This window comes from Epinephelus lanceolatus, chromosome 10, assembly GCF_041903045.1.
Source record: "Epinephelus lanceolatus isolate andai-2023 chromosome 10, ASM4190304v1, whole genome shotgun sequence".
In the NCBI taxonomy this organism is placed as follows: Eukaryota; Metazoa; Chordata; class Actinopteri; order Perciformes; family Serranidae; genus Epinephelus; species Epinephelus lanceolatus.
The window spans coordinates 11,558,336-11,702,514 of NC_135743.1; the positions used below are offsets into that span (position 1 = coordinate 11,558,336).

The 144,179-nt window shown below is 41.7% G+C and overlaps 3 protein-coding genes across 6 annotated transcripts; 1 reads left to right on the forward strand and 2 right to left on the reverse strand.

The window, feature by feature from the left end:
• The first annotated feature begins 7,104 nt into the window (after nt 1–7,104).
• galnt1 (UDP-N-acetyl-alpha-D-galactosamine:polypeptide N-acetylgalactosaminyltransferase 1) lies at nt 7,105–82,712 on the forward strand. The gene is made up of 14 exons (XM_033640803.2): nt 7,105–7,639; nt 32,061–32,173; nt 45,378–45,517; nt 45,611–45,779; nt 63,271–63,437; nt 64,075–64,202; nt 64,315–64,394; nt 66,131–66,301; nt 71,197–71,314; nt 71,619–71,799; nt 74,936–75,075; nt 75,357–75,455; nt 78,075–78,209; nt 80,417–82,712. Exons 3-14 carry the CDS (start codon nt 45,379–45,381, stop codon nt 80,561–80,563), a joined length of 1,674 nt encoding a protein of 557 aa, XP_033496694.1. The 5' UTR covers nt 7,105–7,639; nt 32,061–32,173; nt 45,378; the 3' UTR covers nt 80,564–82,712.
• An 11,495-nt stretch (nt 82,713–94,207) lies between these two features.
• tmem245 (transmembrane protein 245) lies at nt 94,208–118,637 on the reverse strand. 4 transcript variants are annotated; one of them, XM_033640440.2, is made up of 18 exons: nt 117,972–118,637; nt 114,746–114,863; nt 112,786–112,881; nt 111,875–111,982; nt 111,355–111,486; nt 111,071–111,240; nt 108,655–108,678; nt 105,128–105,232; nt 104,956–105,038; nt 103,113–103,203; nt 102,898–102,996; nt 102,271–102,402; nt 100,853–100,975; nt 98,780–98,925; nt 98,605–98,705; nt 98,327–98,501; nt 96,198–96,392; nt 94,208–96,114 (listed from the first exon to the last, which is right to left on the reverse strand). In XM_033640440.2, exons 1-18 carry the CDS (start codon nt 118,569–118,571, stop codon nt 96,066–96,068), a joined length of 2,547 nt encoding a protein of 848 aa, XP_033496331.1. In that variant the 5' UTR covers nt 118,572–118,637; the 3' UTR covers nt 94,208–96,065. The 4 variants fall into 4 exon arrangements, with proteins under 4 accessions (XP_033496331.1, XP_033496329.1, XP_078027645.1 ...); XM_033640438.2 differs by having other exon boundaries at nt 111,355–111,510; XM_078171519.1 differs by lacking the exon at nt 108,655–108,678.
• A 1,771-nt stretch (nt 118,638–120,408) lies between these two features.
• Nucleotides 120,409–127,313, reverse strand: frrs1l (ferric-chelate reductase 1-like). The gene is made up of 5 exons (XM_033640077.2): nt 126,782–127,313; nt 126,349–126,433; nt 125,914–126,052; nt 121,758–122,004; nt 120,409–121,674 (listed from the first exon to the last, which is right to left on the reverse strand). The coding sequence occupies exons 1-5, from the start codon at nt 126,984–126,986 to the stop codon at nt 121,502–121,504; spliced, it is 849 nt and encodes a 282-aa protein (XP_033495968.1). The 5' UTR covers nt 126,987–127,313; the 3' UTR covers nt 120,409–121,501.
• Nucleotides 127,314–144,179: the final 16,866 nt, after the last annotated feature.

Here is a 144,179-nt window from a genome sequence, read left to right on the forward strand (position 1 = left end):
GGGTGGCTGCCATATGATGTGCAAGACTCAGTGTCAGTCTGCTTTTTTAAGAGTTACATATGCAAATTGGTTTGTGTCAGCATGACTGCCAAACTCCTGTTGCACATAATGAAGTCAGAGAGGAGCCGTGTCTCATTTTTATGACTCAGCGTTCAACCTGCACAGGCAGGAAACACTCTGCCTCAACTCGATGAAATGCGAATAGCAATACGGCTGCACTTCTGGGTCAGGTCATGCAGAATGTATTCGGGAAGCGAGATTCAGCGCAGTCAGTGATTAAATATGTGATACACACAACCTATTTGCATTCTCCTCTGACAAGCTCGCCATCCTGTATTAGTCATTATACATCTGCAAAAGCCTCTCACAGCCTTGGGTTTTTTCTTGTCTGTGATTATATGTTTCTTTTGGATGAGAAAACCTACTGTCAGCTACTTTTGGGATAAAGCAAATCCACTTTAAAGGTGTGAGTGCTTTAATTTGATAACCCGGTTTGATTTCTGTTATTCTTTCAGGGTTCCCACATATTTTTACCAAAGAATTTTCAAAACTTTCTATATTATTTCAACCCATTTCCATGACTTTATTTAAGTCAGGGGTGTCTGAACTTTTTTTAATGGGGGCCAGATAGGATAATATGAAAATTACTGGGGGCCAGCTGCTTCTTGCATCATATAGATTATTTTAAAAAATCACATACAATTAAAGCTGCAAGCAGCAGTGAACAGGCCCTCGCACTTCTGTGCAACTTGGGGGTCCTGGCAGGACGCCAGCTGACGTGGCTGTCCTTTTCACATAACACATGTAAAGTTTGGGGCAGATTGGACCATGTATTCTGGAGTTACAAACCACTTCCTGTTTGGCATTTGACACCTTGCCATGGTCACACAGTTTGTCAAAAACCTAAGCCTTAAACAACTTTTGATGTCCAAGGTCTTAAGATGGTATGGACAAAATTTGAAGTCAGTCGGAACAAATCTGTAGGAGGAGTTTGTTAAAGTATGGCCCCTGGAAATGGCCAAAAAATGCACAAAAGTAACAGATGTAATTCAAAATGGCTGACTTCCTATTAGGTTTAACACATGGCAAAAAGAGGGTTTTTTGTACGTCTTGGGATGTTACGTATGCCTACCAATTTTTATACCTATAAGTGAAACATACAGCGGGAGCTCCTTCATAAAAATCGTATCAGATAACAATTTTTAGGACTCCTGATGTGTGCCAAGTTTTGTGAGTTTTCAAGCATCTCTTGCCCCTTAAAAACAAGTTCCTGTTTTATGGCGAAGGAACCATCTGCTGTTAGGGAACTGTTCATTTGCTTGGTTACCATCTGCTTATAAAAATATATTAGTTCCACCTGCATAGTTCCTATGGTGCATGTCGAAAAACTGTCCGATAGTCCTGCCATTGTGAGGTCAACGGAAAAAAAAATGCAAAGTGATATTCTGCAGCTAAACTCAGACAAGACAGATGTAATAACCTTTGACCCCAATCACCAAGCAAGAAAATTACAACCATTTATTGGTCCTCTGGCAACTAGTATAAAATCTATAGCAGGAAATTTAGGCACCACTTTTGATTCTCAATTGAATTTTGAACCACATGTCAATCCTGCTACTTCCACCTCCGAAATTGTATCAAAATTAAATCAGCTGTCTTAGAAAAGCCTGTTCATGCTGTTGTATTCTCGCACCTTGAATACTGTAATGCACTGCTTACATGCTTCAGTAAATCTCCAGTAGCTCGGCTTCAACTAGTGCAGAACGCTGCAGCTCGCATTTTAACTGGGACCATCCCTAGGTCACGTCACCCCATTTCTCGTATCCCTCCATTGGCTGCCAGTTAACTTCTGAATTGATTTTAAGATTCTTTATCATCTCGTTTGAGGACATCAGGACTTTATTATCATCTCATTTGAGGACATTTGGACTTTATTATCATCTTGTTTGAAGACATTGAGATTTTATTATCGTCTCATTTGTCCTGTTGGACAGATAATGTAACAGTGAAATTTCTTTTTTAATCAGTGTTGAAGTTTCCCGGTTAATTCAGATATGACACTTCCTGTACTATCACGATCGGAACATCCAATGACCTGATAAGACTTTGGGAACGTGAAGCAGCTTTGACTAACAAAGACTGATAAGTTCAGCAGATAAATAGATGGATCACTAAAAATAGAAGAACATGGCAAGGATGTTAAATACAGGAGCTTCTTTTCATATCCTGTGTTTTAACAGGCAGAGGAATATTTCAGAATTCTAAAAAGGAGGGGTAGCAGCTTCAGTTGGGTTTCCTGTTTGTTTTACTCAGAGTGTTGCTTGTTTTGAATTTGTTTTTTCTGTCAGTGAGTTGTTGCACCACCCTAATTTGCATGGCTTGTTCAAAAGTAAATAATAGATAAAATGTTTAACACATACAGGAGAAGACTGAGGTGCTTGTATTTCACACAGGCTGGTGTGCCAGCACTTGATAAAGGCTACAAGATCATAGATATTATTCTAATCATGTTTAGTCTCAGTATTTTGTCTTTTTTTACTTCCAAATAAAGAGATGACATGGACCTTTAATTTTACTAGGATGATTTATTAAAGGATTTGTCTTAAATTATTTCATTGCTCTGTTTCCCATGTGGTTTATTTTACTCTGTAACATGGGCAGATTAAGAGATAATGGGCCCCTGGGTACAGATATGCAAAGGGCCCCATAACCTCTCCTACACAGGAGCACGACACAGACTTTGTGGTGGTTTGTGTCTCTTAGTGGTCATTTTGTGTCTCCTTGTGGTTGTTTTATGTGTTTTTGTAGTTTTTTGGGTCTTTTTAAGAAATTGCTGTGTCTTATTGAGGTAATTCTGTCTGTTTTTGGATGTTTTGTGTCCCTGTGTGGTTGTTTTGATTCTTTATTGGTTGTTTCATGTTGCGTTTTTTTTGTTGTTGTTGTTTTGCCCATTTTTGTGGTAATTTTGTGTCTTTCTGCAGTTCATTTGAGTCTCTCTGTAGCCATTTTGTCCCTTTGTTGTTGTTTTCTGTGTTTTTATAGCTGTTTGGTCTCTTTAAGGTAATTTTGTGTCTGTTTTGGTTGTCTCATGTCTTTTCGTAGTCCTTTGGGATCTCTTTAAGGTAGTTTTGTGTCTCCTTGTGATGGTTTGTGTCTTTTTGTAGTCATTTGGGTCTCTTTGTGGTAATTTTTTGTCTCTCTGCAGTTCCTTTGACTCTTGTTTTTGTCATTTTGTGTCTCCTTGTGGTATTTTTGTAGTTGTTTGGGTCTATTAAAGGTAATGTTATGTCTTATTGAGGTAATTTTGTCTCTGTTTTGTTTGTTTCATGTCACGCTGTGGTCCTTTTGGGTCTCTTTAAGGTAATTTTGTGTCTTTTTTGGTTGTTTTGTGTGTGTTTATAGTTGTTTGGGTCTCTTTAAGGTAATTTTGTGTCTTTTGCAGGAGTGAAATGATAGTGTAGCCCCAGGACTACTACAGAGAGCATCCCAGAGAGAGAAAGATTTTGATTCACTCTCTGACCACACTAAAATGCAACATCTGCTTGGAGAAAATAGATGCAGCAAGACATGTCAATGCATGTCACAGCCTAAGAGACGACCTACACAACAACATATAGTTAATCTCATCACAGATCACTCTCTGCCTTTTTATTTACTCCTTCACTTAAGTTTTTTTTCCTCGTTTAAAATTGATGTCTATGCATTTGTAATAATACATTGTTGTTAGTTGTTTTTTGAATTTTCACTGTCTTAAATTGTAATTGTGTTTTGGCAACACGTAAGAAATGCCATGCCAATAACGCTTATTGAACTGAATTGAATTGAATTGAATTTAGAGCGTTATTATGACCAGTCACACCTGTGTAGAAATGTTGTTTTTTAATCAGCATCTTGATATGCCACACCTGTCAGGTGGATGGATTATTTTGGTACATTAGAAGTGCTCACTAACATGGATTTTAAGATGTTAGTGACCAAAATTTGCCAGAATCTTTAACTTAAACTGTGAAAAATGGGAGTTAAAACAATTGTGGTGTGTTTAAATGTTTGTTCAGTGTTCTATCTGACAGTTTGCTGTTTGACTTTTAAATTCTGACTTGGTCATTGGTGTAATTTATGTTAAATTATTATTATTCATTCTGATAGGCTGCTCGTGCAGGTCAGCTTTCTCTTAAACTGAGCTCAGGCCACATCATTCTCATTTTTCTGTCAAATGTTCTGTCAATTCTTTAAACAAGTGGCTTTTTAATATACTACAAATGTTACACTTAAAAAACAACAACAGAAAACAAGTAAGGTATGAAACAGAACATTAACAGTAAGTCATCATCTTAATAACAACTGCTACGGCAGGCAATACAGTGACTACTTTTCCAAGGTTCAAAATAAATAATCAGAAATGCTTCCTAAACAAATATTGACAGTCTAAAGGAAGGAAAGAGGAAAAAATGCACACAACTATGTTGCCTTCAAGAGATTAAGACAGGTAGACTTCTGTAGCCTCCTCCCCTTCTAGAAATGTCATAAAACGTCCCCTTATCTTATCAAAAGTAGAATATTTACCCTTAATTGTAACGGTAAGTCTTTCTAGGGCAACAGAGTGTGACAGTCCAGTAAGCCAGGTTGTAAACTTGGTGTCATAGTGGATATCCAGAATCTGGCTATGGTGTGTTTTCCTTGTAGTAAGCAATAGAGTCATATTCTTATCTGCCTCACTTAGTTTACAATTTACAGGAAAAATCCAAATCCTTTATCCAGAATACCTGGATATTTGGGCAGTCCCATAAGGAATGAAAAATAGCGTGCCCTTTATTCCACATTTATTACATATTTCAGGAGGTATAGCCTCCTGAGACCCTCAGGAGGCTATACCATTTCACATTTTCACATACCATATCACATTTTGGGTCTACTTGACCTCATACTTCATTCTGCTTAACTCAGGCCTGTTGTCCTCATTCGTGGACACTTTTTTGTGCCATCTAGCTGTAGCAAGAGCACAATTTGAGTTATAACAGATCTGGGGAAAACTGCATTTTTGTACTATGCACCTTGGACATTAAACGATCTCCAAAAAGATCTAAATTTAGAAACACTTATATCCATCAGTGAATTTAAGGGCATCATAAAGAATGTGGTGACAGATACATGTGCTTGTTTTTCTTGAGAGGCCACTATGTTTGAATAGTTGTTGTTTAATTGTGGATTTTTGTATTACATGTTGTATTTGTTGCATTTTAAAGGGGTTTTGATTGGCTGCTACCTCGGCCAGGACTCGCTTGTAAAAGAGATTTTCAATCTCAGTGGGACTTCCTGGTTAAATAAAGATTGAATAAAAATAAATACTACACTAATCCATGTAAAAACAAGATGCCAGCCAACTCTGCCAAGTCAGTGTGCAGACTGACACAAAATTGGACAAGGTCCAAAATCTGATCACACTTTATGGTTGAAAGTTGTTTATTTATGATTAATAATGTTTGTGGTTTGATACGGTAACAGATTTGGCACTGTGAGAATCACATTCTTTGATTTCTCCAGTGCATTTAACACTATCCAGCTGCTGCTACTGAGGGAGAGGCTGCAGGCGATGAGGGTCGACTCTAGGTCATGCCATCTGCAGAAGTTCTCTGAAGACTCTGCAGTGGTTGGGTGCGTAAGTGATGGACGGGAGGAGGAGTACAGAGCACTGGTGGAGGATTTTGTGGAGTGGGCTGGAAGAAATCACCTGTTGCTGAACGTGGCCAAGACCAGGGAGATGGTGATTGACTTCAGAAGGAAGAGGACGGCTTCTCCACCCCTGTGCATACGAGGAGAGGACATCAACATAGTCAAGGACTACAAGTACCTTGGCATTCGCACAGACAATAGGCTGAACTGGACAGCCAACACCAATGATGTGTACAAGAGGGGGATGAGCAGACTGTATTTCCTGAGGAAGCTGAGATCTGTCAGTGTGTGCAGCAAGATGTTGGAGATCTTCTGTCACTCTGTTGTGGTCAGTGAATTACTTTGCTGTAGTCTGTTATATTCCAACCAATTTGTCACAACTAACTGCACACTTGTTAGTTATTTTGCACATTTTTCAACCTCTATCTCAATTCTTACTGTTTTGTGTATATAACTGATAATTAATTAATTAATTTAATTTTCTTTTCACTCCTGCAATTTATATATTTTTATTTCATCTATCTATCTATCTGAGACGAGCCAGTAAACCATAACATATTTATATACATTAATCTCAGAATTGAGCTTCAGGTCATTTTTGATCAAAAGAGCAAAAGATTGAACACAAATGAGGATTTCCCCATATCATAAGTACAAACATTGGCCCAAACAACTACAAAATCACACAGAACAACCACAAGGAGACAATTTTACTTCAATAAGACACAATATTTTCTTAAAAAGACCCCAAATTAGTACAAAGAGACACAAAACAATGACAAGGAGATCCAAAATTAGTACAGAGACACACAAAAAGACACAAAATTACCTTAAAGAGACCTAAAATTAGTACAAAGAGACACAAAACAAACAAGAAAGACACAAAATTGCCTTAAAGAGACCTAACATTAGTACAAAGAGACATAAAACAAACAAAAAAGACACAAAATTACCATAAAGAGATCTAAAATTAGTACAAAGAGACACAAAACAAACAAAAAGACACAAAATTACCTTTAAGAGACCCAAACAACTACAAAAACACACAAACAATCACAAGGAGACCCAAAAGGACTACAAAGTGACGACCAAAAAAGAGATCATTTTTAGCAACAGTAACAAGCTAAGACACTGTTAATTTGAGGGCACTGGGACTCAATTATCAATGACAGTATTTCATTTTTTTTATACTTACCAGGTCCTACTGATCCCAAATAGCCAGGAGAAATTAAAAATACACACCAAACAAAAGCTGATGTCTCAGGAGGATAGGGATTGAATTTATTTAACATGGTTGGAGTTACATATATTCTTATTATCCCCTAATTATGTCAGTTTTAATGAATGTTGTTGAATCTAAATTTCAGTGGCCATGTATGGCTGACAGAGACTAACATCCACCTTGATGGATGGTTCAGTATTTGGATGTAATATTTTGGGGGGTGTTTTTACATGTTAAAGAGGATGGGATCAGATGTAGTATTTCTTCCGGGTTGAGGTAGTGAAGGGAGGGATGAGCAGTGATGCTGCCTCTGTTTGCTCCGCACATCAGCAGCGGAGCTCCTCTCCCCCTCTCAGTCAGACGGACTCAGGCCAGGCAGCGGCAGCGCGTCCGCCCGGAGACACCGAGACCACACACCGCATAGCGTTACTCCCGGCTCAGCCCGAAACACAATCACGGTCCTTCCTAATGGATGTCTCCTCTTACACCGCCTTTTGACACTGGACGGTGCTCTCGTAGCCGCGTTCAACGTGATCAACACCTCACCCCCTGCTTGGTTTTCTGAGGTTTGTCTCGACGACACACGGAGAGGACCACACTCCCCCCATCGTTAGCTTGCTAAGCTAGCTGCTAGCCCGCTAACTTAGCTGTGACACTTTGAACCGTATCGGCGTCAGTTTTCCTCCTCGTAGCTAGCCTGCGGTGTCTTGCGCCACAGCGGTGGATTGAGGTGCCCTGTCACTCAAGGTAAGCAAACAATATACGTGAAAAACACTGCATTATGTTTGTTTTTTCAGTCACACAGTCAAACGCAGGCTTGTTTCTGGGCAGTGAACCTCTAACGTTATCTGGTAGCAGCAGCCTGGCGCTATGGCAGAGTGCTTCTTGTTGACAGAAGCAGCCAAGCAACGGGGATGTGATGCGACTCACCGTTAAACACACATTTTCACTTTACTTCGCAGCTAAATTAGCCGCCGGTGACTGCTCCTCAACCAGCCTCGAGTATGCTAAATGAACACATGTGTGGTTTGGTGATAATATTGACGCTCGTTAATACTTTGGCGTTTACTTTTGACTGTCGATTTGTCATAAATGGGCCACCGTCAGGTTAACATTATCTCACACTTGCCGCATTTGACTGCAGCGAGTTTTCCTAACGGTGTATTCAAATGACTGTTGAGACGGTTATCACACAGCCTGCCATAAGGACCAATGTGAGACCCATACAAAGCAGAGAGAAAAAGCAGTCCACGTTTAAAGTTGAGGAAATGGTCTCTGTATGGACTAAATGTGTCCCCTTCCTGCTAGACGTCAAAGAAACTGTAAAAGGTTTCCTTGGTGGACGTTTCCTCATTTCTCTCGAAACATTTCTGAGCCTTAGTGTTGCATCACAACCTGGAAAGATGAGCTGTGCACCCGGAATTTAACCCCTGCCTGGTGCTTGTTGTGTCTCCTGTGTCCTTATAGAGGTCAGATGATTTAGCTTAGCCTGATGCATATAGGAGGAGAATAACCAGTGGCCACACTGAACTGCTTTCCTTCCTTGATGGGCTGCAGATTCCGAGGGCCCTCCCCCCTCTGGTGAACAGAGGTTAATCACATTTCTTGTAATTCAATCACTCAGAGACCTTTTATAGGGGTTTGGTTGAAGCATGTGTGAAAGAGCGACTCATTGAGTGAATGAAAGAGGACAGAATGAGTGCGTTGACAGTGCTGTAATTGTCTCATGAGATTTAAAAAAGAATGGAATGACTATCAATCCTGTGAGAGTCTGCAGTTGCGGAGCGGAGCAGATGAAGATGTAGAATTGACAGTGAACCAATTGAATTAATCTGTCATGTTCCTCAAAGGAAGGGAAATGAGGGACATGTATTATTTATACACCGTGTTTGTGAAGCGTTGCCTGTACCTGTGCAGTAGGACATTATGCTGTGTAGCTGGAGGGAAGCTGCTGTAGCTTTGTGCTACCTGTAGCAGTGCTCCCACGGTCCCAGAACATGAGGTGGTTGCTTTGATCGCGAGTGAGGTGCAGCACTGACTTGACCATGTAGGTCGACATCACAAAATAAAGCTGTTGTTGCCTTGAAATGTATACACTACCTGTGACTTGCAAGTTCTCAGCTCAGGCATTTCTCCTGATTTTAGCTGTATTTATGTGTGTCATGTTCAGGGACCTTACCTCAGAGCTGTATATCTGAACTGTGTTAAGGCATGACTGTCCAGCATTGAAAGGAAATGAATCATGTTCCTCATTTCAAGGCCGTGGAGTCGGCATGATGCGTTTCCTGCCCTGTGTGTGTTGACTGTGTATTCAGGCCTCAGCAGATGTGCCTGCTTTTGTATGTGTCCCACTCTCCCATACTTGGAAAGGCTGATTTAAGTGTTTTGCAAATTGGGAACATTTTGCCAGTCATCAGGACCAAAATTTACTGGAGGCATGTATCTCAATTACAATAAAATGAGCTGTCTAAGACGTTAATGACATCAATGAGAGCCCTCGACATGTTTGAGCATAAAAATGTGTGGGTACGTCATTGTGGTTTTAGCTCTTATAGAGGGCATGTGTAAGTATCAGGCTGTGTGTGTTTCCATTGTGTAATGGTAATACAGGTGGTTATAATCATCATAATGGTATCCTTTGGAATGCAATTAGTTTAATCCGTACAAAACTAAATTATAAAGCATGTGCACAAATGCAACCAAGATGTTTTACCTTTTTTCTGCCTTTAATGAGGCTACGATCAGAAATTTCTAGACTTTTGTTTCCTTTTCGTTGGTTTTGCTCTTCATTGTATTAAATTGAAAGTGAAAGATGTGAAGGTGAAAATCTCTGATGTCCACTCTGTTTGTGTGTGTTGGTATTTGTGAGTGTATGTGCATGTCATAGAGGGTGGCTGTGGTGCATTTATTGCGCCGAGCTGGTCTGGAACAATAGCTCTATTCTGGCCCATGTCTCCGGAGGGAGGCAGCAGCATTCGGCGTTCCCGGCACTCTGTGTGCCAGCAAGGCTTGGTTTGGGATTGGGTTTCCACAGCCACCTGGAGCTCAGAGCACAGGAATGCCATTGTTCCTCCTTCCAGACTATGGCCGGATCAGACACACATGCAAACACACGCATACACATAAACAGACTCACACACGTACACACACTCGGTACACAGTACGCGAGAGGAGCTCACACCAGCCTGCATGTCCCCCAAAACTTAGGTCACCCTGCTTTGTTACGTTGTCACTGCTTACATAAATAGACAGTGAAACATCAAGCCTCTGTCTGCGCAGCCACAGAGACCTGCCATTAGCAGCAGAGCAGTATGCTTGTCTGGATGGTTAGTATTTTTAGCTGCAAAGAACAAAAAATGTCACTGAGCTGGATTTATTGTAGTTCTGCTTTTTGTTCTGTTGATAATCTGCAACCTGGGTGAAGCTGTAGTTGGTGACTTAAACCTTTTTGTCATATTTGCTGAAACTGTCACTATCAACACAGCAGTGCGTGTCAGATATGTGAAAAAATCATGTTCCTCTGCCTCTTCGTAGGGCTTCTAATGGCATTACTGCATGTGAATGAAAACAGCCAATTAGAGCTGAGAAGTCTTTAACGCAGCTGTCAGTTAAGTCCATCACTGCTCATAAACTGTGGTTAAACTGTCAAATTAGGCAGCGCTGATTAAATATGAATCAAGATTTTGTTATTGCATTGCCTGTTAAGGTTGGGCCAGTGTAACAATGTTCAAACCAGATTAAAATCAAGCCAAACAGTATACCAAATTTTACCAGGTGTGGCACTTGACTCAGCATCCACTCCCGTACGGAACATAATGACACCATGTCCCAACAGCAAATGAGGGCCAGATATCGCTTTGCATCCCATAAGATCCGAGCTCTCTGTCCACACTGAATCCATTCAATATGCACTTCAGTTTGGCCTCCTTCATGTCGACAAACCTCGTAATGAACAGCTGTTTGCTCGAGATCAGACTGGAGATGTAACCACTTGAAAGATGAGTAAGTAGCTGACTTGGTATCTTTGCACTTAGTAACGTTATTTTTTTAAAAAGAAAAAAATATGTTTTACATTCTGATATTTATTGAAAATGATAGACAATATAGCCAACACTAAGTAGCCTAGCTTGTTATTAGCAAGAGTCACGTAGCTCACCCGAAATTTTCAGCTCCCTGGTGATATTTCTGCACCCAGCTACCACCTTATTTAGGTTTTTGTTGTGAAATAAGAAGGTATCATGTAGATAATTTCTCATTTCAACTTCAACTTTCAACACAATGGTTTGAGTATCAGTAACATTGTTAACACTGTGCTACATTACAGAGAAATACAAAACCGTACTAATGAACCTTCATTAATATAGGCCTATATTTTATCTACAAGTGCACGTCACACACTGAGCGAGCTGCCTGTTAATGACGCTGTGGGCTAATGGGCACGTAGCTACTTCCATGTTTCAGATGATACGTCGTGTTTGTAGTCGACCAATGAAGATGAGTTTACATATCACCTTGGGTTCGTCCTTCACCTTCTCAAAATGATCCCACACTTTGGATTTCCTGCCCGACATGTTAACTAGCCTGTGGAATAACCGCAGGTACCAGCCCTGGAAATTAGAGGCCGCATACATGCTGCTTCACATGTTGCGTCTGAGGTTGCTAAGTAACCTTAACAAGCACATATTATAACCTATTTACCTGAAATGCTGAGTGCAGAGCTGATCCTCTTCCAGATGTTGTTTATAAGTGTGTAGGCCTGCAACTAAGCAACCAATGAAATCTTGCCAACTAATGACCTTTCTGGTCAACTAATGTTTGGGCGACTATCAGAGGGCAGCTCCTAATCGTTCAGCTGTAAAAGGAGAATGTTTGTGATCCAGAAACAGTCACAGGTTTTTTTTGGTCATTCAGTGTGCAGTGTACTTCTGGGCATGTTTTGGTTGCAAGATTTAGCTGCAGATTGAGCACTCCTCGCTTAGGCAGCTGCAGACCCAGAGCCAGGGAGAGTCTGAGTGAGACAGAGGCAGCTGCGTGGAGGAGGCGAGGCTTTACCTGGTCAGGCTCTGAGATAACGTTATTTTTTACCTTCTGCTTAGAAGTGGCTAAATTACAGCTCACTGGAACTTAATATGACAGGCTTTGGGTTTTGTTTGATATATAGTGTCGGCAGAAAAATTTTGCACATTTCTGATTTGTCGCTAGCGTAGTTAGCCCTCGTTTCCTTGGAGAGTAACTTGTCTTGTTTACTATAATAAGTGGATGTCAATGTCACCATGAACGCCCCGCTGAACCCCGCTCAAACTCTTAAACTTTATATGGAAAAAAAGGAGCAGCAGTAGAATATTTCAACTGAACCACCACATCCGATTCAACTGTCATAATTCTGGGTCGCGTGCAGCCCCACGTGATTAATAGCTGCGTCAGAGACTCCTCAGCTCTGATTGGTTTTCCCTCAGCAGAAGTAGATTCTAGCAAAAGCCATAAGAGCAATACGAGGAGGCAGGATTTTTTTTAACATGTGGATTCAGCCACAGTTAAAGCAAACATGACAAAAAGTTATTTTTCTAAAAAGTTACCAACTGTAGCTTTAAGACTTTAGACTGACACATAAAGCGAATGAGAAGTGGTTGGAAATGCAGGTAGTCCTGAAACAGTTGCTCAATTAATCAATGAGTTGACTGATAAAAGAGAAGCAGTTAATTGCCAAGTCATTTATCAAGCAGTAATGGTGCACTCAGGTACCAGTTTCTCCAGCGTGAGAGCCAATTTTCAGCTGTTCTCTGTCTCTCTTTTTGTTTATTATTTCAAATTAAATACTAATGACTATTTGTGTTGTCAGTGTTAAGACATCACCTTGTGTTTGGGGGGAAATTGAGCAATTTTCACTGTTGTCAGTCATTTTCCAGACCAAACAATTAATCGATTTATCAAATGATTGACAGATTAATTTGCAGACAAAAATTAAACCAGACTTGAAAAGCCATGACCTTGAAATTAAATTTAAATTCATTAATATGGATACACACAGAGAGAGACAAGAGCAAGCGACACCTCTTCTGGTGTCTATTCCAGCTGGCGAAATGTCAGTTTACTTCAAAGCTGTCTTTTTAATCAAATCCTCCTCTCACAAGAAGACGTTGCACAAACATCAGCTGTCAGGAAGACATTTGATTACTGAGTTTTGTTTACTGGGTTTTGTTTTTAATAATGTTGTCTGATCACAGCATGCATCAGACTTCAAACTTATCTCTGCACTCTGCCTCGGTTGGTTTTGTGTGGCAGTGTGGCAAAAATCTGATTTGCTTCTTCCATATATCACCTACTTTATGTGTAACTTGTCATAATTTTAGGTATTTGTGGGTGTTTTTGAGCCTTTATTAGAGAGGAGAGAGTTGAAAGTGAGAGGAAGTGTATGGATAGACATAGGAGGTGACATGCAAGAAAGGCGTTATGATTTCCTGTATTTAAAGGCCACATTTATATATTTTTTAAATTGAAAAAGCAAGCTTGAATGTGCTGTTTCATCTGCTCCTAGCATGATTAGATTGACTCTTCTACTTGAAACTTGCAGCCTAGATTAAGTGTGGACCTTCCAGAAACTCACTCCGGATGTTGATAGCTAGTTTAGCTGGATCTGATAGCGGAGCCCTAAATGGTTGATCTTCAGACAAAGTGAGAGAAACAGAAAACGGAGAGGGATGAGAAGGAAAGAGAGATAGCCATCAGCAGCATTTAGTAGTTCCGTCTCTCAGTCCTTTAGGGTTTGTAGGCAGGCAGTTTCAGTTGTGTGTGTGCCGATGCATGTGTGTCCTCTGGCTTTCCAGCGGGTCACATTAGGGATAGAGTTGCACAGAAGTGGGTCAGCCAGTGCCACCAGGGAGTCTTGCCAGCTCCCTTCTCCCTCTCAGGCTGGAACCAACCAAGGGCCAACACAAACACATGAACCTCAGCTGTGTGCATGTGTGTTCAGTGTAGGTGTATGCATTGTTTGTTGGTGTTTGTGTGTGTGTTTAGGCACAGACATAGAGTGTGATCTTTGCTGGTCTGTCATTCACTGAGATGACAGGCCCCCACCTTGCTCACTGTACTTTGACTCCTTGTTAACTGCTTTGCTGGAAACTGAAATGCTGTATAGCTGCGAAGGCGAAAAGAGCAGCAAGCCTAAGCTATGGTGCAGTATGTTTAGACTGCATATAGGGTCTCTACAGATGATTCAGAGCCTGTCCCACTCAGTGTGTCTCAGCTGGATGGACACACTGTTTCTGCTGGCTTAATGATAAGGAAATAGGATTTGGCCCAGTATTCAGTCGAGGTTTATTTCATCTCGTAGCTGCAGTCTCTTGGTCTCGGCATCGGTTCTCCTCTGACAAGGAATTAATGATCTATTTCTGTTTTCTACATCCCTGCATTGTTGAATTGAGATGACATCATGAGGTAATAAGTGGACAGAAATATAAGCGCAACACAAGACTGAATTATTGCACAATATGGCAGATCACACTTCACTTCCATCCCGTACAAATAAATGCTGCTGCTCCAAATGAAGTCATTCTCGGACGTTTGGGTGACGTCAAAAAGCACTTTTCTTAGTCTGTACCCACTTTCTGCTGCCGCTGGCCAGATGTGCTTAGGTGTGAAAATGGGCAGGGTTTCTAGTGGTCAGCAGCAAATACTGCTCTGTTTATTATTTACACGGCCTCTTCCTCCACAGTGTTGACTGTGCGGCCATTCACAAGAAATAGCTTTCTGGGAAGAACTCAAATCTGTGAGACACGATTGTGGATTTGAATACATAAATATTTTGAGGAAGCGAGTCTCAACTTGCAAGTGATCCACATTCCAGTTAATTAATAAGCAGTTCCTCACCAGTAACATGTTTCTTGTTGTCTTTGAGAGCAGGGTAGAAACATTACAGGCATTTAGAGTGATTAACACACATCAGGCAAAGTTGTGTCATTTGCAGGGTATTTTATGTTGGAGCTTTTTGCAGGGTTGGAAATTAAGTTTGTTGTCTACCTACCACTGTGGCTGGTGGATTCCAAAATCTACCACCCAGGCAATAGATTACTATTGTGTCTTTTGGCTGGTGAGTGAATCAAATCTAGCAGCCACTTGCATATTTTGCCAGCATTTGGCTGGTGGCTGTTGCTATTTTCCAGCCTTGGCTTTTTGTATCAGTGTTCAAAGGTGAGTGTAAGGTGAAATGGTTTGCTCTCAGTGATGAACCCACAGAGGATTATCAGCTCTGCACTTCCCTTTGGCTGATGTGATCTGATCTTGTTTTAATTGAGTGTAAATGCTTTTAACTATACATCTACACCACAACATGTTTATCATCCTGTGTTTCTACTTTTAGCAATTATTTATTGCTATTGTTGTCTGTTGTTTTGTATGATTTCTGTTTTTAATTGACATGCATGATGGTTCGTTTGCTTATTGATTGTTTTTAATGTCTTTGTTAATGCCTGCTATCATTGAAAATGAGGGTTTCCCTCAATTGATATCCCCAGTCTTAAATAAAGGTTTGAATGAATGAATGAATGAAAAGCTCTACAGATCTTTATCACTTCCCTTTTATGGGATGCAACTGTTTTTATGACTCCACAGCAGCTACAGTCGTGACCGCAAGCGTTATGTTTTTGGGTTGTCCGTCCACCTGTCTGTATGTGCCCATTCTCTAAAATGTGATATCGTAAGACTGCCTTATGAGAATGTCTTTGGCACAAACGTCCACTTGGAGTCAGCAATGAACTGATTACATTTTGGTGGGCATAGTTCAAAGGTCAAGGTCATCCTGACCTCATCTGTCTAATTCTTGTGAACATCTCAAGAACACCATGAGGAATTTTTTTTTTCAAATTTGGCACTAAAGTCCACTGAGACTCAAGGATGAACTGGTTAGATTTTGGTGGTCAAAGGTCAAGGTCAGTGTGACCTTGCATCTGTCCCATTCTTGTGAACGCAGCATCTCAGGAACACTTTGAGGGAATTCTTTCAAATTTGCCACTAATGTCCACTTATACTCAAGGATGAAGTGGTTAAAAGTCAAAGATCAAGGTCACTGTGACCTCAAAAAACACATTTCTGGCCATAACACAAGAATTCATGTGCAAATTATGACAAAAATTCACACAAATGTCTAATTGGATGAAATGATGACAGTATATATCCAAAAGGACATCACAATGTTCTGTAAAAATGCTTTTCTGGCCATTACTCAACGTCACAAGTCGGGAACAGAAGGGGAAGCATTTGGTCAGATACTGAATTGGTGACTCTAATCTTGAAACTATGCTAATTGTAGATCTGCTGTACTTCCGAGGGAAGATGTGTGTGATGCGTCCATGTTTTCACAGACATGGATGTAAGCTGATACTGCAACTTGACTGGTTTGCATAGGCATACAACAGCTAGGCAGTAATTCTAGTTTGGGTCATTCATCATTCTCAAAATAGCTCTAAAATCTGACTTTACACGACCTGCCCAGCACCAAACAACAGAAAAATTAGCAGCTGACTAAAAGGAATATGAATATTGGACTTACCCTGCATTTAGTGGTGATGGAATAGCAGGAATTTCAATGACCCATTGGGAATGTTTACATGGCCCCTCAAGCCATAACAACTTGGCAAAAAGTTAGGTACACCACTTGCTGAGTTGATGTCGTATTATGCAGAAAGGTGGCAGATGAAAGTAAACTTTTGGTTAATGTTAGGAACTTTTGAATAATGCACGTATTGCATATCATTTTTGTGCACATGTAATTTGTATTATGGTGTTAGCTTGTCACTAGTAGTTGTTGTCCATGTGGAATGACCTAGATAAGTTAGAAAAGTTATTTATTAGCATTAACCCTGACAACAAAGGTAAAGCAATATTTTAGTGGTTTTAGGCCATGCACTGGTTGCGCAACAAGTCTGGGACAAAATTCCTTTGTCATATAAAGCTTCAGACTGTTTCACCGTGCTTGGATAACAACATGAATTTTCACTGGGATGTTAAATGCTCTTAGTAATAAAATACAACCAATACATTACGACTTAAAAACTCATGAACACACTGAAGTTGGAAAAACGACTTCCCAACCTGGGAAAGGGGAGAGAAACATGTGAATGTAGCATTAGTTAATATGTCAGTGTTGTGTTCACAGCCCCCCCCCCCCCCCCCCCCCAAGTGGCGAACAAGTTTTAAGAACAAAACTCAATCAGTGATCATCAAGGAACTGTTGATCCCAGTGGCGTGCATCAGTTATAAGTACACAAATCAAAAGGATGAGAGGCAGCTGGAATATTCTGGCTGGGAACCATGTTAAATGAGAGTCAGTTTTTGGCACATGAATATTATGAGAGAGAGTAGAATGCAGGAGAATCTTTTGTTAGGAAAGGCAAAACAGATTTCAGTGTGTACACAGGACATGCATGTCGCTGTTGAACCCTGCTTTCATTTGTGTCGTCAGGATAATTGTCCAAACGTTTTCCCATGTTCCTTTTCCACCTGGACATGTCAATGCAAATGTCTTAGCTTGAGCGAAATCCAATTGGATCTGCAATTGCAATTGACTTGTTGTTGCAAGTGCAGTTGGCTTTGACTTTATAAACAGATCCTGTGCTCGGACGGAGTGAATCTTTAAGAGGCACCTTGAACGCCTGAACAGAGTGAAATAATAAGAACTGCAACAGCTCAGCCTTGTAGCATGGAGTAACCCTATACACTGCGTTCAGCTTAGCTCCAACAATTCCCTTCTTTGTAAGAGTGTGCTGTTCATGCGTCCGTATGTTGCTCACAGCATCTGTTTCACTCTGAGATATGACCCGACAGGAAAAGACATAGTTTCCATGGTGACAAGCCTGCTCCTTGCCCATCCCCCCCCTCAAGCCTGCCATAGGAGGAAGTGGAATATGTCCAATTTCTGCTGACTCATGGAGAAACAGTTGTGTGTCACACACTTAAGCACAAATGTCTCTCCTCACTCCGGCCTGGAATCATTGTTTATGTGCCTTTTTAATGTGTTTGACACTGTTTGTCTCTGAGTGTGTGTTGACTGCTCCATCCAGCACGTAGGCCTGTTTGTTTTCTAAGACTTGATAGTCAGGGGAATTTAAGGCCCTGTCTACACACATACAGATATTTTTGAAAACATTTTTTTTCCTCCTCTGTTTTGAAAAATTGTTCTGTCCACACAACCTTTGTTTTATAAACTCTCTCTATCTCCGTCCACACTAGAACACTAAAATGACTCCATATGTGCGGTGTTCACACAGACAGTGGTGCTGCTGCAGAGCTGCCTGCTGCTACAAGAACTGTATTTCCACAATTAAAAGCTGATACTGTGCAAGCCACTGCATTGTCAACACAGTGACCCCTGCAGAATTTCACAGTAAAAACCTTTTTAATAACAAATGAAGGGATTCTGAAGGGCTTTTATTCTGAAATGGAAACAGGACATGTTGGGTTCAAAATTCATATGTAAACTTTGAAACTGTACTGAAAGGTGGAACGATGTCAGTATGATTATTGAAAGACCATTTTCACTGCCTATTTTTGTTGAAAACCACACACATCATGCAGGCAAGCAGCAGCCAAACCACACCTGAGCAGCACTGCTCGAGTGGGCAGTGTGGCCTGAGCCTTAGCTGTCAAAGGTAGTTGTAGTGCGGGCTGACATTATATTTTTCAAAACATCTACTAGAGATCTCATCACCGCTGATTCCAGTTCAATTTTAGAATGAAGGAGCTCACTTTAACACACGAGTGATGCTGTGCACATGTGAAAGTTTTCCTTCCAGTTGTCATCAGCAACATTCCCACTCTGGAAGGTGTCCCACCATCTGATGGTCTGATCAGGCCTGATCCAAAAATGTTGTTTTTGGCAGACTTTAAGGGTGCTTTCAGACCTGGAGTTGTCTTGCTTTGGTCTGAATCAGGAACTAATTTTGTTGCAAAGTTGGTAATTAATAATTGCCCAGATTTGGTTCCTGTTCTCACGGCAGCATTTACAAGCAGACCAGATTAAATGCTTGCCGAAGAAAGCTGCTCTCAATTGGTCAGAATTTCCATGCGGAAAAATCCAGGAAGTAAACAAAACGTTGAAGAAGAGTACACTTGCAAGATCAATGTGACACTTTCTAATGTCACAATGGAGGGACAACTACGCAGGTTGATTTTAGCGCTGCTCATCGTGGACTATATTGCTGTCATTGTTCATTTTAGGCAAACCATGTAACATGCTCATGTTTAACCCAACCAATGTGTTGTGACTGCAGTTGGTTCAGATCAAGGTCAGAACACGTTCTCACCACAAACAAACTCCACCAGAGTTCGTTTCAGACCGAGACCACCTCTTCAAGAAGATCTTGGTCCGGTTGTTTTGGTGCGAACCCCAGCTGTGTTCACACCTGCCCAAACAAACTGCACTTAGGGGGCAAACAAAATTGAGTTTGATTGAACCAAACAAACAGGGCAGGTGTGAAAGCACCCTAAACCGCAGACGCTGAGGTGGAGCAAAAACACTGGGTGCAGCAGGCCTCCGTTTATTTATAAAGTGGTGCAACAGTACAAGGTTTAACTGTAAAGTAGTCGTTAGACCAAGCAGTGCTTACAAAACTTTAGCAAGACTCAAGGCAACAATGCACATGCGTGATTTGAGAAGGTCACGTCATCGTTTTCCAAACAATCCCTTTTACACGTCCACACAGGTAAACTGCAACCAGAGTTTGATATAATGTGCACTCCAGAAGGTGTTTCACAGGATCTCCATTTTAGTGACCTAAAGTTCTGTTTGTGTTTGGATGAGAGGCCAAAATGTAGAGGAAAATATGAGTTTACAAAAATATCCATATACATGTAGACATGACCTAAATCGGAAAAAGAATTGTACTTTATGCTGGAAGGGTATTTTGTGTGTCTAATGGCCTAGCTAAGTTTCACTTTATTGATCTCTGTTGGGGATATTAGCATTTGAACCAGCCTTACTATTGAGAAGCAGCAGGCAGTGCACAGGGGATAAACTCCACGTCTGAAGCCAGTGCCTTGATCAAGGACAGTGGCAAGAAGACTACCTACTGCAGCATGCCTGTCACAACCAGTCAGCCCTAGTTGTGAAGTAGTAGTAAGGTTCAAACCCAGGACCTTATTGATGCTAGGCAACACTGCCAAACAGGGTCACTGAGCCGCCGTATCTACAGAGATGCTAAACCAAAAAAGCCCAGAAAGGATTTATAGAGATTTACCACTTCTTTCTCACTGCTTTCATCCTAAAGAAGAGAACCCTCTTTGTACCTGGATGACAGTCCCTAATTGGTCTTTGTTCGTAGTGCTTTCACATGGAAACTTTTTACTCCTTAAAGTAATACACAGTTAAAGAAGTCAGTTGTTATATAGCTAGTCCCTGACTGACTGATCCACTGATGGATAAAACATACCCGGTATGGAAAGAGGTGAAAGGACGTTGAGAGTTACACAACACAATGCCTACGGATGACAGATGACAGGTGGATGACCATCAAGTGCACACAGTATGTACCATGAGGTGATAAAAATGTATCTGCCATCAGAGATGTTGCCATGCTGTTAATATTCTGGTATCCATCCCTTTTAATATAACTGGGTGTTTAAGGCCATTGTGTGCAGCGTTGCATATCACTGAGCACGACTGGTTTATGGCATAATTGGATTTTTTTTTTTTTTTGATTTATGAGTCAATGCGATGAAGTAGTTTCATTTATCAGGTACTGTATTAGCTGGATTAGCCAAAAAGAGACCTAGAACTGTGGATATTTTGTCTCTCAGCTGATCTTCCAACAAATTTACTGTCATGACTTTATATTGATATTACAGTATAACACTACATGTAGTGTCATAGAGGATAGATGACATTATTGAATGTTAAAAAATATATATAATATGAATAGAAATAGTGTTTTGTTGTAGCAATGCTACTTTTAGCACAAAAAACTGCACCAAAGTAATAATTGGTTTGATTTATTCATTTCTGATGGCAAAAAATAGAGTATGTCCTACTTGCTTTTGGCTGTGGCAGGGGAACAAACATGCTTAAACATGACATGTAGGGGTGCAGGGATTTATCAGCTGAACATCTGTATAGCTCAATATTTGCCTCATTGACTGTCATCCGCCTATCATCCGGCTGATGTTTTTCTGTTGTGTCACATCATTTTTTTCACAGCCTGAGAAGCAGAGCTCCTGACTAACTGTGTCCCATCTTCCCATTGTCCTGGTGGCAATAGAAACCATGTTTGGGACAAACAGTGATCTTCCATAGGATGACTTTGGGATGAAAGGATGCAGTAAACTATCGATGCATTAGGGGACGCATCTTATCTTTTCCTGATAATGCAAAATTGTGAACAACAAATCCAGCTTACAGCTAACAGGATTTGTATTGAATTACATGATAGGTTCAAGCTCTATTCAGTAAACATGAGTATTGGGTGAATGTACATTTTAACGTTGAAAGAAGTTTAAAAGTTGTCATATATTTGTATGGTTGAATTATGGTCTGTTAAAGGAAATGGCCACTTTAGAATGAAAATACAGACAGTACTTACTCACCCTCATGCCGACAAGAAGTCCAGTGTGGGTTTTTAATCCACAAAACTCGTTCGGGGTATCGGAGGGATAACAGCTAGCTGGAATAACAGCTACACTTGAAGTGCATGGAACCCACATTTTGAAAATGTAATAAAACTCCACGAATGCATTTCAAAAACGTCAGAGCGGCTCGTCCGTCGTAATCCAAGTGCCCTGAAGCCACGGCATGCAGAATTGACTTGGCTAGTGGTGGTGCTAGTTCTTGAGTCTCGTGCGAGTTGCCATGTAAACACAGCACGCCTGCAGGGCAGGCTAACTGACCACGGTGAGAAATTATGCTATAAAAGTGGAGTAAATCACGTCTTTTCAAGTCAATTTTGCATGCCGCAGCTTCAGGGCACTTGGATTATGACGGATGAGGTGTTCTGACATTTTTGAAATGCACTGGCAGAATTTTATTACATTTTCAAAATGTGGGTTCCATGCACTTCAAGTGTAGCTGTTATTCCGGCTAGCTGTTGATACCTTGAACGAGTTTTGTGGATTAAAAAACTACACTGGACTTGTCGGCATGATGGTCAGTAAGTACTGTCTGTATTTTCATTCTAAAGTGGCCATTTCCTTAAAGTGAATTAAATGTATTTATAATAGTTTGTTTCCCTTGTTTCCCTGGGGTAACAAATAACAACAAACACAAGATAAACAATAATAAAAAAGTATGGTGTTGGCCCAGAGTTTCACAATCACTGCGTCCATTTTTGAAATTTATTGTCACTTCACTCAAAACACAGTCAAGAACTTTTTGTGCTGCCAAGGATAGAGAAGTTCAGACGTCCAACCGGCACTGTAATTATTAATTATGTATTTTTTTTTTAAATAAAGACATTTCATGGTGTAAAGCAATTTGAAATGATTGAACTGATGAGTTAATTTTGCCTTTTAACAAGAGAAAACCTGAGGGTGAGATGAAACCTATTAACAATTGAAGGTGTGTCATATAACAGTGATAAGGACCAAACAAAGTCAGTAGTATTTTAGCTCACGTCACTGCCTCATAAGTCAGTTAAGATTGGATCTCACTTTATTATGGCTCCTGTTCAATAGACTCACAGTGAGTGAGTTCATGCCGATTTTGTTTTATCCAGGGATGTCTTCAGTTAGGTGCTATGAACCCAAACAAATCCAGTGGTGTGAATTGTTTTCACAGAAAGAAGAAATCAAAGTGTGGCTACATTGTCAAAGGTGTGACTGTACTGTCAAGATTGTTTGGATCAGTCAGTATTGCAGTAGTTTGTGTATCCCAAATAGAGAACAGTCTGCAAGTTTTGGATGTAGAGGACAGAGGAGGGCAGAAAGGACAGAGCCGTGCTGTGGCAGCTCTGTGCTCTGTCTAAGTTGTGTGACAGAGTGAGCTATCTGCCCCGGGTTGACCCTGACCAAGGTGCATCACTCCCCTCTGGGCCTGCATACACACAACCATCCATCTCTAGCTCTTATCTCCTACCAGGCCGCTACTCTTGAGTGTCTGTTTGCATGTGTGTGGGTGTGTGTGTTTGTGTGTCTGAGGGCTCTTTGAGTGGAGTTGTTCTGGCCCGGTCACACTGATAGCCATATCAACAGTTACTCCTGATGGACTGTGGAACAACAGACCCTTTGTTTTTTCTGAGTGTGTGCACGTGGGCGTGTATGCTAAGCCATCAGAAATTGCATTTCTACGAGCCACAAATGTCAGAGCACTGTGCTCATGTATCTTGGGAATGTGTGTGTGTTTGTGTGTGTTGTATGTGCTGCAGTGTAATCTGCCAGAGGCTGGGATGTGGGTCAGTGTGGCTGCAGCTCTGCGGGGAGAGACAGCAGCAGGATACTGCCTCTGTACTTACTGTAGGGGGACTAGCCTGGGTACAAACATTTTTCACAAAAATAACACAGTAAATCAGAGCACTTGAGATTTGACCATCTTTAAATGTATGCCTTTTCATATACCCTGAAACAAAGCTTTTTAAAAAATAAATTCTAGCCTTTTTTCTGTGTGCTTAGATCAGTGGTTCTCAAACTGAAAAATAATTCATGCTCCCCCAACTAACATTTTTTTGATCAATCATTAACAATATTTGGGAAAGCAAATAATACAAAAATATCTATGTTGAGTATCAGTTCAGTAAAAGTCAGCATGATAGCATCAGCAAACTCTTGCTTGCTTTGTTTCCTGCGGATCATTTAAAAGAGAGATCTGAAAATAAAACCCAAATTGGTATTAAAGTGTCTTAAATCAAACTTTCAAAAGTCTTAAAAATGCTATGACATGGGATGTAGAATTTTATTTATCATTTCAGTCAGGAACACAACTTTATTTCCATTTGCAGTATTATATTTGGTGGTATGGCTCTGTTCTGGAACCTCTCTGCTTTTCCTAGGCCTACACAGAAAGCCTCTTCCATGCACCCATGTGGAAAGCCCAAGGTGAAGACACACCTCTCTGCCCTTCCACGTGCAAACGGAGAAAGCCTGAGGCAAAGAGAGCAAACCTCCATGCCCTTCCATGCAGCTACATGGAAAGCCTAAGGCAGGAAGAGCAGCAGCAAAGACCCCCGAGAACAGAACAGAGCAGCATCAGTGACAAACAGAAATGACACTGATAAGTCAGACACAGCATGAAAAGCAGGAGCTGGGGTGGAGGCGGGTTGCAAAGTGACTTGCAATGGAAGCAGCAACAGTAGGCAGGCCAGAGCAGTTTAAATAGGGTGCCCTGAATGAGATTCGTCAACTGGTTGCATAGAAAGGAATTGTGATCTATCAGCTGCTCCATCAGTTGATTGGGCTGTTTGCGATCAGCTGATGTAGCTGGGATGTGAGCTGAGCTTGACATCGTGTCCTGCCCGAACTAACGCTATGCTCAATTTTTCTCTGATGTTGCGTCGTAAAATCTCAAAATAATTGGCAACATCAATTTTTTTAAAATCAATTTAACCAATACCTATTGCATCAATGTCGTGTGGGGATAGCAGAACCAACAACACTCTTATTTTGTTTCCAGCAGGCGGCATCTGCTCTCAGCTAGCAAATGGTCACTGTAGTAAGATATGGGGAAGTGCAAATTCAATGCAAGTTTTACGGCATGGCTGAAGCCGGAATGAGGCAGTGTATTTTATGCAAAAGGTTTTTCAGACTTAGGATGGGAATTGAGGTAGTGGTGTCCCACATGCAGAGTAGGAAACGCCATGTGACGAAGAAGTCATGTTTTATGTAACAACCCATGATTAATGTCAGTTCATTTTTTTTGTCCTTTCTGTTTTGGATATTGTAAAACTGGCCTTAAATTTGATTCCAAGTGGCATTAAAAGTCTTAAAGAGTCTTCCTTGCCTTAAGCTGTAGGAACTTTGATACACATTAAACTTGTTTCACTCCATACATTCCTCCCTGGTCGTCACGCACCACTTGCAGGGGCTCTGTGCATCCCCAGGGGGCCCGCCCCACAGTTTGAGAACCACTGGCTCAGATAGATGTGTTCACATATTCAAATATATCGGAGAGAGTGTGTGTGTGTGTGTGTGTGTGTGTGTGTGTGTGTGTAGCTAGCCTTATTAAAACAGGGTCCACAGGGACGTAGTGGTAGCAATAGAGATTCAGATCTGTGTGACTTCTTAATAAAGCTAGATTGGAAAGAGGACGGCCAGATTAGTCATGCCTGGGGCTCATAGTGGATTTCACCTGCAGTCATTAAGCCAAAGTTATTGCTGAACATTTGGAACTCACAATGAAAGCTTATTGGAGGTTATGTAGTGTGACTGTGACTGTGTGTGTGTGTGTGTGTGTGTGAAGGGGCTATTGACCTCATGACAGAGCTGCTTAAATGAAATATTGATAGCACTAGCTTGGTTAGATTTTGTGGCTGTGTATGTGTGTGTGTCTGTGTGTGTTTGTCTGGAGTTGTATGTGTATATTTAGAACTTTGCCCAGTGATTGATTGTGCGTTTTGCTGCAGCCAATAGGCTATTAAGTGTCCATTTTTTTGACATACGGTCTCATAGATCAAACCACTCGGAGTGGCCCAGTAGTGTTAAATAGCAGGATTAATGAGGACGCAGCGTGCAAGCAGACAGGTAGGTTACATGATGCTGTTGACTGCCAGTGACTGACAGCTCTGTTCGAACAGTCGGATGAAAAATGTAATTCTGTCCCGTGGAAGAACAACAGATTTGCTTTTGCTGAAGGCTGATGCTGTAGATATTATATATACACTTGCAGTGACTCAGCACACTCAGCTCGCCAGTTTTATTTTATGGGGTCTGCTGCGCATGTATCATGTCATTCTATCTCTGGGCTCACTGGATTTGTGCGACATTAAAAGCGCTTACACTGCGTTTTGTTAAGTGCTAATGCAGTTGCAGTGTGTGCAGCTAAAACCCTGCTCCTGTTGTACTGAGAATGTGTTAATCCCACACTTTGCCACGACACAAGAAGAGGAGGAGATTGCATGCTGTGTAGAATCGCAAGGAAGTCAGTCCTGGATTGGGAAGGTTGCCTGGAGCGTTTGAGCACGCAGCTGGGGGCATGCACGCACTTAAGCCTGATCCTGTTAACACGGCTGCTGGCCAGAGCTGGGACTGCAGGGAGATATGGACCCAAGAACAAATCACAAGCCTCCAGATGTTACCGAGGCATAAAGAGATAGATGGGAAAGTTTGGGGCTAAATCTGCTCTGTGTAATCACTCAGGATACAGAGAAGGGAAGGTAGTGTGTGTGTGTGTGTGTGTGTGTGTGTGTGTGTGTGTGTGTGTGTGTGTGTGTGCGTGTGTGTGTGCGTGTGTGTGTGAGTGATTATTGTCATGCCTGTTAACAGTGGTCTCGTGGCCTGCAGTGCTCTTTCTTGTGCTCTCTACTCCTCGTAAACAGGAAGCAGATCCCTCTCCTCGCTGTGACTCTCTCCTTTCATCTGTCCTTTTCTGTCCCTCTTTCGTCCCCTTTCTACACTGCGTCTCTCTGTGAGTACATACAGTATATCTAGAAAATTCCAGGATAAGTGTGACATAGTGGCGTGTCCTGGGAGGTTGAACCAGCTGCTTCTTACCTATTTTCTCCTCGCTCTATTCCTGGCATTCCTGTTTTTCCTCCCTGGGCTTCCCCTGGAAAGCTGTCAGAAGTTGAGCTACGGCTACAGTTGCCTGCGAAACTGTTGTTGTCATCTTTTGTTGCCTTTCCTCTTGTCCCTATTTAGCATGGATTTGGTGTTTGTGCGTGCACGAGGTGCTGCAGGCCCCGCAGGGCCTTCCTTTCCCACACCACTGGAGACATGAGGTGTTTGACAGAGCAGGAGGTTGAAGGGAGGGTTGGGAGGAGGTGCAGTTGGCACAGGATTACCACAGCACTGTTTGTTGTTGCTAAGACCAAAGATGTCATCTTTGGACTCCCTCTGTTAGAACATACGCTACAAACAGAGTCACATAACACATGTAGAAACTCTGGCTGGGAACCAAACACACACACACACACACGATTTATGCTCATAGCAAGCTATCACACCGCCTTAAGAAATCTTTCTTCCTGTCTTCCCCAGTCTCTCCTCTCTCCTCTGTGTCTTTCTTTGACAGTCTTTAAAGAGACAGCGGAACAGTTAAGTTTAATGCTTCACCATGGCTGGTTGGTCACAGTGTGTTCACGCTGAGCTTGGGGAATTGCGAAGGACTGATTTGACTGCCTGTTAGTTTTAGCTCAGCCCACACTACCCTCTAAATTGTCCAGAACAAAGGTCGTTTGAGAGCTCCTCAACCTTGTTTGGCTCCAGTCCAGCCTTGAAGCCTCAGAGGCCTCGAGCTTTAGCATGCCAACTTTAGCTTGCAGGGTGTTATGTGGGTGCAGACGTGCACAAACCACATGATGTGTGTGTTGAGTAATTTCTTTGCCCGCTGAATGAGAACTTGTGCTTGCTAGCAGAGATGTTATCATCAGTCTACCCATGAGCTCCTCCTCACCTCTGCTAAGTCTGCTTTAGTCACTGGTCTTTTGGATTTACGACAGGAATTACATTGACCCAGACTGAATGGAAAGAAGCCTGCGTGGGAGAAAAGGCAGACTTTGTGGACTAATAACAGGGAGTGTTCGGTAGGACAGAGATAGAGGCAAGAGAAGGGGTGGGATGATGAGGCTCCAGCTTTTTGGCTGCCATGCTGCATTCCCTGCATTGGTTCTAAGCTGGTCACAGCTGGAACAAAAAGAAAGTCGGGGGGGGAGGCAATTTTGGGTGTGCTGATTTTTCCTCCAACACTGATTCTGAGATCTGCCAAAACAGAGTACAGTCAAGTGGTCTCTTTTCCAAATGTAAATGTTAATTAAAAAAAAAAAGTTGTGTTGAACTGTAAGTGTAGACATTCATACACTATTATTCTTTTTTGTGCATATTTTAATTAAATGCCGCTAGACAGTTTATGAGGTTTGGGAACCATTGTGTATCAATATCAACATTTTACTGTATCCTGACTTCAGGGCTTAACACAAAAATTAGCTCACTGCAGCAAATGAATGTGGATTGCTCTCGTCTAGTCGATACTTGATCTGCTTAATAAGGTCAGTATTGGCACTGAGTCAGACAGATTGTATCGTTGTATTCCTACAGAGGGTGGGTGTTTCGGGACTAGAGAGACAGCCGTGATAGTAAAAATGATGATCACGTCTTAGGACAGATTCTGATGTTTTTATAATAGGAGTTGGAGAGATACTGGGCCTCACAACAGCACCTGTCCTCTTTAACCTGCGTCCAAGTGGACAGGCAGCGTATATTTCTATCTGCTCTCTGGACGCTTGTGTCAGTGCAGTGTTGGCCTAAATAATGTCATGTTCCACTGGCACAGCTAGCTGTTTGGACAGGTCCATCTCTGCTTACTTGCTCTGCATTACACATCTGACTAAGTGTCCATCTGTTAGCCGAACCACTGAGGCGTGACATCTTGATGCACGAGGTGTACTAGGTGTGTGCGACTTTGTGTTGGAAGCCAGCATGTCAGTATGTGTGTGTGTTTGTGTGTCTGTGTTTGAAACATAGAAATAAATGTCATATTATTTCTGTGGTTTGAAATCAGGTTATAGCAGCAGAATCCATTACAATTACTGTTCTTAAATTAGAGATGTACCAATGGTGAAATTGTGTGCGGATTGATACTGATGTTTTTATGTTGTTGTATGTTTTGTTTTCGTTGTAGTTTATTCCCCCTTTTGAGCCAGGGAAACAAATCATCAGTATAAAATAACCAAATTGTCACTCAGCCCTTCATTACACTGTCTTTTAATGAGCACAAATTCAGTCATACAAATTTGTGAAACAACTTTAAATATAACCATCTCTCACATGAAAAGCATAAAAAGCTGCTTCAAAAGCTTTTTTATTGTATATAATATTTCATAATTTCCTCTCTAAGTTTCTTGTCAAAGCTAAAATTTTTACAAGATTACGCTTGAACACATCACGAGAATGTTATGATTAACCTTTGCCTACTACTCCTTTTTGCCAAGTAGAGTTTGAATGCATCATAGTGTAACTTAGTGTCACTTAGCTGTTAACGCTGACGTTAACTAGTTCTTTTTGTACCGCTGTCATCATGGATTTGTTGCTCACATAATATTGCATTATCAGCGTAAAAGTAGGGCTGTGATAGCGAAGTTCACGGCATCCTCAAAGGTGTTCTGGGCTCGTTAGTCTCGAGCCCTGCCTTTTAGCCTATGCAAAATTGATGTGAGACCAGAGATAAACATCAGCCACTTCTATCAGTGAATGTCATCCTAAGGCTCAGACACACCAAACTAACATTTAAGAACTATGATGAAAACTGTTGCCTCATGTGGCCTTTGTCTCGTCCAGAAAGTTGCACCTGAACACACCACAAAGACTACAGCCAACGGAAAACTAGCATGTACATTCTGCGCCTGCGTGAGAGAAAATACCTCACAAACACCTCTTCATCTATTTGTCATTAATAAAGGGAAACTGGAAGACGGACACGACGGATTCAAGATGCTAGTTAGCCAGTTAGCACATTAACCCTTTGAAACCTGAGCAAATTGGCTTGATTTCAGAAAAAGGCAATGAACAACGAAAGAAGAAATAACCCCCAAAATTGGCAAGAAATTAGTAAAAAGGGAAAATGAAAAACAAGAAAATTAGTAAAAAAAAAAAAATTCTAATAATTTTAAAATGCAATAATAAAGATAATGATTATAAATATTTTTTCCCTATTTTTCAAAATATTTTATTTATTTGCAGTTTGTGGGACATTTCCTACCAAGTGGCTCATTGCCTTTTTTCCCCCCATGTTTTGAAAGAAATCACGCCTTTTTACCCAGGGTTCAAAGGTTTAAATACTGAAAGATGTCTGAAAGCAGAACGAGAAAAGTGATGTCGCTCCAGGTTTCAGAGGGTTAACAACACAACTTGATATTTGAAACAACAAAGGATGTTTACTGTGCAAACAAGAACACAAACAGGAAAAAAAAATCTTACAAATTTTAACATTTTTTTTTTATGATCTCACGATCTCTTGACTTTAGCCGTTTGCTTACTTTCCTCACTATTTTTTCTCCTCTTGTGCACTGAGTTGAACTGCCAATCAAAGTGAGTTCTTTCACCAATGGGCTCTGCTGTCTCATCGTTGATTCAACATGCTGAATCTGCCAAAAAAAAAAAAGTCAACAAGGACCAACTGGCACCAACAGTGCAGGACATACTGTGAAAACTAGGGCGACAGATGCTCCGCAATGGCCCGACATTGACCAAGGGCTGACCATCGGCTTGGTGTGTCAGGGCCCTTACTTGATGATTGTCTGATGGCAGTAGACAAGGTGAATATTGGCCATTACAGATGTTTGGCCGATAACTCAGTGCATCCCTATTTTAAAGGACTGAGGTCAGGTTTTACATTTAATAAGGGATCAGTTATTACAGTAAATGTTGGAAGACCTCCCAGCCTTACTGCACTGCTGAAGGTCAGCCTGATAAATCACACAGACGTCTCTCTCATTCGGATTTTCTAATTAAAATTTGTTTTGTTCACATGACAGTAATTGAGTACAGTATTGCCAAACCATGTTGTGCAAGGTTTACGTCCTCATTGTCTGTGTCAGTGTATTTCCATGCCTGTCTCTCTCGCTCTCTGTGGTTGCTCTCTTGGTCGTCTGCATCCTCAACGAATGCAACGACTACAGTACGAGACAGGCAGAAAGCAGCGTGAGGAGAGAAAGAGGTTTGCTCTGCAGACAGCGACAGAGATGGGTTGCTATTTGTGCTACAGTGCTGTGTGTGGTTCTTTAGGTTTATTTTGTGATTGTCAGGGGAATCTGATGAGTATTTATAGAAGCTCTTGCTTGTCCTGCTTCCAATTTGCAGATGGATTACATTCCACTCAAACTTTGTGGAGGTGTGTGTGAGATGAAGGCAGACGAAAAGAGGGATGGGAAGAGAAAGTTTGTGACTTGTGATGGAGGGAGAGAAAAAGGGGGAGAAAAAGTAGGGAGGAGAGGTGGAATGATGACTCACCCAGGAGGAGACAGACAGACACCTTAGGTGGCCAGGACCCCTCACATACTGAAGCATACCTGCACTGCAGTACAGCCTCCTCACACTCACTAACGCAGGAGCGTGTGGGCTGGCAGGAAGAGATTTATGGTATGGCTGTTCTTGTAATACAAACTGTTAATACACACACGTATACACAGGATGGCAATATGAAGTCCCAGTAGACCAGAATGATGACTTGGCTTTAAAGTAGGCCAAGGACCAGATTGAAGGACACACACACACACACACACACACACACACACACACACACACACACATACACATACACGTACGCCCACACTGAGTCATATTCACTCTCATCTTCGTTTTCTGCGGATTTTATAAAAATAGCAGATTAATCCAGTGAAATGAGCAGTTCTGAGAATCCATCAGTTGTCCATCCTAACATCCCTCTACCCCCTCATCCCTCTGTCTTCGCCCTTCCTCTCATTTTTATCCTGCTCCATGGCTGGCAGAGAGTCTCTGGATATGTATGTCTGACCTTTGGGCGGGTGTGGAAGGAGGAAGAATGATGAATTTATAACACAGTACAAAGAGATACAGAGCCAGGCGGACGATTTGTAAATGATTGACAACTTTCTAGAGCCCGCTATTCAGGCGGGTTTGACTGCGAGATGATGCATTTCCACTCACAGTGGGAAGTGTTAGTGTAACTGGAAACATGCCTTGTGACACTGTGACTCTGATCGTGTGATGATATGAGAGAGATGGGTGTTATTATTGTGCGTGGACAGCCAGGAAGTATGTTTGAGGCCGTTGAGTGACAGCCAATGTCGGGTCTTCCTTTGGTTGCTCTGCGGTTCTGGTGCAGTGGGAACACTCTCGCTCTGTTTTCCAAGCCGTTTGACCGCAGTCCCAGATCCACGTACTGTAACTGGAATGTTATGGAGATAAATGAAAAGGAAGACAAAGGTCCTTAAGATTATTTCCTGACTCTCAGTTTCAAGATTACACAAGCCTTTCAAATCTTTGCTCAACTACTAAGCATGCACGCTGCTCTATGAATGTGCTGCGAAACAATGTGTTTATTCTGTCTGTTTCTCTCTTGTTCAAGGAGCATGTTTGAGTGACGAGCGAAGGAGGAAGTGGGATCTCTGACGCTCCGCCCCCTCTGCTGGTGGAGCACCCTGCACATCTGACCAGAGACCCCTGTAGTCACTTGAACAGGTATAAGTATATATGATTGATGAAACGCAGCATTAGGTCAGTTCAGCCAAACTTCACAATGCATTTTTTGCACACACCAAGGACTCAGATACCAAAATAAATACATAAAGGGAAGACAATAAAGTGAAAAGACAACAGGTATTTTAGAGGTTTATTATTCAAGAGTCAAATATATTCTGTTGAGATACTGATGCCAGCAACACTTACTGCTGCGGCTCCTTGCACCACCTCAATCTACTTCTTATGTGTTGAAGCTTTTGTTTCTCTATCACTGTCTCTGAATCCTATAGACTATGTGCATTAATATACCAGGGATTACTTTTTTGAGCAGAATCCTCGCTGCTGTTCCTATCAGCTCCCTTTACAAGCAGCATATCTGTCAAATCTAAATGGTCAGTGGTGACACTAAGTGTTTCGTACCTATTTTGTTTGGCCATGTCATTGAGCCAGTTTGCTGTCTCTGTAAAGTGTCTGTCCCTTAGTCACTTACTCTACAACAGGGGTGGCACTTCAAAATGAAAGCTCTGTGCAGAAAATTTACTTTACTTCAAAAATAAAGTGTGTTTTTTACAAAGTTGACAAGTTCGCATGGGTCCATTCAGAATGGACCCACGACCTACCAGATGGGAACCACTGATGAAAGAAATTAATTAGTACACTAACTAGATTTACTATAAATTAACGTTAATTATATTGCAATTTATTACCTTTATTTAACTACAAATTATGTCCCCAGAAGAAAAGTTTGTCTTTGCAGTCTGTTCATTTCACTTCATTTTTATTGCAGCAAAATGTATATAATGGATTGAAAAAGTAGTTGTTTTTATTATTCTAGAAGGCAACCAAAACGTTTATTTATATTTGCAGAATTAATAAGTCACAATATTGCCATGCAAAATATTGCGATACTTTGCTGTATTAATTTTTCCTCCACCCCTGCTGTCTGCCCATCCTGGCTCCCTCAAAAATACGTGAATGTAAATGCTCTTAAAATGTCGTTTCATCTGGACTTTCAGCATTCAGAAAGAGCAGATATTTATAAAAATGACATTATTTGTGATTCCCAGATTCTGCATTGAGATTGAGGAACATTCAACTTGCTCATGCTGCTGTAAAAAGATTTGAACAGCCACAAAACACTGCACACTGCACTGAACAAATTCCTGTCTAGAGAATAAGAGCACAGCATAATGTCTTCCACATTTTTCACATTTTTATGTTCAGAAAATCCAGGTAGACTGTTGAAGTGGTTAGTAGGTATGGAAGCCCTGCTGTGAGCCTTGTAAATCCTGTCTGCTTGGCATGAGTAGCGGTACGAGAAGCAGCGCTGCGAGCAGCTGACACACAGCAGAGGCCAGACTCACAAACCTGCCAGGTCAGACAGCTCAGACTGTAAGCATTGGTGATTTGATCAGGGTGTGTGAGTGTGTTAACGCCAATTAACAGCACCGTCTGTGATGGCGTGTTAATTGTCTAAGTTGTATTGTACTTCTTTTTTTTTTTTTTTCTTCCACTGTGTCACCAAAGTAGCCCCCACTCTGTATGATATGCATCGTGAAGAGAGTAATTACAACACACTGGCGTCACACAGACCACGAGGCGTTGATGCTGTGGTTTGTGAGTCCTTATGTTTGTAGTAATTTATTTATTTTTATACATGTGCTGTGCGCCTGAATGTGTGTCTGTGGTTTGCTGGTACTGTATAGCCAGGCAGCTGCACTCTCTCCAACTGTCAAGGGAACACCCGCTGTGACAATAATGTATATTGATTTTGGCCAAAAATACCCGAGCGATTGGAGATTGAAGTGTTTAATTCCACTTTGCGCCTGTGCCAAGCTTTGCATTGGTAATCTATTTCAGCTGGGACTTTTACGCTGCCATGGGCAGTTCTGTCTGCTTTACTCTTTGCCTTATTTACACAGAGTTTTTAAACTTTGCTTTCTGACTCTCTCTCTCTCTCAGAGGCCAACCAGTACTTGTTTTTTAAGGCCATAATACCAGTATCAGTCGTCAAGTGTTACAAAATATGGTATTTCAACCAATACTCACCTTTTTTACATAAACACACATCATTTTTAATAAGGATCCCTTAAAGGAGCAGTAGGAGTGTGCTATATCATCTCGTTCTCGGTAATACCGGTATAATTTTTGATATCATGTGAAAGATTAATATCGTAATACTCTCAATATTTCGACTTGTTGACATTGACGTCATACTGTTACCCACGGCAACAACAAGCATGGCTGTAAGCGAAATTATAACCGACTCCGTGGTGGTTCCAGAAACAGGAGCAGCTTCAGTATTGTGGAATAAACTGTGGCATTCTGAATTTGTAATGAACAGCCCCAGACTCTTTAAGCGAGTTACTGCGCGCTACCCTCCCTGCAGAGGGAACTCATTCAGCAGCTCCTCTGGCAGCAGCACAGCGTCTCTTCCTCTCCTCTCTTGCCGTGCGCACACGGGAGTCGGTGTCGTCAAGTGATTACCGACACCATGTGCTGCTCACTGCTCAACAAAAACACTCCATATATATGAATGTGTGATAGTTGTAGTATCAGCAGAGCATAAAGGTCCAGGTGGAAAAAACACAACTCAATCATTTAGGATTTTGCTAAAAGAAGGAAATCACCTGTTGATTTATATATATATATATAGATCCCAGGGGACATTTTTTTTGTATTTGGGAGCTGTTTAAATGTGTAATTTGTGGTAAATTTTATTTTGTTGTGATATTAATATTGTATACAAAATCTGAATTAGGGATGCACCGATCCAATATCTGGATCGAATATCAGCCCCCATATCATCAAAATAGATGGATCGGGTGTCGGGAAATGCAACCTTTACCTGAGGCGATCCTTTCCCTTTAAATCTATTGCGACACAAGCTACGTCATTTGTCATGGAGCGAAGGAGAGAATCTGCTGTGTGGAGGTATTTCACACTACTTCAGCTGCCGTTGCACACTTGTTTATTTTTGTTAAAAATGAATAGTTCATCATTGCATTAATCTGTTTCATCTTGTTTCATTTAGGAGATAACTGTGTAGTCATCAATGCCTGATGCCTCTAGTCTTTTCTGTTCTACATGTAAAGGTATATAGCTTTTTAGGTCAACCATGGTATTGGATCGGGTATCGGCTGATACTCCTTCAGTGTTCGTTGTTCAGGAGGTTTTTACTGGGAGCCGAATTGTCTCTGGAGGTCTCTTTCACTCTACATATAACGGACCAGGTGACTGAAACTGGTAAAAACACTGAATAAAGCAGTTTCATGTTACAAATCAGTGTTTCTCGTACACTGTTTCGCTCTTCACTGCTCGTTGTTGAGGGGCTGCTAACTATGGTGGCTGAAACAAAAATGCAAAAACGTGAATGACCCCATCTAGAGCCAGTGTTTGGGCTACTATAGAAACATGGTGGACTATGTAGATATAAATTGCTCACCTTAAGGTAACAAAAACATGGTGATTATTATTTTCAGGTGATTATGCAATAAAGAAAACATACTTGTTATATTATGTTCCATTTCCACTAGTAGGTCCCGCAAAATTTTCCACACTGGACCTTTAAATTTTAAAATATATGTAAGTCAGTTATTTAAAATTCTAGACGATAAAGCTAAGTTTGTTCTTGACCTCGGAAATAGTACTTTGACAAAACAATCATCTCAAGATCCTTGTGTAAATCTCACTTACAATAAAGAGGAATATATTATTCAGGACCTTTGTTCAGTTACAGTACAGTTCAGTGCATCTGCACAGCAGTCGAACCACACTGAACTCCTGTAACAGCCCACATGAGCCTTTGTTCATCATCTGTGATGTGAAAACATCATATTTTCCTCACAGTTACAGAAATAAAAAGTGCGCCTCAGTTCTGATTTCATTTCGTTAGCTTTGTTGCAGAGTTTTGTAGAGAAAAACTGAATCAAGCTGCACTGCGTTTTTGTTTGTGTCACCTGTTTCTGTTTCCATTTCCTCTCTATTCCGTCAGTTTTGTAGTGTAGTCATTCTGAGAAAAAAACTGGGTTTGTTGAAGTTCCTCTGAGTCATCAGAATTTAGGGGGTAACCCAAATATTCAAGGTCAGTAATGAGTCAAATGAAAAATATACCATGCAGAGTTTCCCCGACAAAAATGTCAAGTCCTGGTAATGACCCACACACTTCCTGGCCAATTTCGTTTTGTTATCACTTTAGGATTTGATTACAACCCGCACATTAGCCACATCCATGAATCATGTTTTATCACCTCAGAAACATTGCTAAAATAAGATCTATTTGAACTTTTAGAGATCCAGAAACTGTTGTACATGCTTTTATCTCTTTGCGTCTTGATTATTGCAACTGCCCTTATTCCCTCGATTGATCAGAATTCAGCCACAAGATCGGAAAATATAATCAAATTATTTAAACCAGTATGAATATTACTTGTATCAAAATTAGGCTTCAGATGATGTTATCAATTATGAATCATTCATTTGGTCTAGCTACAACACAGCACCACTTTATCCTGTTAAAACTAGGGCTGGATAATATGAAGGTATCATATCGTTATCGAGATATAAGACTATATACCGTATTGTAAAGGCTGCATTACTGTAAAGCGATGTAAATTTATCAGTTTACCAGCCTTTTCTATTTGCTTTAACGCTTGCTTTAACCCACTTAGTTGTTATATCCACATTATGGATGATTATTGGTCAAAAGTCTTCTCGTGTTGACAATAATATTAGTGTTATGACAACAGTCATCCCTACAACTTTGTTGCATCAGAGGAGTATTTGGTCAGAGATATTGTTGCGTTTAATTTTGTATCCCAGTCCTAGCATTAATGAAATGCTTTTGAGGAGATTCAAAAATATCGAGACATATATATCGTGTATTGAGATACAACGTTTTCCCTGGGTTTTTTCGAGACCAAGGTGGCAAAGGCCTGTGGCGGGGGGCATCTTGGCAGCTGTACTTTTAGATACGGCCCCCCCTCTATTAAATATGAAAGGAGGCCCCCACATGCTTGAGCTTTACACTGCTGACTTGTATAATCAGAACAGACATGTCCTGTGATTTTCAGCCTTCTATGATTATATTTACCCTTTACAGCAGGCACATCCTGACAGCTGAGAATATTACTGTCAGGTATTGTCCCCCCTCTATTAAATATGAAAGGAGGCTGAAAATCACAGGACATATCTGTTGTGATGATACAAGTCAGCTGTCCTGAAATGTGTGTTTCTCTTCTATAATACACATTCTACATTTCGGAGGCGACCTCTTTCCACATACGGGCTTCCTTCGCCTTTCAAATGGGGCAGAGCTCCGTGGGAAACAGTATGAGAGACACAGCTCGACGGGGAACCGGGATCTGATGCAACACCGGAGGGAGAAGCGGGTCCGTGGAGCTGTGCACGGGAAGAAAAAACAAGCGCGTCGCACCGAATGCGTGCCGCTACAACATCGCTTTGGGTTGTGAGCGCGCATGACGCGTGTCTACATTGAAAGTAATGGGTTTGTGTGTGCAAAAGACACTACATCTGAATGCCCCCCATGCACACACACAGGCTTTAACCAAGGCGGCGGCCAAGATCACCCAGGTGGCCTGCCTTTAGCTTAGATAGGTAGGGAAAACCCTGACATATCGCCTAGCCCGAGTTAAAACACTACTCACAATTTGGATTGAGGAAATATTAATAACCTACAGGGTAATCGAGGAAAGAACACATAATTTGAGGTAGCAAACAACCCAGTTTTATACATCCGAAAAACTTCTATAAATAAAATGAACTGTTTGGCAACCAGACCAGGCGTCTAATTGAGACAGGCGTTTATTAGTCAAAATGTGTAGCCACACCGGGCTAGTAAAAGGGGACTGGGCGTTTAATTGGGACGAGGCTTTTAATGGTAGTTTTAAGGTTTTCCTTTTAGAAGTTAGCAGTCGATTGTGTGTGTGTGTTTGAGCATCGTCATAAACACATCATAGATTTGGTCTTTATAGAAAATATGACCACTTTATCCACAGGCAGATGCACTGTGTACACTCTCTCTTTTCTGCCCCAGTCCTTGTCTCGCTGTCCTTCCTATATCGAACCGGTCTGTGTTCTGCAGTCAAGGTTATGACCTAGAAATGAAGTGACCCCAGCTTGTTTGCCAGGAGCGGCTGTATACCTCGGCTACTCCATAGAGAGCAGTGGAGACGGGGCTTCAGGCCGCCTTGTTCTGTCTCACTTCCCTAATATTAGCCTGTTCCTCGTTCTGCTCCAGTTGAGAGGGGCATTACGACTGTACTGAGATCGCCGCTCCCATCAGCGTTGTCTTGGAAACTGTTGAGCTTATCAAGCCCATATGACCCAAGGACATTTCGTGCACTCGGATAGCAGCATCTCTGTGTTTTTTGTTTTGTCATTTAATATGCTTCAAACAGCAACATGCAGTTTCACACACTTGTTTATGATGGAGAAAGTGGTGTGATTAAAAGGCATCTGGTTTCATAAAGTACAAACTAGGCCGTACAGAGAGCAAGCAAATAAACTGTTTGCAGTTTATTATATGAATTAGCAGCACAAACTGTGTGTTGATTGGGATCACATAAATCCTCCCCTCTCATTGGCACTCCCTCATATAAATACTATCTCGCCTCCCTCTTCATTTTCTTTTACACATATAAACATGAAATCCCAGAAGGGAGGCTCCACGCTCCCAGTCATAAATTGAGAAGCGAGTCAAGTCCTGGATCCTCTTGCTCCAGAGTTTTTCCAAGTGGTTGTGAGAAACTCTGGTTGTGCAATCTCTAAAGAGGGATTAAGCCTGTGGAGAAGAGGAGAGGAGGGGATATGAAGAGAGACACAGAGAAGGATGTGAAGGGGGAAATTGTGTTCTTGTAGGGAAGTAGTGATGGCAACCGCTCTTGAAAGGAGACGACATCACTAAGAGACGAACAGGGCAGTGGGGCTGAGAGAGAAAGAGTGAGATGCCCAGGATGGAGGTATAAAAGAAAGATGGAGGGAACGTGATATGTTAATGGATTAAGGAGAGAGCGCGGAGATGGAGGGATGGAGATTTGTGTGTCTGTTTAATGTCATAGGGAGCCAGGCTGTTTAAAAGAGACTTCAAAGAGACTAGCGCCCAATATAAACTAAACTGACACACACTCACACACATGCAACACACACAGAGAAGCAGTGCCTGGGGCTGCAGTGAGCACAGAGGAGACCTGAGGTGTCCTCTGCCATGCCTGATTAGAAATACAGTGAGTGGCTGAGAGATGGCGATGGGAAAGTGTGTCTGTGTTAACTCAATGTACATGCATATAAATCTCCTCTGCTGCTGCTCGGAGCGCTGCTGTCTACTTCTTTTACATCCGCTGTGATCAAATGGTATTCACGGAAACCAGTTGACATCTCTGACAGCATTTTGACACGACTTTGTGAGCAAGAATATATGTGTGTATTTCTGTGGCAGAGTGCCTCCATGTCGGCGTCTGTCTCTGCCAGAGCGCGCTGTTATGTGTTTGGCATATGTGCCGAGCTCTGCCTGTGCGCCGGGAAAGGCGAAAAGGATCCAAGTTTCTGCTGTGATATCAGGTTGTGTCGTGTTACTGCGTGGAGGTCAAGCGAGGTTGGTAAAATCCAGCAGCGGTCAGAGAAACAGAGAGAGACTGCAGAGCAGGGACTGATTTTCGGGCTTCCCACTGGTCCTGGAATTTCAGGAATTTTGAGAGGAGTGATCAAAACAGTGAGGCAAGCAATTTGAAGAATTCTTTTAGGATATCCGAGAGGATCTGAAAAATTTTCCAGACAGAAAGAAGTATGCCAGACTCGGTTTTATAACTTCTGCTAGGGTTGTGACAGTATAGATTTTTTCTTTTTCTCGTGGTGACAAGGCAACATATCCCCAAGATTTGGGTGTTAACTGCCAACATCTACCAACCCCCACCTCTATAATCTTTATTGAAGACTTTACCCTGCCCGCTGGCAATTTGTGTCCTACTCACAGTGTCACTGTATAATTCTCTGGTTTATCAGTGAAGTATATGAACTACACTACAGACTGGATTCTCTACTCACAGTGACAAACAGCGCAGGTTGAATGCACATCAGCAGGTCTGCGTTTTATACGTCTGGTATATGAAATGTCTATGTCATCATTGCATTTTTATAAACCTTGATAAACATCTTTTTTCCGCCTCTAGGCCTCTTCTCCCTCCCTCTTCCTTTCCTAGCAGGTCTAATCATAGACCTGAAGTTACACTCAGTAATAACTGTAAATAACATCAGAATCTTACAATGTTTTTGCAACTTGAGTGTAAGAGATTGTGATGTTTAATACAGCTTAAGTAATACACACTGCCTTTCGTTCAACACTAAGCTCCTGACTGGAGGAGCTCCAGTCTGCGTCTTTGTCGGTTGCTATAGCGCCCCCCTTTGGCCAATTGATGTAATATTGCTTCATTCGCATCCTGGAACAGACACACACACACACACACACACACACACACAGAGTTTTCGTCATTATATAGTAAGATCTGTGCTGGGGCTGAACTTCTCCACGCATACATTGCCCACACCACAGAGTCAAGTCAGTGAACAGCAGGCCGTGATGGAAACAGTTAACAGTGAAGATATCTCGAAAATGACTCGAGTTGACGGCAGCTACGCTCGTTACTGGAAGTGCAATTAAACCTTAGCGAGTAAAAAGCCACTTAACCCTCATGCACCGTGCATGTGTTCAGTAAGCATGAAAATGTAAACAGCACTATTTCATTTTGCTCTGTCCACAGTCTCTCATCCACTGCAGCTAACGTTATGTTTTAAACAAGGACTGCACACTAGTTCGGCTGATGGGGAACTGTTACAAATAGGCTAAAATGGCAGCTGTCTGTAACTGTTTAGCTTAGTTTGACACCTACCTTAAAATTCTTTGATACTAAGACACACAGCCCCTCCTCTCTCTACCAGCGCTAATGTTACCTATATGCTGATTGGAGGGAGCAGGACAGAGGACAGGAGGACAGGAGGAATGACTTACAGTGACTGATAAAAACGAAACTTTTGCAGCTCTAGAAGCAACATTTAGTGATATTTAAAATATTCAACAATCCTGTTCTGAATTTATTCTTTTTAAATTAATATATTTTCTTAAAAGCAATTATTTAGAAATGAAAAAAGCTAATAAGAGGACCAATAAAATACCGAATCAACCGAGTATCGATAAAAGTAGTGACATTGATAAAATCTGAACGATACCCATCCCTAGCCATGGCACAAATGTCCATTTGGACTCAACAATAAACTGATGAGATTATAATGTTCAAAGGTCAAGGTCACTGTGACCCCACGAAGTACGTTTGTTGGCCATAACTCAAGAATTCATCTGCAAATTGTGATGAAATTTGACACAAATGCCTAATAGGATAAAATGATGACGCGATGACTCTTTAGGTCAAAGGTCAACTCCACTGTGACATCATTTTCTGGTCATTATTCAGCATCATAACTCAGGATCAGATACTGAATTAGTGACACTAATCTTCAGTATCCACCTTGAAATTGTGCTGATTGTACAGATCTTCTGTGTTGCCAGGTTGAGGTTGTGTGTTAAGCACATACTCTATAGCTTCTTTGCAGCACCATCCATATTTGACGCAATGTAAAACCAAACTGTCTCAGACTCTTAAGTGTATCGGGGATGTGGTGGGAACCCTGCAGAGCTGAAACGCTAGGTTCTTAACTATGGCTTGTGGAAAAACACAGGTTATATATAAAAGAATGTAGATGTATTAAACAGCCAGGGTGAAAGCTAAGATAAGATACAGTAGTACACCACAGAGCATGGCAATGTTTTATAGCACTGAGTGAGTCATCACTCTCTCTACACCTACTGCACTGAGAGTAACACCTGTGTGTATTAACCATAACTGCAGTCTGTAGTGTGAATATAGCAGTAACACACACACACTCAGACACACACAGTGTCATATGCAGAATCATCATCTACTGTATATGACATTCTTGAGAAACTAAGAAGATATGACTGCAGCTAATCTTTAGACTTTTTATCTATTAATTTATTAAAGAACTATTTTATAAGGAAAAATCCCTTTGAGTATATAACATTTTTATATTTGTATTCATTTTCTTAATTTTCGGTTATTCTGCTGTTTTTTTTCTTGATTTAATCCATTAATTTTTCGGTTTATGAAATGTTTAAACATTGTAAAAGCTGTTCACCACAATTTCTTAAAACCCAAGACGAAGTCCAGAAATTTCTTGTTTTGTCTGACTAACAGTCCAGAACCCCAAAATAGTCAGTTTACGATCACGAGACAAAGACCAGCAGCAAATCCTCACAGTTTAGAATCTGGAACCATTTTCTATCAGTCAAACTGGTCAATCAAATTTATTACAAATCAAATTTTTTACATTTATTTAATCACATTTATTTGTGTCTGCACCAGTGACTGTATATAAAGATGAACAATGCGTCTCCACTTCCCCCCACTGTTCAAAAATGAAGCCGGATACAGCTGCTGCCATCTTGCGCTAGCTAGAGTCCGCGCAATAGCGATTAGAAAGTGAAGTCACAAGACACCCATCAGACCCAGTGGTGAGCAACACCATTGATTGCGAGCACACCGATTGACACACACAGCTATCAATCATCACGTCATAGGAAATGGACCTACACTTGTATAGCTCCTTTCTAGGCATCTGGCCACTCAAAGTGCTTTTTACACTACAAGTCACATTCACCCATTCACACTCAAAGGTGGCCGAGGCTGCTATACAAGGTGCCACCTACTACTCAGTTTTTACCACACTCACACAGCGATGGAAGCATCATCGGGAGGAACTTGGGGTTCAGTATGTTGCGCAAGAATACTTCAACGTGCAGACTGGAGGAGCCAGGGATCGAATCGCTGATCATCCAATTGGTGGGTGACCTGCTCTACTTCTGAGCAAAGCCACCCCATATTTTATAGTAACAGATAACTACTTGAACATTTGAACATACATCAGCGATAAGAACTACCTAAACTAACAGAAATCATCTTTGGGATAAACTTGACATGTACTTTTAGTTTTAAGTTTTGCCCACGTCCTCTCCGCTAACACGGAGCGGGTAGGGTTTATGACCTATACTGCAGCCAGTCACCAGGGGGCAGTCAAGATGTTTTGGCTTCACTTTTGGGGAGCTGTTGTGCCGTCCATCCACTGTGGTCAGTGCCAGCAAACACAAAAAGCTAATTTGGAAAGCTTCATGTATCAAACAGTGTGTTACAAATCATGAGAACTTCAAATCATATTAAAAAGGTGTCATTTTTATATTACTATACTCATATTTTAGTGTGTCTCTGACTGAGAGGGAGCTCCAGAGGTGAGGCGTCAGGAAAGCTAGTATGCTGATAAAGTTAAAAAGGCTGCTGTCACACGATCTGACAGGAGTGGTTCTTGGTGTAGATGCCAGGCCACGAAAAGACTTGGGTCAAATTTTAAATTTGATTCAATCTGCAGCTGACTGAGTGCCAGTTTGAGCTGATGCACTTTCATTAACCTCATCAAAATCCCTTGTTGCTGTAGTTGCTTGATTTCATAATTGTCTTCTCTGCGACCGAGCAATCAGAGCGTTGCATTTATCTACTGGTGGTTTGTCTGCACTAGTTTCTCTTTGTCAACATGAGAGATAAGATCTTGCAAGGTTACAAAACTCCTGTGAATCGCGTGACAAGCTTGACAAGAGCTATGAAGTCTTGGGATCAGTTCGGCATCTGAGAGCAGTAATTTGGTTTTTAATCAAACTGCAGCAGTTGATGTGAACTTGTCACATAGTAGTGCTCTTTGTCATGGACTATTCAATGCAGCCTTCACATCTTACTGAAAGTAGTTATTACAGTTAGCGTGATTAGTGGCTGTTAGAAATATATTTTTCTAACTCACCTGGTTATATATCTACATAAATACATGTATAGAATACATAGCTTTATCCTGCCAGAATTAGTCAAAGCACTACTTTAGCAGGATATTTAAAGTATTTGGCTCCATGTGCATAAAAAGTTTGAGAAACTACAAACTCATAGAGAAGGGACAAATCTTTACACTTTTGTTTTCTGCTGTGGACGGCACTTTGTGCCACCAGAATCCTATCAGGTGGAATTTAGAAATGCTACTCTGCAGTTCTCCATCCTCCGCGGCTGCTAAGCAAAGCTAAACTAAGCTAAGCTAAGCTAGCTATGCACAAACACTTTTTTTTCCCCTCCTCCCAGGGGCACGAGAGAAATCACCGTGGCCAAATTAATTTTCTCCCTTGTGCTTGTGCTGCTGCAACCTGAGGGATCACTGAGGCAGAGAATCAGCCAAAGAGAGGAGAGATGGTGCTGGAGGAGGGAAGGAAAGGGGAGCAGAGGAATTTTAATGTGGCTGTGTCTGTCTCTCGCTGCCTGCCAAAGAAAAGCAATTACTATCACAGCTCCTCTCTCTCTCTGCTGTGTGTGCGTGTGTGTGTGTGTGTGTGTGTGTGTGTGTGTGTGTGTGTGTGTGTGTGTGTGTGTGTGTGTGTTTGTGCTCACCTGCAAGTGTGTGTATGTGCCCGACTTCACTTTAGCGCTCAGGGATTTGGTATGTTACATGTATAAAGGGTAGATTGGCTTGTACACTGCAGGGTGTTTGTGAACTCTGACACAGAAGACGTGTGTTTCTGCCGTGTTACTTTGCTCGAAACCTGAAAGCAGCCAAAGCTTTGCTCAGATACCGTGAAACATCGTCTCCAAAACACAAATGTCACTGTTTGTTGTGCTTCTAATGATGCCTGAGACTAACCAAAGTGATGAACTTTTACATACTACCCACATAGATTTGCTGTTTTTCTTCTGGAGTGATGTAAGACAGAAATCCAGCAGTGCACAGTGGCTCTCTCTGAGTGTGAAGGTGACCATTTGGAGAAGCGCTGATAAACAGCCGACAGATAAGAGCCGAAAGTCAGACGGACAGACAGGCAGGCGGAAGGACAAATGGAGGCACTGGGAAGATACTTAGGAGTAGAGCTGCGGGAGGGGTGGAGGTTGAAGGGAGATATGAGGAGAAATAAAGCATCACCGCCTCTGCAGAGCTTTGGAAAAGCTTGTGATTGTGTGTGTAGCTCAGGACTCACCATCACTCCTCGCCTCAGCCAGAGATTTAACATTTCTCCTCCTGTCTCTCGTTACTTTACTAGGATGCGGAGGTTCGCCTACTGTAAGGTGGTTTTGGCCACCTCCCTGGTGTGGGTGATGCTGGACATGTTCATTCTGCTCTACTTCAGCGAGTGCAACAAGTGTGACGAGAAGAAGGAGAGAGGACTGCCCGGGAGAGAAGGTGAGTGTATATTCCCTCACACTTACATGTGATCACAGAGACACACTCTCACATCCTCCAGCATCCATTCATGTGTGTCTGTATCTGCTGCAGATTCCCTGGCCAGGCCGCGGGATGGGCCCGGTGAAGGCGGGAAGCCTGTGGTTATCCCCAAGGAGAACCAGGAGAAGATGAAGGAGATGTTTAAGATCAACCAGTTCAACCTCATGGCGTCTGAGATGATTGCTCTCAATCGAACACTGCCTGACGTCCGCCTGGAAGGGTGAGCAGCCTCCCTGCAGCTACTCAGTTGTCCTGTCACTTACTCTCACTCCACTCATTAAGTTCCCCTCAGAACGGCTCTCACTGGCATCCACTGTTGGGATAGTCCACACTGGTGATCAGTTATAATCCACAAGCCAGATGTCGGGCCTTGAACAATCTGTCACACAGTGAATCACTGTTGTTCTGCAGAGGTTAGTTATGGTTTATGACAGAGTGAGGCAGATGTATGGATGCATGAGTCAGCGTAGAGAGAACAACAGTTATGATTGTGCTGTTTACATCAAAGCTCCCTGCACTCTCTCCGTTTGTGAGTCCACAAATGAGACAAGAATTAGCTCGCCATCCCCGTCCCTCCGCCTCTCTCACCATTACTTTAGTCAGGTCAAGTCAATTTTGTTTATATAGCACATTTCATACGACAAGCATAAACGCAGTGCTTCTAAGATACATGATACATGACAAATATAAAGTTTTACATATATAAAAACAAGCGGGACATGATAAAATAAACAAAATAAGAGGTACTATTATTATCATTTTTCTTAAAAAGGGGGAGTCAATAACAATAATAACACTAACTCCTAAAACAAATAAAAATATACTTATAAACCGAACTATAAGCTTGCGAAAAAATATATGTTTTTAGTTTGCTTTTTTTAAATAATGTTTTTATTGAAGGATAATTGTAAATCATACAAAATTACAATTGAAACAACATTTTTCCTTCCATTTTGTCTTTTCTGAACAAACATCCCTCCCATCCCCTCCCGCCCCCTACCTTAAAAGTCCATGGAGGTACAGGTTCAACACACAATGGCACTGATTCCACGTAAAAAATGACGTACAGTAGAAACAAAAGGAGGATAAGCAAATAAAAAAGGAAAGGAGTAAAGAGGAGAAGGTCTTTCAAACAGTGCGTGAGAGTAAATAGCCATAATGTATAACTGCATAATATTTCTCTCCTAATCAGGAGGAAGTGTTCTGAGGTTAGTAAAATAAACCATCAGGCATTGTCATTTGGGTCTTCAGAGCCGCTAAGAGTGAATTTTAGCTCCTCAAGTTTAAGATAAAATATCAGGTCTTTAAGCCGGACAGAGGATGATGGGCAGTTAGGGGACTTCCATTCTGGCAAAATTCTGCAATGAGCTAATAGAGACGCATACGCCACTGTATAGTTTGCTTTTAAAAGAGAACACTGTTGTAGTAGACCGTAGTTCATACTGTAGACTGCTGGAGAGCAGGTAGAACTCAGGAGACCTAACTCCAGTCAGTGGCTGTAGCAGCTTTAATTCGGCCAGCGCAATCCCCCCAGCGTCAGGTGTCACAGCAGGCTGGTGGCCACTGGCAGCGCTCTGCTGTCTTAAGTATTGGCAGCAACAGAAAGTTTGCTGTTTGAGAGTGTCCAGTCCCCTCAGGCTGGGGTTTACACTGGCTGAGTTCGAGTTGCTGCAGCTGCAGACTGGGGGTCTGTCTCCAGGGCTGCTGCCCACTCTTCTTCCCGGCGAGGTGGTCTGTAGAGGCGGTGAGTGAGGCGGGGGACACACTGTGATTCACGGCTCTAGCTTATTTTAGCTACATGAACGTAGAGTTGAAGCTGCAGTCCTGAGCCTTTACCTCCAGTTAGCAGAAGGCTAAACTATTAGCAGCATTTTATTGTCAGATTCTCTCCTAGACTCTATTTTTGATTAGTCCGTCTTCCTTTTTCTGGGTCACTTTGCAGTGTAGGCAGTTGTTGCCAATGCAGGAACAGCAACGTTCTCAGCAGGATTCTCCGCTGTTGCATCAGGATTTCACTGACAGGATGTACACAGGATGTACACATTTTTTAAACCTCTATTTTAGGATTTTCAACATAAAACAAACACTCAGTACACCATTGTAACATCTCAACCACAAATATCTTTACAGGTAGGAAAACCAAAAACAAGTCCTAGGACTTCAACATTACTATTAAATAAAATACATACACTCTATACTGCTACACAGTTAGACCGTCACAACTCACTACCCTTGAGATACTCAAGTACAGGGCTCCAAATTCGGACAAGTATCGTATTCTTATTAGAAAACCTTAACCTTTCTAAGTACAATACATTCATCAGCTCTCTTATCCACGTATGCAGTCTGTCTTCCGCATAAGTAGAATAAGTTTCCTTGCCAGGACCAAACCAAATGAAATGGCCTGAGTTTTATACTTGCTGTCAAAGGTAACACACTTGTAGCACCTAGGACAGCAACTAGTGGGCCAGGTTCCCTTCTCAAAGGCGTTGAAGAAACATTCAAATATGTTCTTCCAATAAGATAACAATTTCCAGCATGTCCAAAGAGAATGAGTTACTGTCCCGTCTGCCTCTTTACACCTACTACAGAGGAGGGAAACATCAGGGAAAATCTTATGCAATCTGTCTTTGGAGTAGTTTAGCCAATGCACTGTTTTAAATTGTGTCAGACTGTGTCTAGAGTTAAGTGATAGTTTAGATTTGCGACAGCCTGAAAACAGAGCCAAGAGAAGGTGCAAAAGTCCAGTTCTCTCTCAGACCACTTGAATTACAGTTTACTCAAAGTTTATTATGGTGTTTTGGCCCAATGAAGCCAAAATTAAACTGCCTACTTCAGCTTTAATCTGTAAACATTTTACTGAAGGACATAATGTGTGTAGAATATGTAGAAATAGATATGCGAAGCATTGTATCCGAAACATAACAGTATGCTTCAGGAAGTGATTAAACCAGTAATACTATGAATTAGACAGGGTGTGGTGGCCACGGGCACTTGAACCTCCTGGAAAACAATCAGAGTGTCCCAATAGCATAACTGATTGTTCACAGTACTAAAAACAGTCTTTGTTTCCTGCCCTGCAGTTAGTATACAGACTCAATCATTGATGTATCTTAATGCTCTGTACGAACAGAAAATCATACTATACATGTATGAAATAACACTGCTGATTACACCTAACACACTGACGACCAAATGGTTTGTTTGTGGTCTGAATGCAAATGGGACAAAGGCTAAACTGGTGTTAAACCATCTACTGATTGTGACTGTACAGGAAGCATCCTCATAAATAGCTATCAGTGTGTGAGTGCCGGGATTTTCCCTGATCAAGGTAGTCAAATGCAGTTAAAACCATTGTGTTGTGCATGTGCTCCTCTGTGTGCTGCAGTACAGCTCGTTACTTCCATTAAAAAGTGAGTGTCATTAGCAATTCCACAGCGATCCCCCCTTTCATTAATATTCCTGTACCAGATGCCTCTTTTTTTTTTGTTGTCCCATCTCTACCGGTTTGTTGATAACATGCTGCAGACTTGCAGTCTATTAACACTGAGAGGGCTTATCATCAGTTATTTCTTTGTCACACCAGAGGACATAAATGAAGACATAAGAAGCATTAAAGTTCAGCTGTCAGTCAGTGGATTTTAATTTCCCAATGTGGCTTCGTGTTACAGTGATGACACAGGATGACAGGGGCCAATACTGTCTGTATGACTTGCTTAAGGCTCTTGGCTCCTTTTTAAAAAGCCAGTGTGAACTCAAAGCAGACCGGACTTAAATGCTACGATGTATAATTTCTTACCCATGGTCCAGACTATATGAACCAAACTATAGGTGTGAAAGTACCCTCAGTACGCACTATGACAGTTTTTAGTATCTGCTTTTCTGCCTTTCTTGACTAATAGCCCATTGGTTCACCACAGCAGGGTTGGCACGTGTCAAATATATATTCAGTATATTTGATTATCATTTTTTGTGCGATTTAGCAGAGGACCACATCGTCACATGTTTCACACAGGAGATTTAAAAAGCAGCTAGCAGCATTTAATGGCTAACTCAAAGAAGAAGAACGGCTGAAAATGTCTGCAAATTGGGAAAACAATAGCCCTTTTTAAATAGGAATTGTGCAAATTTGCAGGAAAGCCCAATCAGTCTTCGTTCAGCATTGGCAGTATAAAAACAAAATCGGGGAGTGCAGCAAAATGCCGCCTGCTTCTTTTGTTCATACAGAATGTGCCTTTTTCGGGGCAATGGGGGCCGTGAGCAAGTATCAAAATGTGTTGTTCAGCGTTGGACGTAAACAGTGACGTGGGAGAGAAGCCGCGCCTGGTCAGTCCTTCGGCGATTCTCTAATATGTCGGCCTGTCCTTCACCGTCCCCGTCACTTGACGGTTAATGGCCTCCTCGTTTGTGAGGACAAGGAGAGCGCGCAATTCCTTGTCTCCCCAGTTGCTCATCTTTACAGTGTCTTCAGGTTTGTGTTTCCCTCTTGCTACTAGCTGCTCATTCCTACAATCAGCTGTTTCCTGTTCACCACCACCACCAGTGGGTCGCACGTGTGGTGTCATCAACAGCTCCTCCCACAAGTCATCAACAGCCCCTCCCGTGGCGGAACAGCGCCTTGTTCTTTTTAAACCAAAAAGGTTCCGCCAATATGTTTACCCCTACGCGGCGGAAAATTGGGCACCTCAGATCAACTCGCCAATTTGGCTCTGTGTGTCTAAACGCTCGCAGCTTGCCTGCAAAATGGCCCAACATTCGCCGAAAATCTGGCAGTGTAAAAGGGGCTAATGAGATACAGGAGCTCCTTACCCTCCAAGCAGAGGACGAGATCAGCCGCCATATACCAGGGACAGTTAATGGTTGTTATGGCCATGTTATGCCACTGGTGTTGTTAAGGAAGTGCTGCTGACGAGTATGTTTTGTGTCACACTAGAGGCCAACACTGTTGAGTTAAAGGTCACGCCCATCAGGCCTCTTTTGATTCCACGATGCCAGGATGCAGTCTGTAATTACATGCTGGAGTGGAATGATGCCACGGTCGTTTGGTTCTGTGTACAAATACAAAGGAGGCATAAAGAAAGAGCTTTGTAGCAGCCTAATAATGCAATCTCTGTTATAAAGGGATCTTGAGTTCAAGGGCCCAGGAACAGCACCAGGCTTTAGAGCCAATTTGACATAGTGGCCAAACCGTGAAATTACATCTTCCGTGTTCGTCACTTGATGCCATCGGGCCCAAAAAGACTTTTTCCCATGGACTTACATTGTGAAAGAGTTGCCTGTAAATCAGTGGATTATGTTTTTGAGCATTACAACACCTGCGAAATGACTGGTTCCGCTACCAGAATTGGATTCATTAATAACATTTTGACACTCTACAAGAGCAACACGACTAAATCATTTTATCCCCACTGAAGTTAGAAGAGGGCTGAACTGGAACGAGCTGCACGGCCAGGGAAAGTCTTTACTGCACCTGATCTATCAATGCGGAAGATCCAGGTAATTTTACACCCAGGAAGCTGAACTTTTTTGGCTTCATGCATAACTGAACACCTTTCATATGAATGAACAGGCCATCGCTTTTTATACTTCTATAATTGAGTTCAGATCAGTACAAAATGGAGGAAGATCGGGTCGGTTATCTGAAGGAAGTTTAGGCTGAATCCAAATGTCCACCCTCTGGACTTGTGGACTGAGCCCTCGTGGACTTCAGTCATACGTACTGTGAAGAGTTCATGGTCATCATGTAAAGTAAAGAGACTGCAAGCTGCTCATAGACAGCCCTCGAGACTGTTTTTACTCGTTGCCATGGAAATGTTCAGGCGACGATTACAATCATTGTAACTGCTGTCATATTCTGTCTGCTCATCTGTCCCTGCAGATAATAAGATATAAATCATGTAAAGGGTTGTTTTGTGAGTGAACAAAATACATTTCTGTACAACATACAGACTGCAGACATTCACATACAGAGATGTTTGTGAATATAGCCCGAGCCTACAGGCCTATTAGTTATATCAGAAGATCTTTAGTTGTTTTTTGGCCACTTTTCTAGCCTTTATGTTTGGCATTACACTGCGCAATCTGTAGGGTAGGCTGCAATAAAACACTGCATTTTGATTCCCCTTTACAGCCTGTATTTCCACATATTTCTGTATCAGGATGTTGAATATTATTTCTGACCTACAAGATTCAAGTACTGTTTTAATAGGCTACAGTAACTGTTTACATACACATAAGTTTTGATTTTTTTAGTCAGCTATTGAAAAAAACAAACTACCACGTCACATCCGTATTGCAATGAAGTGTGGGCAATTAAATCAGTGAAGTCTGCTGAAGTCTGAGCACCCAAGCGGACTCTCTGGACTCTCTGGAAGTCTGCAGAAAGTCTGCTTAAGGCCCCTTGTGGACTGGAGGAATTGTGGATTTGGACAGTCCTCAGCACTCCTGGATTTGCTGTGAGCGCGCCCGCAACGTCCGCGAGTCTACAAGTGCAGTCCGGACATGTGGTTTCAGCCTTAGTTTCAGAGGGGCAGATGTGAAACAGATAACTACCCTCTGCAACGTATGCCCCAAAACAATTGCTGCGTAAGGTGGCGGCACCCCGAATCTGCTCCATCACTTACGTCATCACCTCTCTCTCTGAACTACCTTTCCTTTCTCTCTTTCGTCAAGAAAAGCAGCAATGCCCAAACCAAAAAAATCTTAGAAATAAGTAAATGGGTGAAAGCAACCTTCCAGAAAATGTGATGGAAAATTTCACATTCATTCAATAAGTTAGTTTGTCAATCATGAATAAAAACTCGCCCCTGCAAACTGCATTTCAGAGCAAATGTAATTTCAGTCGTGTGAATAATTAGACTTAATGATAAAGAATACATTTATAAAAACTAGTCTGATTCCACAATGGCAGAACACCATGTCAGCGTTTCTTCGACAAGCATCCTGTTTTCGATATCAATTCAAAATGATAGCAGACCAACTCAAAGCGATACTCAGTATCAGGGCATTCTGATGTGAGGGAAACCACTCTTACGTGTCATCTGAGTTGTTTCCTCCAAACTCAGATTAGTTTACTGTTTTTCACACTGATATGATCGTATGCATCAAAAGGCTAAAACAAACCAACAGCCTGATATAGAGAAAGTAAGATATGTATCATATGTTGCGGTGTAGCTTGAAGGTCATATCGCCTGACCCTAAAGACTGATCCCTCGCTGTCCTGTTTCAAAAGGAAATACATCACATTAAGGAGGTAATGATAACGTGTCACGCTGCCTCTTTTTTATAATGCTTCAGTAATGCTACGTTATATGAGCAACTCACAAGTCCCTCTCCTCGATAATTAGGAGTTTAGTGTTACCTAACTGTCTGTCACTGCCAGTGGGTGAAGCAGGTTGTTCAGTCGTCAGACAGGCAGAGGGAGGCAGTCAGGTGTGCATCCGAACAGCAGCTTGGAAGATATGTCAAGGTTAGTTCAAGCAGGTGGAAACCAGCTTGCCTCCCATCCCCCCTCTCTGCCCCTTTATGCGCCTCAGCAGAGGAACATGCATGGGTCGGTAATGAAGGCTTTCGGAGCGATAGACAGAAAGACTGACTGACAGACACAAGACTGACAGGCAGGGGCACATGCACACTAGACAGGCGGGAAAGAAAGAGGACATTGATCCGTGAAATGGGTTTTAGTCTTTGAGCGAGAGTTGATTACTAGGTGTGTTTTCACTCAGCCTTCTCTCCGTCTATCTGCTTTTCCAATTAGGAGATAAGACCGAGTCAATATCGAGCAAGGCAATGTGTCCGTGTGTGTAAGCACCCGTACGTTTGTGTTTATTTGTGTGTGTGTGTATGTGTGTGTGGATCGGCAGGTTCAGGGCAAACGGTATGAATGAATTCAAGCAGGTTGCTATTAGCTGAAACTTTGAAGTGGAAACTCAGTGATGGTTTATTTTCATTATTGTCAGCAGTGCAGTCATTTAGTGTAAAAAAACTTAACAGGAGGGGACAGGACATTACAGTCGAGCCTGTGTGTGTGTGTTTGTGTGTGTGTGCATGTGGTTGGGTGGATCTACAGTATATGAAAACACTTTCCATGACCACATCTTTAGACAACTTGGCATTTTCTCCCTTTTTAAATCCTGACTGCAACATTTTTATGAGTTCATGTAGAGATATATGTTCATGTGTATGTTGTAAGAGTGATTTAATCCGAACCAGTCTGCCCGCCCTTTCTGACTATCCCCACAGCCCACTGGCTGGAGAAACAGCCTGAAACTCATTACCCTGCTTTGCTGTTGCCAAATGTTGCTGTAGTAACTGCCTGGATACACAAGACTCACAGCCACTCCTCAGTTTTTAAAATCCACATCACGAGACACGATGCCATCGTGTGTCAACACATGTTGTTTTGGTTGACTCACAGAGGTCTTTTCCCCCCCCATCAGCTGCACAGCGAGTATCGTGTCTGAAAAGTGGAAAGTCTTGGTTGTTCTGTTTGTGTTTGTGAGCGCAGAGAGAGGAAATAATGAACTGATGTGTATAAAAGTTGAAAGAAGGGTGTGTGTTTTTACAGTGAATCATCTCGTACGATCATCAGCCTCCCTTCCTTGAAGAGTGTGAGCACGCGTACGTGCACACACCACACTGAGAATAACTGTGTGTTATTTAACGTGCTCCAGAGGCAGCTGCAGGATGGAGTATATTCTTGACCTCTTCTCCTCTGCCGCCGCCGTTACATTCCTTCTGTCAGTATCAGCTGCAGCAGAGTGAGAGAGAGAGAGAGAGAGAGAGAGAGAGAGAGAGAGAGAGAGAGAGAGAGAGAGAGAGAGAGAGAGAGAGAGAGAGAGAGAGAGAGAGAGAGAGAGAGAGAGAGAAGGAGGAAGCATTCCAGTGCTCTGATGATCACAATGAGGGAGGGAGTTGTGATGAGGAATCATATTCCATTTAGCTATTGTGAGAGTTGAATCTGTCAGAGGAAGGAAATCACAAGCTGGTTTCTGTTTTGTAATGAATAGATGGCAATATCTTTGAGTGTCTTTTGATGAAAACACTTTGACTGTGAGGCAGTTTGATGTCAGAGAGCTTGTATGCAGGTATCATGGCGAGCTGCAGGGTGTCTTCAACTACAGAGGTGTGCCTCTGTCTCCTGTGACTTTAAAGACCCAGTGACATTAAAAAACTAAAAACAATCTAGTTATAATCTTGTGTCCTTGTGTTATCTGATCCTATTATTATCCCAGTATTTTTTACATCTTTTCTCCTGCAAAATCAGGTAAAACAGTTTCAAAGGTTTGATGACTCATCCTGCACTCAGTTTAAGTTTAAGTTTATTTACTTTATTAATCCCCCTGAGGGGAAATTCAATTCAATTCAAATTCAATTCAAGGGGAGTTTACAAAAGTTCATCCAATCAAATGAGACTTTGGGCGACTACCTAGACCAGGCGTCAGCAACCTTTGCTATCAAAAGATTTTTTTTTTTGGCCCAATAATTTAAAAAAAAAAAAATCTGTCTGGGGCCGCAATGCATATTTGTGCCAGTAACACAGCCTGTTTAATCTAAATTAGCCTATAAGCATTTTTTATGGGTCTAAATGAGCATTCGTTAATTTGTTTCATTCATATTCCTTAACCACTTATCCTACTGGGGGTCGTGGGGAGCTGGAGCCTATCCCAGCTGACATTGGGCGAGAGGCGGGGTACACCCTGGACAGGTCACCAGACTATCACAGGGCTGACACATAGAGACAGACAACCATTCACACTCACATTCACACCTACGGACAATTTAGAGTCACCAATTAACCTGCATGTCTTCGGACTGTGGACATAATTTTTTTTATGACTATTTGTTACTTAATCTTTGCAGCGTTAAGGTTCATTCTCACCATGGGACGGTTTTGCGGAATATTCGCGCAGCGCTTTTCCACGTTCAAACCATATACACAGGCGCGGTACGGACGCGGTGCGGAATTTCGTGTAGTTGTGTTCCAATTCCGCGCAGTGTGAACGGGTGTGGGTGAACATGGACGAGTAGCAGCACCAGCAGCGAGCTAGCAAGCTAACGTTTAACAAATGTCAACATCAACTTTCTTTAGCACTTACCACTCTCACCGCAGCCACCAAGCTGGACGATGGCCTGCCAGACATCCTTTAATTCATTGTTCATAAAATCATCCCGTCTGTTATCAAAAAGGACGGGGTGCTGTGAAACGAGGTTTATCAACCTTTCTCCCATACTGTCCTGCCTGGCTGGATTTCGGACTCTCCCGGGTCTGTGCGACTATAAACAAACAATTTCATTGGCCCAGCTGTGTAGTTCCCCCAGCGAATTCCGTGGGGGGGTCAAAGTCTGGACGGAAACTTTTTTCACCGCACGAAAGTTCCGCCCCGGTGTGCAAACTTCCATAAGAACCCATGAAATCAACTTTTGTATTTTTCCGCGAGAATAATCAGCACGGATATTCACCCTCAGTGATAATGGACTTTTAATGATGAAAGCAAACAAATCTGTCCACTCACTATGAAATTCTCTATTTTCCTCTGAGACATTTTCTTCTTTGGATCTGAATCAATTAGCTAGCTTCACTAAGGAGACTCAAGACTAGCCATCGCTATTTAGATTCGCCAGATTTTAGGACAAGGTGCCAGGCCGTAGACGAATAACGCACATAGTTGATGAGATGTTAAAAGTTTTTTTTTTTTTATTCAGTGTATAGGCTACATGTTTATACAGTTAGAAAATGTAAGAATCACTTCAGGGCTACAACAATTATAAATGAAAATTAAAATGTTAAAAAATAACTGTTATTAATTTCCATATAATTTTTTGTCAAAGCCACAGGGAGCCACCGGAGACGAGCTAATGTGAACATGTGGCTCCTGAGCTGCAGGTTGCCTGCCCCTGGTGTAGCCAGGTTGGTCTTATAAAACCACAATTCAGTTTATGGGTTGTAGTAGCTAACAGAGTAGCGTGGAGACATAAAGCATGCAGGGATCCTGTGGATCCTAAAAAGTAAAAGGCACTGGATTAATTCGTTTAAAATCAAGGCCGTGATTGATGTTTAAATGTCTTAAATTAGTCTTTAAAAAGTCTTAAAATTGCTAAGATATGGGACGTAGGATTTTTTTTCCCAACATTACATTATAAAATCTCAAAATAATTTGCAAGAATAATAATTTGCCTGATGCTTCTAATGAGATCAGGATAGTAAAACAAACAGCAGTCATATTTTGTTTTCGGTCAGGGTGCTCAGAGCAGAGGATCCACTGTCTGCTAGCGAACTCTCACTGTTCCCTGTACAACATGGGGAAGTGCAGTTTCAATGAAAATTGGCTGTTTAACCAAGATTTCACAACACGGCTGAAACCAGTACCAGACAGTGTGTGTGTTAGGCTCTGTGTATTTAATGCAAAAAGTTTTTCCAAACTCAGCGCGATAGGAATAAAGACGGTGGAATCCCACATGCAGAATGAGAAACAAAATTGCTAAGAAAATTTGCCAACAAACACCAGGTATTTCCCAGTTTTGTTCTTCCTTCATTTCGCTGATCTAAATCCCTCCTGTAATTGTAGGCCGCAGAAATATTGTGTAACACTGGAAAATGCGTCACAGTACAGAAGCTAAAGACGCTCTGACTTCTGTTTCACTGGACTCTAAAGGTTCATTCTGCAGGATTAACGTCTACTGTTTTTAGACATGCTTGTGAAAGTGAAAGTAAAAGCCAACCCCAGGTTCAGTCTCGTTTCACCTTTAGCCTCACTGGCAACTGGTCATTACCTTTTTATAAAGCCCCAATCTCACCTGAGCGCTGTGAGGGTACACGCCCACAAATGTCCCAAACACAGAAAATAAGGAAATACAGACAGAGGGCAGAGTCTGCAGAAAGATCGGGCACCACACACTCTGTTAGTGATGATTGAAAGGGAATACTTCTGTATGAGTCTATACATTGTTTTCAAGGAAAATCCTGCATAGTATATCTTTAAGTTGTTTTCCATCAAACTGACTGAATGCTTTATATATTTAGTTGGAGAGTAATATTTAACATTAATTTGGAACTGGATGAGTCTGTATTTTCTGCCATCTGTTGTGTACATCAATCCATCTGTAATATGTGTATAAGTCTCAGTAAATAGAGTGCGCTTTTGAAGCTGTTTCCCAGGAAATTAATTGTTAAATTGGGTCGGTGAGATGATTATGAAAGACTTTTATGCTTAAAATGGGAATATGATATGACAAACTTGTGTAAAGCTATGGCAAAATGGCAGTATGACAAGTTAGACATTGCAGTGCAGTGTGTGTGAGCGTGTGGTATTGTACGCAGCATCTACTGCAGTCTGCATAACACCGAAATAAAACTGCCTAAGATGTCATCAGTCACTCTCGTAGGATCCCACAAATTGAAAGATTGTCTTTCTTGCAATCCCAAAACTGATTTTGTTGGCCAAAGTAATAAAAGGGTTTATAAGCTGGAATATGGATACAGTCTTCTCTTACTGTATACGATGTGTCATAAAAGTGATAAATATCATCAAGTACAGCAGTAGATTTTCTGGAAATTCACTCGAGAATCCTTTTTATAGATAAGATAGCCAGATGGGAATGTGTGCTGCATTACCACAAAACAGTGATAGAATTCATTACAAAATAAAGGCAACTGCTATAAAGATTCACTACACTGGACCTGCTATGTCAAGCAAGCTTCAAATTTCTGTAAGCAGAAAACAAATCTGAATCACTGGCTGCCTGGGAGATCTCTTAGGTCCATGACTGACGCTTTTGAAAGTGATCAGGTGTAATTAACACAATGCAAACACACCAGTATGATCAGTTAAGTATTTCTGAGGGCAGTTGTTCTCAACCATTTTTCTCAACCTTAGTTAAAGCTGCAGTAGGTAGAAAGCCTGAAAACGGTTGATTTTTGAATCTCATCTGAGTTAGGTTTCGTTCGTCTCCGCCCTGAGCCCCTCCTACCAGATGAGCATGCGAGTATTTTATCCTACTTGGTTCTACTTCTCCCTCTCTGGGAGCCTCAGCTCTCCCTCACCATGCAGCAGCCCTCCCCATCCCTCACTCGTGGCCCCGCACATACTCCCGAGCCTCGCTCTCCCTCACCGCGCAGCAGCCCTTCCCATCCCTCCCTCGCGGACCCGCACGTACTCCCGAGCCTCGCTCTCCCTCACCACGCAGCAGCCCGCCCCATCCCTTCCTCGCGGCCCCGTACGTACTCCCAAGCCTCGCTCTCCCTCACCACGCAGCAGCCCTCCCCATCCCTCACTCGTGGCCCCACACATACTCCCGAGCCTCGCTCTCCCTCACCGCGCAGCAGCCCTTCCCATCCCTCCCTCACGGACCCGCACATACTCCCGAGCCTCGCTCTCCCTCACCGCGCAGCAGCCCTTCCCATCCCTCCCTCACGGACCCGCACATACTCCCGAGCCTCGCTCTCCCTCACTGCGCAGCAGCCCGCCCCATACCTTCCTCGCGGCCCCATACATACTCCTGAGCCTCGCTCTCCCTCACCGCGCAGCAGCCCTCCCCATTCCTCCCTCGCGGACCTGCACATACTCCCTAGGCTTGGTTCTCGCTCTCCGCGGAGAGCCCTCGGCTCCGCTCCCACGGCCGACCCCTGCGCCCTCCGGCCAGGCTCAGCCCCACCTCATCCTTCCCCTCCCTCTGGGGCTCCAGGGAACCGAGTTCTGTCTTCCTTTTTTTTTTAGGTTTAGCTGTGTAGGCAGTTGTAGCCAATGCTGGAATAGCTATTTTACCTGGTGCACTGTTCGCCATTGCCGCTTGCTCTCCCCTGCTGCCGGCGGCACAGGAACGCGCATATGCAGTAGAACAGCCAATAGGAACGTAGTGGTCTGAGCTGACCTTTGATTGGTTGATTCACATCGGCATGATACTGATTCTTTAGAGGCTGAACACAGAGCCATGGTGAGGTGCAGAAACCTATTGTTTGTCTCAGAGCGCTTGATTGACATTATGCTTAGAGGATATTATAAAATTTTTACTCAATTATACTAAAGCAATGTTGCCTACTGGAGCTTTAATACACATTAGGTCACAAACCCCTACTTTATGAAATGTTTCTACCGGGACCTCCATCTGGAAAGATTTTGGCCATTAGATACGATTAAGACCAGAAGTCTATAGTCATCAGCAGTTGAAGAGATAACTGTGAAGGAAGTGACACTTTTGATCAGACAAGTCACTTTGAATGTAACCACCAAAGGTCATTATACATCACAGTGACTGACCTCCTGTTTATTTTTGTAAACTGAAACCAGTTCTCTCAGTGGAAACGAAGTTTTTATTTACTTTTATTTCACAAATAAGAACGAAAGAAAGATAAATTGTGAAGACAAAGAAGCCCTCACACTAAAGCATTGTGTGCAGTTTATGCTGGTGTCACATGAGAATAGAAACGTCTGCTAGCTGCTAATTTATGCAGTGGGATACTGTAAGTGTGGGGCTTATGCTAATAATGTTAGCATGTTGTATATGTGGATAAAAATGTCCAGTATAAGACAGTTGTGTTTTTGGTGAACCTTTTGAGTAGGGGTGTGCTATGTCATCTTGTTCACAATAATAATTTTGATATGATATGATATGAAAAATATATATGAAAATACTCGCAATATTTTGACTTGTTGACATAGTGACGTCAAACTTCTATTCACGGCAACAACAAACATGTCTGGAAATGAAATTCTTACCGACTCTGCAGTGGTTCCAGAAAGAGGAGCAGCTTTAGTAGTGTCTAATAAACTGTGGCATCCTGAATGTCTTATGAACAGCCCCGGACTTCTCAGACTCTTTTAGTGACTTACCGCTCAGAGGGAACTCATTCAGCGGCTCCTCTGGCAGCAGCACAGCGTCTCTCCCTCTCCTCTCTCCCCCTGTGCACAGAGGAGTCAGTGCCGTCATGTGATTTTTGTCATAAACCTTTGGTAATGTAAACCTACATGACACTTGCAGCTCAACAAAAAACTACATATATGTGAATGTGTGATAGTTGTGGTATCATAACAGCCTGTCACAGGTTGCACCGTGATGATTAGAGGAGAAATGGCAGAGCATGAAGGTCCGGGTGGAAAAAAAACAACTCAGTCATTTAGGATTTTGCTAAAAGAAGGAAATTACCTGTTTATTTATATATATAGATCCCAGGGTACAGTTTATTGTATTTGGGAGCTGTTTAAGCTGTTTGTAATTTGTGGTAGATTTTATTTTGTTGAACTATTGATATTGTAACAGAATCTGAATCTCACTCTGAGTTACTGTTGTTCACAAACTAAAGAAATGAGAAATCATTTATCTTTAGTTTTTACTGAATATTTGACGGCAAGCTGTAAAACTGTGTCACTTATTTTGTTGCAATTTGATGTTCCTGAATGCATAAATACAGGGTTTTTTTTTACTACTTTGTCATATCATCGAAAATATCAAAATATTAATTTGTTATCGCAAAAACGCCCTGAAATATTGTGATATTATTTTAGGGCCATATTGTCCACCCCTACTTTTGAGTGATAATTGAGCCAAGTTTTGTAACGGTACCTTTGATAAATGTTGCCGTTGTTCCCAGCTTTATATCAGTAGAGGAAAACTCTGCTAGGCTAACTCATTCACCATAAAATGTCATAGGCTTATGCTAATAACGTTAGCATGCAATATTTGTTGGGAAGATGTGTCTAGCAAAAGTCTCTGACCCTTGTCAATTATAATGCCAAATTTTGTACTTTTGTTTATTATTTGTGTTATTGCCATGTTTTAGGTGTGTTTTGAGTCAGTCAAACTTTACAGCACCTCACAGAAACCCTACTGCCAACTAGTGTTTTGGAGGTGTCATTGCAGAGCGACACAAACCCACTATAGCACAGGTAGAAATGCTCAGATGACGCACAAGTATAAAACAGCATTGTCTCACATCTGGCTCATGTCTGCAGTAATTTAAATAGCAAAGATAAACTATTCCCCTTTTTTTGTGGACACTCTGAAACTCCCTGAAGGACCCCTGGTTGAGAACCACCGTCTCAGGAAATAGTGTGAAGGACTATTTAAATAAGTCTGTGACACTATCATCCATCTTGTCTTGTCTCCACTCATGCCTGCTCTGCTCTGTTAGACATTTACATCCCTCTGTGTCTCTCAATGAGAGAGTTTGATGTGTGTGTGCTCCTCACTGCTATGATAATGACTCACACTCTAATTAGCATCACTAATCAACTGTCATCATGCTGACCCACTATTTCTGTGTGTCTGTCTTTCTCCATCTAAATTTGGGGATACACGCTCGGCTGCTCGCTCATTATTCACCCTCAGTTTTCAGTGTTTGAAGTCGATTAAAAATACGATTTTTTTCACGAGGCCATAAAAGATGATCTGATTAACGCAGTGATTCCATGACTGACTAATGCGGTTTAGCGGATGTTTAATAAGTCCCAGCTATTTCCCTCTTGTTCAGCTCCATCTCTTGCAGACTCCCCTCAGCTGCAGCTCTCTGTAGCAGTCTCTTACAATCAGACAGAAGCTGGATTGTGATGTCTCTACTAGAGTGTTTTTCTCTTCGTTTTTTTCGCTCTGTCTCTGTCAGTTCAGTTTTGTCTGTGTTCAAAGCCTACATCTTCACTCATTTCACATGTGGTTGTCTTTCCGTCACCACGTCCGTGTTGGTTTTTCGATGCTTGTCTCATACTTCCTCTTGTTGTACCATGTGTGCTGTCTGTTCAGTGGTGGGGTGATATGACATTTGCTCTGTCTCCATATTTGTGGAGGCATTAAAGCTGTAGGAGGTAACTTCTATGAAATATAACTTTTTGTCGTATATGCGGAAACTGTCACTCTACTCACTCAGCACTAAGTAAGCACCCCAATCACCTCATAGCACTTCTAATGGCTTTACAGCATGTGAACAAAACAACCAGTCAGAATCCTGCACGGGTCCATTTTTGAAAACCCACATCCACCCATACCCATGAATCTCAGTACCACAACCAACCCGTTAGCCAGCGTTATGTCTGTCAAAGCCACACCTGTTAATAAAAGTCACGCAACCTGACCTGCACCTGTGATTAAACACACACACAGGCCACAGTCACTCACATTAGGCTGGTATTTAATCTACAAGCTTACACCCCAAATTACTGTGTATATTATAAGAGCCATTTGAAATAGTTAATCACATTTTTCAGTAACCAAATTGTGTTTTAAATGCTGCAGAAATGTATGACTTTGTACCGTGCGTTATGAAATTACACATCATCCTACAAACCATGACAATTCACTAATTAAAAGTTAGTTAACAATGTTTACCAAGATTCTGTGGGAAAATAAATCTTTAGGAAACGTGCCTGATCATTACAACGGCATTTTTATAACAGTTTATCCTACAGTTAAAAAGAAAAATTCGCCATCAGAATATGTATTAATATGTCATTTAAACATGTTAATTAACAGTTTAACAATAATTTAAATAATATGTTTAACCTGCTAGTATTTAGGGTGCTGACTAGTGAAGGTACCAACATTTAATCGACTAGTCAACTACTTGTGCACATTCCTAATGAATATGGAGACAGTTTCAGAAAATGACAATAAATTATTTTCATTGAAATTACCAACCACAGCTTTGAGTATCTTTATTTTATTCCATGAAAGCAGTTTTTGCCAATTAAAAATCTTATTCTGATTGTTTCATTGTCTCTTCGCAGGTGCAAGAACAAGTTATACCCTGATAATCTTCCTCGTACCAGCGTGGTGATTGTATTTCACAATGAGGCGTGGAGCACACTGCTGCGAACCGTCCACTCCGTCATCGACCGCTCTCCGCACACACTGCTGGAGGAGATTGTCCTGGTGGACGATGCAAGCGAGAGAGGTATACACACACACACACACACACCCACCCACCCACCCACCCTGCAGATAATTCCTTCAGTGCTTGTGCCTCTTGTTTGAGGCTTAGCCTATTTTTTTAGAGCTACTGTATGATTTTGCGGGGTTTATGTGTGTGTAGCTATGTTTGTGCATGTGTGTGTGTTGGTGCCCAAGTTGCAGTCAGCATATATGGCCTGTGTGTGCCACTCCACCCTGTGCAATGCTGCTAATCCCTGTTTGGGGGAGATTAGGTCTTTAATTCACCAGCCGCAGGGATTACACTCTGTTATTACCCTCAATCCCCCCCATCCGCCACCACACAGCACCATTTCACCCTATGGGACCTCAGGTTGCATGGTGCAAATCAGAGGGTGTGTGTGTGTGTGTTGGGTGACTGCAGGTAGGGGAGCTCTCTGCAGGTAGAAGGGATGTCGACAGGCATGCTAAGGCGCATTCACACAAGCAGAAACACGAAACACGAAAACGAAACACACCTACCTTTGATCTCTGTTGTTACAAAAGTCAGGAGGAGTTGCTTGTAATCCATCTTATGTTGTGTGTTATGTTTTCTGTCTTGTGTGCTTCTGTGTGTTTATTGGATTCTTTATTACATATTTGTGTTTATTTGTGTGTTAAAGATTTCCTAAAGCGGCCGCTGGAGCAGTACGTCAGAAGGCTGGAAGTCCCTGTCAGAGTGGTGAGGATGGAGCAGCGGTCTGGGCTTATTCGTGCTCGCCTCAAGGGAGCGTCCATCTCCACTGGGCAGGTGTGTGTGCGTGCCTGTGTGCACATACATGACACTCACTACCTGGTGACCTGTTCACCGTATGCTGTGTGCACTCTGGGGTCTGTCTAATGTTTTCTCTCAATGTTTCTAGGTCATCACCTTTCTGGATGCTCATTGTGAATGCACAACAGGGTGGCTGGAGCCTCTGCTGGCCCGCATCAAGCAAGACAAGTGAGACACACACACACATACACACAAAAAGACATACACACCTATAGCAACCATAAAAAAATCAATAAACTATTGTTGAGCCTGCAGGGGGCTTGCCCCTGTGTTTATTTGATGCTTAATTACTTATTCTTTGTTTACTGCTTCCCGCAAGCAGATACTCAAATACACACACATACATGCATACACACACACACACACACACAGGGGGTAGGAGGGTGCGATGAGTGACGGCTGATTGGAAGTCACAGCATGGTTCATTGTTTAAATGCATTCGGTTCTAGAGGTAATGCAGCTTCACAGAGAAGCATTAAAGCTCATTTTGCTCCATTTACATACGAGAATAGGCGAGTGCATTTCAAATAGGGATGGGGTAATATAATCCATTCATCTGATTCAAATCGATCTTCATTTGAATGACCCGATATCGATTTATAAAATCAGAGATCGATCTTGTAATATACACTTTTCTCCCACGGATATGTGAAGCTTTAACCCTGTTAATCTCGCCGGTAGTAAACGGGCCGCAGCGCTAACTTATTAACGACCGTAGTCTTGAGAAGCTCCAACGTTACCGGCTCTTTTATCTGTAACTGTTAGCTTACCGTTTTTGTTTTGATGTAGTTTATTATCACGCCGCAGCAGCAGCCGCTCTTCCTACTGTCTGTGCGAGGTCAGAGAGGTTAAGGTAACTTGAGCTGACGACAACTGCGCTTGTTACTGTGAGTGCAGTAAAACCTCCGGGAGGAAAAAGTCAGTATGGAAACATGTAGAAGAGCGATATTTCAATCTGCTCTGTCCACAGTCTTTCATCCACCGCTGCTAATATTATGTTTTAAACAAGCACAGGGCGATTTCCAGCTGATAGCAAATTGCTACCAACAAGCTCAAACAACAACTATTTATGTCCAGTGGCGTAGCTCAGCTCGCCGCATATCTTGAAACTTACCAGCGGTCATGTGACTTGCAGGCAGTGACTCTGCTCAGCAGCAGAGGGAGGAGCAGAGAGGACAGGACTCACTCAGTACTGTGATGTCAGGAATATCATTTATTTTACTGACATATTAGATTTGTTTGGTGACATATTAAGTTTATATTCTGACTTTGCTGTTTTAATATTACTGCTGCTGCTCTAGAAACAACATTTAGTCATAAAATATTCTGTTTTATTCCTGTTCTGAATTTATTCTTTTCTAAAATAATTCCTTGTTTGCAGTATTAGTTCTCTGAGAATGTCTTTCAAATTCTAGAAAAAAATGGTATTGTAACCGAAATATCAACTATTGAATCTGAAATCGAATCAAATTGGGATAGCAGTGGCGATACCCAGCCCTAATTTCAAGCGTGATGGCCGTCACTACCCACATTCCTCAATGCGTCCTTTACGTTAGTTAGTTAAACAGAGGCAGCCTTGTAGACAGCAGCGGCGTGTGTCCATTAAATACATCACAACATGTGCACAGAGAATTCCTTTCATGATATAACCGATTCATTCTGTGCCACCATTTTTAAAATCTTGCTTGAACAATGCTACACTGCCCCCATGATTTCCAGTGGTACTGCTATGTTTTGTTGGTATCCATAAGCTTTCAGAAAACGTGCACAAATAAGGATGAAATAAACACACGGTACGGACAGAAGGCTCAGTCTGTGTCCGTCTACATATCTAACATTGAGTATAAATAAGCCACCCAGGGTTATGAACAGAAGGCTGATGAATGTGTGTGTGTTTGTTTCAGGAGAACAGTGGTGTGCCCCATCATCGACGTGATCAGCGATGATACGTTCGAGTACATGGCAGGATCCGACATGACGTACGGGGGCTTCAACTGGAAGCTCAACTTCCGCTGGTACCCTGTACCCCAGAGAGAGATGGACCGCCGCAAAGGAGACCGCACTCTGCCTGTCAGGTGGGTGAAACAGCGGGACGATCCCAGTTTGACATTTTGAAGCTTCTTTCAGCCAGTTATCTAATCTCGACCGGCTCCGGGGCTGCTGCTGTGCCGCTGACCCTTACCCCTTTCTGCTGGGTCAAGTGAAAAAAAGAATTTGCCTGCAGGGACAAATTTGAATCATCAGTAAAATATCACATGATCATCCGCACTAACTCTGTCAGTCAGCTGTTTAAAGCAACTTAGAGCCTGGGAGCGTTGCTGATAGGCATTCACAATTGATGTGGGCAGAGTAATCATACGTCACCATTTAATTTCACACAGTTAATAATCAGAAAATGTTCTAATGGCAGAAACACAGGAAGAATAGAGTGAACTTCCCTTAAGCCGAGGTGTTTATGTAAGATTCAGTGTAGTTTCACTGTATCATTTCTCATGGCTCAGGCCTTGGAACTAAAATCCAGAGCTTATTTCTGCCTGTCTATCATCTCTTCTTCCTGCTCTTGTTTCTGAGCATGCTTGACGCCATTATTCAAGGTCACACACATAATATATCTTATGTAACACTCCATGCCCCTGTTTTCAGTTGTTTTTCACAGTTGTGCCTGACAATTTTTTCCTGAGGGTGTCTTGTAACTGGCCTAAAAAACAAAAATGGGTTGTAGGGTCAGCGTAGGAAATTAATAAGTACTTTAGACTAATGACATGATTTACATAAACCTCGTTCTGTCATGAAGCAGTTCTGTGTCACTCAGAAGATCTGAAAGCTATTGCACACAAACAAGTTCTCAGAATGAAGCTTGTGTATTCAGTCGAGCACCAGGGTAGTTCACACAGTGTAGAATTTGCTAATGAGAAACAGGTAGATAGAGCAGAGTCAGTGAATGAGGAGTAACACTGATGTGATTTCAACATCTCACATGTGCATTTGGTGTTAAATTGCCGTTAATATTACTGCCTTGATGCTGTGTTCACACTAACAGCGACAAAGCAACAGGCTACAAGTCTTCTAGCATTTATAAAATAATGGATGTAGCTACTGTGATGTTACCCATTGGTTTGTGGACTCCTGGTTTGGAGCCTCGAGTTTGGCATGTTGTTGTCACCATCTTTGTTATTTGGAGCCACAAGTGAGCATGTTTGGACGAGAAGGTGGATCTAACTGATAGACTGTGGTGACACCTTGGAGACAGCCTGTCAGTCAAGCAGCCTGCCCTTAAATATGCGCAATTTTAAGCTTTAATTAAACAGGTAAAAGTAGTTTTTGTACCAGGCTGTAAACATGTTTATTTCTGCTGTAAAGTTGGGCATTTTAATATGGGGATTAACTTGCTTCTGGAGCCAGCCTCAAGTGGCCATTAGAGGAACTGCAATTAATGGCACTTTGCTCAAACACTGATCAAAAGCACTGACATATTTTTGGCCAAATAAAAACTTTAGATGATGGTCAGTTGAGGTGCTTTATTGCAAGTAGCAGACACATATAAGCCCATGACAACATAACTCCGTCAGCAAGCAACACTTCAGCAATGACAATAATTTTGCCGGCCACGCTGTTGCTTTGTCACCAGCAGTGTGAACACAGCATGAGAGTTCTACACGCTACAGGCCGGCTGAGGAGCCTCAGAGAGTGACGCTACAGGAGGAAACTCCAGCAGCTAAACTGGTTGTTATGGGCTCATCTAACTTGTAATTTACAGAGCTGTGCAAAAGTCTGAGGTCACTGGGAAAGTTTCTTTTTACAGCTGCTGGACAGAGAAAAGAACACAACAAGTATCCAAGGTCAGAAAAAGACCTGTGTCAATTAGATGTTGTAATACTTTAAGACTGCAAGCTGAGAAAATTTACCACAGATTGACCTGAGAAAAAAACATTTCACATTTTCACTACAAATTGACCAGTGTGTTTTTACTGTGGCACTTTATTTCAATGTTACAGTGTGGTTTAAGCAGAAAACAGTTTTTTTTTGTGTTACTCTTTGTAAGTGATAAACAGTGCAAACTCAAAGAAAGATTCTTCTGCTTTTGTGGCTGCTGAACCTGCACAAATAAGACAAAAAGTAACAGTGAACTTCTCAAAATACCAGCATAAATAAAAATGTACCCCTAACTGCATCTATCCATCTATTTTCAACTGCTTATCCAAAGCCGGGTCGCGAAGGCAGCAGGCTGGGCAAAGTATTCTAGACGTCCCTCTCCCCTGCAACACTTTCCAGCTCATCCTGGGGTGTTCCCAGGCCAGATGAGATATGTAATTCCTCCAGCGTGTTCTGGGTCTACACCTTTAACGGGAGGCCCCTCCAAGAATCGCCACCTTAACATGGCGGAGGGGTTTGCGTGACCTGTGATCCTGGTCGCTGTGTTGTCCGGGGCTAATAACCTGTGGTGGGGTCTCCCAAGACAAAGTGGACCCAGGGGAGGGGCCAGACTAAAGCCTAGTTCACATTGCACAATTTTCACCCTGATTTTGCGTCGTGGAGACTATCATAATCTTTTGAGTGTGCATACCTGGCGACGTGTGTTTCTGTCAGCGGGAGTCTTGCCAACTGCGTTACGACCTGTGTGTGCACACCGCAAGATTTCTCCACCGAGCCCTCGCCAACAGAGCCCCAGATAACGCAGTGACGTCACCACACTATGTTTTTTAACTTGGAGACGACACATTGTAAAGGCATGGATATTCTTCCCAGTGTTGAATCAGATCTGCCTCCAGGGCCTGGGTCCAAACACAACACGCTCCCTGTGATCCTGTGGACGCTGCCATTGTTGTTGTTGCTTGCCAGTTTGTCAGTGTTGCCAGATCTTGGGAGACAAACAAGCAACCAGGGCTATGTAAACAAGCCCAAAAGAAGCGACTTTCATGCGTTTAAATAACTTATTAGACGGATATATATATATATATATATATAGAGAGAGAGAGAGAGAGCAAGCCCAAATAAGCAACTCCACTTTAGAAACAAGCCCAAAGTCACGGCTAATAAGCGGACTTGGCAAGTGGCAACCCTGCGGCTTGTCCTCCTCATATTTCTTCCGTCCTCCTGCGTGCTGACGTGGTACATATCCTGCCTCTCATTGGCTGCTGCTCTGTCAGTCGTGTCAGACTTCTCCAGTTTTCAGGCATGCCAGTTATCCAGTCCCAGTCACAGAGGAGGGGGCGACTTACTCATAGGCTTGTTCACACATGAGGACTCGCCGTCGACTCACCTCCGACCCAAGGTGGCTCTCAAGATCCTCTGTGACGTCAAAATCACGGTGAAAATCGTGTAATGTGAGCTAGGCTTGAGAGTGGTTAAAGAAAACCATGATGACACGGCACATTCGGGGAACCTCACCCCGTATGGGGACATTGTGGTCCCCCTCTGGAGCCAGACCTGGGGGTGGGAGCTCGCCAGTATGCGTCTGGTGGCCGGGCCTTGGGCCTGAATGAATAACATAGACACCACATATCACCCACTCACAATGCAGTGTTGGGATCCCTCCCCAGACGACTTACACCCATTCTCACCTGGACCCATCCAACCCAAACGACACACAAGATGGCCAGGTGGGTCAACAACTCACATGTGACCTCAACGACTCTGTAAGGGTTCACACCCACACAGAGTTTAAAGTCTGCGACTCTGCACCAGCCTGTTAGAACTGAACTTCTTGGATGAGAGGTGAAACGTCTTCAAGAAACTCAAGCAAGTCCAGTTGCCTACGATATAACACTTATTATAATCCTTAGGACATTTTGACATACGAACTCAAAATCAAAGTTGGGAAGGAAAAACAAGAATGTGCTCAGCATCAGCCCCTTCACCCCTGTATGGTTCTCCATTTTCTGTCATTTAATATGACTGTGTAACAAAATCAGCATGGGAGTTTAACTAAAGGTCGGTCCGGGATGAGTCGCATCCCTGTGGCTGGTTAAATCCAATGAAGGCAGAATGTTAATACAGAGACCCCAAATTTTGCAGTAAGAGGCAAGTTCATTAATCCAGTGTCTTGGGGAGCACAGTCTCTGCTGCACTGTGTTCTTAGTGCAAATGCAACATCGTCACTTTGCCAAATGGATAACAGCATTCAGATGCAAAACTTTATGGGTGTGTTTGCGCTGTAGTATCATTAGTGTAATATCTTTGGTAATTCAGACCTTAAGACGAGGCAGACAGTCACTACAAGTGATGCAACCCGCAATCCATTCTTTGAATTCATCCATCATTGTTTAGATGAATGTCTTTAATTAGACATTGTTTGGTACATCTCAAGGATTCCCACCAATTAGCTCTGTTTGTTTTACTGTGATGTGTTTGAGTCTTGTAAAAATAGGGATTTAAATGTTGACTGAAGAGTTTAAAAAGCTTTTATGTGCTTACAATGAAAAGAAAAGCCGACATATCTATTATTAATATTATTAGTGCCATGATTCACTGCTTTGTTTTATGGTTATTGTCTGTGATTGTCAAACAACATCTGTGTGTTGTTGTGCGAGCTTGTGTTTGTGCTGCTTGTTATTTCCCACTCACTGCCAAAGGTTTTACTCCTTGTGCTCTCAGGATGTTTCATCTGCGTTTGTCCGTTTATATGCAAGGCATTGTGTGTTGGTAAGTAAACTTGGATGTTAAATGAAAGCAAAAACAGGCAGTAAGGAAAATAAGCCTGATCTACAAAGGAGGAAACCATTATGTGAGAGAAATAGGGGGAGATCCCTGAGCCCATTAAACACTGACACACAACAGAGAAGTGAGCCGAAAAACAGGGAATGACAAAACAGGAAAACAGCGAAGAACAGGGGGTGAGAGCAGTGAAATTTAAAACTCCGATGGGATCTGTAGATACTGTGTGACCTTTTTAGAAAGCAGGCCTTCAGTGAATTAAGTGCCACTAACCCACCTCACTTTTAATTTGCCCTGCTGTCCCGTCCCTCTCCAGGACTCCCACCATGGCAGGCGGCTTGTTCTCCATAGACAGAGATTATTTCCAGGAGATCGGCACGTATGACGCAGGCATGGACATTTGGGGTGGAGAGAACCTGGAAATCTCTTTCAGAGTGAGTGAACACACCCGCGGCCAGTTGACATGACTGTATTCTGGCAGTCGTTCAGGAGTGTCTGCTCGGGTTCAGAAACACACACATGAACATTACACTTGTCAGTTTGACTTCTCTGACTAAATTGTCGACTTGACTAATAGTTTGTCAGGCACTGGCATTTAATCAAACTTATTCAGACTGTCACAACACAGACAGGACCAAACTGCGTCATCTATCTCCCAGCAGAGGCCCGACAGTATGTCTATTTTACACAGTGTACTGTATATACGTGTGTCAATGCCAGATCTGTTGTGTTCCGCAGATTTGGCAGTGCGGTGGGACTCTAGAGATCGTCACATGCTCTCATGTGGGCCACGTGTTCAGAAAGGCAACACCCTACACATTTCCAGGAGGAACGGGACAGATCATCAACAAAAACAACCGACGCCTGGCAGAAGTCTGGATGGATGAATTTAAAAACTTCTTCTACATCATCTCTCCTGGTGAGTGTGTGTGTATGTGTGTGTGTGTGTTTGTGCTCATGCATGTACGTGCTCATGTGTGGAGTTTAATCTCTGTGGCAACCAGGTGTGATCTATCCATTAACCCGGTGACAGTGTGATCTTGCGCTGGTGAGCCAACAGTGCATGATGGGGGGCGGCGAGTAATTTCACGCTATGAAGCATCTATTGACTCGCACATACACACACACTCACACAAGCTGGCAAAGGAGAGACAACCGAAGGTAAAGCAAAAGTCCCTAAAGAGAATATTTTTAGATGCGAAGCGCCTCTCAGAACGGGCTTGGAGCTTGCTAAAAAACTCAATTACCCATTACTTTTGTTTTGTGGGCTGCAGATTCTCATCGAGGGAGAGCAGTTCTGTTGTTGGCGAGCCAAATCTGCACAACTCACAGTGTGTAGTTGATAGCTGGAATGAACCACCATTTTGTTTTGCCGTCATTGTTCTGTGTGACATTGTGTTCTTGTAACCGTGTTCAGTTTTGAACAGGCATTATTTTGCAATGAGCGGTCAACAATAACTGATGTGTCCGTCAGGTCAAAGTCAATTTCATTCGCAGCAGAAGTCCTTAATAGTAGCGGTCCTTCAAAGCACTTAACTAGCATTGTTGATCAAGGGAACTGGCTTATTTATGTCATGTTAGTTGACTCACAACAACCTGTAGCCTATAGACACTTTTTGTGTAAACAGCGATTACGTATTTAGTAAGAGGAGCCAAACTGGTGGCTGAAAGTGACAGTAGTGGTGTAAAAAGCACTAGTTTATATTTCTCAACCGATTGCAATGAGTCATTTTTATATCAATTGGTTTATGATCTATGTGTAGTAGGAAAAAAACGTTTTGTCTCCAGTTAATTTGAATCTCAATATTTAGGCTAATCACTGCTGCTCAATATTCACTAGAGGAGTGTGTGTTAGACGTATATGAACTGAATTATTACTTTATTATTAATTATTGATAAGGACTTGTAAAAACTCACATTTGTCAAGCATGGATTTGGTTTATTGTCCTAGTTGTGGACATGTCCAAATATAATATGAAGTGGAAGTGTGCTAGCTAGCTAATGTTGTCTGCCTATTGACACACCAAACAAAAATTGAAGCTTTATAAGACATAAACAAGTCAAACATTTATATACTGACGGCAAACTGCCCTCCTTGGTTCAGTTAGTATTAACTTCATTTTTTTTAACTTTCATTTTTTGTGTAATGCAATGTAGAACAATGTAAATACTGCTGCTACTAGACGTGTCTAAATATAAATATCATTTCATGTTGTAACTGTAGGGCTCTGTGAATTGCATTTGAAGATATTATGTAGATTTTTTTGTTTACATAAAAGTCTAGCAACCGTAGAAGTCTTAGTTTAGCTTCAAATGGCGTCCTTGGTGACGGTTTTCTATAAAAATAAAGGTTATCTTTTTTTGTAATCCTGTTCTGACATCATCTCAACCATTTATCTCCAGTGTCCGTTGTTTTAATGCCACTGCAATGCAAGTGCAACTGCCGTGACGTAACTGTGTCACAAGGAGAAGTCTTCCTCTTTCTTAAAGGAATACTTCACTTCCCAAATAGCCATTTGTATATCAGTTACTCACCCCATGTTACGTTAAGTCATGAGGAAAACTTTATTTTTTTCCACATGACGAACAAAGAATCCAAAAACTGAGAATTTTTTGACGATTCAAGGTCATAGGGGACACGTTTTACAACAGGAATCAAAAGCGTTTACAAAATCTCGCTCAACTCGTGCAGTATGATCCAAGTCTCATTTATCCAGTCGTATGCTCAGCACGTCCCAAACAGACAACCCTTTCCAACAGGAAATGTAACTAAAAGTAAAACTTATCTATGCTTTTTTCAAAGCCAGACTCCATTGACAAAAACAGTAATTTTACGTCGCTGAACACGAGAGCTGCTGGTCTACCGCTGCCTCAATCAGTCAGTTTGTCTGTGTTATTGTGTGACTTTGGTGAATCTGAACTAACCCATTGAAAACATCCAAGTCACAAAATGACAAAAACAAACTTACTGATTGAGGCAGTGGTAGACCAGCAGCTCTCGTGTTCAGCAAGGTAAAATTAATGTTTTGTCAAAGGAGTCTGGCTTTGAAGAGAGCATAGTTTCACTTTCAGTTAAGTTCCCTGTCTGAAAAGGCCGACTGTTTGAGAAGTACTGGGATAAATGACACTTGAATTATACTGCACAAGCTGTGTGAGAGTTTGTAAACAGATGTTTTTATGTAGTTTTGCTTCTCTGTTTTTGGATTATACGATCACCAGAGGCATGCGAGAAAAACAAAGTTTAATCACAAATTCAACACAACACAGGGTCAATACTTGATATACAAATGATCATTTGGGGACTGGAGTATTACTTCAATGCTGCCCACAAAGCTCTTATTAGTTCTGCTGGTTTTCTGCTGTGGGAAACGCAACATTAGATGGCTTTGAGTCACTAAAGAAATACGAAATGGGGGCTGTATTTCAGAAGTCTGGATCCGGTTATACAACACTTTAGAGTGCTCTGTTATAGCTCACTCAATGGCTAATCTGACCCCGCACATCCTGTAACAATATGGCACATGGGATTCCTCAGTGGTTCTGACCAGTGGAGGAGTAAAAGGTGAATACGTCAACTTGGTCAAACCAACACACACTTTGTGCTGAGTGTTTAGAACATATTTAGCAAACGCATACGAAGAAGTGGATTATCCCGTAAGACTGGTTTGAAATGTTTGTATGGACTCTCTTTTTCTTTGGAAACTAGGTCTTTTTTTAGAATCTTTTGTAATAGTCGTGAATCCGAGCCGACTACAGCTGCTGCCCTCTGCAAAAGAGCAAACTCCACCTAGTCTGTGGAGGCTTGATATTCATGTGTCACTTCAGCATTGGGCGTTTTCAGCTTCTTGACCATCAGAGCTCTGCAATTCAGTGATATTAAGTGCGAGTGCTGTAAATCAATGAGTGGCCTCATTCCAGTGACACACTTTAAATAATGCATACATGGAAAAATGGATTTAACAGGCACTCAGCAAACAGTGGTCTGTATTAATGTAGTTTGGTGACATAGTTAGTGACCTTCATGTTAATGTGTCTGTGTGTGTGTCTGTGTCCAGGTGTGACCAAAGTGGACTACGGTGACATCACGTCTCGCACGGCTCTGAGACAAAAGCTTCAATGTAAACCCTTCAGCTGGTACTTGGAGAACGTCTACCCTGATTCTCAGATCCCCAGACACTATTACTCCCTGGGAGAGGTATGCTTATTCACACACACACACACACACACACACACACACACACACACACACAAACACAGTCTAACTCACAAAACTTTAGATACTGTCATTTGCTGACAGACAGACAGACAGACAGACACACACACACAGATGCATCTATGATTCACTGCCTTTGGGCTGAGGTCCAAGCAGACACAATGAATCTGAGTCTGTTTGAGTTAAAGGGTGTGTTTTTCTTTTGAAGTAAGATGACAAGACAAGAAAAGTAAGATGTCGCTTTCTGTGTGTATTCTGCCCAGATCCGTAATGTGGAGACCAACCAGTGCCTGGACAACATGGCCCGCAAGGAGAATGAGAAAGTTGGCATCTTCAACTGCCACGGCATGGGAGGCAACCAGGTATGTGAGGAAGAGAAAAAAAACAACATAAAGACACACATATTTACACAAAATAATTAAAGTGTAAACAGTAAACACTTTATAAAATTGTTTTGTGTCAGTATTTGTTGTTATAAAGCACATTTTGAGTGAACCACTAGCAGGGATAAACATTGTGCTCAGGTGCATTTCCAGCTGGGCAACAGGCCAAGGTAAGGACCTCGATGTGTTGACCCTTGACATTGCAGGCTGGTTCTAGTCTGGTGGATTGCCACCTCCATGGCAGGGAGGGAAGTTAGTGCAGAAGGTGACGCTGTAACAACTAGATGTAGCTGGGCTCACCCCTTTGCATAGCACTCGGTCTGGACTCTGCTTTTTCAGGTTGCCCAGGGTGAGAGGTGTCAGGCGTGTATTTGGATACACAAGATGGCTGTGGCTGTGTTGGAGTTCTCCCTGTAGAACGAGAGAGTTTATGTGACAATGAGTTGCTGAGAGAAAGGCTTTGACTTCTTGGGCCTAGACACTGAATGGCGGTAAGACTATCTGGCCTTCTTGGTGTCTCTGGGTGATGTCCTGGAAAGGCTACCGTCTAGGGACTGATAGTTCTGCCGGGAAACTTCAATGCTCTTATGGCAACAATGGAGAAATCTGGAGGAAAAGCCTCCCTGATCTAAACGTGAGTGGTGCTTTGTTCTGTTCGAGTCATGGATTGGCCATAACAAACTGTGTTTGAGCATAGGATGATTGATAAGTGTACTTTGTACCTGAACACCCTAGGCCAAAGATCAATGATCAACTTTGTAGTTGTATCAGATCTGTGGGCGTATATCTTGCACACTTAGGTGAGGAGACGAGCAGAACTGTCCACTGATCACCACCTTTGTGATATGTGAGTGGTGAATTGTTTTAGATGACAGGGCAGGTGGCCAGACAGACCTTGTTGAGGGTGAACTCGGAACGTCTGGCTGAGGGCCCTGTCCGTGAGGTCTTTAACTCCTACCTCCGGAAGAATTTCTTATGGATTCTAAGATAGGTTGGAGACAAGGAATCCAAGTAGACCATTTTCAAAGACTCTAGGCAGCTGTTAGGAGGTGTGGTCAGTGCCTGTCACTGCATTGCTGGTAGACGGTGGACAGTTAAGGAGGACACCAGGCTGAAAAAAGAAGCCTTTTGGCTCCGTTGGCCCAACGGTCTCCTCAAGTAGAAAACAGGTATTGAAAGGCCAGAGTGGCTGCGGCTTTGGTGGTCTCTAAAGCAAAAACCCAGGTGTGGGAGGAGTTTGGGAAAGCTATAGAGAAAGACTTTCCGTTGACCTCAAGAAAGTTCTGGCAAAGCGTTAGACGCCTCAGGAAGGGAAAGCAGGGCTTGGCTCAGGCTGTGTTCAGCAGGGGAGGAGAACTGCTGACCTGGACTGAGGATAGTGTTGAGGGGTGGAAAAAGCACTTGAACCGTACAATCTTTTGTGGGGGAGACAGAGTTTAAAGACTCGGGAATGCCTCACTCTCATAGTCCTGGCAGAGGTCTCCGAGGTAGTTAAGAAGCTTCCGAGCTGCAAGGCACCAGGCGTTGATGAGATACACCCTTAAATGCTGAGATGTCTTGAACGCCTCTTTAATGTCTTGTGGAGGTTGTGGACAATGCCTAATAAACGGCAGACTAATGTGGTGGAGGGGTTGCTCCAATTATCAGGGTATCACAATGCTCAGCCTCCCTGGGAAAACCTTATTCCGTGGGGCTGGAAGGCTGTGACCGATTATTGAACCCCGGATTCAGGATGAGCATTACATCCTGGTCATTGAACAGCGGCCCAGCCATTTACCCTCTTAATGTTTTGAAGGGAATTGCAGAAGGCTTACCACTATACCCCCCGAGGATTTTGGGGGGTAATGCCAGATTATGGGATACCAGGGTCGTTGCTATGAGTCATCCGGTCCATGTATAACTGGAGTGAGAGCCATGTCCGTATCCTTGGCAGAAGCTCAAACATGTTTTCAGTGGGTGTTGGACTCAACCAGGGTTGTCCTCGTCTCTGATTCTGTTTGTGATATTCATGGACAGGCCTTCAAGGCCCAGTTGAGGGGAGGTGGGAGTGTCCAGTTATAGGAACCTCAGAATTGCTTTGCTGCTCTTTGCAGATGATGTCTTTCTGATGGCTTCATTAGACCGTGACCTCCAGCACGCCCTGGGGCAAGTTGCAGTCAAGTATGAAGCAGTTGGGATGAAAGTCAGCATGGTTCTATCCTGGAAAACAGTGGATTTTTCCCTCTTGGTTTGCTGTCTCAAAAGGAGGAGTTCAAGTATCTTGGGGTCTTGTTCACAAGTGAGGTTAAAAAAGAGAGTTAGATTATCATGGTAAAGAGTGAGCTGAGCCCATCTACCCTACAGCCCTCTCCTATGATCATGAGTTTTGGGTAGTGACGTAAGGAATGAGATTGTGGATAACAGATAATGAGTTTCCTCCGCAGGGTGGCAGGGCTCAACCTTTAGAGACCGGGTAAGAAGCTCAGACATCCAGAGGGAGCTCAGAGTAGAGCTGCTGTTCCTAACAGTAAACGCTGTGATATTACTGACAGTAATCACAAAAGAGAGAATAAAGATGTAAAGTGTTTTAAATCAGGAATCTGTCTGCGTGACGTGCAGGTTTTCTCGTACACGGCCAATAAGGAGATCAGGACAGACGACTTGTGTCTAGACGTGTCCAAGCTGAACGGACCTGTCATGATGCTCAAGTGCCATCACCTAAAAGGCAACCAGCTCTGGGAGTACGACCCTGTGGTGAGTGGAAGGCATGAAGAAAATGTACATGTTAGGGTGCACGTGAGGACATAATGAACGCAGATTTATCGGTACAGTGAACACAGAGGGCTTGAAAAGTAGAGAAAATTAAGTTAACCAGAAAAGCCTAGAAGGAGATGTATTCCAGATGCTCCTTGTTTTATTTTTTTTCCATTTGAAATTAGTGTAAAAACCCCCACAGTAACACCAGTGAAATGAAAACAATAAAGCAGACAAAATGCAAACTGATTTCACCTCAATTTTACAGCCCCATGTATCCAAAACTTTGAGTGTTTCCTGTTGCTAAAATACACTGATTACTGCAGTTTACAGTAAACAGCCTCAGCATAAAGTGGAGAGAACAATTGGAAAAAACACAAATGAGGTGCTGATTATGCACCAGACTTTGTTTATCTAAGTAAAGAAACCACATTTAGATGTGTAAACTGCAGTGTTTGCATTGCAAATGTGATTTTTTAAACAATGTTTATTTTAATAGATTGACAGCCCTAATTTTTACACAAGCTTACCTCATTATTTGAAACTAAGGCCAAGTTTCATATAAACATTTTTATTGTAGCACTATATTTCAGACACAAAATATGGGTAAGCATAATAGGTCCCCTTTAAGTTTTGTATCCACCTTATTCCTGAGGGCACTACTGTAGAAATGATTATGGGTGCAACTTCCAGTGAGAGAGCGGAAGTAGCAGTAAGCTAGTTAGTCCCATAGACAGTCTGTGGTTAGTCCCAGTGGCTACTGTTGGTGGCTAACCACCAATGACGGTTCTTTTTGAAAATAATTCACCTTCAGTTTAGCAAATACTGATTTATTATTTAATAAATATTTAACTAATGTTAACTTAGCATTTTCTAAAAATGTCTTTGCGGAGCTCTGGTACCTGTTGCACTGTCCGTGTCTGTAACGACTAACAACCAGTCTAAGCTACATTTTTGTGTGTTGAACATGTAACCAGAACAAAAAGGAATTGTTCATGTTGCCATGGTTACCATTGATATGATAAATAAAACCGCAAGAGTTTCACCAGACATAGCGAAAAAGTATTAAATCAGAATTTGCAGAAGAGAATGACACCTAGACTGACAGGTCCGTCACTCAACATCAGTACATGATACCCCTGTCTTTCCCTGTCTGACTTCATTCTCAACCTACATTAGAAAATAAACTCAGCAACACATCTTGAAAAATGTATTTAGTCATTAGGGCTGAGAATGTGTCACTGATTTACCACACTTCCTTTATATCATATAAAAAATGAATGCCAAAAGTTATTTTATTATTACAAACTACTACTTTATATTACTATTACGAAGTCTGCTGCTAAATTCAGCATCATGTTTCTTTCAGAACAGTTTTTAATAAATCAGAAGTTAAAAAACGTGTAAACTGCGTTGTTAGCGCAGATGAGCGGAGGATTAGCTGGGAAACTTCACATTTATTCACTTTACATGGAGCTACAGTTAATACTGAATGATGTTAAATGTTTGCTAAATGTGTTAGTATCTCTTAATAAGTCATCAGAAATCAGAAATCATCTTTAGAAGGAGCAGATGTTCACCTTAAGCTAGCTCAGGCCATGTTAAAGTTAACAATATTTTAACGGAGCAAGGCAATCTGGTTGCTAGCGTGTATAACAGGTGGTGTGTTCCACGTTTTATTTCCCAGTTGCTCTTGGAAAGAAGAATAGAGTACTGTATACAAACTGTAAACAAATTGTTATCATTGGAAATCGCTGGTTTCGGTTCAGCGCCTGAAGTTGCTCCCATAATTCATGCAAGGTATCATGGGGGGCTTGGAATAAGGTGGATAATTTATTTTAAACAGTTTATTCATTTACAGTTTTCAATTATTTCTTAATAAATAAACATGACCAGATCTTTTTAAAAACCTCAAATGTGTATTCCCAATATACATACAGTATGACAACACATATTTAAAACCAGCTGTCATTTCAGTTAGTGGGATATTTACTGTCAGTCTGAGTGTAATATATTTCCAAGTTGACACATTACCCAACTCAACCACAGCATGCTTTACACCAAGAGCGAAGCCAAAACTAAATTCAACCTCAAAATGAAAGTCTGAGAAATGTTGAAATTGAACAAACGAGGAACCCTGTCTCCAGACACACATGAATATGTATTTACTCACACACACACTCTCTCTGTGTTTCCCTCCCGTGCAGAAGTTGACCCTGGTCCACGTCAACAGTAACCAGTGTCTGGACAAGGCCAGCGAGGAGGACAGCCAGGTGCCCAGCGTCAAAGACTGCACACACACACGCTCCCAACAGTGGCTACTCCGCAACGTCACACTACCAGAAGCCTTCTGACCACACTCTGCACACTCACAAACGCACACACTCACACACACCGCGGCCCAGAGCAAGCAATCAGGGGAACAGACGTGTTTATTAAAATTGGGCACAAGGAGAGGAAAGACTTCCCACGAGGGGATTCGGGAAGAGAGGAGGACGGACTGGACGGTACTACCTCTGCCAGAGATCAGAGGGAGGAGTGTGTTTGACCCTCCTCGGAACGAGAGAAGAGGAAAGAGTCCCTCTAGGAGACGACAGCTGTTGTTTTAAGTTTGTTTTTTGTTTTTTTTATAAGAGATTTTAACCGCAGTGAGGGACTCGCTCGCTGGGCGCGACTGTAAAACTGACCAGTGGAGTGGAGGTTTGCACTCACAGCTTCCTTGGACAAAGCAGTCAACCCCTCAACTCATCACTTAACGTTTACTGACTGCCTCTTATGAGAGAGTGTGTGCACTTACATGTTTGTGTGTGTGGCTGTGAATGGGTGTGTGTACTCCGAGATGAATGTATGCTTTGAGAAGGGGGCTGAATTCCTTGTTGATTTCTTTCTTTCTTTTTTAATTTAATTTTGTCATGGATTTTGAAAATGAACTCTTATGAAGAAGGGTGCATGTGTAAGTGTGTGTGTGTGTGTGTGTGTGTGTGTGTGTGTGTGTGTGTGTGTGTGTGTGTGTGTGTGTGTCAGAGCCCCTCCTACAGTCTTGCGGCAGTGTATGTCTCCCTCTGGTGTTTCTCCACGGCATCTCATCCAACAGACTGAAGCCTCCTTGCTGAGGAATTTCCAAGGGACCGCACATTGAAACAAAAAAAAAAAGAAAAGAGAAAAAAAAGGATGACCGAACACGAGGACCTGACGTCTGCCATCCGCAGAGATCTAGAGATAGAGAAATATGATGTTTGTGATATCTTGAGATTTCTATGTCAAGTTTTTACATGGCTTTGTCTGTTTCTACAGTCCTGTGAGAGTGCCACAGAGCAGTAATCCTAGTCTGTCTGTCCGTCTCTGTTGTCTTTAAAGATGTTTAACATAGAGCTTACACACACACACGTACACATACACACAGGACTCTGCATATGTAACTGATGTTCACTGCCTCATGTAGTGTTAAACTATAGGGAGCTCTCCCATAAGGCACTACATCATCACACACACACACACATCCTGTATACATATAGGAAAATGGCAGCACTAGCCTGATACTTAAATCCATTCTGTCATATCTTCTTCTCAATGACCTCTTAAAAAAACACTCCAAGGGCTTCTTTCCTCCGGTGGAGTGTGTGGATGGATGGTGTGTGTGTGTGAGCGTGTGTCTCCAGTACTAATCCCCAGTCCATCAGCTCCCTGTTTACTAGGACAAAACAGCTCTCTGATTCCTCGCTGTTGGACAAACAGAGCCCATAGCGTAGACTGACGTCAGATCAGCACACCCCTGCGTTTGTTGTACAAAAGAGCAAAAAGCTGTTTTTATTTTCTAAACAGAGCCGAGTCTCCGCACTCTCCTGAGGACATATCTACAGGAGGAAAGGAAGCCTGGGAAGCGGTTGTTGAAATATCAAAGAGACGTCGCCGAGGTGTGTTAGGAGACTTAATCAGGGACAGAATAATAATTGTAGAGAGCCGAGGGGAGTGAAGAGTTGAACTGTGGATCACAAAGAGCGCAGCAGCAGCAGACATATCTTAATCCATAACTACATATCTCACTGTGCAAGCTCACCTGCAGTATTTCACTATTCATATCTCAGTGAGCCAGACAGCTTAATGGTTACAGTAGTGATTTCATTTTCATTTCAACCATCATGCTTTTCTTTATTTTTTTGTATCACTCCTGTAGGTCAGAGCAGGAGAGGTGATTTCATAAAGGTTTTAACCATTTGGGCTTCCTCCAGTGGAGGAGGGGTTTACAGATAGGACACTGGTTCATCTTTGTTGTGGACACGATAGTGAGAGGAGGCCGTCGACTGATTTCACGTCTGAGCGAGTGACTGCGTCGGGAGTATGTGAACGTTTATTTTGTTTTGTTTTGTTTTGATTGTGAGACAGAGGGAGATTGTTCAGATTCTTGGGGGGGAGGGTTTGAAGTTAACTGACATGTCCAGACTTCCACACTGAGCTGATCCAAATGTAGAAAATAAAGGTGAAAAAGTTTACAGAACAATACGAGGACATTTTTGATTTCTGTCTCTTTTTGTCTGCACACACACTCACAAAGCACACACTTTCTCCTCAGCCAGAAACCGTTGATAAAATGTGAGTTAAAGGGACGGTTCACCCCAAAGTACATATTTGTGTTTTTGGGTTGTCTGTATGTACGTACATTATTACATCTGTCCATTCTTGTAAATGCCATGTCTTAAAGGTAGGGTCTGGAGTAGGGATGGGCAAACGATCAAAATTCATTATTCGATCATCAAAAAAATTAACAATCAATCATCGATTAATTGATAAACGAGTATTTCAAAAGAGAGAAAACAAAAGAGTGCAGTGCAGACTGTCGCCGCAAGAGAGCGCAGCTGCCCCAGTTTTGAGCTTCAACCCCCCAGGCCAAAGAGGAAAAATGGTGCGCGTGTGCAGTTCACCCGTGGGTGTTTACAACCGTTGGCAGCCAGAGTTACAGGCTTCAGTTTTCAGCAAAACCTCCGACTTTCAATGGCGTAGTGTTTTCAGAGGCCTCAAGGGAAGCCGCCAAGGCTTTGGAGAGTGATGAGAGCCTCCGTCTGTTTCTGATTTTTTGCCTGGCATAGGTCGGGCGGGGGTCTCGTAGGCCTGTCGAGCCGTCATGCTCGCCGGGCGGAAGGGTCTCGTTGGTATGGCAACTCGCCAGGTGGGGGGTCTCGTTGGCACGGCGGCTCGCCGGACCTATGCCAGGCATTGTAGGGGAAACACTGCAACTATCGATCAAAATTATTTGTGATCGATCAAAAGCCTTAACAATCAATCATCGATAATCGAAAATTGATGCCCATCCCTAGTCTGGAGGATTTTCCAGTTGCTGTTTGTAAACACACATTCAAATTCGGCCCCTCCTATCAGGCTCAACTCTCCCGGGTGTACGGAGCCCGGAGGTACGGAAGAAGGCTTCACAGAAGAGGTTCAGGCAAGGCTCGCGCTGGTGCACGTTCGGACACGCTCGGGCACAGCACCTGCGCTCTCTCATTGGCTGGGGAAATCTCCGCCCAGAAGCGGTCCGAGCTCACAAAAACATCAAAATACAGTTAAAGGGCAGGAGCTCTGCAAACAGAGTCACCACCACACGAGTAGAAGCCCATAGGTAATGATTAAGCAGGATTTCATTTGTATATGTCTATATTTTGTTTTGTTTGAAAATCCTCCAGATCCTACCTTTAAGGTGCTTTCACACCTGCCCTGTTTGGTTAAGTTCAAACTCAAGTTCATTTGCCTCCTCAGTGCGGTTCATTTGGGCAGGTGTGAACACAGCAGTCACACTCAGGTGCACACCAAAACAACTGACTGAGACCTTCTTGAAGAGGTGTTGTTTTCTGAGCGTCTTTGTGGTTTGCTGTGGTAAACTGGTCCGGCTTCACGTGCTTGTGTGTATGCCACTATGTAGCTCATCACCACTGCTTTGGGGTACTGCTGTTTTTTTTTTTTTGACTTTACACACATTCAACAAGGGAAAATCTGATAAAAAAAAGACGCCGCATGGAAAAAGAGGAGAAAAAACAAAACAAACAGTAACCAAAAAAAGAAGGAAAAAAAGCTACAGGATGCAGGGTTGACATTAGGAATGTTACGTAACATACATTGGATCTCATACATCCGCTGTGTACAAGCCTTTTATACTGCAGGCTACTGTTTAAAAAGTGTACAGACAATGTACCAGTGGTCCTCAAGGCCTTATCAAAGTCATTTAACAGGCAAGCTGCCCGTTCCATGTTTAGCAAGTCCAGGTATTCCTTCAGCCAAGAGTCCCTTGTGAGGCAGGCTGTTTTATGCTCCGTCCAGTTTAGAAGAATTAGTCTTTCAGTAGATAAACAACCTAACGTCCACAGGCCGTCGACAGTGACTCCAAAATTATTGTCCAATTTCAGGCTCAGCAAGCATGCTTTGAGGCGCACTGGGAAATTAACATTGAAAAACGATGACATAAGAGTTATCACCTCTAACCAGAGTGTTTTAACAGCTGGACGGTCCTAGAGCAAGAGGAATAAAGATCAGTGGTTTGTTTGTCATCCATCTTAATCTAACAGGAGTAATATATGCTCTGCACCAGGGCTGCCCCTGACTAAGAATGTTCCTAGTCGACCAGTAGTCGTCATTTAGGGCCATTAGTCAACTAGTCATCTGCATGTTTACGATATTAATTTAATTACTAAATTATATATTTTGGGCGGGGCAACACAGTGGTTTGAGTTGAAGGTGTGAGAAAGAATAGTATCAGTAACATTGTTAACACTGTGCTACATTACAGAGAAATACAAAACCATACTAATGAACCTTCATTAATATAGACCTATATTTTATCTACAAGTGCACGTCACACACTGAGCGAGCCGCCTGTTAATGACGCTGTGGGCTAATGGGCATGTAGCTACTTCCATGTTTCAGATGATACGTCATGTTTGTAGTCGACCAATGAAGATGAGTTTACATATCACCTTGGGTTCGTCCTTCACCTTCTCAAAATGATCCCACACACCAAAATGAGGTCGGGCACTGGGCGCTACTTTTGTGCCAGCTTTCATGAGTTCTGCGGCAGGTTGCTTCTGAGGTTGTTAAGCAAGCATTGTATAGCCTATTTACCTGAAACCCTGAGTGCAGAGCTGATCTTCTTCCAGGAGCTGTTTATAAGTGTGTAGGCCTGTCGTCTGTGGGACAGATGTAAAGCTCTGGGTAGCCCTGCACTAACATGATCAACTTTTCCATGTTCATCATGAATATTTACAGAAGAAGGGAAAGATATCTGTCAGCTGTGATTGGTTTGTAACCTGACTCCTGTCTGACTGTTGAGCGTGGCCACTTCTGTGTCTGTCCCTTCAAATTAAATTCCCACATGGTTCTGTCATATAGGTTTTGATTTATTTTGACAAGGCGCAGCTCCTAATAGAGTTTTTTTTTTTTCCTGCGACCAATGAAATCTTGCCAACTAATGACCTTTCTGGTCGACTAACATTTGGTCGGCTATTAGGGGGCAGCCCCACTCTGCACAGAATCTTATATTGCATAATCCTAAATCTCACACATTTAGAAGATCTCAAAGACGACCTCCAAATTATGTTCCTCTGGGAAGCAGTCGGAGGTGTATTTAGGTCATGCTCCCAAGCCAGCTGGACAGAAGAAGATGCATCAGGTGCAGCTATAGATATTAAAGGCTCTAGTTTCGCAGACCGGGCGAGGCGGGGAGGTCTCACTCTGTTTCTTTTCTTTTGACTTTTCTAAGATGACAGATGCTGAATATATACTCCCTATCTGATGCTGTGGCTGTTTGTGGTTGGCTGAGAGGGATGTGAACTCATTAGTTTGCACCTGTGTTAATCAAATCAGGTTGGGTTTCCATTACGCGTGCCAAACGGTGCCAATCCCCTTTGATCTGACATCAGATGTGACGGGACAGTCGATATAGAGGTACATTTATGTGCTGATTGCAGATAGTTGCATTGAATAGTGGGTTTTGTGGCTATTTATTGCATTGTTAATGTGCCTGATATTCTGGAAACCTGCCTGTGAGGTTTTGGCGACGTGTGCGCACTGTCCGCCGGTCAGCCAAACATCGGCTTACACCGGTTGCGCTCCCCCTGCGCTGACAGTAGACCGGGTTTCAGCTGGCGAGCTTTTAGCGCACCTTCGGCGAAGCCTTTTGGCACGAAACTGTCACTGCGCCAAGCTGGATCTGTCAACACCTCCCCCTGCTGCGCCGCCACACTCATCTCAGCGCACCTCGGTTTGCCAAACTACCAAACTGAGCGCACCTCGGTTTGCCTAGGCTTAGAGCCCTAAGTTAGTAACACCATTAGCTCTGTCAGCGCCGTTGTTGTTTAAAGCTGTTCATGGCATCAGTCGTCTCCATGTTGAGAACAGGCAACTCATACGCTCTGAATTTCACATACAGCCCCTCTAGCAGAAAGAGGAAGAGCTGGGCTCAGTGGCAGCCACATAGTCATGGGGTGTGACCACTGTTGCACGAGGCACCTATGGGAGTGAAAAGATCATAATCTCAAGTCTTGTGGGCAAATGAGACTCTGTCTTTTTTAATAAACATGACAGCGCAGTGAAGGTAATAGAATCTGGCAGAAGACTCCCTGCATGTTTTGTGGAGAGTGGATTATTCAGACTCCTTGACTTGATCTGCTGAATTATTCATGTGTCAAGATTAGACCCACCGAGAGCCATCAGGAAGACGCATTAGACAACAGTGTTTTGCATGCACATGTTTACGAGAAGATACTGATTCCCTGCATTTTGTTTTGTGAAAGCATCCCCTGTGTGGTAAATTAGATGTTGGGATGTTTCTCATTACAGATCACCAGTCATAGTCTAGTTTAAATTTTGTCCCCAGGAAGGCCGAAAAAAGATATGTTAGGCTCTAAATTGAACACTTAGATTTCAAAAAGTCAATCCACAGAGTTCCTCTGCTTCCTTCTGGTTCTCCATGATGATTAATCTGCTCTGTAGACCCAGAGAAGAGTCTTCATCAAGGAGACACCTCACTCTGCTCACTGTACGAATGAAATGAGTGGTTCTGCCATTAAGGAGATTCAGAGCTGCGTGAGCACAGGAAGACTCCGCTCTGGTCTGTGTGCTGCAGACTTCAGAAGAACGATGTAGAGTCTTTGATCTGAAGAAATGGATCAAAGCCGAATCAGACTGCGGCCCGGAGGGGAAACTGCCGAGAAAAGACAGAATATTGAAGCGTGTTCAAAGGAACAGAGTGAATTTATAAATGTGGATGTGTGTCCATCTTATTTAGTCATTTTATTGTTTTATTGATCCTTGTTTGTGAAATCAGCTTCATATTTTATTATTGAGATGCTGCACTAACTCATTAATATCTAGACTCATGTTTGGTTGAGTGGAACTGGGTCGTATTTTTGGACCGATTGGTTGAATGTTTTCTCAAATGTAGATAAAATCGTAGATAATGTAATAAAATATTACAGTGATAAGCAGTTATTACACATAATGTGTAGTAATATTGACAATATTGAGTATTAATGCTTCTGGAAGAGGAACAACATGGGATAAAAACCAACAAATAATTGGTAACATAATTTGATTGTTTATGACTATTGTGAATTTATTGCTTTGACAGAACAAATTCAGTTGTCACTTGTTTGACAAGCTGTTAAATTAACTTCCAGATTTTACATTACCTGCCCCATGGCTCATTTTAAACCGCTGAAACTAAGAGACGGTGACCAGCAGCATCATTCATGTGAAGCTTCAGCGTGGGTGAATAAGATGAATTATTTTATGGTTCATTTATTCTTGGAAAAAGGTCATTTAAACAATAAAATCTTTGCCTTTTTACATACTGTCAGAGTGTGAATTTACCTGGGCGGCCGTGCTTTGACATCAGCTCTCAGGTAGGATGATGCTGAATGTATTCTTGTTTTTTAGTATGTAAAATACATCATAGTCTAAATGTGGCCATCTTTAAACAAACTACAAGTAATGAGCTCCACAAAGCATCCCCTCAGGGTACTGTACATACTGCACATTTTTAATACACCTCCCGATCCCAAAACAATTAAAGCTACACTCATCCAGCCCACATTGTTTTTCTCTCTGTAGCGTACTTTCTACCTTACAACATTAAATGTCCTACATTTTTCTGGTGTCCCACATTCAGCACAGACACTGTATAAAGATCAAAAAGACTTTTGTCAGTCAAAAATTGTGTACTTTATTGCAAAGTTTTAGTTTATCAAGAATTACTTGTTCTATTTCCTGTGGAAAACGTTTTGAAATATGAGTAATATGCATAGCAATGTGTGTGATGTGTTGGTTCATTAGTTTACTATAGACTTGAGTTGAAACATGCCTTGCTTTACCAGCACCCACACTGTGGCTTTCCAAAGATTTGATATTTATTCTGTCCATCTGTCCAGAGCGTCACTGACACATTGACAATCTGTAAAGACTTCACAGAACAGATGACACCGTCTGACTCAACTCACACAAACACAGAAGGAAGTTTTAACTTTTATTTATCCACGGAAAGTAAGATTTATCTTTACATTAATCCCACTTGAAATTTTTTTTTTTTTTTTGGGGGGGGGGGCATTTTTATGGGATACCATACTATGACTTTTTTTTGTGACATACATTTTTATTTTATTTATTCTGACATACTACATTATGGTATGGCATATGATAGTATGGCGTGTTATTTTTTTTAAGACATACTACAATATGACATTTTTTATGGAATGCTATATTGTGACTTTTTATGACATACATTATTTGTGGTATTTTTTATGGCAGACTGATAATGTTTTTTAATGACATTTTGACGATGTACGATACTACGACAGATTGTTGACAACTTTTATAATGAATATTATGACACTATGACTGTGACGTTTTTATGCCATGTTGGACACCATACTGTACTAGGACTTTTTTATGGTGTTTTGGACGTCATGCTATACTATGATATTTTTACGCTATTTTGGATGCTGTACTATACTATGACTTTTTTCGCAGTTTTGAAAGCCATACCATACTGTGACATTTTTGATGAGATTTTTCTGACATACTTTTCTGAAACATTTTTTAAGCAGTTTTGAACGCCATACTATACTTTGTCGTTTTTATGCCGTGTTGGATGCCATTCTATACTGAGAATTTTTTATGCTATTTTGGACGCCATACTATATTATGACGGGGTTTTTTCCGCAGTTTTGAAATACATCCTTTACTATGACAATTTAATGCAGTTTTGGACGCCACACTATATTTTGAAGTTTTTACGCAGTTTTGGACACCATACTATATCATGACGATTTTATGCCATTTTAGACGTTTTTGTGACTTTTTGGACGCCATACTATACTATAACTTTTTTATGCCATTTTGGACTCCATTCTATACTATGACATTTTTATGCCATTTTGGACTCCATTCTATACTATGACATTTTTTATGCCGTTTTGGACTCCATTCTATACTATGACATTTTTTATGACTTTTTGGAAGTCATACTATACTATGAAGTTTTTGTGAATTTTTGGACGCCATTGTATACTATGACGTTTTATTTACTTTTTGTACACCAAACTATACTATGACAATTTTTAGACTTTTTTGACGCCATTCTATGCTATGACAGTTTTATGACTTTTTGAACGCCGTACAATTCTGTGACGTTTTTATGTCGTTTTGGATGCCATACTATACAATGACGCTTTTATGAATTTTTCGACACCATACTATATAACATTTTTATGACGTTTTCGACGCCATACTATACTATGACAATTTTCAGACTTTTTTGACGCCATTCTATGCTATGGTTATTATGACTTTTTGAACGGCGTACAGTTCTGTGACGTTTTTATGCCGTTTTGGACGCCATAATATACAATGACGTTTTTATTACTTTTTGAACGCCATACTATACTTTGACGATTTTCAGACTTTTTTGACGCCATTCTATGCTATGACGTTTCTATGACTTTTTGAACGCCATACTATATACTATGATGTTTTTATGCCCTTTTGGATGACATACTATACTTTGGCGTTTTTATGACTTTTTTGACGCCATACTGTACTATGAAATTTTTAATGACATTTTGACTACATGCTATACGATGACATTTCTATGCTATTTTGGACAACATACTATACTTCGACATTTTCATGCCATTTTGGACGACATATTATTCTATGACATTTGTATGACTTTTTGGACACCATACTATACTATGTCATTTTTTTGCAGTTTTGAACGCCATACTATACTATGACGTTTTTCTGACTTTTTGGATGCCATACTATACTATGACATTTTTATGACTTTTTGTACACCATACTATACTATGACATTTTTATGACTTTTTGGATGCCATACTATACTATGACATTTTTATGACTTTTTGGATGCCATACTATACTATGACGTTTTTCTGACTTTTTGGATGCCATACTATACTATGACATTTTTTCTGACTTTTTGGATGCCATACTATACTATGACATTTTTATGACTTTTTGGATGCCATACTATACTATGACGTTTTTCTGACTTTTTGGATACCATACTATACTATGACATTTTTATGACTTTTTGTACACCATTCTATACTATGACATTTTTTCGCAGTTTTGAACACCATACTTTACTATGACGTTTTTATATTATTTTAGACGCCATACTACACTATGACATTTTGATGACATGCTATACTATGACATTTTTATGTCATTTTGGACAACATGCTATACTATGACATTTTTATGCCATTTTGGACGACATACTATACTATGGTGTTTTTATGGCATTTTTGACGCCATGCTATACTATGATGTTTTTATGCCCTTTTGGACAACATACTATAATATAACATTTTTATGCCATTTTGGACGACATACTATACTATGATATTTTATGACTTTTTGGACACCATACTACACTATGACATTTTTGATGCCATTTTGTCACCATGCTATACTATGTCATTTTTTCGCAGTTTTGAACGCCATACTATGACGTTTTTATGCTTTTTCAGACGCCATACTATAGTATGACATTTTTGATGACATTTTGACGCCATAGTATACTATGACATTTTGACGACATGCTGTACCATGCTGTACCATGACATTTTTATGTCATTTTGAACGACATGCTATACCATGACATTTTTATGCCATTTTGGACGACATGGTATATACTATGACGTTTTTGATGACATTTTGGACACCACACTGTACTATGACGTTTTTATGACTTTTTGGACAACATACTATACTATGACGTTTTAATGCAGTTTTGGACGACATACTATACTATGACTTTTGTTCATGGTTTTGGTCAACATACTATACTATAACTTTCTTTCATGATTTTAAACGACATACTATAATATGACCTTTTTATGCAGTTTTGGACGACATACTATACTATGAGTTTTTTATGCAATTTTGGACAACATACTATACTATGACATTTTTATGCAGTTTTGGACGCCATACTATACTATGACTTTTTTTATGCAGTTTTGGACAACATACTATACTATGACTTTTTTTCATGATTTTGGACAACATACTATACTATGACGTTTTAATGCAGTTTTGGACAACATACTATACTATGACCTTTGTTCATGGTTTTGGTCAACATACTATACTATAACTTTCTTTCATGATTTTAAACGACAGACTACAATATGACTTTTTTGTGCAGTTTTGGACAACATACTATACTATGACATTTTTATGCAGTTTTGGACAGCATACTATACTATGACATTTGTTCATGGTTTTGGTCAACATACTATACTATAACTTTCTTTCATGATTTTAAACAACAGACTATACTATGACTTTTTTATGCAATTTTGGACAACATATTACTATGATGTTTTTATGCAGTTTTGGACGACATAGTATACTATGACATTCGTTCATGGTTTTGGTCAACATACTATACTATAACTTTTTTATGCAGTTTTGGACGCCACACTATACTATGACGTTTTGATGCAATTTTGATCGACATACTATACTATGACTTTTTTTTTTTCAGTTTTGGACTCCATATTATACTATGACTTTTTTATGCAGTTTTGGACGCAATACTATACTGTGATGTTTTGATGCAATTTTGATCGACAGACTATACTTTGACTTTTTTATGCAGTTTTGGACGCAATACTATACTATGACATTTGATCGACATACTATACTATGACGTTTTAATGCAATTTTGATCAACATACTATACTATGACTTTTTTATGCAGTTTTGGATGCCATACTATGACGTTTTGATGCAGTTTTGAACGACCTACTATACTATGACTTTTTTATGCAGTTTTGGACGCAATATTATACTGTGATGTTTTGATGCAATTTTGATCGACATACTATACTATGACTTTTTGACGGAATTATGATCGACATACTATACTATGACATTTTTATGCAGATTTGGACACAGTACTATACTATGACGTTTTGATGTAATTTTGATCGACATACTATACTATGACTTTTTATATGCAGTTTTGGACGCAATACTATACTATGACGTTTTGATGTAATTTTGATCGACATACTATACTATGATGTTTTGATGCAATTTTGATCGACATACTATACTATGATGTTTTGATGCAATTTTGATCAACATACTATACTATGACTTTTTTATGCAGTTTTGGATGCCATACTATTTTGTTCATGGTTTTGGTCAACATACTATACTATAACTTTCTTTCACGATTTTAAACGACATACTATAATATGATTTTTTTATGCAGTTTTGGACGACATACTACACTATGACGTTTTTATGTACTTTTGGATGACATACTATACTGTGACATTTTAATGCAGTTTTGGACGCCATACTATACTATGATATTTTTATGCAATTTTGGATGCCATACTACTATGACTTTTTTATGCGGTTTTGGACGACATACTATACTATGATGTTTTTATGAGTTTTTGCACGCCATACTATAATATGAAATTTTTAATGCCATTTTGATGCCATACTGTACTATGACATTTTTGATGACATTTTGACGACATACTATACTATACTATGACATTTTTTCGCAGTTTTGAACGCCATACTATACCATGATGTATTTATGACTTTATAGACGCCATAATATACTATGACATGACGTTTTTATGACTTTTTGGATGCCATATTATAATACGAAGTTTTTATGAGTTTTTGCACGACATACTATACTGTGACTTTTTAATGCCGTTTTGGACGCCATACTTTACTATGATGTTTTTTGTTTTGCTATTTTAGACGCTATAATATACTATAGTAAGACATTTTTGATGACATTTTGATGACATACCATACTATGACGTTTTAATGCTATTTTGGACGACATACTATACTATGACGTTTTTATACTATGATGTTTTTTATGACTTTTTGGACACCATACTATAATATGATATTTTGATATTATATGACATTTCTATTCAGTTTTGGACGCCATAATATACTATAACGTTTTTTTTTTTGACATGTTTGACACCATACTATGACATTTTTATGCCATTTTGGACGCCATACTATACCATTACATTTTTGATGCCATACTATACAATGCCCCTAATTACATACTGCAATTTGAAAAAAATTTTAAACTCCTTTTTTAATTATACTGTAAGTTTCACAACATTTTTACATGTGTTCAAATGTAATTTGACAGCCATTCATTGACTAAGATTTCAAATGTACAACATTTATTGAAATTTCTGTGTTGGTAGTTTTGAGTAAAAGACCTTAATACTACTTCCAACACTTTATCTCTGCAAATTCAAAATCTGAAGTCTTTAGATGGTTGGTCAGATAAAGTGTCACCCCTTGTATACTGTGTCCTAAGACTTTATAGACCAAACATTTGATAAGTGAATAAAAACAATTAATATTAGTTGCAGTCCTAACTGAACCAAAAAGCAATCTAGCAATAAGACACCCAACAAAACTACTGCAATTTAAATGGTCATATTTATTGTGTCAGTGCATATCTGGAAATAAAAAAACAGTAAAAGAAACGGTGGCAAACAAAAACTACAGTAATGTAGTTCAACCATGAAACTGTTTCTGAACTAAATGTTCCAACCGAGAACACATCACAGCCCTCACACAAGCTAACACAGTAGCCATATATGATCAATGTGTCACATTACTTACACAATTCATCTGTACAGCTCATTTAATAAAGTGATGTAAACTACTTGATACTCTGTTCAGAAAAGAAACAGACATTTGACAAAACGGATTAGAGGTGTGTGAGGTCAAAACTATGATGAAATCATGTGATGAGTAAACAGTCACCAAACTCAAAGTGCTTGCAGAAATACTCAGTCACACCTGTCAGTATCAAGTTATTCCGTAAATGTGTTTCAATACTGACAGATAAGCTCAGTGTGTTAAAAATTAAAAGCTTTGTTGCACGCATGTGTGTGTGTGCACTCACAGTGTGTAATAAAACAAAAAGTTTAAGGCTAACTCCGATATTTCCCGACCTGGACCACATCTTTCCATGGTTTTGTGTCTAAGTGACCAATAGGCACAACAATATTTGAAATTCATCTAGTATTGAGTGAGACCGAAGCAGTCAGCGGTGGTGAAACAGACTACAGTGGCAACTATGCACCGTCAATTTACAGGCTCAGATTGTTATTTCAGTGTCTAACAACAATGTGGAAAGGATCCTTACAGACACTGACCTTTTTGTTAGAGTAAGATCCTTTTTGTTTGTACAGCAACAGCCTCTACCAAACACACCACACTTTATTAAATCTAACAGCAATTTAAGCATGTATAGAGCCAGCCAGACAATAGCGGACCAGTTTCAAAAACTGTTTTTCCGGTAAGTATCTTAGACACAAAAACATCGGAAAATAGGATTGAAAGGTTGAAAAATACCAAAGTTGCCCTTAAGGCGTAAAATAAATTAAAAATGTAGAAAGAGACTCCCTCACTGACCAGAGGTAGTCCTCAGGTCGCGAATTCAGACCATGCGCCCTGAAAGCAGGACTTCTAATCGGACCTACTGAAGTTACCTTAAAAAAATTAGCAGACATGTAGCTTTAATTCAACTGTACAGATACTTAAAACTGTGAAACAGTGGTAACAAAGCCTGGACCAGGAGTGTGAATCTTTGTCAAAACTGAGATCTAGTGTTGCAAACTCACAGCTACTATCACTGAAACCTGAATGACACATTAAGTTAAACTAAAAAACAGTCAACAACTCCTACTCTTGAGCCAGGCGTGAGGACTTCTAAGGCAAGCCTTCACTACAAAGTGGGCCTCCATGAGGAGAGAGGTAGGCAGTACAAATACTGCACGACCACATACTGTAGCTTAAAACACAGCCAGGGTGTGCAGGGTGGAAATCGGGGGCTTTGTAGATAAAACATGTCATCTTACAGTTAACCACAAACCGCATGACAATTTTAGGCATTTCTAAACATGACAAAATCAATTTAGGCACTAGTTTTGATAGATGATCTGATTAGTATCAACGTCACTGTCATTCAAAATTGTAATGCCCAATGTGATGTCATTGGTCCATGTGAGGGATCACAATAAAAGCTCACTTCTGTAACTTTAGGGACTTGAATGAGAGTGGCTGGGGCCATGTAGCTCACAGGAACAGCTCTGGTAAGCAGACGGCATCATTAGTGACCAGCCGTTACGCCGCCATCTCTTCTTGGTCGGGGCCGACTCCTATAGAGCCAGGCGGCATAGGGAGGAGCTTCAGTGAGGGGAGCGCTTCCCCCTAATGAATCAGCCAGTAGGAAGCATAGTGACATTCCATAGGGACACCCTCTTGCTCTCACTCATTGGTCTTCTTCAGGACAGAGGGGGTGGAGTCTGCGAATGTCCTGACAGTGACAAGCAATAATAGTATGATTGCATTTTTCTGAGACTCAGTGAGCTCTGAATGTGATGACTTTTTTGTCTTTACCTGAGTGGGTGGAGCGGCCAGTTGGACTGCACCGGTGTTGGCGCTGCAGAGCTGGGGCTCATCAGCATAGCACTGTAGATGTTGGCTGCAACTACCAGGATGCAGAGGAGGATGGGCCCGATGATGGCGCCTTCCAGACCCAGATAATATGCTCCGCCTGCCACTGCCAAACCTGTCAGATACGGGTGTCCACCTCTGAGACACGTACACAAGAAGACCAGACAACAAAAGTTATGGCATAGTATGCTATAAAGAAATGCCATAATGTAGTATGTTCAAAAAATGTTCGAAAAATGCCACAGTATAGTTTGTCATAAAAACGCCATTGTATATTCATAGTATGTCGGCAAAGTGTCATCAAAAAAAGTCATAGTATATTATGTTGTCAAAATGTCATCAAAAATGTCATAGTACAGGGCATCTTCAAATTAGACTTGCAAATTCCCGGCGCGTCGCATGATTGACATCGTGTAACATCAGCAGCGCACACACACACATGTGCAACTCACAGCTTCGGCGATGTGAGGAAGTGAAACATGGGCGGCTTCTCACCTTAATCATTCACGCACACCAATCAAAAGATAGAAGGAGAAAGTTGTTAATTGTCCGTGTTAAACTGAACTGTGGAGCTCTCACTGCTGCCATAGTATAGTATGTCCTTGAAATCCTATAAAAGATGTCATGGTATAGTATGTCATGAAAAATATAAAAAAAACAGTCATAGTACAATATGTCATGAAAAAAAGTCATAAAAATGTCACACTATAATATGTCACAAAAATGATATGAAAAAAACAAAAGAAAACATAGTATAGCATGTCATGAAAATGTCGCCAAAAAAATATCATAGCATTGTATGTCATCAAAATGTTATTAAAACAATGCCATAGCACAGTTTGTCATAAAAAATGCCACAGTATAGTATGTTGTCAAAATGTCATCAAAAAATGTCATAGTATAGTATGTCCTTCAAATCCTATAAAAAAAATCATGGTATAGTATGCCATTAAAAATATAAAAAAACACTCATAGTACAACATGTCGTGAAAAAAATGTCACAGCATAGTATGTCACAAAATGATATGGAGAAAAAAAAAGACATAGTATAGCATGTCATGAAAATGTCGTCCAGAGATGTCAGTGGTGTATGTCATAAAAATGTTACGAAAACAATGCCATAGTGCAGTTTGTCATCGAAAATGTCAAAGTATAGTACATCATAAAATGTCTTTAAAAATTGTCATAGTATAGAATGTCATCAAAAATGTCGGTATACTATGTCATGGAAAAAATTGTAAAGGTACAGGACGTAATAAAAATATCACCAAAAAATATCATGTCAAAGTATATTATGTCATGGAATTGTCATAAGTAATGTCATAGTGTAGTATGCCATAAATTACATCATAAAAATGTTATAGTATAGTATATCATAATAAAATTTCATAGTATAGTATGTCAAAAAATGTTGCGTCATAAAAGTGTCATAAAAAGTTATTACATAGTATGTCATAAAAAATACTGTAGTACAGTATGTCATTGTAGCTGCATTACTTAACAAGAAACATAACTTTAATTTTAAAAAAATAAATGCAGCTGACCAATCTTAATTATTAACTTTAAGGCTATTGAAATTGATTTACACATAACGCTCAAAATGACTGAACCGTAGCCATAAATGCAAAGTTTGCCTTTGAAAATACGTAATAATGTAAATTATGTGTGACTGGAATTTACTGGACTGTGACGAGAAAAAAAACAACAAAAAGCTGTTTTTAGTAAATGTGTGCAGTGTGAGTCTCTTTACCTTAGGCCTCATCTCAACTTGTTATTTTTGTGAGACCTAATCATAAACAGGAAGAACTTATTAAAGGAAAAACAGATGGCGACACGTGGCCAGGCTGCCAGCAGCAGCTGAGATGGAGCATTATCTGTTCCACTGTTGTTGTTTTCATTTGGTCTCTCTCAAACTGCTGTAGCAAATGTACACACTGCTTATAGCTCAAAGAATAGTTTCCTTTAAAGCCTTATTTGGGTACATTTTGGGTTTGTAGAAATTAATTGGTTAGATGTTGCTACGAGGGGAAGCTGAAACAACACAAACACAAGCCGGTGTAACACATACATACCCTGATATGTCAGAGTAGATAGCTGTATCTACGAAATACGTTGGAAGCAGATGGAATGTCAGCAGCAGCACGGCCTTGACACCTTCGCCCTGCACCAACCACAAGTCGCACACTGCTGGAACCGCTGCCCAGTAGGTCCCCAGGAAGGGCACGGCACCCAGGATGGCAGCCAGAGCTTCAGGCCAAGAGAGAGGAGTTTGAAGAGTGAGAAAACAGACTGTGGCTTTGCAGGTACAGCTTAAGTGACGGTGCGATCTGCTGCGAACACGCTGACTCACCAGAAGGAATGAAGACTATGTTGATGCCAAAGATGGTGTGAGTGAGCCAAGTGAAGAGGCCGTAGAAGCCAGCCATTTTCAGAGAGGCGTCGAACACTCCTCTGCAAAACAAACACACAGGGTCAAAATAATCTCATTTAGATATTGTTTAAATAATTTCTGTGTGTGTGGCTACCTGATGGCTTCCTCTACAGACTGGCCGATGATGTTTGAGGAGGGTCCCGGCTGGGAGAGGGGGGTGAGGCTGATCACCCATTTGACAGGTTTGTAGTATTCACCACTGGAGCTCAGCAGGTAGAAGAGAGTAGTAAGGAAAATCACCTGTGTGTGAATGGCAAAAGAACAAATATAAGCAAGTTTGCTGCAGCAAAATAAATTCAGATTATCCATCCTGAACTCGTGCCTCGGAAAAACACATTAAGAGAGCCCTGTTGCACATTTGGCCTGTTTACGTTACCACTAAAGCATGTACCACCAAGAATAATCATGCCCTTTACAGACGGATCAAACTTCAAGGGCTGTTACAAATGCTTTCATTAAGACCAGTCTGCAGATTTGTTGTAACTTCTACAACTTCAGATGATTATCTGCACTATCCAGCGTTAGAAATGTATGTAATGGCTGCCAAATGCCAGAGATTATTAATCAAGTTGTGATCATTGCTTTAACAGGATAACGTGGTGGTGTGTCGGTATGCTGGGGAATGAGTAACATTCATAGAGGTTTCAACAAACAATTGTATTGTAATTCCTGATCTCTGCTGAGCAACAGATTGTGTGACATGAATTAAAGGCCTGTCCCAAATAAATTTTACGGTATTCATATAAAACCTGCTCAGACTACAGAAACTTTAACTCGCTGCTCGTCTCACTGGCGTTCGTTTGAGTTGAGCTTGACACCTTGACTTCATCCTCTGTTGTTGCTGCAATTCTTTCTCTATTACTGTTTTTTCCTGTTCTTATTGTTGTTGGCTTCGGTATTCAATTGTTGTGGTATTTTGAGCCTGTTCAGCCCTGCAGTTTTTTTTTTTAAAAAATGTGCTCTACAAGTAAAGTTTGACTCGACTTTCTGTGACTGGTTCTTGACAAAACAAAGACGCAGCAAACTATTTTTTGTCTAAGTGCAAAATGGTTTACCTCATCACAGTGTAAATTCTTGCTGGTTTTAACTTAAAATGAACAAGCTCATAAATAGATGTCAATAAATCAGATAAACAGCGGGTCATTTTGTGTTAGACGTCATAATTTGGTGCACATGAATGACACATTACGGAAAACAAAGGAATGTGCAGGAACATGCAGGAACATAAAATGTTTCTTTGAATTGCTATATGAATAAATGTGATATTGATAGTGATACTGTACATTTATACTTCTTCATATATGCATAAACATACGCCTTTTGGGTTTTTAATTTTCAATGTAATTTCTGCCTATAATTAGTGAGTGTTCAAGTGTGTAATTGTCAAACATGAACAAAGGTATTGATGAAATCTTTTGAATGCCATGACTGTCTGTGAACATTTGGTCCACATCTGATGAAATTTTTAACATTATTTCCTGAGATGTATGTAGTAAGGCAGACGCTGTCCCTGTAAGTCTAAGGCCGCGATCACACAGAAAGTGTTTTAGCAGCTGGAGGCGGCTTTTGTAATTGTTTTTAATGAGAATTATTATTAGAATTGCTAGTGTTTCTGCACTCTAGGCGCTTAACATTTTTGCCAGAATGCTCTGAAGTCAAGTTGAAAAACATCAACTCAAAGTGGAAAAACGCCCCATGTCATTTCTGTTTTCATCGTCTATTTCCCATCGTCCAATCTGATGATTTGAGTGGCGATCTTCTGTGGTGGTCACGACAACAAGTTTACAGTTGGGAAACAATGGAGGAGAAACTGGTGGTAGTGGTTGCTGGATACCCAGAGCTATACGGCCCGATGATAGACAGCAGGTTGTCAAACTGCCCCTGGGTCATTCTAAAATATCATCAAGAAGAAGCTCCTGGACCAACTGGTGGTACTCCCCGTGATCCACCCTCTTTTTGAGGGTCTCATGTACCCACACAGATCTCTCTTTCATTGTGCCCAACAAACTATTTACTGACAGCCTCTCACCCTCAACCAGAGCTACAGCATGTACCCTCTGTCTGCACATTTTAGGAACTAGATACTATTAACTGTCAAAAAACTAAAATGGTTGTGTTTTGTTCTACATCAGGTAAGAGCCTCAACTAATGTTTTAGTGTCTCATACCAGACTCAGGGCGAAGTTGAGCAGAGCCGTGCCGCTGTGGAACAAGACGGTGAGGAGAGTGGTCGTCGTGGAGATAAGGAGGCCGACGTTTCTGCTCATCACCACCCACAGAGACTCCAGGATCTACAAAAGAATTAGACGTATGTCAACGATAAATGGCCTGCAGTTGTCATAACACCCAGTGTACACCAATAGGACATGCTAAAAACCTGCCCATATGGTATTTCACCTAGACAGGCACGGTGTCGCAGGACACAGCATTGCACACTTTCGTGAGCTTGTGACTGTGCTGCTGCCAGAGGAGCTGCTGAGTGAGTTCTCTCTGAGCGGTAAGTCTCTAAAGGAGTCAGAGAAGTCCGGGGCTGTACATAAAACATTCAGGATGCCACAGTTTATTCCACACTAGTGAAGCTGCTCCTCTTTTAGGAACCATGGTGGCGTCTTGGCTCCAGGCCATGCTTGTTGTTGTCATTGAAATATCACAAGTATCATGATATGAATTTTTCAAATCATATTAAAATTTATACCAGTATTATCACGAACGACATGATATGGCACACCCCTAGTACAAAGTTCCCAGTATAACCTTATAATGGTCACCTTGAGAATTGATTAGCAATCAGGTAAAAGTCATTTGAAGAATCTGCAGGGAAGTCTAATGTTAGTTGCAGTTGTTGCTGTGCCAGCAGGACAAATCGATGATCATAAAAAAATAAAAATCATCTTCTATAAATGTAATCTTGGGGTTAAAGGTCTCGTGTGTAGGATTTAGTGGCATCTAGTGGTGAAGTTGCAGATTGCAACCAACTGAAACTTCTCCTGAGCTACTGTGGCAGACACAAAAAAAAAATGGAAAAACAGGAAAACGCCAATGGCCCTAACTAGAGCCAGTGTTTGGTTTGTCCATTGTAGGCTACTGTAGAACAACATGGTGGCCTCTGTGGAAGAGGACTAAATATAAACAGCTCATTCTAAGGTACACAATGATTCTTCGTTTTAGGTGATTATAAACTACTGAAAACCTAGTTCTAAATATTATATTCCATTTCTGCCATTATGTCCACCTAAATGACACAAACTGGACCTTTAGGGCAAAGATTCGGTTATTAAAGTACTTTTTAGGTTATGGTTTTGCTAGCTTAGCTAACAAGTGACAAGATGACCCAGTGTGAGCCAAAGAGAACATGTATTAGCCACACAACACTCTGTGTGATGGCCCTGTCACAGGAGGCCAATCAGGGTCAAATACAAAGTAAAAACAAATGATGTAGCCCCCTCGAGGCTTTAGGCAAACTGTATTAAAATGAAGTGTGTCCCAACATGACGATGGGCCAACACATCTATAAAAGCAAAATATATGCAAACTCAGCACCTGCCTCATACAGAAGCTGCTGTTAATTAAACACGGTCGTACTCACAGACAGCAGAGTCTCAATATTTTCCTGCACAAAGGAGGCGATGTCCTTCCAGTCCAGGATGTCCACCAGCCAGCTGTTCCCTCTCTGAACCATCATCTTCTGACCGCGGTGGCGTCCGGTGAGGGTCATGTTCTGGAAAATGCATGGGACATTAGGCGCATGATATTTTTAGAGGGCAAGTCTGTCCCCAGCATCAAGAGGTTAAATAGACACACAAGGCAAACACAAACCACCTTTAAAACACAAGTGCCATTAGATTTTAGAGCTTCATATTTAGGTTATATCCCCCCGTAAGAAAAAGGTACTGACAAATGTTAATATATAATAATAATAATATAGTGTGAGAGAGGAGAGAAATAAAAATCTGTCACTGTAACGTGTGCAATTATGTGAAGCCAAACTGCCACAAGGATTTGTATTTATTTTATTTTATTTGAACCTTTTCCTCTCCCTCTCTGGATGTGTGTAGTTGTGTTAAAACTGTCTATCCAAATGAAAACAAGGCAGAGATTACACTTGCAGTACAAGGTTTTTTCTTAGTTTTTTCTCCACTGCTTGTATAACCATTTGTATTGAGTCTGGATGTGATAATGTAAAAAGCGATATAAAAACAAAAACTGTCCTGACCTTCACGAACCACGAGTGGTACAGTCTGTCCCAGAGCTCCAAAACCTGTTTCTCGATCACAGCTGTGTTGTTCACCTTGTCTCCTAACATCTTATGGAGCTGCACAAAAGGAGGAAGTTTCAATGCGTAACAGGCGACTCGAGTATTCAGTTTTTGCTTCCATATTTTGAGTCAGAGAAATCGATTGCAAACATATAGGCAATTATTATTCTTACCTTTTGTGTTATCCATTCTCGACCGTGTTGATAGACATTAGTAGCAGCTGAATTTAGAGCCTTCTGCACCACACGAGCCTCTGGGAGCCAACTAGAGGAGGACAATGTCAGAAAAAGATAATGAGAAATTATAAACTCCAAACTAGGGCTGAGGGAAATGGGGAATAAATGATGTTTTTTTTAGGCTACATCATGATATACAATATGTCTCCACATTTTTAACTCTCCTCTGAACTACTGTAGACAAATAAAATACAATAAACAACCTGATAAATCACAATTACAAAAACATTAAATGAGGCAGCAATTGTTATATATACATTCATTCATTCATTTTCCATAACCGTTTATACTGTTGGGGATCACGGGAGGCTGGAGCCTATCCCAGATGACATTGGGCGAGAGGCAGGGTACACCCTAGACTGACTATCATAGGGCTAACACATAAGCCCTATTTCCACTGAGCAGTACAATTCAGCTCAGTTCGGTATGCTTTTTTCTGTTTCCACTGTGAAAAGTTGTGGATGGTACCAATGGAACCGTTCCGTACCATGCCCATTTATGCCCCCCCCCCCCGCCCTCTGTTGGGGTACCTAGCACACAGATCTGGTACTAAAAGGTGGAGCTGTGAACACTGCAGTCTGATTGGTCAATAGAGGACAGTCCCTCTGTACAGGGCTGAGTTGTGGCTGGTTTTGAGGCTCATGTAACCACTGTTCATCCCGTGGAGAGTTTTATTAGTAAAGTGTGACTATAAAATAAAAGATGTTTTGCTGCCTCTCACAGCAGCTGGAGTCTGGGCCGATTGCCAGCACCTTTTAAGGTGGAACGTTAACTTGTAATGTTACTCAATGCATGAGCCGACGACGTGAATCCATCGACTCACCTTAAATTTCACTGTGACAACGTTGACCATTACTTTAGTTTTTATATGACATACATTTTTAGTAAGTGGAGCAATTGTTAATATATATCAACTCAACTGGGACGGTAGATATCCAAATCCTCACTCAGAGAAAAGAAAAAGCATCACGGAGCGTCGTTCCTGTGGGCTACAGTAACACAAAACCCCTGAGCTTGCCAGAGAGGGACTAAATGCACAAACTCGCTATTTTCAAATATCCCACGGAGAGACTCACTGCAGCCTGTTTTGTTCTGAAAATGTTGGCATGCAGCCTCGTTCTGTGGACGATAAACGAGGCGCAGACTTCCCTCTGTTTCACCGGTAATGAGGAAATACAGTGGACGGAGCAGTGAGTGACAACAACCCCGCCCACATTTAAGGGTACTGTTTGCGATGGAAACGCTAAACGGACCCAGGGTCTAGGTACCATGTCTGAAGGGTTACTTTTGGTTCCAAAGGTACCCTACCGAAAATGTTTGGTGGAAACAGGGCTATATAGACAGACAACCATTCACACCTTTAGAGTCACCAATTAACCTGCGTGTCTTTGGACTGTGGGAGGAAGCCGGAGTACCCGCAGAAAACCAAGGCTGACACAGGAGGGAGCACAGTGGTGTAGTGGTTAGCGCTGTTGCCTCACAGCAAGAGGGTTCCTGGTTCAAACCCTGGGGTGGGGGAGCCCTTCCATGCGCAGTTTGCATGTTCTCCCTGTGTCAGCGTGGGTTTTCTCTGGGTACTTAGGCTTCCTCCCACAGTCCAAAGACATGCAGGAACGAAAATGTCTCATGCTGGTGGCTTACAAAAAAAAGATGCACATTATAGTCATTTTACACATCCCACGTGGAACAAGCCATTATACATTGAGAATAATCCATATATTCCCACCTCTACTCCAAACAAGAGGAAAGGTACAAATAAAAAGAGGGTAAATTGTCATACTTGGCCCATTCAGGATGGTTGGACAGGGTCTCGTTGATGAGGTTACTGGTTACGTCAATGATGTGAACACTTTCATGGTGAACCTAAAGACATAAAAGTTACTTTGTCAACCAAGACGATGTCAGTGCCTCTGAAATACAGCGAGGTAATTCAAAAGGAACAACAACAGTACCATAGCAGTGAGCAGCAGAGCCATGAGCAGGGTCCCTGTGACCAGGAGGAAGATGATGAAGATGCTGATGATTTTATCCAGAGATCGCTCCAGCCACACGACCATCTGTGCACATGAAGAGGAGGACGACATAGCAGAAAGGGGGGAAACACAGAGATAGAGATACAAAGTCAGTGCAGTTCTGAAGAGGCTGGAAACATACAGTGATCAGACACATGGAGAAACCTGTGTCCTTCCCACGTGAAGATGCCATTTTGGATCTAAACGCTGCCTCGCTCGGGCCCTGAGAACAGTAAGGCTGAATGAGCCAGGATATCTGTACACATGCATGCACACGTTCTTACACTTAAACTGGGAAACATGCACGTTCAGAACTCTCTGTCACTACCTTTGATTTTAAAACTGTTGCAAATACGTCCGTCAATCTTTTGTAGTTAATCCTGTCCGGAGGGGGTGAAATTCTCAACTCAGGTTTCTCAATGCTCCAAAACTGCATCAACAGCCAGCTTATGGCAGATTTAGTCTTTGTGTGTGTGTGTGTGTGTGTGTGTGTTAATGTCACACAATCAATGTGTTAAAATCAAGGAGTCAATGGGAAGTTACTGTTAGTGGACACCTCTCTCCCATAAGGCCAAGATGGTTTGTCATTATATTAATGGTGAAATGATATGGCAGTAAAGGTCCCACTGCAGTTCAGCTACATAAACTGATTCAGTCCTGAAGTCCAAACATTATTCATAAATTGGAGTAAATTAACAGCAGCACCAAAACATCTGTTTACAAACTCTCACACAACTCGTGCAGTTTAATCCAAGTATCATTTATGCAGCTGTATGCTCAGTACTCCCCAAACATGTATTTTCGTTAAAACATTACAATTTAATACTAATAGTGCCTGGGCGAGCGCATGTGTTTGACCTCTGCTTGTGCATGAGTTTAAACATACGTGGTTGACCAGGCGCACAACTAGTCCCTGCATGAGACTGTTTATGTGAAAACGTTTTAAGTAGCAAGGTCTTGGTGAAAATGGCTGTGTTTGGGAGGTAGTGAGCAAACGACTCGATGAATGAGACTTGGATTATAGATCATAGATGCATCAGTTATGTGAGACAAAGATTTCCTCACAAATTCAACGTAACACTGCATCAGTAACTGAAATATAAACTATCACTTTGTGGGTGCAGTGTTCCTTTAAGGTGAACATTTAACCTTTTTTTCTTACTGTCTGTAAGAACGCAGCCTCACTTTACAGAAGATATTTGGCAGGCTCACTGATGTGGATTGAATCCAGTACAGCAAAAAAATTAGTTCACAAAAAAATGGAAACACCACATCAGCAAGGATTTATTCTTAAATTTTAAATCCCTAAATCAGGCAGCTAAACAGGCAGGTCAGTGCAGTGTCTTGAGCACCAACAAAACATCACCTGCTCTTAACGCCACTCTAAAGACATTTCTGTTTAGTTGTAAAATGAGACAGTTTGCTGCAGCCAGTGGGCAGTGCTTTTGTTTTTGTTTCCAACATGGCGGCCGGGTCACAAACTTTCTCATTTTACAGCTAAACAGTACACTAAAATGTGTTTCTGCGCTGCCTAGTTTGACAGTTTACCCGCAGTGACATTAGGGCTGGGCGATATGGACAAATATTCATATCTCGGTGTTTTCAGGCTGACTGACGATACACGATACATATCTCCGTATTTCCTAAGATATGGGCTACGTGTTCAGTCAAAGCCACATTTGAGATGTCACAAGCATTTTTATAAAAACAGTCTGAGGTCAAAATAAGATGCAAAGACAGATTTTTTTTTCCCTGTTAGAAAAGACAGAACTGCACAACATGTAAATGAAAAACAATATAAAATAAACGCAGGGCTGTACGTTAACTTAATGCACACAGCACTGGAGCTACAGACGTATAAAGGTTTGCAGCACAGGACACTAAACTATAACATGAGTATAATAGTATGAAGTAGGCCTAAATCCACTGTAGTTTGGAACAATTAAAGTTAAAAAGTTAGTTAAAAGTCTACGGCCTTTCAAATGAATCTAGTGCTGGAAAATTATTTAAATCTTTTATTTAGGCTATTAATTTTATCCATGCGCAGAGCATCAACAGACAGGCCAAGGGAGGGAAGGATTTCATATACATCTTGTATATGAAACATCTGTGTTGTCACTGCATTTCTGTTTTAAACACATCTGTCACCTGCCTCCAGGCGCTGTCTCCATGTTGCACCACAAATTACAACTACCAAGAAGCACGGCGACGCGCTATGATCCACAAACTAGCAAACAAACGCTCACCGGACACGATCAAGCAGCTCTGTCTCCCTCACATGCAGCGCAGCACTGTACTGCACGTGTGCTGCTGAGGTGATTTCATAAAACTCACAGACTGATTAAGCGTAGCACGTGCAGCATACACACTGGCCTCACACTGTAGACTAATTAAACAGAGTAGCAGCTCTGTGTCTCTCTTAAGCCCCGTTTCCACCAAACACTTTCGGGGGGAATTAGTGAGGCGGAGCTGTGCGGAGAGTGTGAGAGAGGAGAGATGAACACTGGTGTGCATTATGTAACGCAACTGGACCCTATATCAATATAAATGGTGTTGTTTAGATCTATGTCTTGCTTGTAAATATATCGTACATAGTCGTTACATCGCCCAGGCCTAACTGACATGATTGACAGCTGCGTTTGAAATTCCTCAGCTCTGATTGGTTGTTTTCAGTCAGACGTGACAGATAGATTTCAGCAAAAATAAAGATGTTTGTATAAAAGTTGTCAACAACAGCTTTAAGGCTGATTGAGCCCTGATCTCTGACACACACCCTTTGTCCCTAAAAACTGGAGTGTCTAATGCTACTACATACAGTTCAGGCCTCATGTATTAACACCACAGAGAGAAGCAAAGCTTTTCTAATAAGGTACAAGTTGGTCCAAGTTGGTTTTTATTTAGCGCTTCATATTCTCAAACTGTCAGGTGTTTCCATTGTTTTGTCCAGCCCTGTTCCCACCCATACAAGCTCCTGAAGCGTAACCACGTCTCTCCAAGGGGTCCGTGGGCAGTGTTTCTCCTACACCTCTATAAAAAGTTACCATCAGATTTAGAAACACTGCCCTCTCCTCCCACTCAGCTCCGCTCCGTCTACATCAGCCATCTCTCCATGCAGCTCAAACACTCTCAAGCCAAACCTGCCGGGTAGCTCGCAGCGGGGAAGATACGGACGAGGCCGAGGGAGTGAAGAGTCCCACCTCCTTGACCGTAGCTTCCGGTGAAAACAAAAGCAGGGGGCGGGAAAGCAGCGAGAGGACAGACGTGTAGACAGGATGAGAGGTTGATGACAGTGGATGGGTAAAGCGCCAGTCCAAGCTACTACAAGGTGTTGCTCACGCCTTCACACACACACCCACGCACACATACATATACACAGGTTACTTTACGCTACTCTCCAGTTTCCTCACATGCACACTCTTTCTCTCAGTCTCTCTTTCTCTCAGCACTCTGCTCCTCCAAATCATTACCTGCTTGTTAAGCCAATGCCAGAGCTTGGGGAGGAGACAAAGAGACATTGGGAAGATTATTATTGGAAAGACCTGTGCAGCAGTCATCACATGTACCCGTGCGACAAGAACACCACCTCTGTGGGCACAGGCAGTGAGGGATCAGGAAGTGGAGCATGGCAGGCAGGATTTAACTACAGAGTGAGGACTGGCGTTACAGTGGGATGCAAATCACTGTGATTATAAACACACCACATAAGTGCAACCCATAAACACCAGGAGACATCTTTTACTATAAAAGGTGTCAGCTGTGACCCATAGATTGTTTCAAGCTGACAACAACATCCTAAAGGGGTCCTTTTGTATTTCCTGTTTAAATGTTCTGCAGGGTATGTAAACAACATCAGCTGACAGGAAGTAAACATGGACCCAAGCTGTTGTCTAGCGATGCACTTTAGTGAAACAGTCTATAAAGTGAACATGTTAGCACACAGTCGTTTTCTACTTCAGCAGACACAGAGCAATGTGAACATTTATTCGGAGTCGTGTTTGTTTTCACCTGACAAAGTCCGATATTTGCTCTGTTTTAGGAAATATATGACAACATAACACTCTGAGAACACTTTCAGAGAGCTCCTGACCTAGTCTTAAAATTTCTCATAAGGATTCCCTGAACAAAAATGCATTCTTTTAAAAGATGTGACTAGTTGATCAAAAATTAAAATTAAAAGTATAAATTCACTCTCACCAATGGGCACAGAATGGACAGTGAAATCAACACGCCTAATATTAAAATTTTGTCTCTATTAAGACATGGTGTAGTTATGGTTTTAAGATTTTATAAAATTAACATCTCAGTTGAAAACATTGTAAGCTGTACTCTCAAAGTAGCCTATAGATGTTTGATAACACAGGCCTATCTGTGCTGTAGCCCATTCACATGCTGATAGATGTTATATTTATGTTTATTTACCATGCTGTTAATTTTAGTACTTAATCTAGTAATCTAGCATCTCTGATGAGACTGACCACAACCACACAAACATTATCCCTGCACTATCTAATCTGTGGTGTTTTATTAAAGGAGCAGTGTGTAGGATTTAGTGACATCTAGCTGTGAGGACTGAACATTGCAACCAGCACACGTGAACTCCCAGTTAAGACTTTTTTCAGGTTTCTGTATTATCCGCAGAGGTTTCTTCCTCTCTGAAACAAACAGACCAAGTGATTTACTTTTTATTTTTTTGCATTCATTTATATTTTTAAAAGATTTTTTAGGGGCATTTTGCCTTTATTAGATGGGAAAGATGTGGCCTGAAAGGGGGAGAGAAAGAGAGGATGACATGCAGCAAGGGGCCAGAGTTGGAATTGAACCTGCAGCTGCTGTGGCAAGGATGTGGCCTTTGTACATGGGGTGCCTGCTCTACCAGGTGAGCTGATGGGTGCCTCCACAACATGTTCTTAAGGGTGCTTTCAGACCTAGAGTTGTCTTGCTTTGGTCTGAATCAGGAACTAATTTTGTTTCAAAGTTGCATAATTGCCTAGAGTTGGTTCGTGTTCTCACGACAGCATTTACAAGCGGACTGGATCAATTGCCTTGTTGCCTTGTTTTGATGCATTGGATGTGCTGAATGTGCATATTAATGCAGTACAGGAGGAGGTGCACATTAATAATCCTCCAAGACTGTAACATGCTCATGTTTAACCCAAACAATGTGTCATGCGACTGCAGTTGGTTCAGATCCAGGTCAGAAGATGTTAAAACAAACTGTAGCCCATCTGCTTCAAGGTTGGACGTGTTGTTGGTTCAGAGATGGTCTTCTGCAGACCTTGGTTGTAACCAGTGGTTATTTGAGTTATTGTTGCCTTTCTATCATCTTGAACCAGTCTGACCATTCTCCTCTGACCTCTGGCATCAACAAGGCATTTTGGCTCACTGGATATTTCCTCTTTTTGGGACCATCCTCTGTAAACCCTAGAGATGGTTGTATGTGAAAATCCCAGTAAATACTCAAACCAGCCTGTCTGGCACCAACAACCATGCCATGTTCAAAGTCACTTAAATCAACTTTCTTTCCCATTCTGATGCTCAGTTTTTGCCATGTGCTGACACGTAATTGGCTGATTGGCTATCTTGAGCAACAAGCAGTTGAACAGGTGTACCTAATAAAGTGGCCAGTGAGTGTATATTCTCTAATATTTGAACAGCAGATACCCAGTCTGAGTGACCTTCAATGTTAATTGGCCAAACAGTCCTCAGTAGCCACTGCAGGCCTTTAATGTAGACAGTGAGGAGGAAACTACAGGAACACTAAAAGATGCACCAGTGTAACAGAAAATGTGTGTGTGCCTGGAGGAGGATGTCTGAAATCATACAAAGAGGGAAGAATGACAGCGCCTGCACCAGCAGCACTTGGAGATCAGTCAGAGACATTACCTTGGTGTCGATTCGCAGCAGGAACTGAGCCAAGCCTTTGATTGGTCCAGGCAGCAGGGCCTCCTCTCGTTCACGTCCAAGCTTCTCCAGCACCGCCCACCACGACACGAGAGTCCGCTCTGCAAAGCCCTTCAGGCCAAAGTGGACCACCAGCCTCTTCAGCACCCACACTAAAGCATCAATGCAACATTAGTCTGAGCACAGTGGATCTGAGAGGACGTATGTGACGGGGAACGTGTGTGTGTGTGTGTGTGTGTGTGTGTGTGTGTGTGTGTGTGTGTTACCAGCCACTGGGATAGGCAGCAGCTGCAGGATCCAGAGGTTGAGCCACACCTGAACCAGCACAATGGCCCACACCAGGAGAATAAAGTAGATATCACTGGCTCTGCTGGAGCTTTTCTCTTTCTGGAAGAGGCCTGCGGGTAATGAGTGCACACCATCTTTAGAGAGAGGAAACAGGAAGCACAAAGGAGGAAGTGAAAGGAAGAACAAAGTGATGCCAATGTACAGTGTAAACCACCATCGCTGAGTAGTGACGCCAAAAGCAGAAGTGTCTTGAGCTGCAGTTCCTCTAATGGCTGCTTTATCTTCAGGAAGTTAGGGGGCTTCAAACGCAATAGTTAGCTGACTTCTTCTGATGTGTATGGCTGTGATGATTTTTAACGCCTGTTTGCTTGGTGAATTGTTGACTGCTCATCCCAAATCTCCACCACACTTCCAAAAACCATGTACTACAGCATACACACTGTAACTCTAGCTATAGCCGCCTCTCTAATAGACAGAGTTTACAGTGTGCTCTCTTACCTGCAGCAGTGTCTTCTCTTGGCTCAGTTTTCATCTGAAGGTTGCTACACGAGATTGCCATGTAAATAGTGTTAGCAGCGAATGACAACACCTGCCCCGACAGCTCTCCTGAGGAGACGAACGCAAACAGACAATAACAATTACACATAGTAGTAGCATGTTTGTTTGTTTGTACGTTCCCCTCATGGTCCAAACTGTCCGCAGATTAAAGGGCAAACTGTCCACCTCAAGTTGCTTATGATTGAAGGAATGCTATACTAAGATACTGCATCACTTAATCTGATCTTAAGCTGGTAGAGGTCAAGGTTCAGACAAGACAAATGTCAATAAAGGACTTTTCAGCTGTTAAAAGGATGAGAGCTGAGGCCTGTGCTACGAAGCAGGATTTGGAGTTAGCGACGTAACTGCAGGGTTAACTCTGGGTTTCAGTACCATGAAGCTGGTTCTCTTTTTGCTGGGATAAATCACTGTGGTAACTTATGCTTAAGCATTAACCTGCTCCGGAGCAGGTCAAAGCTGATTTGACCCCCTTGACTTTTAAAGCAATAGGTTGACATTTACTGCGGAGAGTTTAATAAGAACATTGATACCACGCTCATGTCTGTACAGTCAATATGAAGCTACAACCAGCAGCCAGTTAGCTTAGCTTAGCATAAAGACTGTAAACGGGGGAAACAGCTAGCCTGGCTCTGTTGCCCAAAATCCACCTACTGTACCAGCACCTTTAAAGATCATAAAATTAACACGTTGTATCTCTGTTGTTTAACTCATACATAAACATTTACCCATACTCTTTTATACAATTATGTTTATGAAAGCCAGCTGACGGGGAGCAGAGGCTTCTCAGTGAGCTGAATAGGAATGTGTGTGAGTGTGTGTGTGTGTGTGTGTGTATGTCCATAAATCTTCACCTCTGCCAGGGACAGGTGGTTTCTCCTGGGAGCCCACGATGATGAGTATAACCACAATCACAAATATGGGCACTCTCCACGAGCCGGTCAGAGACACTAAAAACAGATCAGAAATCAGCATGAGTAACTGTGTATCTTCTAACTACTGTGGAGAAACATATTGCTCTTATACTGCGTGATGTTTTGTATTTCTTGGCAAAAAACTCTGGAAGAACTCTGCTGAACTCCTTCTGTGTCGGCTGAAACAAGTCTCTGTATGTTATGGAAGTGTCCTGACAGAGAACATTTTCTCAGGTTTGCCAACAGTCATGTGAAAACCCTCCTTGTTCTCATCTGGAGCCAAATTTCTTCTGAACAGCACTCAGTCACTCTTAACATTTCACGCCCTGAAGGTCAACACCTCTTTTCGGCACGCATTAAGCGTGCTATAAATACTGGAGACTTCATCATCTTTCAATGTAGCTCTGCATGTGCTCAGTCTAATGGGCTTGTAGACCTCTAGAGACAGTGTTTTATCTGGACTACAGAAACGCAGAGTTTGGCTTCATTCACTGGAACCTGCTTTAGATACCTGCTACCTGCCAAGTACGGCTGGGAATGTCCAGGTACCTCATGATTTTAATCCAATTCAGAGGACTACAATGCAACTATCGAACAATGATTTCTACACAGTGTGTGACTACTTGCTCCTTCTTAAAACATTACATATTTAAAAGTAAAATAAACAGATGAATTTACTTCCATTATCTTTTCTTACCACAGTGTGGCTCTTGTCCAGGTCCATTTGCAACTTCATAGAAGCGAAAATACTTCCATATGCTAGCTTTTAAGCTTTAAATTCATTGGCGAAAACTACGATGACATTCTTTCATGAACTCCGTGATGAAAATGAGACAATGACGAGCTAAAAACAGATCTCAACAATAAAAACTAAGATGAAATGTACGCTTCATTTTCGTTGATGAGACGTGACAAAAATGTCAGTGGTGGACTATCGGACATTGAAAGCCGAGAACGACTGTGCTTGTAATTATCTTCAAATGCCGCCTGACCGACAGGCTGTCAAACTCCAGTAAATAGTCTGCACCAGGATGTTTCGCTAGCCAGAAAAAACAATCACACTGGAGCAGCGTCAGCCGTTGGTGCGAGCTGTAGTTAAGCAGTAAATTATCAGCTGTGTGTGTCTGAGCTGCTGAATGAACTTGTGGAGTTTGTTAGTAGCAGCGGTGGTTGTTAGCAAATAGCTCCGCTCATTAGGTGCTGAACAGCAGTGGAGCTAGCAGCCACTGGCCACCGGACTTTACATCTGTTGATCCCCGCAGGACTCCACTCAGAGCCGGGCTGTGTCGGGAAGGTTTATGGGTTGATGGTGTTTGACAGGCAGGTCGGAGGCTCATTTACAGTGTAGCTGTGCTGGAAGTAAACAGTCTGAACTCAGATCAGTTAAGTTATTTTTTCTTGAACAGTGAGATGGATACATCAGAGTTTAGAATGAACCTGGGTACAAATCCTAGTTGTCTCAGGTTAGTTATTAGTGCTGTCAAAGTTTTTGAGACCATAAACAGAGATGTTGAGCTTTTCTAATGATGATCAGTGAGTGCGTGCTCCTAAATCCCTTAAACCTGTCAAACTCTGCTGGAGAAATGACAAATTGTAAGTGTGTAGAAATTTCTATACAACCTGTCGCCTTGATTCTTATTTCTGATACATGAATTACCCAGTTCTCTTTATACAAACCATGACACACACACATTTACATCCATTACATCTCCCAATCTATCTGGTTCGGCTCTGAGGAACGTACCGCCTGGTCTTATAAAACAGTTGTTAATAAAGTCGAGAACTGGATCTTAAATACCTGAGTATGAACTCTTCCCAGAGACAAGGATGGAATTTGAAAGTATGAAACAGTAACATGACTGAGCAGATACTCCAGGCTTCCCCTCCTCCCCAAACTCACCAATGTAGAAGAGCAGGACGGCCCAGACAGGAAGAGCCAGAGCCCTCAGGTAGTGCTCAGTGTGGGGACTCCACTTGAAGCAAACCGCCAACAGGTAGCCGAACACCACAGTGCACACCTGAGAGGAAACAAGAGGAGATATTATGGGTTACAATCAGATATAGCTATATACTGTAACTTCTGCTCAGCTGATGCTTCGTCCACACATGTTACTGTTTCAGTTTGTCAGTGTTTACGATTTATACTCAGAAAGAAGAGCTCGGCAATAATCCAATATTACTGCTCTTTAATTAGGTTTTACACAATTAAAGCAGAGGTCAAACTACTAATCGATTAGTCGACAGATAAATTAGTTAGAACTGATTAATCATTAAATTAATGGAACAAGTTACAATAGATATTTAAATCAGACAGGTATGTGTCATTAAATCATTTTAAGTGTATGCTCGATGATAGGGTTGTTTTACAGTGTTCCTGCTTTGGTTAGGTGTTTTTTTGTTGTTTTTTTTGAATATTTTATTTTCAAATTTTTAATTTAACAAAACATACAGAACACACACACAAACATGGCTCCAGGATGGTGTGTTTGTACGTGTTCCTGCAGTGTTTCCACATGCAGAGGTATTAAGAGTAGATGATGAGGAGGGCGTAGCTGCAATGATTTAGAGGCCCCGCTAGGCAAGATGATAAAAAGGCCCCGTGGAGCCTGTAAGGGAGGAGGCATAGCACTGGAGTGGTCCAGGTCGTACTTGGCAGATCAAACTTTCTGTGTCAGCCTTGGTGACCCTGTATCCTCCTCTGCTCCGCTCTCGTGTGGGGTCCCACAGGGCTCACTTCTAGGCCCTCTTCACTTCTCTCTTTATTTGCTCCCGCTTGGCTCCATACTTAGGAAGCATATTTTCACTATTATGCGGACAACAGTCAGATTTATGTGCCGCTTAAAAAGAATGACACATACTCTGTCAAAATGTTACTAAAGTGTCTTGATGACATAAAGGCCTGGGTGGCTCTGAACTTTTTAGATTTTAATGATATAAAGACAGAAGTGATGGTTTTTGGTGGCACCACTGGGACCCCTTCCCTGTAGATCTGGGCCCAGTTTATCAGACCTACCATCACAAACCTAGGGGTTAAAGTGGACTCTGATCTTTAGTTTGACAGCCAGATCAGGTCGGTCGTTAAATAGAGCTTTTTCCAATTACGCATTTGTTACTTGGCGGGATTACTGTAATGCACTGTATGATGGGGTTAGTGCGTCCTCCATCGCCCATCGTCAGATGGTACAGAACGCTGCCACACATCTTTTAACCGGCACACGTAAACATGAGCGCATTTCCCCCATTTTAGCCTCACTCCACTGGCTGCCCATACATGCTAGGATCCATTTTAAGATTCTTTTATTTGCTTTTAAATCCTTGAATGGTCTTGCCCTGCCCTACCTCTCTGAGCTCCTACACCCTTAGGGGGCGATCACACCTACAAGGAGGGCTAGAAACGAGACGCCAGTAAAACAACTGATTTCCCTATGATACCACGCGTCTGACTGGTTTTCAAGCATTTTTTATGACGAGCGTCTTTCTGGCATCTTTTTAGACGCGCATTCTTTTTCTGGCGTCTTTTTAGACGTGCATTTGTAGACGTTGAAAGTTGAAATAATCTCAACTTTTGGGCGTCAGGCGCCAGTAGCACCATAGCTCTGTCTCAGGGTCCATTTTCAATGTTTTGATCGCCCAGTTGCGTATGCACCCCTGCTCTACAGGCGCTTCTCGTAAGGAGCGCTCATTGAAAGGGCGTTTCAGGCATTTCAAGTGTCTTTGAAGTGTCCGTGTTTCTAGCGCTACCTGTAGGTGTGATCGGCCCCTTACTCCCACCCGCTCTCTCGGGTCAGCTGATCAGCTGCTCAGCTGCTCCTGAGTGGAAGTTCTGATCTGCCTCTGCACATTAGACAGGCCTCTTCTCTGTCTGCTTTTAAATCTCTTCTTAAAACTCATCTCTTTTCCTTGGCCTTTGACACTTTGTGAGATGTTGATTTTATTTTATTGTTTTTATTATATGGCTGTTATGTGTTATGCCTTTTAATTTATTTTATTTGTATTTTATACGCAATTTTTATGCCTCATGTGAGCCTCTTATTTATTATGTCATTATTTATTCTGTACAGCACTTTGGTCCACTGTGGTTGTTTTAAAGTGCTTAACAAATAAAGTTGGATTGGAGGGAAAGACCCACAAACAGGCTCCATTCAGTGTGAACGTGTCCCACTTTACCTACACAATGGTTTGATTGACTGATTGACTGCTGCTATCTCAATATTTTCCTAAACTACTGCACATTTCAAAAACATTCAAATACCTTGACGTGCTCAGACGGGACTTTCTGTCATCTAGCAGACAGTCTGCTGCCGTTCACTAATTTAAAAGAAAGCATGAAATATGATGCACCAGCAGCCTGTGATCAGCTGGTCCCACTCCACACAAAGAAATCTTTCATTGTAATTCAATATTGTGTGCGCTCCATCCTATTTATGGACAAGAGCCCTGTGTCAGTCCACTTCTGCATTCAGAGAAAGGACAGGCTGTCTGAGGAGGAGGAACGTTTAATGCAATTAGTATCTAGTCGGAGCATAGCCTGGCTCAGGGCCCTGCAGCTGTTTGGGGATAATGAGGTATTGATTGATCGCTGAAGCTGCAGGAAATATGATTAGCTAAAATACAAGTTTGGGCAAATATTCCAGGAAAATAGGTTAATGGAAAAGCTCATGTTGAGACACACTCAGGGAAATGTTATTTGCAGCATTTGTCAACCTGTTGAATTCAGTATTGTTGTTTATCGACTATTGATCATGGCATCATTTGTTTGTGTAGGGCTGCAACTAACATTTTCTTTTTTATTTTTTGTCTATTAACTTCTCAATCTTGGCTCTATATTAAAGTTCTTGTATTACATGTCTGAATTTTACAGATATCAGTGGATCATTGCTGTTTGCACATCAGTTTGAGAATCTTAAATGTGACTGTGCATTTTACACGCAGTAATGTGATCAATATTTTTAAGTTATTCTTATTACTATTGCGATATAGATTTTAACTCTATGGCCCAGCTCCTCTCTGAGCTGTCTGCAGCCTGACCTCACCCACCCAGTAGCATCCACACCGGGTGACACAGAAGGTCTTTGTCATCACCCTACGGGGATTGTGACCACTTCCCACTGTCACTGTCCACTCACCCACACAGTGTGGAAACAGTCCAGCGCGGCCCCGATGATCCAGCAGACGTGCCCGAGGATCACCTGCATGCCGATGACGCTCCAGGACAGGTAGAGGAAGTAAACTAGCGGCGCCCCGGCCCCGATCACCAGCAGCACCATGAGCCTCTCCAGCACCAGCCTGCCCATCAGCTCCACCCCGTAGTTCACACACCACACTGGGATCAGCAGGGTCCCCACCACGATGGGCGTCCCGGTTTCCTGCAGGCCGCTGAGCCACGAGCGGCCGAGCCGAGCCAGGGAGTACTTGAAGGGGTGTAGGAAGGTCCCGCAGAGCACAGCCCAGAGCAGCGGGCGGAGGAAGGCCTCCAGGATGAAGTAGACCAGGACGGCGGCTCCGCAGCATATCGCCACGAAGATCATCGCCCCCGTGTTGTAGAAGGCCTGTTTGATGTTTTTATCAAACTTGAGGGAGGACGGCTGGGTCAGCAGCTGGCTCACCATCCCGACGGCCGGCTGGACGCTCTCGGAGAAGGAGACAGAGTGAGGCCGCCCGGGGAGAGGACTCTCCGGGGGAGAGACGGCGGCTGGCTCCGGCGCCGAGTCCTCCTCGTCTGCCATGTTCCCCGATTCCGCTTCGGTAGTCTACCCGAGGGCTCCACCGCGTGAGGGAGGAAAACATGTGACGTTGCACGACGCAATGCCCGAGGGCACCACGGGAAATGAAGGCAAAGAGGAAAAAAGCTTTCGGTATTTTATTATTCCATTTTATGCATTTTAAGTTTTTTTTTTTTTATTTTATTTAATGCTAATCAATTATAATAATAATAATAATAATAATAATAATAATAATAATAATAATAAAAACCTTTGATCTAAATAAATTTAATCTATTTTTTAAATATATTAAATATTACTATACTGTTACAATATACTATTATAAAACTATTATATTAGTATTTTTACATTTAAAGTGACCTTGGGTTTCTTGAAAGGTGCTATATAAATTAAAGTTATTATTTCTTTGTATTTTTTCTTTCTTTTAGGTTTAATAATAATTAGGTTATTATTATTATTATCAATAATAATAATAATGTTGAAATGTGCATTTACCGTTATCGCTATTTATTTATAATTATCATTGTTAATGATAATAATAACAATAATAATAATAATAACAATAATAATAATAAACATTTGATCTAAATAAACAAATCATGTTCTTGTTTTCTTTTAAGGTGTGGTGCTGCATAACCTATTGAGTCTATTTTATTATTATTATTATATTATGTTATATTTATTATCATTTAATGCTAATCAGTAAATCCTTGTTTTAAACTGTTTTTTAATGTTCATTTATATTGAATTGCCTTGTCTGTTTTGTTTTATGTCTATTTTCATGTGAAGCACTTTCACTTTTTCACTATTTTTTTCTTTCTTGTAGTTTATCATTATTATTATTATTATTACTATTACTATTAGTGTTGTTTAAATGTGCATTTACTGTTATTGCTTTACCGCAATTTCTTATTATTATGTTTATTTTTATAGTTATTATGAGTATTATTATCATTAGACATTTGATCTGAATAAACAAATAAGGTTCTTGTTTTCTTTGAAGGTGTGGTGCTGCATAACTATTACATTAGTAGTTTTCATTTCAGACTTTGGTGCCCCACAGTGGTAGTATTACAAAATGACATGGTTGCCAACAGCAGTGAACACCACCTTTGTCGTCAGAACAACTTATAAAGATGCTCCAATCACATGAACGTCTTACTATTAGTGACTTTAATATAATCACAGCCATAATCAGTGTTGTTTAAATTCTAAGGTAAGAAGTCCTGTTTGTGGCTTTATGGATGAGAAGTGTTTTTATCTAGTGTGATTAAAATAATGCTTTAACAGTTGATCATTAGAAGACACGTCATTATTAGCAGGTCTTTTTTATGTACATGTTGCAAAAGTGTGTTCATGGAAACCAAGGAAGCAGCCCCCTTGAAATAATGTTGATGGTTGAATATATTATAAAATATTAATTTTATTTAACTCATAATATATGGCATCTGTGAGGGGTTTCTTTTCTTAGTGGTGATGATTGCAGATTGAAACCAGCTGAAAGGAAAACGGAGGAGCTGTTAGCCTGGCCAACGTGAAAACACAAATGGCCCTATCTAGAGCCAGTGTTTGTTTTGTCTGTTCTGGGCTACTGTAGAAACATGGCAGTACAACATGGCGATCTCTGTAGTCAAAGACCCGCTCCCTATGTAGATGGAAATGAGTCATTCTAATGTAACAAAAACACAACGATTCTTTTTTTCAGGTCGTTACACACTAAAGAAAACATAGTCATTGTATTATATTCCATTTCTGCCATTACATCCCTCTATAGCCTACACACTGAACCCCAAACTACACCTAAAAAAGGCCACTGTTGGAGGTGAGTCCAAAATTTAAATTTAGTTTTTTAACATTCTCAAACATTTATTTATTTATGTTCACAGTTTTTCAAATGTAAGTTGGGGTAGACACTGATTGTTACCCTGGAAGACTGTTACCAGACCTGATTTCCAACAAAATCTAAAGTTAGCAGGCTGCTAACATTCATGCACTCTCAACATACAGAGAACATGAGAACAGTGTCCTCAGCGGGAGCTATGGTCCTAAAAATCATCTCCTACGGCCTTATTCTGTTTGACTGACGGAGCTGTTACTTCAACCACAGCATAATCTGCACTATCTTGTGTATTCTGTCATATCTTCACAGGTTTATTGATTATAAACACAACCATGTACAGATCAAAAGGCTACAGTAACAGCCTGGGGAAGTAAAAGTCCATGTCCAAGCAAACTGTTCTCCAGTCCACAGTTTGCTCCTCTTCAGTGTGTTATTGCTTACAACATTAACTCATGTAGCAGTCTCTCTCTCTCTGTTCAGTCACAGTGCCACAGTACTGATAAACCCAACAGCTACTGTGGTTAAGGAAAGGGGAAAAAGTTGTGAAAGGAAAGTAGGGAGAAGTGAGCCGAGCCACGTTATTATGAGTGCCAAACATAAGGAGAAAGTCTATGAAAATCTTTTGCATGGTGAACGCACACTGTAGGCAGTAACCTAAAACCCTGAAAACCATATTATGTGACAGTCCCTCATCATCAGCAGTGAACAGCGGGTTTTAAATAATTTCCAGGTTCTCCATAGCATGCAGTATTTTGAAGACTTTTTGGATATATTTGTCGTTATGTGCAGTCCACATATTTTTGTATTTGGAAGCGATCATAAATACTGAAAATAATTGTCTTATTTATACTAAAACATTACCCTTATCAGACCTCTTGTTTTGTACTGACACCAGTACATGTCACCTCTATAATACAGGTTTAATAATTTGCCAGAATCCTCTGTATGAGTTCAGAGCGATGAATATATACTCTATTGTGTTTAATATATCTAATACAGTGTTTCCTTGTGCAAAGTGCACACTTGAGTGCGGCTCAGACAACTTTATTTTTTATTGCTACTTCTCTTCCCGCATTTTCCCCGCTGTGCTTCATTATGGCGTTCCCATTAGTAAGTAGAAGGTGAGGGCGACTATGAGCAGTAAGCAGAGGGGAGAGTTGAAGGTCTGGTAGGCTGTAGAAGGCATGAAGATGTCCTCGTACTTATAGATGCTGATCATGTGGTCGCTGACAGGCGGACTGTCAATGTCATGCCTCGTGATGGAACCTGTTGGAAAAGGAAAGACGATGTTAAACGTCACGAAAGATAAAGACAGACAGTTTGCTTGATGCTGGAGCTCGATCAGTCACCTTGTATGGCAGGTCCCCATGCAAACAGGTAATACCACGACAGGTGTAAGTCCACAAGTGTTTCCTCTCTAGGGACGTATAACGGCCGTTTGAAGCGGCAGGTCACCCTGTTGTTCTCAAAAATGCCCTCCTCGTCTCTCGCAGGGTTCCTCTTTATTTCCTTTGCCCACTGGCCGACATTGTAGAAGTGATGAATCCGTACACGTCCGTTATCGTCATGGACACAGCCCATGACATCGTCTCCTCCCTGAGGAAACAGGAAGGAATGTAGGGCTTTATTTCTTGAAAAAAAAAACCTGACTCTGATTCAAAATCTAATTAGGACAGATGCTATTATTGTTCATGCACGTGCAGTCTACCCCTGAGTTTCCTGCCACAGAACTGTCACAAAGTGAGACTGAAGCTAAACGAGACAAGAGACATGTTTTGACGCTACAGCTGATTCTCTAAATGTTTAAAGGGTATACTATGCAGGATTGCTGGTTACTGTTTATGCTGCAACATCTCAGGGCTGCTGTGAAACTGTGCCTACTTAGGGTTACAAAAAAGTTTGTCTTGGGTGTGTCGGTACAATGGACAAACAAGAGAGGACAGCAAAAATGATAGAGTGGATAAAAATAGCAGCAAATGTTTCGTTCCCTGAGCACTGATGATAGTAAAGGACTAAAACATTTGCTGCTATTTTTATGCTATTTTTATCCTGATCCTGTGCATTTATCTTCTCTATCTCCTTTAACTTTAGCTTATATTGGAAATATGCTGTGTAGCATGTGAAATAGAGTATGGTGAATGTGCTAGGAAAGGTAGTATCAGCACAGTCACTACCTGGAGCTCGCATAAACGGAGCCTGGGTTTGTTGAAGGTGGCAGTGCTGTTTGGGCTGAGAAAGCCATGTGTAAATAAGGTAAAGGAGGTTATTGGGTTGGTACAGGGAGGGGAGCAGTGAGACCTGGCATTAGGGGAGTGTCTCTGGGACGCCAGAGCCTCCTGGAGGTGTCGTAGGACCAACTAGACAAAACACTGGTGAAAGGAGGTTCACACCCGATGACCCCAAAAACATGTTAGTTATGACTGCTCACTGGTCTGTATAGTTAAGCCTTGCCATAATAGCTCATCATAGGGCTTAGGAGGTTATTTACTGAGTGCTGATCCTTTCTCTAGAGCACAAACTTCTTGTGTTTATTTGAACTTTTATTATAATTTTTTGCACTTTGAGCACCCTTTTTTGTGCACAAATGTCTTAAATAAATTGACTATTTTTGCATTGATCTCAGCCTGTGGACCTTTTTGTGACTTTCTAGCCCAGTTACATTGGTGTGTGGGTCTCTCCTCTGCCTCCCTGTCGTGGTTACTGTTAATAAACACATTCGCCAGTGAAAGTGAAATTAAAAGCCAACCCCAGATTCACTCTCATTTGGTGTTTCACCTCACTACTTCAGCATTTTTTCAGCACTGTGTCCAGTGGAGGCCTTCTGCTTATGGTCTGGCACCTGATCAAAACCTTTTTACAAAGTCCCAACCTCACCTTAACACTGTGGGGGGAACACACACATAAATGTTCCGACCACAGAAGATGAGAAAAGGTTGATATTTTTGTGTGTCCTGGCTTTAATTGTAAGCCCTCATATTTGTCTCGCCTTTACCAAGAGTGTAGATGCTGCAGAATTACAACTTCTCCCACCGACACAAAAATGCAAAAACATGAATGGTCCTATCTAGAGCCAGTGTTTGGTGTGTTGATATACACGTTTCATTCTAAGGTAATGAAAACATGATTCTCATTTTCAGGTGATTATAAACTAATGAAAACATAGTTATGAATATTTTATACCATTTGTGCCAATGGATGCCCTTAAACCATAAACACTGAGTCTTTAAATATGATGTATCCATGCTGTATTTATCATTAAAAGTCTTCCTGTACTGTGCATAAATTAGATTATGGACTATACATTTACAGTGGCACGGTCTGATGCAATAAATAAAATTAAAACACAAATATGTGTTGTGCTGCTCCAAACAAGACGCAGAGTAAAGGCAAGCTTTTGTATTTTCCAAACTGGACTATATTTTCCCATGTTTTTGTATCTAAAGCCCCGGTACAGCTCAGTTCAGTACGCTTTTTTTCCGTTCCCACTATGAAAAGTTGTAGATGGTACCAACGGAAACGTTCCGTACCATTTCCATTTTTGGTCCCCCCTCTGTTGGGGTACCTAGCACACAGATCTGGTACTAAAAGGTGGAGCTATTTTTGAAATTGGTTCAGTATTGAGAGAGACCACTACATCCGCAACGGCAAAACCGGTCACAATGTAACCCCTACAGGCAACTGCGCATCGTCAGTTCACTTCCAATAAAATAGTTTGTTTCTGTTTTGCACTGGCAGACTCAGATTGTTATAGGAGGTGTTTACAACATTACAGAAAAGACCCTACAGAGAAATTAACATGTTCTTGTATCTTCGGCAGGTCTGTTTGTTATTGTTACCAAGTGTCACTCAATGAGAAGTCTCGTCGTTCACGAGAGGTGACTTGTTGCAGGAAAAATGACAGTGGAAACATTACTGAGAGTTGGAGAGAGGAATGCCAGGTAGAGTTTGACAAGTTAAGAGTAAAAGATTTTCATTGTCATGGCTGAATATTTAGCTGATTTTGACAATGTGAAAAGTCTGAGATTTCAGAGTGAGACTTCTCTGGCAAGACTTACAAAAACAGACTGGATCAGCAAAAGGTAAAGAAAATGTCTGATTTCTCTGTAGGGTCCTTTCTGTGGTGTTAAACACTCATTATAACAATCTGCCACTGTCAGTGTGAAAAACAAGCACTTATAGTGGATGTAGTCTGAGTGGGTGGAAGTTCGCTGCAGAGATCAGCCTCTCATTGGGCAGAACGAGCCACCCGCTGAAGTCCCACCCTACCACCTCTGGTTGTGTAGCAGTTTTCAACCGTTTTCAACACGTCCTTTACTAACTTTTGTGGTGTTTGGTCTTGCGGGGATGTAGCCATTTTTCTGCCATGGTTCGCGTCCTGTAGGTGATATTTTTGTGCGCGTGTCACAGCAAAACCTGTTTCCCCCCGGCAATATTTTTGCAAGCGCACCGTTGCTGTGGCACCGCCCAGAACGATTGTGATTGGTTGAAAGAAGTACAAGCAGCCGGGGTGTTTTTTTCTCCAATCTCAAAGTGAGAGTCGGCCCAGCCAGACCTTTCTTTTCTTGAGAAAGGTCTGGTGAGTGAGACTATAGTGGATGTAAATCAACGATGCACAATTGCCAGCAGGGATTACACTGCAGCCTGTTTCGCCACTGTGGCTGCAGCAGTCTTTGTCAATACTGAGACACTTAGTCACAAAAACAACATGATTTTGCCAAGAAGGACATGCTCCTGGATCAACATCCCATATCACATCCCAGGGCCAGCACTGCAATCAACCAATCACAGCCCTCTGACATCATCAGTGTGCTGCTCCTGTGCTTCTTTTAAAATTCCTTTGTGCTTCTTCAGAGCTAAGCTAGTTTTCCAAATTGAAGTTAGTACAAATTAAACAAAATCCTCAGTAACACTGACCAAAAACCATGTAAGCTACTGCAGGGTTAGCGAGTTAGCTTGCTAACTAGGTTGGCTATGCTAACAAGTAGGCTTACCAAAAGACTAAAGTGTTGTTCATTAACATTAAGAGGAAGGATAATATCATTTTGCAGTTATTATTCAGAGTATCGTGATAACATAAAGACCAAACTAGGGCACTTTGCCTAGTAGCAAGCTTTCGAATTAGCATAGCCTACCTACTTAATAGCACATTAACTCATTAACATTTAAGCTTATTGGAAAGCCTACTTGTTAGCATAGCCAACCTAGTTAGCAAGCTAACTTCCTAACCCTGCAGTGGCTTACACAGTTTTTATTCAATTGTACTAACTTCAAATTGGAAAACTAGCTTAGCTTTGAAGAAGCACAAAGGAACTTTGAAGGAAGCACAGGAGCAGCACACTGATGATGTCAGAGGGCTGTGATTGGTTGATTGCATTGTTGATCCAGGAGCATGTCCTACTTGGCAAAACGATGCTGTACCAGGAAGATAAGGTCCAGGTTCAAAGATACCAAAGTTTCCCTTCACAAAGTCTCAACAGTCAGTGGTGTTGTTGTGCAGTTGCTCACCATTTTCTTGTCAGAGGAGAAACCTACGGCCACCCAGCCATCTGTGTCTGCACTCATCTCGTACTCCACATCTGTCCCGATGCGCCGATAACTCAGAAAGTAGTCACACGTCTCTGCATCACACCCTGGCTTCCCATATCTGTGCACAGACACATGAATACTTTCACTGTAAAGGCACTGCAGAGAAACAGATCTCAGCTGAGACGCTTCACAATATTCAGAATATCATGATGACACAAAGACCAAACTTGGACACTTGTGAAATGAATTACAGCCAGGTTTCAGAGAGTAAAGACTCAGAGGAGAAGTCTGTGTTTAGCTCCAGCTCTCTGAAGTCAGGCCACAGCATCTAGGATAAAGCAGCCCCGGGGAGCACAGCTGCACTGCTCCTGTTTCAGGAAGTGGGAGCTGCCAAAAGATGCGTCCTTCTCTAACCTTATGCAGCCTTTGGTTACTCCACAGTCGCTGACTTTGATCTTGGCGAAGGGATCCACTGGTGGGGCGGTGGGGAATGGGTAACCTGCAAGATGTAAAATCAGCACTCTGTTGGTTCCACACAAAAACAATTGGTGCTTGGTTTCAAGACAGTCAAAGGGCCAAGCAGGGGGAGGCGGGCCATCTGCACTGTGTGTGTGTGTGTGTGTGTGTGTGTATGAGGAAGAGGGGGTGGGCAGCAATCACCAGGGAGCTGGCCTGGGTGCTGAAAGGCCCTGCATGGTGCAGACAGGTTGGATGCAAGAACAAATAAACAGCATATGTTCAGTTTGCAGTTTCTGTTTAATTCTACCGCTTTAAGCTTGTGTGTTATAAGTTTGTTTATTACGCATGACATTTGAGCCATATCCACCAAGACGCATTAGAGCCTTACCGTCATCAGACAGATATCTGGACTCCAGGAACTCGGAGGCGAAGGTGCTGTAGGAGTCCTTGTGAGGCTCCTGATGTCCCGGCTCTCCGTGCTCCCCGTGCCCGGCCCTGAGTGCTCCCTCGTCGGTGGGGCTCGGCGCGACCCCCCACCATCCGCTCTGGATCAGCAGCATCGTCAGCTGCGCGAGCCTCCGCAGGAAAATCATGGTCAAATGACGTCAAAAAAAAGAAGACGACTACTACACCAACCTGAAATCAAATCGGATCCTCATTGTTGTTTGAATTTCGGTATCTTCGCAAGTGCCCATCGCAGCGTCATCAAAAATCATCCCCGCATCCCGACCGCCTGTTTGGCTGTTTACGCGCAGGGATGTGGATGTGGGGGGATTCAACGCCGATGATCGCGTGATTTAGAGGCTAATCCGATCCTAAATTACCCAGATTTGTAATCGTACCACCTAATTCACATACACGCCCATAATCCGCTTTGAAATCCGAATCTAGATGCTCAGGAATGCTCATTAATCTTCACAGATTTCAGTGGGAGTATTGGCCGGATGAATGGTTTCGTCCAGCCTCCCTCTGTCCTCCCTCCTCACTCAGTCACAGTCACATCCAATGAGGAGCCGCTACGTGCTGATATCAGATCAATCAACCGGGGATTGTGCCCCATGGCCAGAGATGGAGAGGGTGTTTCACACTCAGTTCAGAGATTCAGAGTATATGGATCAGCTCAGACAACAGGAACACAAGACCATGAGAATAGACCTAAATAAATAAATACATATTGCCTATGCCCATTATATTATTATTAATTTTGTATAGTTAACTACTCAACAGTTTTGGGCCATAAAAGGAATGATTTTTAAAAATTTTATTTATCTGTATTTGTATTTATTTCATTATTTTCGTCAGGCAGAATTTGTAAAACTGAACATCAATATATTTGGTGTCAATTAGTCATAAGTACTGTATATTGCTATTCATTAACAAATGTTCAGAGAAGTTATTTCACGCTATTTTAGAAGTTACCTGGCTAACTGAGTAATCCTGCCTGGTGCAGCCCCACCTGGACTCTAGTTTCTGCAGGCAGGTGTCTGACTGATGGACATTATCTACAAAACCAAGCTGATATTCCTGCACTTTCTCATGAAGAGTGAGGTATTTCTTTTATTTATTCATTGTTTGTTTGTTTGTCTGTCAAATAAAAAAGTTGTCTGAGCCACACTCAAGTGTGCACTGTGCACAAGGAGACAATGTATGAGATATATTAAACACAAAAGAGTATATTAGATATTATTATTATTATTAAACCTGTATTATAGACATGGCAGTTTCATGTATGACCTGTGAACAAGTGGGGACTTTTTGCAATAAATTGAGTGGTATTCTTTGTTGGCATCATTTCATATCACATGGTCACGGTCAATTTGATCATTTATTTTACAAATACTTTTTTTGTAGCTTTGTTAAATCAAACTAGATTCCTCCTGAGGGAAGCTTTGCTGTAGTTTAACTTCTGCCAGTGTGAAGTAATTGGTCGCTTGCACAGCTTTCAAACTTGCTTCCCCAACACTGCATTTACACCCCTACTGTACTTCAGTACGGTTTAGAGCTACCTGTACTTTACCTGAGAATTTTTATTTTCTGCTATGTTAGACTTCTACTCCACCACATCCAAGAGACAAATATTGTACTTTATACTCCACTACATTTATCTGATAATTTTAGTTACTGGTTATTTTGCATATTCAGGTTAATAATAGAAAACAGAATCACTAACTAGCCAATATTATGATGTGATATTATAGACTGAGACAAAACTTTAAAGATCCCTGGAGGTGAATTCATAAGCTGCCCACCAGATAAAGTATATAAATTATTTAAGATGAGATCCACCTCTACCAGCTGCAATATTACAGTGATGAACACATAAATGCATCAGTAGTTACAATTCAATAATACAATATGATATAGATTATTATTAAATGGGCCATTGTGCATAATAAGTACTTCTGCTTTTGAGCAGAGTATTTCTATGTTATAGTAGTCTCGCCACCAGACAATCAGAGATCTCTGCCTTCTGATAGTCTGGGGACACTCCTTTCTAAAGTGTGTTTAACACACCGGCGAAAACGGCCGGCAACAAAGCAACGCCTCTTACATTTTTGAAAAGGACACGCCTTCTCGGTAATGTGCGCTCCCCCTTTTCTCGTCCGCAAGGAAACAAACACACAGAGAGCTTGAAAATGGATGCCGAGAGATTTAACTCCGTTTTATCAAACGTGTGCTCATCCGTGAAGAAAATATTTTTTCCAGCGGATGTCTTAGTTACAACATGATTGAGCTAGCTGGAGTAGTTTCATGTCGTATCCGACAACGGGAGGCTTTTAACAGATGACGTCCTGATGTTAGCTTTGCTGCTGCTGTTAGCTGTCCTTGTCAGCTGATGCTTTCTAGACATCGTGATTTCCCAAAACTGAATAAATACCACACATAGCAACACAAAACTGCTTTGCTAGCTCAATCATGTTGTGACTAAGATATCCGCTGGAAAAGATATTTTTTTCACGGACCGTTTAATGAGTTATTACCTATTACAGACACCGCTAACGGCTAACAGGGCTAACAGCTAACGGTTAGCCCAGCTAAACGTGCACACAGAAATAGTAATGTTTGTTCAATTGTGTTTATAGACTTTACAAACATCGGGTTAGTCCAAACGGTGATACAGTGATGTGAAAAATGTGATATATAGGCTATATATACAGCTAAAAGCTCTGCTGGTTTTCTACCCGGAAGTATTTGTAAACAACAAGGCGAATCCCTCTATAGTCCGGCCGGACGGATGAGTCATGGCCTTGTAAAAGATTATGTTTGTTTCTTTTAGTTGGCGAGAATGTGTCGCCGCAAACGCGACAAACACCCACTAACTTTGACGGCGTTTTCTGCGAGCACGGCTGAGCCATTTTGTACCGCTACACGTGTTTCTAGTGGGACTCTGTTTACATGCACAAGAGTTCAGCGAGCCACCGAAGGACCGCCCTGCAGATTTACTATTGGTTCTGCAACGTAGGGAGTTTTTTAAACTCTGAAATTGTATCCGCCCATGTAAACACAAAATCAGGGAGAAAGTCATCAGTCTTTAGTTAAGCAAAGCATCTAAAGACTGACTTGTGAGTCTACTATAGAAGGGGTGAGGGGAAAATCAGAAAATCAATACGCATGGTATTGTGATCTATTATTAACACTGCAAATACATATTTAACCTTTGGTAGCCAAGTAGAGTGATAACATCAGCTGCTTTTTCAGTCCATCAAATACAGTTTGCTGCAATAAAAATGACCAAAGTGAGATAAACAAATGTTGACACTTTTTTAATATATACTTTTGGGGCTTTTTTGCCTTTAATTGACAAGACAGTTGTTTTAGTGTGAAGGGGGTAGAGAGAGGCGGGGATGACATGCAGCAAAGGGCCGTAGGTTGTAACCAGTGTTGCAGTAACGTAACTACTTTTATTGGGTAAAAAGTAGTGTAACGCGTTACTACTGAAAATATGGTAAAGGAACGTAGTTACTTTGTCAGTTGGGCACAACGTTACTTTTCCCGGGGACAGAAGCGCCAAAATCAAGAATCGTATGGGGAATATGGTATGGTATATAAGATACACATGCCTCCTCGGATTATTTTAACGGTTTGTCAACCGAAGACAGGTTAGCTTATTGTAATAAGCTAACAATTAGCAACGGAGTGAGGTTTCCTGACCCGTACTTAATGTCGGGTTAGTAGGTCACCGACCCAACGAAATGGCCTAAGCTACAGTGGCCGGACATTTTTTTATATCTTGTGGAGAAACCCAGCGTTTATGCGCATGAAAAACTCAAAGCATATAAATCCTTTGATGTGTATAATTTTGTACTTTGCGGTCATGCCCAAGATATTGAATACCGGGATTTATCTGATGGTTTCTGTGCTCTACGGACCGAAGTACTCCCGAGCCAGCGACAAGGACACAAAACAGTAACGTTAACTAATGTACAAGACCTGGGCGATTCTGAACAAGTCGACCAACTATATACTGACAGCGAACTGCACTTGTATGGCTGGGTAAGTGTTGTTTAATGTAACGTTAACCTCGCTAGTCAGACCTCAGACATGGGCAACATATGACCCCAAAGGAAATCAAAACGACCCCCAAAACATCAATAAAATGCAGCATTGTGTTAACAGAAAACAGAACAATCATAACCTGCCTACCTTCCTGGCGCTGTGTGAACGGCAGCCTGTTGCAGCAGCTCCTATTTTGTGTATTTTAAATTGCTGCTGTGACATTGAAATTTCCCCCCGAGGGGTTAATAAAGTACCTACCATACCATAACATACCATACCAGAAGAGAAAATGAATTAATTTATTCGTGCAGGTCTGTAGCTTACTGCAAAGTATGAGTCTGTTACACAAACACAGTCACAGTTACACACGTAATAACAGAACAGAAAATGATTTATTCATGAATATGACACTATTCGTTCAAAGATAGTGTCTGTGAATATTAATATTTTCCTCATTCAGTGATGCAGCAGGTCTGGCAAATAGGCTATTAGTAGTAGTAATCTGTCATGTAACAAATTTATATAGCCTAGTTAACACAAATTAACTCTCACTCTTTAATCTTTATTTTATCACCAAAGTGGTAAATACCAGTGGGAAACTCGGATTTTTTCACATTTAGGAAATGAGACGGGGTTCTACCCAAAGTCAAGCACCATAAAAGTAACGTAAAAGTAATGAGTAACGTAAAAAGTTACTTTTCACAGAGGGTAGCTAAGTAAAGTAAGGGATTACCTTTTTAAGAAGTAACGAGCAAACACTACTTTTTAAAAGTAACTTCCCCAACACCGGTTGTAACTGAACCCAGGACCATTGTGGCAGGGACAAAACTTCTATACATGGGGTGCCTCCTCTATAAGGTGAACTAATGGGCAAGTTGCTTTGGGGACATAATTATCAGTTGATAAAAGGTAATAAATCTCAGTATGTCACAATATGTATTATTGCAATATTCAGCATATCACAAAACATTTAAAACTGCAGTAATGTTGTCGTGCTTAAGTATCATGATAAGATCATTTCATGGGCCACTGATGACTGCCACCCCTTCACTGTAGTATTACTGCTTTTAAATATCTGCCACCACTTTTTAAAAGTAGCAAAATTTAAATGTACTTTATCTTATAATACTGAAATCAGCCCATAAAATCCCCACCATGCTTTTGCATTATCCTGATTTCCTGCTGCACTTTCTTGGATGAAAAACATATCTGGCACACGACTGTCTAATAATGTGTGGGTTTTTTTTTATGCAGGTGCGAATCCAGATGCAGTTTAAAAATGTATGAGGACTGTGCAGCCTTGTATGCGCTCTCTGCATGCATTATTTATCTAACATTGTGCAGCTCTGCTTTAATTTGTGTATTTAGTTCACAATGCCTCTGTGTGTCTGATCCTGACTGCTTCCGAAACGCTGCGGTGCAGGAGATCCCGCAGGGGCATCTACAGTGCTGGTGAGTTGCTAAATTCATACACCGTTTGTAGACAGATGTGATCGTGTGCATAGTGTGAACGGATGAATATGAGTTGGTTCAACAGAACAAAACATCATCCAAATATCCTCACTCACATCCTTTAGCTTTAATTCCATCCTCTCTGTTTTTCAGTGGTTGTGCACAGTCCTGCCACTGGATGGTGATAGAAAGCCACAGTTTGAACTTCATCTTCAGGTCAGTTTAGGGACTCTCTTCTTTCACTACTGTTAACTTTTTAACAGAAAACCACTCTCCAACTGATGCAGTGATACGCCACAACAAACAGCTGAACACACTGAATACCTGGAGTCTCATTTATAAACATTGTGTACGCACAAAACAAGGCCTGAAAGAGGTGTACGCCACTTCCCACAGAAAAGCTGGGATCTATAAAAACAGACTTGATGGGAGAAACTTTGACCCATGCTCACGAACATTTTGGAAAAGGGAAATTGGTGATGTAGATGGTGAGGTGGAAGCCTCATGGAAGCTATTTTTTGGCTTTTGTCTGTACATACATTTTCAGAATGGATCCTACACAGTTTCATAATGAGACCCCTGGGCCTTTGGCTTGACTCTAACCATTCATTTCAATGCCATATTAATTATAATGTGAAGAAAATAAACCTCTGTAATGGTATTCTTTACCGATCTAGAAAGTGCTTTTCATTGAGTGTTAGAAGAAACTTGCATCACCTCATTTTACCAATTACCAATTATGCTGGTGTTGCTAATCAGGCTGCATCCAAAACTAATCTTCCACCTCTCAGTATAGTTTATAACGGACCGTGCAGATTTGTTCTTGGCTCCTTTCATTACTCATCATCACACAATGTATGAAACTTCTCCCAAGATGGCAGCAACAGTGGCTACAGTTTATTTTTTATTTTATACATTTCTATTAATCTAAGTATTTAAAAGAGTTTAATCAGTTCAATCAATCAGTTCACTGTATTTGTCACATAAAATCATACAAAATGTTCTCAGTGAAATGTAGTTTATGGTTCCTTTCTCCTGTAGTTATCAAGTTTAAAACTCCCTCTGGTTGGAATCATCTACCTGTAAATATGACATCATTCCTCTTATTTAGAAATGACCTGTCTTCTTATTATAGGATCAGTTGCACATGTTGATAAAAACACCTCTGCAATTTTGTTAAATTATGTTTTATAACTTCTTTAGTGCTTAAAGGAGCAGTGTGTAGGATTTAGTGGCTTCAAGCAGAGAGGATTACAGATTGCAACCAGCTGAAACTTCTGCCATGTGCCCAGTCATGTCCCGGGTAGAATTCCTTCAGTGTTCATTGTTCAGACTGTTTTAACAGGGAGCTGAATTATCCTCAGAGATCTCCTTATCTCCAAAACCAGGTGATTAAACTGGTAACAACACTGAATAAAGCAGTTTCACATTATAAATCAGTGTTTCTTGGATGCTGTTTGTCTCGTCCCAGACCAGCTGTAAGCACCAACCCAGCACCTGCTAATGTGCTCACTTTTTTTCTCTGAAGATCCAGGCATTCAGGAGGTTTTAACCGGGAGCTGAATTATCAGCAGAGGTCTGTTCCTCTTCAAGACAAAGGGACCATGTTTTCTGATGCTGTTCATTACGGTGAGGCTGGTGGCTCATGTGAAAATGAAGATGGCCCTATCTAGAGCCAGTGTTTGATTGCCTGTTCTGAGCTAGTGTAGAACTATGGTGGTGCAACATGGTGATCTCCATGGACGAGGACCTGCTCCCTATATAAACGGCTCTTTCTAAGGTAACGAAACATTATGATTTTTTTATTTTCAGGTGATTATACAGGTGGTTAGCATTGTCACTTCACAGCAAGAGGGCTCCTGGTTCCAACCCAGGGTGCGGAGTCTGCATGTTCTCCCTGTGTCAGCGTGGGTTCTGTCCAGGTGCTCCAGCTTCCTCCCACAGTCCAAAGACATGCAGGTTAATTGTTGAGTCTAAATTGCCCGTAGGTGTGAATGTGAGTGTGAATGGTTGTCTGCATCTATGTGTCAGCCCTGTGATAGTCTGCCGACCTGTCCAGGGTGTACCCCGCCTCTCGCCCAGTGTCAGCTGGGATAGGCTCCAGGCCCCGCGACCCCAAACAGGGCTAGCAGTTACGGAAAATGAATGAATGAATTAAAGTGAAGGCCAAATTTCAGGTAAAGATTTACCTACATATCTGTAAAGACTCCTGTCCCTTCAGTATGATTGCGTCTTACTTAAGAATAACAGCTGATGACAGAAATAAATTATGAATGTAATCCATAGTTCAGAATTACAGTGCTGGTAGAAATAAACATTACAGAATTGCAAATGCCTCTGACTCATTAAACCACGTAATGATGACAGTGAAATTAATATTTTTACACTTGCTCTGTGTCCAGTCATCGTCGTTCTCATATTTCCTCAGTGCCAAATATGTCCTGACTCAGTCCATTTCAGTCACTCTCACAAGTGTGAACAGAACTGTGGAAGGTTTAACACTGCGAGGAGCTTAACAGAACATCTCAAAGGAAGTCAAATTAGCATCAGAGTCTGATAATCTATAGAAACAACAGCAGTGACACCCAGATCCCCAGAAATACATGTAATGTGTGACTGGTTTTGTAACGGACTGTGCAGACTGTAGAGAGTCATATTTCATGTGTCATCACACACCTTGACTGACAAATAGAGCAGGTTTGAGCAGCTGGTTTTGCCAAATGGGATCAAATTACCAAAATTAATTGAATATATAATGCAACAAGTTACTTTAATTGTTTACTTTTGTTCAGTGTTTGTCGACAAAGTGACCAGAATGTTAAAAATAAAGTGAGTTTCTGAGACAGCACATGAGAAAGGCACAAATAAGACTGAGAAACTTCACTGTTCCCGTCTGTGTCCTGTAGGTGATGCTGGTGTTACACAATCTGAAACAGACTAGAAGTGTATGTTGAGAACATCGACTGTCAGACAGATTAAAGGCTGACTGACAATCACACACACACACACACACACACACACACACAGAGTCTGATGAATACAGTATCTGCACAAATAGGAAATGATACAATAATATCCATAATGATAAAAACATCTATCACTTTCAGACTCTGAGTTTCCATGTATGTTGTAGATATCTGTGTGCATGTGTCTGTGTGTTACATGTGCTTTTAAAGGTCCAGTTTGTAGGATTCAGGGGCATCTACTTGTAGAAATTGTATATAATATTCATAATATATTATAATATTCATTAATTTATAATCAATTGAATGTAACAATCATTGTGTTTTCATTACCTTAGCACACTGGTTACCAACCTGGGGGTCCCGACCTGTTAACACCTGCTAACATCTTGCTTTTTGGTGCAATGGGAAAGTTGTTTTTTTTTGTTTTTGTTTTTTTTTAAGATATTTTTTGGGACATTTTGCCTTTAATCAATAGGACAGACAAGTGTGAAAGGGGAGAGAGAGAGGGAGTGACATGCAACACAGGGCCACAGGCTGTAGTCGAACCTGGGCCGCTGCAGCAACAGCCTTGTGCATGGGGTGCCTGCTCTAACCACTAAGCCACCGACGGCCCGCAATGGGAAAGGTTTTAATCTGCATTAACACCCGGGTCAAATAAATCCGCAGTAGTCATGGGTATTTATCGCCTCTGGCTCTGATCGGCATCGTTGGGAACACAACACCTTGGTGAATGCATTAATTTAAGCCCCTATACTGGCGAGATGCAATGATGAGCCACCACAAAATACTGTCCATTTCCACACCGTTCCAAGTTCCTTAGTTTGCACCAAGTTAGAAAGACAGACAAGATAAGTAAAATATATATAAAAAAAATAAGTAACCACCATAAAGTTTTCACAGGCCGCCATGCTCCTCTCTTCTGTTGACCTGTTCTCCAGCCTGTCAGTGACACTGAATGTGACACACCATAAACAATTAAAAAAAAAACCCACACACACACAGAGGCGTACGCATCTGCTGCAGAGCCGTGTACACAGCTCTGGCCTACTGGCAATAGGAAAGAAGTCTATCAACTATGTTTAGCAGGTTTACCCGTGTTTAAAAAAAAACATGTACACATGCAAATTGTGGTGGAAAAGAGGTACAAATGAAATTGTTGCTTTTAAAGTTTAGATCAGATATAAACTTCTCCCAGGACAAAGGCACAGTAAAAACCTGAACACAGTCAGAGCCTTAAACAGCCTCGTCCTGCAGTTAAAAACAACCAAAGGGCTGACGGAGCAATGGTCAAGTGTCAGGGAGCAAGAAAACACAATTTTTCAAAAAAACAAGCCTAATAAGTATACATGATTTGTTTAAAAAAATTACGAAGAATTGGAATAAAAAAATCCATATGAATTTAATATAACTAGTCCATACCCACTGAGTGCACACTTGCCCACGTGCAGTTTCACATGGTGTGTGTTTGGGATACAGGTCATAGGAAATTGCAGATTAAATAGTCAACTGAACCCATTAAGAAGAGCAATGTATTCAGACAGAGTTTTTGTGGATTTGATAGTACGATTGCTTTATTGAAAGTACAGTAGTACCATTGCCAATAGTGGGATAGTTAGTGGGCTAAAACTGTACATTAGTAGTTGAGGTAGCACATTGAAAAGCAGATAGTTAAAGTCATTGCCTTATAGAAGCTCAGTTTTAGTAAGTCTTCCAACTTTTGCCAAGAGGGAACTTTAGATATTGGTCCCTAGATTATGTTCACCCAGTTTCATGCAGATCAGTCAAACTTCCTAGGAAGAGATCGATTTTAAGTGTTTTTCAAAAAATTCAAAATCTATATACCGGAAGTTATGGGTTCTTTAGGGAAACTTGTTCCTCATGAGGAGAGGCATGTCTGTGCAAAGTTTCATGTCTCTACGACATAAGGGGCATGAGATATGCCCATTCAAAGTTTGCCAATTCAATCGGTTGCTATAGCGCCCCTCTTTGGCCAATTGATGTAATATTGCTTCATTCACATCCTCCCATGACCCTCTACCACTGTGCCAAATTTCACATGGATTGACCAAGTCAGTGAGGAGAAAAACGTGGAACAGACAGACACACACACACACACAGTTTTCGTCATTATATAGTAAGATATGAAATAAAGTACGTCATTTAGTTAGGGGTTGTAATTTCAAGCCCAGTCTCACTCCAAAGTCGTCGAAATCCAGCGTATTTTAGATTCTTTTTTCCTAAACCTAACCATGTGTGTTTGTGGGGAAAAAAACGTCAATGTGCAGCGTTGTACCGATGTAGTGCATTGTTTTGAAAGAGTGAAAACTGAAGTGTATTTTGAAAGAAGACAATGCATGTAGCAAAGAGAACTTGACACGGTGTCCCAGAACGAGGTCAGAGTGAGAACGGTCCCTTAGGGAAACAAGTTGTGAGCCACTACCTTAGAATGACACGTTTATATCTACATACAGAGCGGGTCCTCTTCCACAGACTCTGCATGTTGTTCTACAGTAGAGTGAACAAACCAAACACTGGATCTAAATAGGGTCATTTGCGTTTTCATATTTTCACGTCAGCCACCGTAATTCTCCTGCACGTAGCTAAATCCTCCACACTAAACCTTTAAGTTTCCATTGGACTGTTTACAGGTCTTAAACGCGTCCACTCAAGCATACAAAACCTGTTTTTTGTATCATGCTTGAATGCACATACGTGTGTGCACATAGAAGAGTGTGTGACCTTTAACCCCTGCTCTCTTTACAGCGTCTCTCTCTGCAGACACAAATCAACCTGATCAATCGCTCCTCTTGTTCTCGATCCGCCCAATTATCCCTCGTTTATCCTCCATTATTTCCATGTCTACCTCCTCTTTCTCTCTCTCCCTCCCAATTACCATTCTGTGTAGGGGGCAATGCTTGCTGGGTAATGAGGGACTCTGGGCGTACCAATCTTATCTTAATAGCCTTAAAGGGCCACTCATTAACACAAACACTCACTCTGTCTCACACACACACACACACACACACACATCTGTCCCTGCACATCATGCTATAGCGAGAGATGGAGTGATGGGCATGATGGATGCAGTAGGGGAGAGAGTACGAGAGAGAATGAGACAGAGGAGAGGAAGGGGATGGTGGGAGAGACGCGGTGAGGAGGGGGTGTGGCAGGCAGGGTGGTGGTGGTGGTGGTGGTGGTGATGATGGTGGGGGGTGTCTGGTAAATGTCAGCGGTGTGTCTCCTGGGCCTGAGAGACGAGTTAGTGACAGGATAACAATGGCCGCTGGATCCATTCAGAAACACAGCTGCTGTGAGTGCATGCCTGGATCTTCTGCTTAGCCATCAACTGGCACTTGTAAAGCCAGAGCTGAGCACACACATGCACACAAACACACACTAATAGAAAAATGCATGGCTGGCACACATGCAGCTGCTCTCAATTGTGCGGACACACAAGGTAAGCCCTGGATGTTATGGAGGATCAGCAACGATGTGGACGGCTTAGTCAGGGCTGTCAGTCAATAGAGGCCCCAGTAGATTCGAACATACGTCCTGCATACTCATATCTACTCTGCCACTGCTTTTTCTCTTCCCTCTGATGAAGCTGGCGAGATTTTACATTTCTCTCGTTGTCAACAAATCATATAAAAGGACCAAAACCAACACTGATATTGTTTGTGTGGCTTTTACATGCTAAACTGTAACTACAATTAAACACTAAGTTCTATTGCAATTGCTCCAAACTGGTGGGTCGCAGCAAGTGACTCGCAAACATGTCAAGTTTGTGAAAAACAAACTTTATTTTTAAATACAGTGAATTTCCAGCACAGAGCTTTTATTTTGAAGTGCCGTTTCTTGCTGTAGAGCGAGTGAATAACAGACAACTACTTGAAATAGACAACAAACTAGCTTGGCAACAACGCCAAACGCTACTATGATGCTGACTATATTAAAGTGTGTTGACCTTGAACTCATGACTAAGGAGAATCCTGGACCCCGTGGCTGGACCAGTTGGGAACCACTTGTCTAGTGTGGAGTTAGAAGCATGTAGTGCTAGTAAGGTTGGACGACTGAAACTTCTCCCGTGTGCCAAGTCTGTGTAGAAGAACCACAGGGGCCGACGCGAAAATGCAACAACACTTATGTAGAGCCAGTGTTTGCTTCGTCTGTTCTGGTCTACTGAACACCATGACAGACTCTGTGGAAGAGGGCCCACTCCATATGTGGATTTAACGGCTCATCCTAAGGCAATACAAACACAACAAATCTCGGTTTCAGGTGATGACATTGGGCGAGAGGCAGGGTACACCTTGGGCAGGTCGCCAGCGTATCACAGGGCTAACAGAATAATGAGATAACAGGTATGAATATTTTACATCATTTCTGCTAATAGACGCTACTAAATCCTACACTCTGGACCTTTAAGAGTGAAGGTAATCAAGGCTCGCCAGGTGTTTTACTTTGAGAAAAACTGATGCTTTGCTCTGTGACTCAGTTGTCACAGTAATACACAAGAGGCACACCTGCAGCTATCCAATGTGCTCACTAGTGCACCACTAGTCTCTTGTTGAGGCCGATGCAGCTTAAAACCAGAAAGTTTAGTTTACATATTAGTCTTATGGGAGCCTGTCAGACTGACAGTCACAGACGCCGACACATGCACAGCCCGGCCTATGGACTCAATATGTGTGTATCTGACAGATATTTATATATTTATATGTATACTTTGTTTTTATTTCTGTCTTTTTTTCCCCTCACAATAAACAATGACAATACGCAACCGCAAAACTTGCTAAATTATTTTTATCCTTATATAACGGACTCAGGAGACTTCTATCAGTGAGATAAATAGTGGAGTAACTGTGGAGTAACTAGTTACATGTAATGGAGTTACATAATTAAATTACAAAATACATGTAACTGTTATCATTTACAGTTAATGGGAAAAATAAGTAATTAAATTACAGTTTCTGATCAAAATGTTGATGATTAGGGGTTACACTCAAATGTGTGGTAAAAAACTTAAATGTAGAATAAAACATTAATCTAAAAAAAATTATTTTTTCGCCGTGCAGGACTGCCTTCAGTTGGCATATTTCGGACGACGCAGGTCAGCAAAGCCACTGAAACAAATTTCAGTGCAACACTTCTGCACTTATGTTTTTATGTAAGAAAAGTTACACAGCAGTAATATGTGTAACAAAGTCAAATGTACATTTGTAATATCAAGTAGTGTAATGACACAAAATGTGTTTCAATTGTTAACTCACACTCTCAGGCCTCCATAGTCAATATGTGAAACGTTTGATTCTCAGTTTCTGCACCTTTAGGGGTACCCCACCTATATAGGGGTGTCTCCTGCCTTATCTCTCCCCTTTTGCTGTTGTGCTCTGTGGGAGAGGTAAGCCACATTGCTCTTGCAGTAATTTCCGTGTTTTAGCACTGTTATGCTGTTTATAAGTTCATTTTTCAGCCTTAACTTATTGTAGAATTTGCTAACATGTTCCTGTGTCACTTAATTTGTGTAGGGGCTTGAGTTATCTGGTCGTAATTAATGTAGGATTTTGTTTTTACCTCTTGCCGTCAGAGTTGTCACGATTAAACAGAGATCGCCTCCAAAGATATCCAAGGTCTGGGCCTCTTCATATCAACACAAGGCAGACATCACTGGAGTCCATCAGGTACATTAAGAACTTTTCAACATTATTGCCTAGTTTAAAACATTTGTTAGAAAATGTAATAAGTTACAATGCTTTGATAACATAATGAATACATTTTCAACAGGGTAACTAGTAATCTAGTATTTTATTTAAAGAGAAACAAACACTGGATATAAAATCAGAAAAAGCTGAATGTGCATTGTTTCCTGTGAATTTTATGAGCAATTACATAATTTTAAAACAGTGTGGGAAAGGCGGACTCCGCCAGTAACAACACAAACTACTTTATAGAGAGAAAATGACTGACAGGACAAACTTTTAATGTCTATTTCAGGGGAAAACACCAACTATAAACCCAAATAATAAAACAAATGTCAAGGATGATAACTTTCATCTCATCTCAATATCAAACATTATCATTACTCTTTTATGCTCTTTAATATGTTTTAGATTGTGCCTGCTTTGGTTCATTTTTCGAAAAGTTTTCTAATATATTTAAACGGGAACAAATGGTTTTTTGAAGTCAACTGAATTAATTGAAAAACAGACTTCATATTGCAGGTGTTGGTCTTTTAATGGGACTTGCTGACAATAAGTAAAATATGGAACAGCTTAAGTTAAAGTATCTCATCTCTTCTCATTTCTTTTGTTACTATTTGGTGGCTAATATTCTAAGTGTATCATTTTATACCCTCACAGAGCTGCAGAAACTAACCCATAGGCTTATTATGGCATCTAAACTCCATGTTGGATACCTCCGACCTCATTCTCTATCGGCTAGATCACTTATCGACTCACCACCTCTTATAACGGCAAGCTATTACCCCTGTCTCCAACTCTCACACACACACAAACAGTCATAAAGCAGGTCTGTGATGAAGCTGCAGGCCTCCTCACCTCCAGGGCTTCATTTAGGAGTTGTCAGAAATCACTTTACTCACAGAGGACAGTAAGCTCTATTGGCATGTCTGTTGTCTGCGGAGCAAATGCACCTCCACCCCACCACACCCCTCCCACCTACAAAGACACTAAGAAGCCATGCATGCTTACTGATGTGTGCTTTTTACACTTATTGTGGAATTCTCTGTCAGAGTGGGATGTGAACAAAAGCATGTCTGTCTTTGTCTAATTTGCATACGCCGTTTGGTTTGTCCAGTCCGTCTGTTGGGGTCTCTGTGTGTACCAAAGGCTAAGAGCTTCCATTGTGCTGATGAAATGTTTGCTTTAGAGATAAGGAGGCACAGATGAGACATCGATCAGCACTCGTTAAACACCTCCAACTGTGGTGACACACATTCACATGCACGCACTCAGTTACATGAACACGTACAGCCGACAAACAGAAAAATTCATTAAAACTCTGAACGTATTTGATCTGATTCCAGCCTCTCATACATCAGTCTTCTGCCACATGAGTGAGTCTAAAAGCTTGTATTGACAGCTGACTTAAAATGCTTGTTGTCAGTAGACTTATCCATTAAGCTGTGACACTGCTCTCTCTCCATATAGACACGCCGACTGGCTGGGGCCTTAAGCAGTGATTATGGTGTTGGGCAGTGGGAGCTGGGGGCTGCACCGTCATTAGTCTGGTTAATCAGAGCCTTGCTCCAGGTTAAGCTCCGCAGCCTCAAGAGACAGGCTGATGAGCTGAGAGCCGTGCCCAGCCTGCAGTTCTCCGGTCTGGGCTCCAGCGGCTCCCCTGGCCCCTGCCTGCTCCAGCCAGTAATCTATAACTCTCCCCTGGAGCACCGTGCGGAGGCTCAGCCTCCTGGACAACACTGACACACGATGCATGGTAATGAGACACACAGAATGACACACTGTCACACACACCTGTTCGCACACACCCACACTCACCGCTGATGCAGTGTTAGCAATCGTCACAGAGTTTCTATGAGTTTGGCTGTATTATGCTCAATAGCACTCCAAAAACAAGCGGCTCCCTCTGTGTTTCACCAGTTAGCTGTGACCTTGACTTGATGACCGATGTGATTTGACATCTAAATGCTTAACTACCCCCGTCCATAGAGCGCAATAATAACCAGCTCAGCAGAACGAGTGTATAATGACCACAGGGACTGTTGGGTTTTCAAACAGGAACGACCCAAACACATACACAACCAAATTCCCACGGGGCCACGAGGGTCTCAGCTCAGCAGGGACCCTCCAGAGAGGTGTACCTGAGCTAGGCCTGCCATTGGCCAGCCTCCTCTATCCAAGCGTCCCCTGTGAGCTCATTAGCCCCAATCATAACCACTTCCCTATGTCTACTTTACATGCTCCATCCATCGCCACCCTGCCACACACAAATTACACTCTCCATCAGGAGCGGATGGATAGTGTGTGCGTTTCTCTGTGACTGCAGGAGTGCATGTGTGTTTAAAGGACAAGGAAGGTCGGAGAGCCCCGTGAGCCCTCGACATTTCCCAGTGGACTTTGCAGGCCCTGGCAGAGCGGAGAAAAGTGGGCGGGAGGCGGCGTGAGAGGAGACGACCGGGGGTGAAAAGTAGGTAGAAGGAGGTTAAGAAGTGTGTTTCAGGTGATGAAGTGGACGACCAGGTTTCAGTTCAGGGCCCCTGTACTGCTCTTTTGTGCAGCGTGACCCAGATGGGCGGCGAGGGAGGAAAAGAGGAAGGAGGGGGAGGCGGAGAGAGATAAAGAAAGAGGCTTTTCATTTAAAAAATGAGTGTATGCTGCAGACACAGGAAGGACCCCAGAGAACCACAGAATGGGATGAGACAACAAAGAGCCCCATCATCAGTTTAGTGAATGGATCTGTCCATCTATCCCTTTTATCTCCCGCTACTCTCCTGTTTTTTTTTCAACATCTCTTCCTCTCTTAATCAGCCTCTCATTGTGCCATTAGCCGAACCTGTAGTCTTAATCAGAGGCTTGGCACAGACATCATCGCTATCCACTGCCCTTCTCACACACCCACACACACACACGCGCGCACAAACACTAAATAAACACATTTTAATGCGACACCAATCATGTCATCTACTCAATGAGCCCTCCTCCCCTCGCTGCTGTAGCCCACAACCCAAACATAACACATGGGACGCCTGTGTCTCCCGTCCATCAGTCAGCCAACACACTGCCAGTCTAAAAATATGTGTGTGTATGTGTGTGCGTGTGCTTTTTGGCGCGAATCCCAAGGGGAGGGAGAACGATTTTAACTCAGTAACCTGAATCACCTCCTATCCCAAAT

What these genes read in the sequence shown, in the direction of transcription:
- galnt1 (XM_033640803.2), top strand. Translation starts at nt 45,379, where the DNA reads ATGCGGAGGTTCGCCTACTGTAAGGTGGTTTTGGCCACCTCCCTGGTG. An exon ending in AGGACTGCCCGGGAGAGAAG is followed by an intron (nt 45,518 to 45,610) that starts GTGAGTGTATAT and finishes TATCTGCTGCAG; the next exon opens with ATTCCCTGGCCAGGCCGCGG. An exon ending in ACGGCATGGGAGGCAACCAG is followed by an intron (nt 75,456 to 78,074) that starts GTATGTGAGGAA and finishes CGTGACGTGCAG; the next exon opens with GTTTTCTCGTACACGGCCAA.
- tmem245 (XM_033640438.2), bottom strand. Translation starts at nt 118,571, where the DNA reads ATGGCAGACGAGGAGGACTCGGCGCCGGAGCCAGCCGCCGTCTCTCCC. An exon ending in CTCTGCTGCTCACTGCTATG is followed by an intron (nt 105,039 to 105,127) that starts GTACTGTTGTTG and finishes TTATGTCTTTAG; the next exon opens with GTTCACCATGAAAGTGTTCA. An exon ending in ATCTACTCTGACATATCAGG is followed by an intron (nt 96,393 to 98,326) that starts GTATGTATGTGT and finishes TACGTGTCTCAG; the next exon opens with AGGTGGACACCCGTATCTGA.
- frrs1l (XM_033640077.2), bottom strand. Translation starts at nt 126,986, where the DNA reads ATGATTTTCCTGCGGAGGCTCGCGCAGCTGACGATGCTGCTGATCCAG. An exon ending in GTAACCAAAGGCTGCATAAG is followed by an intron (nt 126,053 to 126,348) that starts GTTAGAGAAGGA and finishes GTCTGTGCACAG; the next exon opens with ATATGGGAAGCCAGGGTGTG. An exon ending in ATGGGGACCTGCCATACAAG is followed by an intron (nt 121,675 to 121,757) that starts GTGACTGATCGA and finishes CTTTTCCAACAG; the next exon opens with GTTCCATCACGAGGCATGAC.